Here is a 130,980-nt window from a genome sequence, read left to right on the forward strand (position 1 = left end):
TACATGATCACAGAAAATGTCTTTGGACAATGCTGGCTCCTTTGACCAAAAAATAGAGATGAGCACCATTCCCTAAAGTTGGACATGACTGGACAGGGAAACCTTTACCTTTACCAATACATGGCAAATAACAATTAGCTGATTTTCCAAACTGATAATAAATACTTAAAAATGTACAATAGAATCCTTACCCAAAATAAAACAGCAATAGTAGAATAATTATAAATTCAGCCATTACTGGTTTGAAGATAGAAATGAGATTTAATTGGTACAAAGTAAGAGTCCCTTTAAAAATGTTTTGGTCAAAGATCCAAATTTTGATTTGACCCTTGATACAAAAATCTTTTAAACCAGGTGAAATCTGAGCAGATTAGCAAAGCCCAGTTAAAATTCTAGGACTGCATCCAACATTGTAATGGAAATTTTGCTCAGTTTAATCCCCCTGAATATCTTTCATATGCACTCCAAATATGGCATGGAAGGTTCTAATACACTTTTGAGATGCATTCAGTGTGGATGGGGAAGGAAAAGAAATTTGTCACCTGCAGATTCCATCTGTCAGAAACTAGATTCCCTCTAGCCATGTATTTTATATAATCTATTAATATGAACTTATATAAAATTTATCACAGTGTAAATTTCTTGTGGTTTCACACAGATGTAAAATTGGAGGACTTATCAAGTTCAGGAAATTGCTTTATTGCAAATGCATTTTCAGAATGCAGTATTTTCAACCAGACAGAAAGCTTAGAAGAATACCATCATTAAACATACTGAAATGTAATGAGATTTCAAATAAAATGAAAATAATTTACACTATCTTACTCCTAACCCAAATGGAAAGCTTAGTATGTGGTCGAACATACTGAAATGAAATGAGAGTTCAACTAAAATGAAAATGGTTACACTACCCCAGAATTTATCCTTGTGTAAATCATCTTTCAGGGTAATTAAGACAATTTCAGTATGACACCAGAGGTAGAAACCGGAAGGCAGATAATGTATTATTAAAGGTAGTTTGGAGCATCTCCTTCATCTCACTGAAAAAGGCAATATTTGGTCACTGCTTGAGTCCTGGGAAGCTGCATTTCATTTCGTTTTATTTGTTTTCCAGCTATCTCCAAACCACGTAGGAGCATTACCTCTTTCAGTGAATCATATATCACTTCCAGGATCTAACTTTTCATCCTACCAGGAAAGGTGAAGTATTGAGCAAATAGATGTTAGTATATAACTCTCCAAACGCTTATAATATCTTTATGCTGAAGCTCTGAAAAATCTTCCATGCAATAACACAGATTCCCACCTCAACAAATATTTACTTTTTGATGAAGCGGAAAAGATTCCGGGGTTACAAAACACATTGTAACTGCCCTGTGTATTAAGTAGCATTAAGGCTGCAACTGATACATGTAATCTTATCCATGCCTCAAAAGTTTAGCAGACACAGTATAATAGAAAGTGCATACAATAGGAAGTACTTATTAGGATTATCCTTGTAACTAGCAAAAACTTCCTCTTATAACACTTTAAAATAATTATTAAAGATTATATTATACAAGTGAAATTTATATAACTACAAAAATAGAGAAATATATTAAAAATATTTTTTAAAGTGCAGAAAAAGAAAAGAAGGAAAAAAAGAAATACATACAAAGAAACCAGCCTGTTCATTCCTATCAAGTATAATCAATGTTAACAACTTATCACTCACTCTTAAAATACAGCCAAAAATCTCTTCATTCCATACTTCACTTCATTTTTTAAATTCATCTTTAGAACTTTATCCCACTTTTTTAAACAGAAAAAAATCATTAAGGGTGATCAGAAATATAAATATTGCAAAATATATTTATTACACCCAATCTAAATCCTTCCTTTCCATTTAAACATTCCCAAAATTACCATCATCATCCAGGCCTAATCAGAAAAGCCACTAAATCTCTTAAAATAGCAACTCATTATTTTAACCTTGATCAAATAAATCAATACTGAATTCTTTCTTCTTTCTGCAAACAATCTTAATTCATTAAGGAAAAGTCTAGCATCTACCTTCTCCGATTCTTTGTCTCTTCTCTTAAAATTCTTACCATCATCTTTGTCAGGCACCCTGTGTACTGCCAGCATGGCAACTCTACCAAATCCCTCTTATAATCCAATCTAAAGACATAATCTAGATCGTTCAACTGATTTGTTATTTGTATATATATATTTCCATTTTGAAGTCATCATTTTTCATTTGTAAAATCATTTCTATCTCTTCTTTGTAAACCACTATTTTTCATTCAACATGTAGGTCACTTTTTTTTAGTGGGGCGTGTTCCTCTTCAATAACGCCTTCTGATTCTGATATATAGAGTTAAAAGTTCAAAAACTTCCTGCACCACAGATCATATATCTCCCTAAGGAAGAGTTTAGGAAAGTGTTTCAGAATGGACCCTCCCTAGTCTTTAGCTGAGTAAAAGCAAGAGGATAGACTTGCTAGATTGTGTTCATGTGAGGTTACAATAAAGATAGAATCAGTATTCCTAGTTGTGCTTCTGGTCTGGATTACCTCACAGGGCTAACAGAAACAAGCAAACCAAGTTGCATAGCTACTCTGTAAGCAAATAATGACCCTAGTTTAACATTTTCCAGTTTTTTCCATCTACATCTGCAGCTTTATCATTTTTCAACTTTCTCAGCTGCATTTATGAATTGCTTTTCTCCCTTTTTCTCCCCTCAGACCTGAACATTTATAGCCTTTGCTTCAGTTCCAGTCTTCAGATATCAGTATCATTCTTATATAGATCGCATGCCAGCATCTGCTCACTTGCTTTGTCCCAAGTCATTTCATCGCTTTTATTTTTAATACCATTCAATCTGCTAGAGGCGCTTTACTTACTGCTCATCATTACTTCCAAAATAATTATTTTTAATTCCCTCGAAATCACTTTGCGTTTTCTCTGCCTTTTTAATCTTAACCACTTCTTTTTAACTAAATTCTCTGCAACTTTCTTTTTCTGTATACACATTATACAGGATGTTTCTCTTTCTTTTATTTTTCACAGGGATCATTTTCCTACATGCATTTTTCACATTCACAACCTCTTTCATTTCATCATTGCACCAAACATTATTTTTTCATACATTTATACTCTTTGTGCTTCTGTAGCACTCTATAATTCTATTTATTTATTTTTTGTTTCTAATCATTCTAGCAAAAACTTTTTTTCCCTTCTGGATCACATTGATTTGAGAATATTGCACATTTCCTGCTAAGCTTATCACTAGCTCTCATGTTGCCCTCATTATATTTTTTCCCAGTAAGATAGAGAAAGTATAGACTTTATCATATCCATTCTCATATAGTGTTACCACCTATTAGTAAGGAGAATATCAGTTACTTCTGGCATATATTCATCACTATACTGCAAGCACAACTAAAGTTCGGTTATATCTCAAGCAGTAGTGGGTTTCTACCGGTTTGCTCCGGTTCAAGCAAACCGGTAGTGGCAGCAGCGGGAAGTTCCACCCACTTGCCCAGATGTCATCATGGATGCTCTGTGCATGTGCAGAAGGTTCTGCACATGCGTACAAGCATTGCACATGAGCAAAGCGAGCGCACGCTCGTGCGTACTCCACTTCCGAACTGGTAGCAAAGGTAAGTGGAACCCACTACTGATCTCAAGTATGTTCACACTATTCTGTGTAACCTAGGATATCTAATCTCTATAAGCTAACATACTGTTCTTCAGATTCCATGAAATAGGAGGTCCCAAGTAGACCATTATAAGAGAGAAAATATATAATCAACGATCTGTTTTCAATGGTTATTCAGAAACTACAGCAGATGAGAATATGAGAATGTAGAAAGCTGCCTTTCTACATTCTCAGATATGATATTCTTGATCCAGAATAGATGGATCGAGTCATTTGATCCTCTGTTGACTAGCATTAGTAATAGTTCTTCAGCTACAAAGTATCTGGAAATTCTGGAATGAAATCTAGCATCTCAGCATACTGTAGGAAGCATGAAGACAGCCTTGAGTGTGGGGGTATGCAGAAACAACTTTTAAATAGCAGCAAGTGTCACTTCTCCTTTAGCAATTAGAGGAACTTGAAGGCTTCAAAAGAGGATATTACTAGATGTTCCATTATATGTTTCCATTGAGTGTCTCATTAGTTGTTTCCATTGCTCTCTTCAATCATTTTTGTAACCACCTTTTAATTGAAAGATTGCTTTATTGTTTGTCCTGTTTAAAGGATTGTTAAACATTTATTAATGTTCTTCAGACCTTTATTGATTTTACTGAGCTAGGGCAGAAAAGGAGAGTATTAGACCAAGTTATTGGAACATAAATTTGTCCCAAATTGAGCATTCCTCATCATTCATACCTTTTACACAACAGTTGATTGTTTGAAGAAAAAAAGAGGTTCTAAATTATGCACATCCTAAAATAAGCAGAAACTGCAAAAGAAGATAAAAATGCATGAAGGAATTTGAGCACCTTACAAAAGAGCTGCCTTTCTTTCAATACAATTTGCTGTGATAAACACTAATGGACTATCACCATTCAGTGGGATTACGCTTTGGAGGAATATGACATGCTTACATTTTATGGTTTCTGGAGTTACTGATGCATGTAACTCTATTAGTATTAATGGGAAGTGCATATAATTCTCTCCACAAAGGAACAGTCGTAGCCCTCAAGGTAAGATTATGCTACAAAATACTTGCAGCCAGTTATGAAGGCCAGCAAAGAACAGACGGTAAAGACCATGGTATGGTGTGAAAGCAGAACAGCACTGAATTAAAAGTAGCTCATCACGAAAGTGATTAAAGCTTTGCTGAGAAAGACTGTTGAGTTTATCAGGCAATCAAAGTCCATGCTGGTGTCATATGAAGCAAGCAGAGGTAGTTATTTGACAGCTCAGACTCTCTTGTCTTCTAATATTTGATTTAGGCAACAGCAGCCTGTGGGTGGGATACATATATATCATAAGGCAGAGTACATGCAGATAAGTATTTAGAGAAGTCTTAGCTCTCCATTCTTCTTCTATGTACATGTGAAGGTTAAAAATATAGAAGAGTGAGAACGTACAGACAAACCCTTCTCTTTTCATTCTTATGCTTATTATCAACTTCTGACCAGTGGTGGGATTCAAATAATTTAACACTAGTTCTCTGCCCAGCTACGTAGGCGTGGCTCGGTGGTCATGTGACCATGTGGGCATGGCCAACTCAACATCACTCACGTCGATGGGCACTTTGCCTTAGCTGTTACAATGTAATAAGGGTTAGTTAACCAGAGAGGCAGTTTCTGTAAGCAGGGCAATAAAGATTAGGGTAAACACAACACCAGAATATTCCCTTCCTGACTTCCTTACAGGATTAGCCCTGTAAAGTGAAAAACAAAAACAAAATAAGATTTCTTCCAACAACCGATTCTCCGAACTGCTTAGAAAGTTAACAACCGGTTCTCCCAAATAGGTGCGAACTGGCTGAATCCCACCACTGCTTCTGACCTATCTATCTATCTATCTTTCTATCTATCTTATCTATCTAAGATAGATAAGAACACATCAGTCTGAATAAAGCTGAATGAGATGGGTGACTATTCTGCTTTCTTCCTTTCTTATTGATTTTTCCACTGCTATTCATATTTTTAAAAAAGGTTTTACTTTTGCACAAGTTTCTTCAACAACCAGAAGTGATCGAAGTTGGAAGTGTGTACACTTAAAACATGCATACATAAAACTGATCGTCAAAACAACTTAATCATGCCTTTTCCATCAAGTATAATAAATCACAGGTACAAATAAAGTAATAATAAATTATAAAATAATTAACAAAAAGAAAGGTTTTATGCTTCTAGAATCTATACCTGCAGTTACACTCCTAATGATAGGCTTGGTTCTAGAATTCATTTCTTCTTAGGGGAGAAACTACCATATGGCATCAGAAAATTAAATAGAGCTCTCATAGTCTATTAAGAAATATTGTAATATTACTATTTTCAAAATATTTAATTGAAAAAGGAAGACTTGAATTTCTGAGGCTGTTAATCTCAAAAAGGGAGAGGCTGTGATCAAAAAGGGAGAGGCTGTGATATTGGAATTCAAATAATTTAACAACCAGTTCTCTGCCCTAATGACTGGCTGGGTGGGCATGGGCGGTGGCCATGGTGGGCGTGGCCAGGGGATGTGACAGGCAGCACTCAGCCTCCTACACCTCCCTGGGAGAAAAAATGGGCTGCGGGCGAGACCTCCCCCTGCATCCAGTTTTGGGCCTAGTAGGCCTTCTTGCAGTCTCCTGGGAGCAAAAACAGGCCACAGGGGGTCTGTGCTGCACCCCCGCACCCCAATTTGGGCCTAGTAGGCCTCCTTGCACTTACCTGGGAGCCAAAACGGGACATATGGGGATTCCTGGAAGGGGCGGGGCCAGCCAGCAATTTAACAACCAGTTCACCAATTGGCCCAAACCATCTGAATCCCACCACTGGCTGTGATGCTTCAAATTCTTTCAAATGCAATGGCATTACACAACTCACCCTACTTTTTTCCCCTGGTTACACCTTTTGCTATTGTCTCTGCTTCTTCATCAGCTCTAAAAAGAAATCTGATAGGTAGACATTGGAAAGTCTCTAACTAGAAACAATTATAAAAGATCTCTAATGGGCTGTGAAAATAAGTTTGAGAGGCAGAAGAACTACAGTCTAAACCAGGGGTCTCCAACCTTTAAGACTTGTGGACTTCAACTCCCAGAGTTTCTGGCTGAGGGGCTCTGGAGTTGAAGTCCACAAGTCTTAAAGGGACCAAGGTTGGAGACTCCTGGTCTAAACTATGTTCTGATAAGAGAAGTTTTATCCAGTCCAAAGCAGCAATGGGGGTGGGTGGGTGGAGAAAGCATCTCAGACCTTCACTGGTTTTCTGGGATGTTAAGGCAGGGAAAGGGGAAAGCACTTTCAGACTTGCAAGATTCTGCTACTGTAAGATTACAATAATAATTGTAATAATTACAATAGTTTTAGTATTCTTGGTTTTAATTTGGTAGTTCATTCTTCTCTGAACTATCTAGAAGGCAATCTGACAAAAGCAAAGTGAGGTGGCAAATAATTGAGAATCAATAGGAAACAAATGACACTCCAAGATCATTCCGACCTTTCAGTTTAATTTATGGGAAGATGTAGACATTTGTCATAGATTCAAGGTTTATTTTATTCTATCTTTGTAGTATGCAAATATAAAAGGAACATTATTCAGTCTGAAAATAAATGTCAGAAATGCGCAGTCTGATGTGTCCATGTATTAATAAATAGCCAAGTATTGAGCCGGGATGTGAAATATAGTTGTTATGAAAACTGGCATAATTCCCTGGTTCTGATGAACGGTGAAATTCTACATAAGATAAATAAATAACAGAAACATCAGATGTAAAATGTATTCAAGTTTCACTATGTCAAACACATATTTGAACATAAAATATATTCATTTTAGACTCTCCTTTATGGGCTTAAGTAGTCAGACTGAACTGATATTATATTTTATCAGGTATCTGTGGCTCACCTCACTATTTTTCTGAATTCCTGGATGTTTTCTCCATTGGCTAGAATGAGAAGAGCAAGAAATATCTTTAAGACTATTTTATTTAGAGAAAAAATACAAAGTAATTTATCATGTCTATGTCCTACCTTTCTTTGGCAACTCCAATTATTTTGTCTTAAACCAAGCGAGATACATCCAGCTGACTGATTCTAACTCAGCCAGTTTTTGCTCTTTTGCTGCTGTTGGTTTTTTTTAATGGGAATGTGTTCTTATCTGAAATTTTCCCTTGCATGCTTCCTCCAGATAAAGCTTCCCTATGTCAACTTTGGCTTAGGGCTTTTCCAAAAGCGTAGATTTCAGTTGCTTAATTCCCACATGTAGTTTGGTTTAAAAAGAAATTGGCTTAAGAAATTTCTTTCTAGATTTCAGCCTTCCTCCATGTCAGTCATAGTAATGGCCTGTTCTTCTACCTAGACCACATGTACTGCTTCTTTATCTTCTCAAAATTCCTGGAAGAAGAACCAGTTTCCTTCTTTTCCATATTTGGTCTCTGAAGACTTTTTTTTTTTTTTGATACTTATTTTATAAGATTTTCTTCATCGATTCTTTCATGTTTGACACTTTCCACCTGATATGTTCACTGTGGGCCAGCAAAAACACACATTTACCATTTTTCCTATCACTTGACCTAGAATTGAAAATGATCAAGAAGAGAAGAGGAAGTAATTTTTTAATGTTTTGGTCATGGACCCTAAGGAGTAATGGTAATGGTAGAACTCTTGCCAATTTAATAGAGGGAGGGAGGGAGGGAGGGAAGAAGGAAGGAAGGCAGGTAGGCAGGCAGGCAGGCAGGCAGGCAGGCAGGCAGGAAGGAAGGAAGGAAGGAAGGAAGGAAGGAAGGAAGGAAGGAAGGCTTGTCCACAGGTCTGGCAGCACAGGCAGATTGTTCAATAGCCAGGTGGACTGGAGGTGTTTACCTACAATGAAATCACAAATTGCAGACCAATCAGAAAATGCTGCTTGAGCTGTTGTAAATTGGAAAATATTGCAATTTACATGTACATAGCAGAAAAGAGCAGATAAAAATTACTTCCCAGTAGGTTGAGGGACTAACAATGTACATTCTTATCCTTAAAAAAAGGTTACTTGCTTTGCTCATGCTGAGGCAACCTAGTCATGCAGATCAAATCTTGCACACAATGCTTCCTTTCTTACATCACCATTCCTCCATTTTTCTCTTTTGTGCTTAGAATTCAGGCTACTTGCATATCTGCTGCTGTGACAGACAATGCTAGTCAAAAATGATGGACTTCCAGTGGCTCCCTGAGTTTCCTTCTCATCAGGAAGCAGTTCTCTTCTTGAATGTATTTTGAAGGAGAGTGGTCATGATGGTCACCCTGTGGTTCTTGCCAATTCAGACTGTAATAGAAGTGAAGGAAACTAGTTTGTGAGCAGAGGAAATTATTAAGACATCTCAGTTAACCTACTCACCTGACCATGCTATTGTTCTAAATGCTTTATCAGGACAGAATTATGCTTTACCATATCCCAAGTAAAAATAAAAGCTAAGGGAGTGGCAGAAAGTAGAACAACAGACATCTGGAGCAGCCAAGAAGCAGCGTGTGCCTACAAAGCACACACAGAACATCAGTGGGAGGCTGTTAGCATAAAAAGAGCCAGCAAAAATGAGGCACGGAGAGTACGTGGGTCTACTGTAGCTGCCATTGTACAGTTCAATTCTGGACAGGAATAGAAAAACTCACATAAAAGTTTTCTTTTGTTCTGTGTCCCTCCCAGACATATTCCAATTGGGGGGGAAAAGAAGACCACTGATGAAAAGTAATCCCTCCCTGAAGTCAATCGTAAAAACCTGATAAGAAATTTCTCCTTTGATGCTTGGTGCTTACCATTTGTGGTAGACTTTCAGAAATCTACAAAAAATATTTAAATTTATACAAAAATATTTCAAACACCTTGCCAAAGAGCCAAAACTGAGCTAATCTTTTATAAGTAATTTTATTCAGACCTGCAGTTATCTTACATTTTATGAAGCATCTCAGGCTTGCAATTTATCTGGGGTAACCATACAACCTTGGGAAACACGATCCAAGTTTCAGAGAATCGTTGAAGTGAATGTACATGCCTGCCACAGACTTTAGGCACAACTGAAACAATGGCTCATTCATTTACCAACAGTTTTGGGGGGAAAATGACTTGTGACCAGTCTTCGCATTTAAAACCTTGCAATATCTCTATGGTCATGTAATCAAAATCCAGGCACTTTGCATCTGGCATTCATTTATTCATTCATTCATTCATTACAAAGGTTGCAGTCAGTGGTGGGTGTCAAACATTTTTACTACTGGTTCTGTGGGCGTGGCTTGGTGGGCATGGCATGGCTTGGTGGTGTGGCTTAGTAGGCATGGCAGGGGAAGGATACTGTAAAATCTCCATTCCTTCCCCAATCCCGTTCTCCAGAACTGGTCAGAACCTGCTGAAACCCACCTCTGGTTGCAGTGTTCTGGGGTTTATTTTATTTTATTTTTATTTTATTTATATGTCATAACAATATAACAATATATATATATACAAGCGTTGCATAAAGGGTTATATAATATATGAACGTATATATGAGGAGAAACGAGGTACTAAAAACATATATATACATAGGGGAAGAAACAGTAGGACAGGAACGGTAGGCACGTTTGTGCTCTTATGCACGCCCTTTAGAGTCCTCTTAGGAAAGTGGTGAGGTCAACCGTGGACAGTTTTTGAGTAAAGCCTTTGGGGTTATGAGAAGAAACCACAGAGTCAGGTAATGCATTCCAAATATATACAATTCTGTTACAGAAATCGTGTTTTCTGCGATCTAAACTGGAGCAGTTGACATTGAGTTTAAATCTGTTGGTAGCTCTTGTGATATTGTTATTGAAACTAAAAAAGTCATTGACAGGAAGGACATTACAACGGATGATTTTATATGCTAAACCCAGATCTTGACGAAGGCGATGAAGTTCCAAGTTTTCTAGACCCAAGATATCAAGTCTGGTGGAATAAGGTATTTTATTAGTTTCAGAGGAATGGAGAATTCTTCTCGTAAAATACCTTTGGACACGCTCAACTGTGTTGATGTCAGATATATGGTATGGTTTCCAGACAGGAGAGCAGTAATCAAGAATTGGCCTAACAAATGTTTTATATGCTCTGGTCAGTAGCGTGGTGTTTTTTGAAAAGAAGCTACGTAAAATTAAGTTAACAACTCTTAGAGCCTTCTTAGCTATATAGTTGCAGTGGGCTTTGGAACTTAAATCGTTAGATATAAAAACTCCAAGGTCTTTGACAGGGTGGGGGTCATCTGCGAGGCAATGTCCATCAAGCATGATGGATTACATTAAATGGGTTACATGATTCCCATTTGCAACCTCCCCAGGGGACTTCTGACATGACGAGTCAAGCCATATTCACTTAATGGCTGCATGATTTACCCAAGAACCACATCACATTAATTTTCTTAACTGTGGCAAAAAGCTGTAAAATCAAGTGCAGCTCACTTAACTACATTACTTAGTGACTGAAGTTTTGGTCCTAATTGTGAACATAAGTTAAGGACTACCTGTATAAACATTAGACAATAGCATAACGTTAGCCCCTATATTGTGCTGAAGAAGTCAAGGGGGAAAAAAAACTTGCCTCCAGAAGTTGTTTGCAAATATAAGGAATATATGAAGATTCTTCAAAAACAGTTTTTAACCAGGCAGACTCCATTATTTTCACATATTCTCCCCAAAGAATTTTCTTCATAGTTACAAAGGCTCAATAAGATCTGACGGATTTCATATACAGTAATTTCTTTTCTGTTATGTATGTTTGTGTTCAGTGTATAATGGATTACCATGACCCCTTGAATGAGGTTCCTATAAGAATGGGTTCACAGTTAATATGGTAGTTGAGAATACACTCAGAATTCAGTTAGAGACAAACTCTAGATTGTAATTTCTGGAGGTAGGTTTTATTTTTTTTCTAGCGCTGTTGGTTTAGTCAGATAAATCCATATTCAATTTTCCACAGTAGTCAACCAGATGTCTGGTACTATTCATTTATTTCATAAAATCACAAATATTTTAAACTTATTTGATCCTGACTCTCCTACAAACTTCAAGAAAAATCATGAACAACCTATTCTTCCGAGAAATAGTGGCCCTTAGATCTTTATTTCATACCTCTTAATTCTAGAATTAGCATAAACACCCAATCCTTCCAGACTAAATTAGAGGGGAGTGGAGTGGAAACAGTTGCTGCATCCTTCAGCAATTTTTTTTTTCATTTTTAATGAAAAGCTAAACTTTGCCTCTTAGGATATTGTGCTCTGTAAGTAAAACGTATCTCATAAACTGAAACTATGCAACCAGAAGGAAAAATAATGGAAAGGAAATTAATTTTCTTGTGGCTAGGGAGAGGATTCCAGACATATTGATCCTATTATCATGTACATCACTTCCTTATGAGTGTGCATGCTTGGGAGAGAGAAAGCACTGTTATGATCTAATATTGCATTAAATCCTCAAAACACTGTGTCTGCTTTCTGTATTCTACTTGGCAGAAAAAGCTCAGTCGTAAAAGAAAGATGAGGTAATGATGCCTCAAGTTGATCAATCCCCACCCTCTTCAGCTTTTCCTAAGATTCTTGCTTCCTAAAATTTGAACATTACACTGTTGCCTTTATACAAGAAGAAAAGTTGTCATAATGTCCACTTGTCATGTCCACTTATGATTGCATGACTGTAACTTTGCTGCTTGTATCTTTACGGTTTATAGTGATATTGATAGTTTCCTGATTGCTTATTTGTACTCTATGACTTTCATTAAGTGTTGTACCTTATGATTCTTGACAAATGTATCTTGTCTTTTTATGTACACAGAGAGCATATGCACCAAAGACAAATTCCTTGTGTGTCCAGTCGCACTTGTCCAATAAAGAATTATATTCTATTCTTGTCCAATAAAGAATTCTATTCTATTGTATTGTATAATATGACAGATATTGGAGGAACCAAAGCTTTCTAAATAGGCAATGATTATGAAGAATCCTGAATCCTCATTTCCCCATCTTCCACACTCAACTTTTGCAACTGTGATCTTGTCTGGTTACTTCCCCTAATTATAGGGATAAAACTTTCACTATGGTGAAACCAAACAAGCATGTAGAGACTCTGCTGAAAGGCTGATTGGGTTAAAAAAGTCTTATAAATGCTGATTAATTTCAGTGCAAAAAAGAAAGGGGATATTTTCAAAGCAAACTTTTTTAAGACAAGGAGAACTGAGGAATCTTTTGTGAATTTGCCCTAGAAGGGGATGACTCAATAGCCTTTTGTAAAGACTTTGGGAGCATAACCTTTTGACCAGCCAGGGTGAAGAATTTTATTTTCTGTGCTTTTCTTTCCCACTGAAGTCAACTTCCTCTGACCTATCCTCCTCTTTGTAAAAAATCCGCTTATCCTAGGGAATCTCTAATTTCATCTAAGGTTAGATCTTAACAGGCTAGACTTGAGTCCAGCCAATAGAACCATGCCATGAAGTGAGCAGAAGCTTGTTGGAATCATCCAGTTAATTGGACCCTTGTCATAAATTTTATAGGATTTTGCCTGCTTAGACTTCTGAAGGAGACTTCGCCTTCAGATCTCCTATTGTGACCAGGCCTCAGCGAAGGGAGAAAACGCTCATGCAACTGGCAGGCAAAGTGTGTTGGATGGAAGGCTATGGTGCTGGATGGAAAAACACACACTGTGGAAAGAATACAATGTTTGGAGCAGAGTGTTTGCAGCAAGGTGTCTGAAGATGTCAGAAGGCTTGTTGGGAAAGATGGGAAAATAGAATAGAATAGAACAGAACAGAACAGAACAGAACAGAACAGAACAGAACAGAACAGAATAGAATAGAATAGAATATAACAACAGAGTTGGAAGGGACCTTGGAGGCCTTCTAGTCCAACCCCCTGCCCAGGCAGGAAACCCTACACCATCTCAGTCAGATGGTTATCCAACATTTTCTTAAAAATTTCCAGTGTTGGAGCATTCACAACTTCTGCAGGCAAGTCGTTCCACTTATTAATTGTTCTAACTGTCAGGAAATTTCTCCTTAGTTCTAAGTTGCTTCTTTCCTTGATCAGTTTCCACCCATTGCTTCTTGTTCTACCCTCAGGTGCTTTGGAGAACAGCCCGACTCCCTCTTCTTTGTGGCAGCCCCTGAGATATTATTTATTTATTTATTATTCGTATTTGTATACCGCCCTATCTCCCGAAGGACTCAGGGCGGTTCACAGGCAAATAAAAAACATATATATACAAATTAAGAAAACCATTAAGAAACTTATTCAAAAAGCCAAATTATTAAAAATAGTATAAATATTAAAACCAATTAAAACCCCTATAAAATTTAAAAACTAGTCCAGTCCCGCGCAGATAAATAGGTGTGTTTTAAGCTCGCGACTGGAAGTTGACGGAGTCCTGGGGGGAGTTCGTTCCAGAGGGTGGGAGCCCCCACAGAGAAGGCCCTTCCCCTGGGCGTCGCCAGACGACACTGCCTAGCTGACGGCACCCTGAGGAGTCCCTCTCTGTGAGAGCGCACGGGCCGGTGAGAGGTATTCGGTAGCAATAGACGGTCCCGTAAGTAACCCGGCCCTATGCCATGGAGCGCTTTAAAGGTGGTTACCAAAACCTTGAAGCGCACCCAGAAGGCCACAGGTAGCCAGTGCAGTCTGCGCAGGATAGGTGTCATACGGGAGCCACGAGCCACCCGCGCAGCCGCATTCTGAACTAACTGCAGTCTCCGGATGCCCTTCAAGGGGAGCCCCATGTAGAGAGTATTGCAATAATCCAGACGAGACGTCACGAGGGCGTGAGTGACCGTGCATAGGGCATCCCGGTCCTGGAACACTGCTATCATGTCTCCCCTAGTCTTTCTTTTCATTAAACTAGACATACCCAGTTCCTAAACCATTCTTCATATGTTTTAGCCTCTGCACTCTTTTTAGAGTCTCCACATCTTTTTCACATCATGGCAACCAAAACTGAATGCAGTATTCCAAGTGTGACCTTACCAAGGCATTATAAAGTGGTGTTAACACTTCATGTGATCTTGATTCTATCCTTCTGTTTATGCAGCCTAGGACTGTAGGTAGGTAGGTAGACTGTAGGTAGGTAGGGGAGAAGCAACAGAAGAGAATTTGGGAAGGAAAACAAAAAGCGTATGCCGCAGTTTAATACCTCTCCCTCTCAAACATGCACAGCTGGGGCTTTCCTTGCCTGGTAGTTGCCAATAATGAGCCACCAGGCTTGCTTGCAAGGTTCTCCCCTCGACAGGGTGCAGGATTCTCAGGTCAGGGGAGGAGTTACCCTGCTTCTTGGTACCCATTGTGGGAAGCTCCTCCCACCCCAGAAGAATGAAATGTTTTGGGAAATATTAAAAAAAAAAGGCAGGAAAGAATATTTCCCCTAAAGGAGAAATGTGAAAAAAATCTTAAGCAGAAACCAGCACCCGTCTCCCTGCCCCCAAGCAGAAACTGAGGAGGCCAGCTTTTAGAAATGCAGATTTGGGACTTCCGGTTGGTGAGCCTCGGACAAACAGAGGTTTTGAGGAGCTAGCTCTGCTCTTCATCCCTCTTTTTTGGTGCTGGAGCAAAACCCAAAAGGGTACACGAAGCCTGTAGGGAAGAGTGTTGAAGTGGGGAGATTCGAGGAGCAGTTTGGTGACAGGCAATCATCAACGCGACGGAGAAAAACCCCGTGGAGCCCAGCAAGCAAAAAGCTGGCATTTTTTAATGCCGGCTCCGTAGTCTGACAGCCAACAAAGTGGGAAGCAAGATTATTGACAGCTTGTGGTGAGGAGCAAGGAGAGGTTAGTGCTAAAGAATTTGTGTAACAGAAGATCAACAAAAAAAGAGGTTCGCATTTCATTGTGAAGATTGATTGATCGTAACCCGAGAAGGCAGCTAAGAAGCTGGTGAGAAAGAACGGAGAGTGACTGGGAGCGATTGATAGCCTGAAAAAGGCAGGGCGTTTAACAAATAAAATAGAAGATAGTACTCTGGGATATCTTTTGAACATTTGAACATTGAATTTCAGACTCTAAACTTTGAACTTTGAAAAACAGAGAACTGAACACTAGTTACGAGGCTGTGAGCTTTGTTTTTTTTTATTAGAAGCAGCTAAAGTAACGGAAGTGGAGAGCGACCATAGCAAAGAGCATTACTCAGCAACTTATCAGCATAATAAGGAAGACTGAGTTGATTTTGAGAGACCAATACATTAATAAGAAACTGAGGAATTGGTGACTCTTTACTTTTGCCTACTTTTGTTTACTGAATTTGCCAACTGATTTTTTTTTCTTACTTTTCTCTTTTTCTACTGGATATAATGATTTGAACGCTTTTTGGAAATCACTATCATTATTTAATCCACTTAAACTATTAATTTATTTGTTAGAAGGCTAACTAACCCAGCCAAAGAATTGATTATAGCTAAATATTCTAATTTAAACATTATATATTAACTGACTGAAAGTGTTATACATTGATATTTCTTTCATGTTTGTTTCTGCTCTTTCTTTTTTGTATTCTTTCAACCTATATATATAATTATATATATACCGATTTATAACTTAGATTTATAGATTACCCCATATTTTGATTAATATATCAATATTTATATATACTTGTTAAGATTTATATTTATAATTCAAACTATAAGTTACTGTTATAATTAGTTATAGTCAGATTTGGAAAAAAAGAGAGTTTCATATAGATATTTATAGTAAGACACCTAAGTAATTATGCATTCTATGATTTCTGAATATTGATGTGAATATTGAGATCTATACAAATAATATAATAACATAAAAGTTTATAGTAAGGACTAAATTATACTAATAACGAACTTTCAAAGTAAAGAATTTGAAGGTGTTTAATGCCAATTTGGGACAGCGTGTACAATATTCTTAAAAAGCAGAAAGAGATATTAGAAGAGATGACTTCCACAAACATCACACTAACTAAGGCAGGAAAGAAAACTACACTACCTCTAACACCCTCAACAACAACACCTTCAGCAATAACACAAAAAACAACAGAGGGAATGCTGAAAGCCGAGGAACAAAATACTGCCTCCAATATAAATATTCAAATCTCGCTATCTATGTTACAAGAATCAATGGCAAAACTCCAGGAAATAATGGTAAAGAACCATTCAGAGACAAGAGCGGATATTAACGAACTGAAAGAGGAAATGGGGAAATTAAAACTGGAAATGAGATCAGACATATCGAAACTCGATGAAAAAATAGGATCAATCCAACAAGCATTAGAGAAGAATGAACATACAATAAAGGAAGTAGAGAAAAGAACGGAACAAACAGAGAAGGAACTAGAAAAGATGGACCAACAAATAAAAATGGTGAGCAAAGAAATGGGAAATTCCCTGACCTTCATAGAGATGGATAAGGCTGCGTCATATTTAAGATTTCAAAATGTAGTGCAAGAAAAAGATGAAGATTTGGAACTAGTGATGGCAGAAATCTTAGCTGAAGTATTAGATAGAGACAAGGAGGAAATGTTAAAGGAGATGGACGACGTTTACAGGGTCAGCACGAGTTATGTGAGAAGAAACAAACTCCCAAAAGAGGTCCACATTCGATTTACAAGAAGGAAAGTGTGAGATATTATATACAAAATATCCAGAGAAGAAATAATAACACTTAAAGGTAAAGAAATTCAGATTCTCAAGCAAATCCCGAGAAGAGTAAGAGAGCAGAGAAAGGATTATAAATTTCTGGCTAAGGAGTTGAATAAACGAAACATTTTATTTCGATGGCTGATTCCAGAAGGGATGTTGGTTACTTGGGAGGAAAGGGCAATTAAAATAGATACACTTGAAAAAGCTCAGGACTTTTTTGAACAACTGGTGGGGTCAGAAGACCAAAGCAGCAAAGAAGATTTAGAGCTAAATCCCCAAAGAAGACAAGACCAACTAAAAAATAAACACAAAGAACAAGAAGAAATAGATACTAATCAACAACAAACAGAAAGGGATATAAGAGCAATTAGAAGACAAAAGCGAAAGATAACTAGGGCTATGGAAAAGGAGGTGAAACTCTTATCCATCAACATAAATGGACTAAATTCAATGACAAAAGGAAAAGGATTTTGCAAATTTAATAAAACAAAATGTAGATATCATATGCTTACAGGAAACACATATTCTAAAAACTGATGAAAAATATTTAAATTGCCCCAAATTAGGGATGCTGTTCACGGCTTCTGCAGATCAGGAGAAAAAGAAAGGAATAGCAGTGTATATTAAGGAAGAAATAGAGGCAAATTTAATATTTGAAGACCCTAAAGGAAGAATTTTGGCAATAGAAATACAGATAAATCTTAAAAAAATTCTATTAGTGGTAATTTATGCCCCCAACAACAATCAAAGTGAATTTTACAAAGCCCTATATGACAAAATTATTGAATTAGAAAAGGAAAATATTTGTATCATAGGCGATTTTAATGCGATATCAAATTATCAAAAAGATTATAATGGGGAGAATAAGAAAGTGAAAAAAAAAAGAGAACTACCAAAAATATTTGTAGAAATGACTAAAGAATTAAATTTAATAGATATATGGAGAATACTAAACTTAGAAAAAAGACAATTCACCTTTTATTCGAACCCCCATAAATCTTGGTCACGCATTGATATGGCATGGATGAGTGGAGACCTAGTAGAAGAAGTGGCAGAAGTAGAAATCTTATTGAATTCATGGGCAGACCACAACCCGCTTAAAATTAGCTGGAAGGGGAAAAAAAAACCAAGGAGAAGATGGACACTAAATACTCAATTATTGAAAGATGAGGAATTTACTAAGAAAATTAAGGAAGAACTAAATTTTTACTTTAAAGAAAACAATAATCAATATACATCGACCCAAAACTTATGGGATACTATGAAAGCTGTGATTCGGGGAGTTATAATATCCTTTACTGCAAAAAAGAACAAAGAAAAATATGCCCAACAAAATAATCTACTTCAAACAATCAAAAAATTAGAGACTATAATTTACAGAATAACCCATTAAACTCTCAACTACAAGAACAACTGATTCTCTATAAACACAAACTCAATTTAGTTGAGCAAGAAGAACTGGTCAGAAATCTGAAAGCAACCAAACAAATACATTTTGAACAAGCAAATAAACCAGGAAGATGGCTCTCTTATAAACTCAAAAAAGAGAGAGAGAAAAGAATCATTTACCAATTACAAGATGAAAATGGAGAAACCAATATACAATAGAAAAGAAAAAAGAGATTGCACATAAATATTTTGAAGATCTCTATAAGAAAGAAAAAATAGATGAGGAGCAGATTAGGAACTATCTAAGGGAAAAAAGAACTCGAGAAATAAAAGATGAACTGAAAGAAATGCTGACTAAGGATATAACTATGATGGAAGCAATTAGATCTCAGAAAAGTAGTAAAACACCAGGCCCTGATGGTTTTCCAGCAGAATTCTATAAGACAATAGAAGAACAAATAGGACCAATAATGGTTGATTTATTTAATGAGGTATTAACATCAGCTAAAATGCCAGATACATGGAGGGAAACACTAATTTTGCTAATCCCGAAGAAGGATACGGATCCTAGGCTGATACAAAATTATAGACCAATCTCTCTGTTAAATGTAGATTATAAAATATTTGCTACTATTATCGCCAACAGACTAAAGAAAATTTTGAATGATTATATACACTCAGACCAAAATGGATTCCTTCCAGACAGACAAATTAGAAACAATTTAAGAATAATAATGGATAGTTTAGAATACTATGAAGCTCACCCAGAGAAACAGGTAGCCCTTGTTTTCTTGGATGCCCAAAAAGCATTTGACAATCTCAATTGGCAATTTATGATTCAACAAGTGTATGATATGAACTTTGGCACCAAATTTGAGAATATTATAACAGCAATATATTCGATACAAAAAGCAAAAATTATAATCAATGGAGAAAATACCCAAACTTTAAATATAGAAAAAGGAGTTCGACAAGGCTGCCCCCTATCCCCTCTGCTCTTTATACTTTCATTAGAGGTATTACTAGAACGAATTAGACAAAATCCAGAAATAAAAGGATTGAAAATTAGAAGTGAAGAATATAAACTGCAAGCGTTTGCAGATGATTTGGCTTTTATCATTGAAGAACCACTAGAGAGAGGACAAGCACTAATTAAGGAATTAGAAAGATATGGAACTGTAGCAGGGCTGAAAATTAATAGACAGAAAACGAAACTTCTACCGAAAAATTTAACAGAACCACAAACAATAGAACTGGAAAGATCACTTGGACTTCAAACAACAAGAAAAATCAAATACTTAGGGATATGGTTGACAGCGCATTGCAAAACAATAAAGGAGAATAATTACAACAAATTATTACAAGAAACAAAAAAAGATTTAGAATTGTGGAAGAAGATGCAGCTGTCACTATTAGGAAGAATAGCAGCCGTAAAGATGTCCATACTACCAAAATTCCTATATTTGTTTCAGACTGTTCCAGTCAAATTAGAAAAGATCTTTTTTAATGACCTTAATAAAACAATTGGAAAATTTATTTGGCAGGGGGAAAAACCTAGAATAAAAATGAAATATCTACAAGATATGAAGAGCAGAGGAGGATTTGGATTACCAAATTGGGAATTATATTATAGTGCAGCAACACTAGTTTGGTTAAAAGATTGGATCAATTTAAAGAATAAAAGAATACTAGCTATAGAAGGCCACGATCTACAGAGAGGATGGCATGCCTTCCTGTGGGAAACAGGCCATATGAAACAAAAGTATTTCCACAGACATTTGATTAGAGATTCCCTAATAAACAATTGGATTAAAGTTAAAAAGAAACACTATATAAAAATCCCAATTTGGCTATCCACAATGGAAGCGATGATTCACCCAAATAATTTAGATTTGAATAAAATGCTAAAATATAAAGATCTATTAGATATTCATGGAAAATTAAAAACACTACAGGACCTCCAAGAACAAGGACTACGGGTTGACTGGTGGGCCTATCTTCAGTTACAAAATCGATACAAACAAGATATAAAAGAATATGGAATATATCTTAAACCACAGCAATTAGATAAAATTTTACTAGGGCCAGACAAAAAAAATATTACCCAAATTTATAAATACTTGCTAGAAGTAGAATTGGAAGAAGAAGTAGTGAAAGGATGTATGATTGCATGGGGCCAAAATATTGGACATAACATAAATTTATCAGATTGGGAGAAAATATGGAACAGAAATTATAAATTAACAAAATCAGCAGCATACAAAGAAAATGCATATAAAATGTTCTACAGGTGGCACCTGCCTCCGAGACTAGCGAAAATGTATCCCAAAATGTCTCCCATATGCTGGAAATGTAAAAATAAAGATGGAACATATTACCATATGTGGTGGTCCTGCCCCGAATCACGTAAATATTGGTTAAAAATTAAAAAGTGGCTACAAGAAATTACAAATGAACAGTTGGATCTAGAACCCGAACTTTTTCTACTGGGGATTTTTAAAAAAAAATACTTGAAGAGTATAAAATATTTAATATTACATATATTAACTGCTGCTAGGATGGCCTTTGCTCAATGTTGGAAACAGCCATGTGTGCCCTCAGAGAGACTTATTATACAAAAGATTATGAACTGCGCTGAAATGGACAAACTAACTTTGAGTCTGAAGGGTAAAGAGACATCAGTATTTTATGGTATATGGGAACGGTGGTATGGATGGATGGAAAGGAGATAGGAATTTTTAGTTACTAAGCATAATCAATAGATAAAATAAGAATACAAATATGTAGAATTTAATGTTTGTCATTATTGCACGGATTATTGTCAGATGAAAAACACCACAAATAGCTGTTAAATGATATAAGCTTTTCTTTTTCCTTTTTTTATGTTTTTAATGTAAAAAAGTTCAATAAAGTATTTAAAAAAAAAAAAAAAAAGAAATGCAGATTTGGTAATCCATTCAAGACAGAATATTTTGAAACTCCTTGCAGCAAAGTTTGACAGCTAAGTTTAACTAAGACAGAATGGTAAGATCAGAAAGCAGCCCCCTCACCCAAGATCCAAGCACAGAACAAAAGCCATTAGCCACAATAGGAATTGCCCAACACCCCTTCAGAACACAAGCCCTTTCATATTTTTTTTAATTTCATTTTGTCACAACAGTATACAAACATTGACATAAAACAACAACACATCATATAAGAAAAATATATATATAAGCAAAAGAATGCAATAACTATGTTAATTTGATATATGAAAAGGAACAATAGGACAGGAACGGTAGGCACATTTGTGCTCTTATGCACGCCCCTTATAATCTTCTAAGGAATGGGGTGAGGTCAAAAGTAGACAGTTTTTGGTTGAAGATTTTGGGATTTTGGGTAGAGACTATAGAGTCAGGTAATGAGTTCCAAGCGTTAACAACTCTGTTACAGAAGTCATATTTTCTGCAATCAAGTTTGAAGCGGTTGACATTAAGTTTGAATCTATTGTTTGCTCTTGTATTATCGCAATTGAAGCTGAAGTAGTCTTTTACAGGAAGGATATTGCAATAGATGATTCTGTGTGTTAAACACAGGTCGTGTCGGAGTCGGCGGAGTTCTTAGTTTTCTAATCCCAGGATTTCAAGTCTGGTGGCATAAGGTATTTTGTTGTTTACGGAGGAGCGAAGAACTCTTCTAGTAAAATATTTCTGGACACGTTCGATTGTATTAATATCAGAGATGTGGTATGGGTTCCAGACGGATGAGCTGTATTCAAGAATAGGTCTGGCAAATGTTTTGTATGCTCTGGTTAGTAGTGTAGAGTTTTTGGAAAAGAAGCTGCGTAAAATTAGGTTTACAACTCTTAGAGCCTTTTTTGCTATGTAGTTGCAGTGCACGCTCCTCCCCCCAGTAGCATTTCAGGACCTGTATAAACTCCTGGCAGTCGTCTAGCTAGTTGTTCAGCTGACTCAGAACTGCATGCTGTCTTTGTGTGGTTCTGCTTCATCAATAAACCAGCTTTTCAGTCAGCCCCCATGTTGTTTCCAGTGTCTTTCTCCCAGCTTGGAACTGAACCAGATGGATTTTCCTTCCAACACCATGTTGGTTAAAGAAGGATCAGTATTGGCTGAGGAAGAACCTAGGAGACTGCCAGTGTTGGATACAATGACTGCTGAATCAGTGGGTACAGCACCCAGCGGGACCTGATCCACCCATGTCTAAGAGACAGGCTTTGTGGTATGACATCTCCACAGCACTCATGTTGAATTGAATTTCATAGCCTGGCAGAACCAGTTGGTGTAACCTGAAGTCAGATAAAATAGCAGTACAGTAGTGCCACCCTCTGAACTGGTCTGAGTCCCTAGTTGTAGGAGAAACATAGTTTCAGGAAGCCTGAATATGCTGAGCTTGTCCAGACAAAAAAAAACCTTGCTATTGAGGTGGACCCTCTATCTTCCTTTCCCTGCTATGATTTTCTAGAGTTTTGTCCAAAACCAATTTTCAAAGGCTATGTGGCAGAAATATATACCAGAACCCTTCTTTCCCCTCTCTACAACCTGGTAATCTGGATCTGCTTACCTACAAACTAACATCTCAGTCCTCACTTTCCTATTTTTTGTTTATTCCTTAAATTTTCTCTCCTACATATTCTCTATTACATATAAACTGGCTTTTTAGTCCTCCTTTGGCTCATGAACATTTGGTTCTCGCAATAAAGGCATATGCACTGATACAGACTCCTCCCTCCCTTCTCCACACTCTCTTTTTCTCTTTCAAGGCAAAAAGAAAAGACATGTGTAGTACCCTGTTTCCCCCAAAATAAGACATCCCCTGATAATAAGCCCAATTGGGCTCTTGAGCGCATGGCAATAAGGCCAAAGCTTATTTCAGGGTTCAAAAAAATATAAGACATGGTCTTATTTTCGGGAAAACATGGTATATATATATTGGATTTGCTCTCTTTTAAAAAACTGCAGTACCCCAGCACTAGCCCTGGAGTATTGTTCCCTGTTATTCTTCCAATTATTGTTCAAATGCTATTTCCCCACTAATTACTATTTCCCCCAGTATGACTGTTCATTTTCCCATTAAGTAGCTTGTAAATGCTTCTATTGCTATTTCTTCAACAAAGCATTTTTTAAATTTCCCCATTGAATGCTACTATATTTCTCCTACTTTATTATTCATTGCCATTTCCCACCTCCATAATTTCATTTTGTTGTACCTCGGTCAAATCCAAGCCCATGATTTCTCTCTGTATGGGAATCTTTTGGGGGATCCACATTCATTCTGAGATGTTGGATGGATAATTTTATCTTGGCTGGGGACTAGCTAAATCAAAATATAACAAAACCCAGCCACGGGGGTATAATATACTTATACTATAAATAAACTAATACAGCACTGTACTTTATTAACTCTTAAGAGTTAAAATCAGCTAAGACAAGAAAAAAAATCTCATATAATTAATTATAAATGAAGTCTAAAACCAGATACTGAATCTATAGTGAAATAGATTTAACAATATACTGTACAGTAGATATAAATTGGACAGTAATGTTTAATAATCTAAAATGTTAAGTTACAATTAGTAACTAATTCATATTTGACCAAAGATTGATGGAATAAATACACTCATGTAGACCAGAAATCACACATTGACTTTGCTGCATTATGCATAATAAGGCTTTTTTAAAAAATCTGATAGGAGGAAATCCACATAGGATTCCTCAGACTGGCCTGTAGCATGTAACATCAATGGTAAAATTAGTCTTGGATATCATTATGGAAAGACCAGTGTATGGATGATAGATTCAATTTCACCCTTAGTTAAGCAAAATAAGCGATGCTTAGCACATCAAGGGAAGGGTTGCACCAGAGACTTTTCCCCACTAACAGTCGTGCTCTTAACTCTTTCACTGCCTTGTGAATTTCACTGCCATACTTGATTTTAGTCATTTCTTTTTTGAATTGTCCTTAACTGCTATGTTCAACTTTAATCTGCGTTTTTTTAAAAAATTGAAGGGTCCTCGGTGCTATCTGAGCTTGGTTGTTTTCTATGCAGATGTTTCATTACCCAAACTGGGTAACCTCATCAGTGCTCATTTCAACCCAGAGATATGTTTGTCAAGGCAGTGATTATAGTTTAATAGTTTGATTTGAAGATGTCAGCTATCACATTGTTTCTGTCTCATGGTGTGAGAACTTTGCTTCCATTGAGGAGGAGCATAGTTAGGCTGTGCATAGAGTATTAGTTGGCCTTAATCCAGCTGTGATTCAACTGAACCAGCACCACAAGGAGAGGCTTGACTAGCTGTGGGAACTTTATTAAAAGTGCTGAAGGCAAGTTCTTGTATCTGGCTCTGAAGAAAAAAAAAACATTTGTTCAAATGGGAAGATTAGTGAATTAATGTAATTAGCTTGTTTCCACCTAGGGTAATTAAACTCTCTTTGGATGGATTCTGGAATAAGGCCCCCCTCATTACTTCATGCAATATCTAAAAGCCATTCTCCGATACTTCTGTTAACTTGAGTAAATTCAGTGAGATGTAGGAAATCAAGGGAGAAAGCCATCTGGTGAAAGTTTTCTAAAAACTGGAACCAGAAGGATTAGAAGTTATCAAATAGGAGAAATGGGATCAGATTGAATGAGAAACAATGGGGTTTAAACCAATAATCAAACATGAATAAGCATCTCTTACCTCAATTCTCAACTGGCCAGTCTATAGCCTCAGAATTATATTGAATACACATTTGAGGCTTGAGGCACTGCTGATATGAACTCAGTTTCCATTATTTCCATCAGCTAAAATGTGGGTAAAGGCCTAACTGGGATCCAACAAGCAATCAAGCCCAGGATTTTACCACAAGCAGTTTTAGATCTATAGAGATACATTCCCTATCTTTTGCAGGGAAATAAACCTGATTAGAATAGTTGGAGTACTTATTTGGACCTATGAGACAACAGCATTATTGTGTGCATTCCATGAAGCTCAGTCTTGAAGGACCAGAGATAGATTTTTAAAAGTCCCCACTTACTCATTTTCTTGGCCTTTTATCCCTAATTGAAGCTTCCTGAATGTTTTAATGAAGATCATTACTTTAGTCTTCTGGAAGTTTATTACAGGGGAATTTTCTCTGCAATAAGAGAATAGCTTCACTAAGCTATTCAGTGCATGTCTGAGGCCAGTTGGGAGTCCTTGAAATGTGGACTGCCTAAAGCAAGAGTGGGCAGTCATGTTTACTATTCTGGTGTGTGTTTGTGTGTGTTTGTGTTTGTGTTCTTAGTTTTGGATTCCAGTGCTTCTTGGCAATGAAATTATATGTAAGTCAAAAGCGGAATAGGATATCCTACTCAATTATGAACAGAACTGGGAATTGATGATAATTTTATGCTAGAATGTTTTGGCAGCTTCTGGATTAGGAATGGTAACCATAGATCAGAACCAATTCCCTACGTATTTTTCCATACAAAAGGTCTCAAAATTCAATCAAATGCTGATTTGACATCAGCAAAGGCCACATGAAGTATCAGATCTTCCAAATTTTCAATGGTGGGATTAAAAAATGTTTTACTACCAGTTCTGTGCGCATGGCTTGGTGGGAGTGGAATGGCTTGGTGGGTGTGGCTTGGTGGGCATGGCAGGGGAAGGATACTGTAAAATCTCCATTTCCTTCCATTCAGCTGGGACTTGGGAGGCAGAGAATAGATGGGGGTGAGGCCAGTCAGAAGTGGTATTCACCGGTTCTCCAAACTACTCAAAATTTCCACTACTAATTCTCCAGAACTGGTCAGAACCTGCTGAATACCATCTCTGCTTCCAATGTATTTTTTCATTAAATCAGAAATAGTCTAGTGTAGAATGAATAGAATAGAATAGAATAGAATAGAATAGAATAGAATAGAATAGAATAGAACAGAACAGAACAGAATTTATTGGCCAAGTGTCGTTGGACACACAAGGAATTTGTCTTGGTGCAGATGCTCTCAGTGTACATAAAAGAAAAGTTACCTTCATCAAGATATAACATTTAACATTTACAACACAAATGATGGTCATAGGGTATAAACCCCATCAGTTCACAACCAAAACCGTCATTTGCCAGACATTTTTGGAATTTTCAGTCTTGCTTATAACAGGTTTATAATTTGATAGTTGGCAGGATCATCCTATTGCTATTCTGGAGAATTATGGCCACTCCCTAATCTGAAGACATATTTCCATATTTGTTGATGTGGGAAGCATGGGCAAAACTGGAGTCCACAGATTAATATAAGCTTTCCAATTTTATTTTTTTGAAATAATTTTCATTGAAAAATTTAATAACAACAGTAAAAGTCAAACTAACTCAGAAAGAAACTGAAGAAAAAAATGTATACAGAAAAAAGAAATAGAAGTAGATTCTGGTCTTCATCCCAAGTACAAATTTAATAATTTATCAACCCGTCCAAACATTACATATAAGTACCTTTTTCTCCCATAAGCCATCCTTTATCCATATGCAAATCTGCTAATCATTTTATCTGTGCTGCTAAAAATATCTCATGAATTAAATATCCTGCCATGTGGTGTTAATAAGATCAAGCTCAATCAGTATAGAACTGGAAAGGATCTTGGAGGTCTTCTAGTCCAGCCCTCTGCTCCAGCAAGAGAACCTATACCATTTCAGACAAGTGACTGTCTAGTCTCTTCTTAAAAAGTTCCAGTGATGAAGCTCCTACAACTTTTAATGGCAATTGTCCTCACTATTTAGGAAGTCAATTGTCCTCATTGTTAGGAAGTTTCTCGTTAGGTCCAGGTTGCTTTTCTCCTTGATTAGTTTCTATCCGTTGTTTCTTGTCCCCCTCCTCTTTATGGCAACTTCTCAAATATTGGAATACCGCCATCATGGCACACACACACACCACACACACACACACACACACACACACACACACACACACACACACACACCCCTCATCCTTCTTTTCTCTAGATTAGCCAAACCCAGATTCTAACCGTTCTTCATATATTTTAGTCTCTAGGCCTTAGTTGCTCTTCTTTGCACTTTTTCCAAAGTCTTAACATCTTTTTATATACATACATACATGTATGTATGTATGTAAGTATGTATGGATAATTTTTATTAAACAGTTTGTCTTTAAAAACGACACAAAAAACAATCACATGTATAAAAACAAGATATGTAACGTATTAAACATTACATAACATTAATGGTAATTTTACAGCATTTCGTATCGACTTACGTATTTTGCTTTAATATCTTTTTTGTAATGTGGTGAGCAAAACTGGATGCAGTTTTCCAGGTGTGGCCTTACTAAGGCTTTATAAAGTATTAATACTACATGTAATTTTGATTCTATGCCTCTGTTTAGACAACCAAGGAAAGTATTCACTTTTTTGGCTGCTACCGCATGTTGCTGGTTCATGTTTAAGTGATCATCTACTAGGAGTCCAAGTTCCCTTTCACAATTACTGCTTTTGAGCCAGGTTTCATGTTACTATACTTATTTAGTATACTGAAAAATTAGGGGGGCATTTATTTATCCTTCTTACACAAACAAGCTGGAAGATCAGAATGCCTTTTAGATTTGAAACCTTCTGTCAGATGTGAATAATCCACACATGAAGAATTAATTAGTCACATTATTGCTCATGCCTATTTCACAGGAATCTTCCCAGATTCTCACAGGGGCCAGACTAGATAAGATTCAACAGCATTGGGAGGGAGGAGTGGACTTTTCCCTCTTATGCTACATAGGGATTCCTGACTAAATCCCCATTTGACTCCTTCCTCTAGCTCATCCGGTCTCTCTCCAACACCCTCCATCACTCATTCAGTAACTAAATTTTATATTGTTGCAATGGAAATAAGGCAAAAACTGATACACATATAATTTTTATTGAATTTTTCCCCAGTTCCATATTTCATAGTTATAGTTTTACAATCCTACATTTTTTGTTTTAAAAACTATCTTGTAATGGTTTTAATTTCATTCTGTTTTAACTTTATAGATTATAATCTGATTAAGAGATACACTGTAATCTTGTAATATAATATAATATAATATAATATAATATAATATAATATAATATAATATAATATAATATAATATAATATTATAATATAATATAATATAATATAATATAATATAATATAATATAATATAATATAATATAATATAATATAATATAATATAATATAATAACAGAGTTGGACGGGACCTTGGAGGCCGTCTAGTCCAACCACCTGCCCAGGCAGGAAACCCTACACCATCTCAGTCAGATGGTTATCCAACATTTTCTTAAAAATTTCCAGTGTTGGAGCATTCACAACTTCTGAAGGCAAGTCGTTCCACTTATTAATTGTTCTAACTGTCAGGAAATTTCTCCTTAGTTCTAAGTTGCTTCTTTCTTTGATCAGTTTCCACCCATTGCTTCTTGTTCTACCCTCAGGTGCTTTGGAGAACAGCCCGACTCCCTCTTCTTTGTGGCAACCCCTGAGATATTGGAACACTGCTATCATGTCTTCCCTAGTCCTTCTTTTTATTAAACTAGACATACCCAGTTCCTGCAACCGTTCTTCATATGTTTTAGCCTCCAGTCCCCTAATCATCTTTGTTGCTCTTCTCTGCACTCTTTCTAGAGTCTCAACATCTTTTTTACATCATGGCGACCAAAACTGGATGCAATATTCCAAGTGTGGCCTTACCAAGGCATTATAAAGTGGCACTAACACTTCACGTGATCTTGATTCTATCCTTCTGTTTATGCAGCCCAGAACTGTGTTGGCTTTTTTAGCAGCTGCTGCACACTGCTGGCTCATATCTAAATGGTTATCCACTAGGACTCCAAGATCCCTCTCACAGTTACTACTATTGAGCAAGGTACCACATATACGGTACCTGTGCATTTTGGTTTTTTTTGCCTAAATGTAGAACCTTACTTTTTTCACTATTGAATTTCATTTTGTTAGATAGCAGCCAATGTTCAAGTCTGTCAAGATCTTTCTGTAACTTGAGCCTATCTTCTGGAGTGTTGGCTATTCCTGCCAGCTTGGTGTCATCTGCAAATTTCATGAGTTCCCCATCTATCCCCTCGTCCAAGTCATTGATGAAGATGTTGAAGAATACTGGGCCTAAAACAGAGCCTTGGGGTACTCCACTGCACACTTCCCTCCATGTGGATGTAGTTCCGTTGAGGACTACACTTTGAGTGCGGTTGGTCAGCCAGTTACGAATCCATCTGGTGGTAGTGCTGTCTAACCCACATTTTTCTACTTTATCTAGTAGTAGGTTATGGTCTACTTTATCAAATGTGCTTTACTGAAGTCCAAGTAAATTATATCGACAGCATTCCTCTGGTCTACTAATTTTATCATTTTGTCAAAGAATGCAATAAGATTAGTCTGGCATGATCTGTTTTTGACAAACCCATGTTGGCTTTTGGTTATTACTTTGTTTGCTTCTAGGTGTTCGATGATTCGTTGCTTGATTATCTTTTCCAGAATCTTCCCCAGTATTGAGGTCAGGCTGATAGGTCTGTAGTTTCCTGGATCTGTTTTTTTTCCCCTTTTTTGAAGATGGGAACTACATCAACTCTTTTCCAGTCCTCTGGCAGCTCCCCTGTGCTCCAGGATCTTTGAAAGATATAGTTCAGTGGTTCTGAGATCACGTCTGCCAGTTCCTTCAGAACCTTGGGGTATAATCCATCCGGTCCTGGTGATTTGAACTCGTCTAGGGTAGACAGGTATTCACTTACCATTTTCTTCCCTATTTTAACTTGTGTTTCTAATCTGTTTTTTGTAGTGCTGTTTTTGATAGGTTGGATTGTTTTTTCCTTTTGTGTAAAGACAGATGCAAAAAATGAGTTAGGTAGATCTGCTTTCTCCCTGTTGCTTGTCATCTTCTTGCCACTTTCTCCCAGCAATGGGCCAATTGTTTCCTTGACTTTTTTCTTGTTTTTAACATATGATGGGATCCTTGCTTTGTATTTTACATTTGACTATTTCTCTGTTTCTTTTGTTCTGGTTCTTGTCTGCCTTCTCAAAAAAAGGATGAGATTTCAGCATTTAAAGGCAGATACAATCACTGCCAGGCCTGGTTTAAGGCCACCAATATTTTCATTTCAGACATCAAATTTAGTGGCCAGTCTGACAAAGTTTCATTATTATGGTCTGATATCATGACTTCCTAAAGTTTATATAGAGTTTTAAAATGAGCTTCCGAACCCCCCATGGGAATCTGATTAAATGCAGTATATGAAAAGATTGTCATTACCCATTCTGCTATCATATGCCAAAATAGATTTTTATCTTGAACTGCAATAAACACCTGTCATTGTTTCTCTTTTGTTGATGTACTACAAACGTGATTTATATTGGGATGGGGGTTAATTTAGATCCGTGGTCTCCAACCTTGGCCCCTTTAAGACTTGTGGACTTCAATTCCCAGAATTCCTCAGCCAGCTTCAACTCCGGGAGTTGAAGTCCACAAGTCTTAAAGGGGCCAAGGTTGGAGACCTCTGATTTAGATGTTGGCGTTTCTGCAGGTTCTTGTGGGCATATTTTAAAGATATTTTGGTAGCCTCAGATTCCCAAACTATACTTTTATCTATACTTATAATTCAACTTTTGCTTTGCCATCTCTTTGACAACGTATTTATGTAAATTCTGATTAAAATGCGATTTCAGCTGCAGGGACTTGTCCAGGCGCGCACTAGGAGACAATATTAACTTAAAGGCACCAACATAAATAAAATTCGGGTAAATGGGAATTGGCTCGTATACTTGCCATTTTTGCATGATTCTTCCTCATCTAAGAAGATGAAGATTTTAGAAAGAAAGTATGTCATTTTTCATACTACTTAAGACATGTGTTTGTGTTTCTGTAGCTGGAATATACTTTGCAATACATTGTTCTAGTTTACAAGACATGTCAACCATTACAAGCAGGGATAAAAATTGCTGTCTCTACATAGTTCAATTTTCATCAAATTTACATCCATAATTAGAAGAGATCAGCCAATAATATACTGTTGCCATACAAAATCTTATCCATTATGTGAATTCAATGAGGAAATGTCCTTGTACAGCCTCATTTAACTCCAGATATTGAAATAATTGGTGAACCTTGCAAGAGAAAATCATGAAAAATTACAAATCCCATCCTTAGCTACATAAAAGGGAGAAGATAATATCCTCCTTCTGCTTAAGCAGGAAGCTATGATAACAAGAAATCTGCATCTGCTCCCATTCTGGATTGACATCACTACCAAAATACAATGGAAACTGAAGATTTAGACATGATACAATTTTCAAATAATTGTTGAGCTCTTTCGCCATTTGTTTGCTCTGTGTTTATGATGACATAGGAAATATTATATTGAACAAAAATATTGAAATCTTAAATATGCAAGCACAGGGCTGTTACCAAATATGCACATTTACTTTACGTGGGCCTTTAAGAAGTAAAGGCCCACTTCTTAAGTCCAATTAGCCAAAACTCTTTAACTGATGGCACCCAGAGTATGTCCCTTCCGCTGGACCATTACAGATAGTTTGGAAGAACTGGGGAGATATACTGCTTACATTGCTTGGTCTCCTTTTGACCCTAACACCCTTTACTCAACTGCTCTTATACTGTGCAAGTCTGTTTTTAAATAAAAGTTAGGAAGCACCTCCAACCTTCAAATACCACTCCACCATATTCCATGATAATAGTGAGAACAGACTTGAATCTGCTAATTGCCAGTTAATTTGATTAGAGCACATTATTACATGAGCAAAAACATCCAGAATTGAGTAAGAGTTGATGGTAGCTCTAATGCATAGTGTCCTCTTCCTTTTGCTAATCCTTCTGTCATAAGGATGCCACTGCAAATATACCATATAGTAAAATATTTGCAGTGGCATCCTTATATATACTAATATACTATTTACTGGGTACATTCTGTGTCAAATGATATCAGTAAGGATAGTATGGGAGACTGCTAGGCTAGGCTTGTATCTCTGGGTGATGTGTTTAAATCAACAAGAACAGATTTGATGACAGATTCACCAAATCAGGTGAATCTGATTCTGACAGATTCAGGTCTTCTAACCTAGGGGTGGGGAGGGGTTTGTCGAAGGGCTAAAGCATTTCCATTTTTGCACCTATCTATGGGGGTTAGGGAAATCAAATTGATTAGTAGGACAGCTGTTTCATGCCTGGCAGATAAAGTTTGCTTGAGATCATTCAGTCTCTTCAATAAATCCTCCTGCTTGCAACTTGGCAGGGCTTCAAAGAGATGAATTACTTCTGCCACCAGAGGCTCATCAGCCCTCTTGCCTCCTATCCTTACCATCAGCTGTTTATCGGAGGAGGCTGCTCTCAAGACTGCTGCTGGTTGGTGCCATTGTGCTATCTGCAGCTGCCACTTTGAGTTTCACAGTTAAGGCACTGACGGCATCTTGGTGACGTAATTCAGAAAGTGAAGGAATCTGTGCCTCACAAAATATCTAGTTTGGAAGTATGGAGAGTGGTCAGGAAGGGTACTTTCTTTCAAATAACATTGTTTATTTAAATTGTGGGGTGCTTAAATGTCAATAAAACACACTTGCTGTTCTTTTCCCTAGGACATCACTTTACCCCCCCCAAGAAATCTTGTTTATTATTGCAGCAATAGAGCATAGACACTGGCTTAAGGAAAAAGCAGTTGGTTTCTTTGAATCCCACCAATCACTATTGAGTTAAAAGTGATGTAAGGAAATTCAGTTAGTTTGTAAGGTTTGGTTATTTTCACTTCCAGGCCCTCAGTCTCTCAAGGACCAGGAGGGAGAATCCAATTTCTGAATCCAATTAGAATTTCTTGTTGGATTCAATATTAAAGTCTCACTTTTGAGTAACTTTTGTTCATTTTTAAACCGAGAGTTTTATGCTATGGTATGCCCTGCTAATTTACTGGGAATGACAGAATAAATATATCAAAGAATTCCACTTTTGCTTTTATTGCTTTTAGATTCTGAAAAAAAATAAAATGGCAGTCGGTATAGTCAATAAGTAGTACCTGGATATAAAATCTGTGTTATCATTTTTAAAGATTTCTTCCGGGCAAGTGCTTGTGGGAAGTGCAGGAGATGAATGGACCATAGAAGTGGAGCCACTACATCTGGGAGCCTGGGGATATCCAATTCCTTAGGTTAAATAACTATTGCACTCATCTGACAAATCCTAACTCAGCATATCACATCTGTTTTGGGTATTCAAGGTTTGTACTATTAGTATTGTTATTATTATTATACTTCAGTGGTGGGTTGCTACCGGTTCTCTCTGGTTCGGGAGAGCTGGTAATGGAAATCTTGATGTGTGAGCAAACCGGTACTTTCCGCCCGTCAGTTGGGCCCTCCCGGCCACCCCTGCATTATACACACCTGTATTCCTTTGTTTTTAGCACAGCTGTAAGGTGCAGCAGAGTGAATTGCCATGCCTCAGCTGTATTTTTATTAAATGCGCTTGTGTGAAGTACAAGTTCAGCGCGCATGTGATCGACGTGAGCAGGAGCGCGGCCATCGCACGCAAAGTGCATGCATGAAGCGAACTGGTGGTAAAACCGGTTAGAACCCACCCCTGTCATACTTATTACTTACATTATTATTCCTCTTATTTAATCTTGTAAGACCAGGGAGAGGGGTTGTCACTTAGATGGTTTAAGCAATGTCAGCGCATCAAAATTCACTCTGTTGTTTCTTAGTTTCCCTATTATCTTTTCTTATAAAGACAAATGGAAATATAAGTTTCTTAGCAAGTACTGGGTAAGGCTGGCTGCATACAGTTAAATGATAGGATCTGATAAAATTAAACAAAGTAACTGAAAAAAAATAGAAATAGAAATCATAGTGCTTTTGCTTGCCAATCTTCTTAAATGCCTGCTGAGATGTGCCATTTTAGTTAGAAGATCTTGCTTCCCTACCAGTCCCAGTTCAACAATCCCTCCACATCTCTGAAAAATTAGAACTTTCAACCATTCCCCGCCTCTCAAAAAATAATGTCAAACAAGCTGAAATTGTGATAAGAACTTGTATGAAGGTATGAGGTATGAGGTATGAAGTTATTTCATTCATATATGTTTTCTGAGGTTTTCGCGGGTGTTTGTATGTAGGTCTTTGGTTATTCGGGTTTTCTCCCGTGTAAAATTGGAAGTGTCTTGGCAACGTTTCGACGAAATCCCATTTGTCATCTTTAGGCTAGGTGTTTACAGCTTCGTGCTTCTAGGATAAATGTGTGATCGCAGCTGTTGCTTCCTTTTAACTGCTAGTGGGGGTTTGAACTGATTGGTTGGGAGCTTGGTTGTGTTCTGATTGGGGGGAGATGTGTTCTGATTGGTTGGGGGTTTGGCTGTGCTCTGATTGAATGGTGGGGTTGGCTGTGCTCTGATTGGATGGGGTGTGTTCTGTTTGGGGGGGCTTGGTTGTGCTCAGGTTGGTCTGAGATGCAGGGGGATTGAGTTGGTGAGCTGCATTGCTGTTTTTCGGCTTCACATTTGTGGTCATGCTACATCTTCATGGTGGGTGTCAGTCTGCTGCATGTATGGACTGGAGGGGTTTGAAATGGCTAATGATGCAGCTTCTTCTTCTTCTTCTTCTTCTTCTTCTTCTTCTTCTTCTTCTTCTTCTTCTTCTTCTTCTTCTTCTTCAGACCAGAAGCCAGACCGCAGCTGCATTATTCACCCACCATGAAGATGTAGCATGACCACGAATGCAAAGCCAAACAACAGCAATGCAGCTTACCAACTCAAATCCCTTTGCTCCCTTTGCTGTTATTTACAAAGTTAATTATATGTTCTACTAGCCCCAAACAACAGAAGCACCAAAAATATACTGAAGTTTGTTGCCTGTGCAAGTCTACCCCAAATTCAAGGCCAAGGGATTTGCAATGACTCCTGCAGAAGGACTTCTTTTGTATGCCATCAGCAATAATGATCTATGCTGTTCAAACTTCCACTGTAGCAATTTTTGAGAGTACCTGAATCTTGATTAACCCTCCAACATTTTAAATTATTGGTCTTTTCCATGTGTTCTAAAATATAGTACATAAAAACTGCATACCATGTCAGTAAGAATGTGCAAACTTCTAAAGCATAAAATGTTAATTTAGGAGAACATTAACTCTCCTAGATAGTGAAGAATTTTTAGATGTCTCTTCAAAACTGTGGCACAAAAAAACTCCATCTGTGCAAAGAATTGAGTAACACCCTTCTCAATTCATCTATATTTTTAGTTTATATTACTTATATCCAGTGGTGGGCTGCAACAGGTTTAACAACCGGATTTGTGAGTGTGCACTTTGCGTTTTTGTGCGTGCCTAGTGTTCAAAATACAGCAATTTTAAGCTCAGCTGCTTACCTTCTAAGGCAGCCCCGGTAAGTAGAACAGCTTAAGGCATGGAAATCAACTGTGCTGCGTGAATCAGCTGAACCAGAAAGAAGGAAATATAGGACAGGATAGGGCAGGTGTGGGTGGGAGGGGCAGTTGATCATCAGAACTACCAGTTCACCTTAACTGGTCTGAACCGGCAGCAGCCTACCACTGCTTATATTAATTTTCACCTGCTAGTTTAATAACATTGGTTGGTGGCTGATACAGTAAAATTGTGTTACCATGAGAATGGAATAAAACCCAGGCTTTTCTTTAATGAATCTAAAAATCTTATCTAATAAAAGCCCAGTTCTATGAAATCCATATTAAATCTCAGACATTAAGAGATCATTATGATTTAGAAGCCAATAACATTACTGTAATAATCAAGCTATTCATCTAGAATGACCGACATTTTCCTCCCCTCTCAACAGTTAAACTTAGCTTTTCAGAAGAAATGTTCACTGATCAAATTGACCTCTTGCACTTTCTCTGAAATAAGTGGAAATATCTTGAAATGTGACGATTTTCTCTCTCATGTATCCTACCTTTCACTTGGCAAAGGGAAGATTTTTAATAAGTTCCAATAATTGGGCAAAATTTCCTTTCACATTATAAATACTAAGTTTCATTATTAATGTCTATATTCTGTATCTATTTATATACTGCTAAAATTTATAACCCTCTGTTTATAACTCTCAGTTGTTTGAAATTGGGAGGTATATGATAACTATTATTGAACCAAGGAAAAACAAATGAGCTAACTTAGAGTGCTGGAACTCATGGTTCCTGGGGAAATGAAATTTGGAGAAGTTGTGGCCATTCAAGGCCCCCGAGCTTTCCAACTGTACTTTCCAGAAACCTGTAGGTTGAATTGCACAAGGGAAGGTGGTGTCCCTGCGCTATTTCCCACCTCCCTCTGTTCTTGCACCTAATTGGATGGTGGCAACATTTGATAGGTGAATGGAGATTGCCTGTTTTGGAACCAAGGCTAAAATGTGAAAAGTCTTTAATAGTGGTAGGTAGTGAGGGACGGATGAGAGACTCGCCTGTTGGTGAGGTAAGGCTGAATGGAGGCTGCAAGCAGTTAACAGGTGTGCTTCTTTCATCTCTGGAAGGGGTCCTTAGGGACATGCCAGAATGGGGAACAAGCATGGAGTTTTCCTTGCAGTCCTCAGTTCCATTTGTTCCCCCTCCCCTCAACAAAGCAGCTGGTAATTTTGTAAAAGGGAGAGCTGAGGAGGGAGAGTGATTTCCAAACTCCTTGCCATAAAGTTGGAAGTTGCTCCTCTTCCCATTGTATTTTTGCCTACTTGTGGCTTTTCCATTTCCCTCTTTAGATAAAGAAATATCTCTGAAAGGATGACCCAATGGATTATGGTTGTATAGTATTTATATAAAATCAGATACGTTTGATATGAGGAGTTTGATGTTTCTGAAATCCAAATCCTTGACCCAAATACCTTGATAAGGATTCCACTCTTAAACATCAGTAAAGCATGAAGATGATTCAATTAATCACATTTTTCTATCATTATTAGCTTCATGTTATAACTCTAATCTTCAGGATAGGAAAACATGAGCATTAGTGAACATTTTGAAGTATGTAGTAATGATTTTGTTGTGCATGTCAGTTTGGACTGTAGATACTCTTTGGATGACAGCTCTTCCAACTGTGATTTGAGTGGGGTGCATTTAACTTAGTGTGGACTCAATGACTGTCTGGATCCTGCAGTTTTCTTGACAAGATGTTTGAAGAAAAGTTTACCATTACAAGCATGGCTTGGGAAGGTATGCAAAATTGAAGAGGGCTGTATAAAAGCAGAGCCATTGACTAGGAGAAAGGCCAACTAACTAGTGATCTTAACAGACCTGCAGAATGACAAATTTGAAAATGTTGGGTAAAGTCGTGAATGAAAGAAAAAATTAATTATAAGCTTAAGAATATAAAGAATCTGAACTAAACAGCAAGGAGCTTTTTTCATCTTAGAAAACCATAAATGGAGTAAGGGTCCAGATAAAACTGAAGTATTGAAATGTTAACATTAAGATTTTTGAATTAAATATAAAGAACAAACAGCTTTTTGGTTTTTGATTTTTACAAGGCAAGACAAAGATGAGCAATTTCGTGATTTCAAAAGCTGGACATAAAAGAGAACTAAAGCTTTTAGATAAAGAAAAGTTTTACAAGTCCATAAAATGTTGTTAAAAGTTTATAGAATAAATATACTGAAGGAGACTTTTGAAGAATAATACCCACAATATCAATAATGTTAGTAATGATTATTTCTATGGATAAACTATGTCCAAAAGATGTTATTGAAGAAATGGCAGATGTAGAACAAGGTTTGACCAAGATAATGTTGTTGCTGGTATCGTTACAATTTATATTGACTGTTACCTAATATGATTTGATTGCTTATTTGTTCCCTATGACTATCATTAAGTGTTGTACCTTACGATTCTTGATGAATTTATCTTTTCTTTTACGTACACTGACAGCATATGCACCAAGACAAATTCCTTGTGTGTCCAATCACACTTGGCCAATAAAGAATTCTATTCTATTCTGTTCTGTTCTGTTCTGTTCTGTTCTGTTCTATTCTATTCTATTCTATTCTATTCTATTCTATTCTATTCGCTTAGAAAGGGATGTTTCACTGGATCTAAAAAAAGAAACTGGCTGAAATTTTAAAATGTAAAAGGGAAATGCAAATTAAATGAAAGTAAATTAAATATTACAATATCTGAATGAACTAAAGATTAAGACTGTTTGAAAGGAAAGGAAGTAATATAAAGTCAGTTACTTCTGGCTATCCTTTATGGGCTTTCTGTTGACTGAAACTAAGAAGATTATGTTTTATGGATTTGTTTATCGATAAGAAATAGGATATGAAATGAAGAGATATTTGTAAGTTTAAAGGGGGTAAAGAGTCTCTTAAATTTGTTCAGATTTGTGTGGTAGATTGGAATTCACTTTTTTATTTATTTCTTTTCCCTTTATTTTATTATTATTCTCTTTTTTCTTGCACATTCTACTTCTTTCTATTCTTTTTTACTAGATATTAGATTTTACTATTATAATCAAAATTCTTAATAAAATTGTGTGTGTATATAAATTTGTAATTGTCTTATTCCTAAGAGTGACAGACATTACTGACCCACGGATCATCCAGCTGGCTTTGGGACTAAAGCAGGACTAGAACTCATGTCTCATGGTTCTAGCCCAAACTTTTAACTACTACACTGAACCTTTTAAAATGTATTTTTAAAATAGTTTATTTAAAAATAAGTTTATAATTTGGCAATTTTGATAAAAAATATTAATATTTGTTAGAGATGAAGATTTGAATGCATTAAAAAAAAACCTACAGATTTTAATATCGAAATGGTGCCGTTTTTAAAATAACACAGAACTAATACATTCTAACCCAAAAATGTTGAATTTACTTTTATTAAACCAGTAGTCATGTTATTAAAAATTCCACACTACTGAAAATAACCTAATCGTGCTGTTTTTCTGGGCTGGAACTAACCCTTGTCCGACAGCATTTATTTCTGAAACCGGGAAAGGATTGGTTTTGGAATTCCGTGACTTTAAATGGATTGCTGACTGAGCCAGGGAAGGAAGCAATAAAGTAATAACATTCATGAGGCTGCTGAACTATTGTGGTAAGAAACTGGAAACTATCAGCAACAGAACTAGAAACTCTTCAGCAAAGTGGATATCCTTAAACCAAGACCAGAAATATCTGTACTTAAAAAAAAAAATCTGTGGTAAAGAGGAAGGGATATAAGCCACAAAGTAAGAAAATCCTGGGACGCAGTAGTGGAAGAATGAATCATGGAATTCTGTTAACTAGAGGATGATGGAAAAAGACTTAGCAAAAGGGAAAAAAGTCCTCATTTGATTTGGGCATTTGCTTTTATGTAAAATGAGAAGTGCTGCCCTGATTAAAAGTAGGTTATGTTATTTTATATTACTTTGGAGGGGGCGCGATGGCTCAGCAGTTAAGGTGCTGAGCTGGTCAGTTGGAAAGGTGATAGCCTGGGCCTGAGACCTGAGTGTTGTGTGATAGGGTGAGCTCCCGCTACTTAGCCCAGCTCTTGCAAACCCAGCATTTGAAAGCCTGCACATGCAAACTAGATAAATAGGTACCGCTCAGTGGTGGGTTTCAAATTTTTTTTACTACCGGTTCTCTGGGTGTGGCTTAGTGGGCATGGCATGGCTTGGTGGGCATTGCAGGGGAAGGTTACTGTAAAATCTCCATTTCCTCCCGATCAGCTGGGACTCAGGAGGCAGAGAATAGATGGGGTCGGGGCCAGTCAAAATTTTTACTACCGGTTCTCCGAACTACTCAAAATTTCTGCTACCGGTTCTCCAGAACTGGTCAGAACCTGCTGAAACCCACCTCTGGTACCGCTTCAGTGGGAAGGTTACTGAGTTCTGTATTTTCATGCTGGCCAAATGATGAAGTAAAAATCTCTCAAGACAACACAAGCTCCCTTGGCTGAGAATTGGCGATGAGTCCCACCCACTTGAGTCGGTCATGACTGGACAGGGAAACCTTTAAACCTTTTATGTTATTTTATCCTCGATCTTTTCTATGATAGTGTGATTAACCAATACTTAAAGCACAGAAACTAAAGGTCCAATCCCTTTCAGCCTTCTGAAAGGGAGTGTTGGTTTACTTCAAATTAAAGAATTTTATGGATGCAAAGCTTACTCTTACCAGCTGAACTATTTCAGCACCAATTATGGCAGTAATGGGGTTAGTTTGATAGGATTCCTTGGTCAAATGGTCCCCTTCTGCTCATCTTGTCACTCCTATAATGGCCATTACATTTTATCTGGCCGTACTTATCTTCTCCTGCTCCAAAATCCCCCTACCTTAAAAGGATTAATTCCTTTTCAGGAAGCGGGTGTTTTTGCTTTGTTTAAATAAAGAGTTTGGCTAAGCAATGAGCGTGTATGCTTCTTGATTGGTTTGATGGTGCTGGGCACAGCCATGTTTGAAGAAGAAAAAGGAACCAATCTCATTTCCTCCTCAATGTGTTTGAAAAGGGACAGGGAGAAAGATACATTATTTGAATCTGTTTTGCAAAATATTTTAACAGTCAGTATAATTCATTGGGAGTGTACTTGCAAGGCACTCTGATAATCCAGAATAAACACCAGTGAGCTCCTTGGCACAGTTCCTGCTCACTTGAATACAGCAAAATTGCATCCATTATGATTATGTCATCATTAAAATTGTGCTCCTGCCACAAATCAACTAACACAATTTATCTGAGAACAGTTATTCCAAAGACAACACAATATTTTATAACAAACATTTATAATCCAGTTTACAACAAAGTAATCCATCATGTAAACAAATGAATTGGTCATACACTAAATAAATATCTCTAAAGAATAAGAATTGACATTTCATTTTTTTTTTCAGTTCAGGACCCGATCCGGCAAGTCCTTTTGTACACAGAATTCCCTGTACAGTCATCAAGTTCAGTTCACACTATATGTTGAAATTTTGTCTGAGCAAACCATGTTAATTTAAGGCTATGGACAAATATTCAACATTTTTATCAAAGAGTTAAGGTAAACTCTCATGATTTTTTGCATTTGAAATTGCCAGGGAGAGCTTAGCTTCTTCAAATACAGTTAATTGACATTTTAATAACTTCAAGTTAACAAGAAGTATCTGTGCCCCAAACAACAGATAAAGAAAAAAAATATCTAGAAAAGGAAATTACAATATGACAATATAGTAAGAATACACATTTTAGGGGACAAGGTTTTGGTTTTCACAAGTAGTTGTGCATGTCATTCTATAACTATGAAACAAATTCAGACAGATTTTTAAAAATTTTCATTACTCTTTCTAAGTCCCAAAGTAATAAGTATTCTTTAACCTGATAGGTCTAGGCAGCATTCTGGATTTGACATCTTCAAAAAGATGTTTTGGAGTATGCTGAGGTGCAAGCATAGCACCTGCTTGCAACTTTTTAAAGCAGCCATTTTTGTTGGGAATATGGTTGTAGAAGATGATCAGTCTGAGGGAGAGGTCAAAGGTTTTATCAATTATGAGTCCCTTTGCACCCACAAGAGAACTAAATTCAGCCTACCTTGAATTCCTTTGAATTCCTTGAATTTATCTACCACCAATTTGCTTGGCTGTCATGTAGACAACATAAGTTTGAAATACATTTTTATACTCATTTTATATCAACTGCTTGGACTTTCTGATTTCCCTAGTGCTTGAGATGTATTTTAAGGAGTTGCCACAGGTAATATCAACATTCCAAATTATTTGTTTGACTTAAAATCTGTTTGCCTATACGCTATCTTATAAGATAACCTAGTACCTCATTTGTGAAGATAAAATAGCATATTTTTTTTGCATATCTCATGTATACTTAATTATTTCACTTATGAGTCAGGTTGGATTCATGGCAACCACATTATTTTCTTGGCAATAATTGTGGAAATAGTTTGCCACTGTCTTATTCCTAAGGTTGAGAGAGAAGACGACCCAAAGTCATTCAGTTGACTTTGTACCTAAGGCAAGAGAAGGACTCACAGTTTCCTGGCTTCTAACCTAGCACCTTTAACCATTACACCAAACTGACTCTCTAAATTCCTATTATAGTTTTGAAATTCCATTTGCTAATTATGAATATGAGAATGTATGCAAACTTCATCTTACATATACATTAAATATTAAGTAATAGGCTAACTAAAAATAGTAGCTTATTTGCCAAAGCAGATATGCAATGAAGCCAGAAAGAGAACAACTGAAGTTGGTACTGTAAAATACCCAATCCTAAAAATAAAATATGCTAATTGCTATTGATCTGGTTAGAATTTGCAGTATGTAATTTTGAACCAGGACTATTATACAGCAGTGGGATTTGTACATGCAAACATAGGTGTGAAATGAAATTATACTTGGGTATAAATGTGGCACACAGAATTGGAATACTGCTGGGAGTCATATCTAAAGTGAGAAAAATTGCCACTGTCATGAGAAAACACTAGCGTAACATGCTGTGTCAAAAAGAATATACAAAGAAAAAATATCTAGAAAAGGAAATTACAATATGACAATATAGTAAGAATACACATTTTGGGGGACAAGGTTTTGGTTTTCACAAGTAGTTGTGCATGTCACTCTATAACTATGAAACAAATTCAGACAGATTTTTAAAAATTTTCATTACTCTTTCTAAGTCCCAAAGTAATAAGTATTCTTTAACCTGATAGGTCTAGGCAGCATTCTGGATTTGACATCTTCAAAAAGATGTTTTGGAGTATGCTGAGGTGCAAGCATAGCACCTGCTTGCAACTTTTTAAAACAGCCATTTTTGTTGGGAATATGGTTGTAGAAGATAATCAGCCTGAGGGAGAGGTCAAAGGTTTTATCAATTATGAGTCCCTTTGCGCCCACAAGAGAACTAAATCCAGCCTACCTTGAATTCCTTTGAATTCCTTGAATTTATCTACCACCAATTTGCTTGGCTGTCTTGTAGACAACATAAGTTTGAAATAAATTTTTATACTCATTTGAACTGCTTGGACTTTCTGATTTCCCTAGTGCTTGAGATGCATTTTAAGGAGTTGCCACAGGTAATATCAACATTCCAAATTATTTGTTTGACTTAAAATCTGTTTGCCTATACTCTATCTTATAAGATAACCTAGTACCTCATTTGTGAAGATAAAATAGCATATTTTTTTTGCATATCTCATGTATACTTAAATTATTTCACTTATGAGTCAGGTTGGATTCATGGCAACCACATTATTTTCTTGGCAATAATTTTGGAAATAGTTTGCCACTGTCTTATTCCTAAGGTTGAGAGAGAAGACGACCCAAAGTCATTCAGTTGACTTTGTACCTAAGGCAAGAGAAGGACTCACAGTTTCCTGGCTTCTAATCTAGCACCTTTAACCATTACACCAAACTGACTCTCTAAATTCCTATTATAGTTTTGAAATTCCATTTGCTAATTATGAATATGAGAATGTATGCAAACTTCATCTTACATATACATTAAATATTAAGTAATAGGCTAACTAAAAATAGTAGCTTATTTGCCAAAGCAGATATGCAATGAAGCCAGAAAGAGAACAACTGAAGTTGGTACTGTAAAATACCCAATCCTAAAAATAAAATATGCTAATTGCTATTGATCTGGTTAGAATTTGCAGTATGTAATTTTGAACCAGGACTATTATACAGCAGTGGGATTTGTACATGCAAACATAGGTGTGAAATGAAATTATACTTGGGTATAAATGTGGCGCACAGAATTGGAATACTGCTGGGAGTCATATCTAAAGTGAGAAAAATTGCCACTGTCATGAGAAAACACTAGCGTAACATGCTGTGTCAAAAAGGAATATACAAAAGAAAAATAACATCTAGGAAGAATCTTTGGTGTAATGGTCAAGAGGCTATGTTGCTTTGTCCTGAATTTCTAAACCTATCGAGTTCATCACTAAATATGTATTACTTACTATACTTAATCTAAGTTAATAAAATCTTGATTCTGAAACATAGTTGCCATGGTTATTCTTGTTATTTGTAAAAGAAAATTGAATAAGATACAAGTATATCTTATTCAGAATGCCTATCTCTTGCTCTTTTCCAATTTAGTTTAGTATATATACTGCCAAAGAGAGCATGCTATGTGCCAATTAAATTATGAGGGTTGTGGATTCCATTAGATGTTTCAGGCAATAAGTTCAGATTCTATCATGGCCATTATAACATATACTGTTCAGCACCTTTTCTTAAAAATACCAGATATTACTTATTTCGAGATGCTTGCTATGTTCTTTAAAGTTGATCACATTATATTGGTCATCAGGGTTAACATATATTTCTTGGGAATGTTTCAGGTTTTTAAAAAAATGTTACAGTTACATGTCATAAATTTGATCAAACCACTATATGAATGATAATGTGGTCATGGTTTGTGTTCATTTTAGCAGAACATAACCACCTAATATTTTTTCACTATCCGTAATATATTTTCTGGAATTTTTGGATTTTACAGAGAAGGAAACCTTAACACATTCCACTTTCTATATATCTTCACTATTATAAATATATTTGCAAGAACTTTGACCAGCAATAGTACTTTCATAGTTAAATTATTACATTTTCTTTAAAGTTTAACAACAATTGATTCAGAATATGAATATTAACACAGAATTATAAAAAGACAATATTAAGTACCCTTTGATTTTCCTTTGTAACAAGTGCAGTCTTATGAAAGGAATTAGAAAACTATGTATATATTAGACGTTCAATCTAAACAGAAACAAAGCAAAATATTATTGTCTTAGAAAACACAAGATCACATGCCTATTCTTTATTATAAATAATCATTTTGTGTCATGATTTCTTCTTGCCAGCAAATGAAAGTGATTGATTCGTAACCTTCTCAACATATGCAAATATCTGATTATGCTATGTTTTCTCGAGAAAATAGTCCATTTGCAGAGTACTGAAGAGGTCAATTTGATATGCTGTTTAAGGGTCTTGGTAGCCAGTACCATTGCACCTGGAAAATGTATTTTTCCCTTATTTTAAAAAATAGATGAGTCCCTTATTTATTACTTAAAAATTATAAAGAATAGTTTTTATTTCAGTCCTCATATAAATTATAAAACTCAAGTTTGCCAGAGTCTCTTTCCCAGAGGAAGCATAAAGCACTTTTGTGATACCTTCAATGAAAAATATTTGTATCACATTAAGTTTGACAGACACAATCAAGATCAATATTGCATCCTGAAGTCCAAAGAGACTATTCTTCTGATGTCCTAGTGATGGATGTTATCTATGCAACTGTTCTGTTGCAATGATTTTACTCAGTTTATGGATCGTGAGCAGAAAGACATATCAGTTCAGGAGGAATCTCCAATATTCCTAATAGATATTTGTTAAAGGTCAAAGACAAATCCTTTGGAAGACAAAGAGAAGTTTAAAAATGCAATGATGAAATGAAAAAGCAATGAGGTAAACTTCTCCTAGGAAGCCAGTCCCAGTTAAAATATCAGGAGAAAGTATGATTATACCTAAGACCTAAATGCTTTTCTAGCCATATTTCAGCTAGTTGCATTGCAGAGCCAAATGTACTTGCTTTAGACCCCAAGCACATCTTGTATTGTTTAGACTCTAGACTGGGATCACAATGAACCGGATGAAACACATGCACAACCCCCACTTCTTGGCTTCTAAATGCCTTCAAGCCAGAAGTTACCACTTTAGTAAAAAGGTCTACATCTTCAAGTCCCCAACCTTGAATTGAGGTATCAAATCCGCCTGCATTTATAAGATCACTTTTATAAATGCAAGTGATACCAAACCCATAATCTCTCCAAAACCCTGTTTTCTTAGTGAAAACAAAATAACTGTCCACAGGAGGGTGGTCTCCATAGGTTACTTTGGGGTCATACTGGCTGAAAATAATAGGATAGTAAACTTGTTCTCCTTGGATGGTGTTAGCTCGACACCGCTGAAGAAAGTCAGGAGTAAATATTAGGTCAACATCACAGAATAGTAGCAGCGTATCATTATCAAACTGAGAGGAAGCCATTTCAAGACCCAAACCTCTTGAAAAAGCTCCTGCCATAGGAATAACAGTGATGTCTGCCGTTGGATACTTATTGCGATATGCATTGATCAATTCTATATGTTTACTGGACTCCTGACTAGAATCTGGGCTAAAGAGAATAACCGCCAGCTGCACGTTCTGCTTTGTAACAAGGCAAGTCTTTTCAAAATTCTCCATAAATCTCAAGAAAATATTGTATCTTCCTGTGAGAGGGACAAGAATGTGTATCTTCTTGTTATTGCTTCCCCTTAATTCTTTGGTGTCTTTAAATGATGAGAACATCTTCAGGGAATTAGAAAGGAAAGAGAGGGATTGTGTGTCACTCTGCTCATTTTCCATCACACTTCTCACATCCAGTTCTTCTTCCTCTCTGAAAAAAGGCTTACTAAATAATTGTTGAAGGTAAGCATGTCTTCGAACTGGAACAGTAACCTTTCTTCCTTTGTGCCTTTTATATAAAAGCAGCAAGTCCAGTATATACTCTACACCATGCAGAGGGTCAACCCTGCGGTATCCATACTGTATTTCATTGAAGTCAATAAGCCTTCCTCTAGATTTAGAGTTCTCATTGATTATTTCCATTACTTGCATTACAGTGTCATCTAATGCTGCTCGTTGGATGTTATTAATGTTTTGCCTAGGTGGCTGGTTCTCAGCTATTGAATAAAGGAGCTTTCCAGTCAGAAAATCCCATTCAATGACTTCATTCCTGTCACGGGGCTGGAAACGACTGAAAGATGGCGTCATTCCCAGAAGTTGATCTTCTTTGCTTATTTCGTCATTACCGAGCTTGCTCATGAGAGCACTTTCTCGATGGAGCTGGATGGTGCGGAAACGCAATTCTGAAATTTTACGGGTTAATATATAGTTATGAAGTCTATACTGATAGGCTGGTCTTTTATTTGGATGAAGTGTAATTGCAGTGTGAATTTTGCTGTTGTGAAGATCCTGTATGTAACCCTTCCGGTTGCGTTCATAGTTTTCATGAAACAATTGCTGCATCTAGGACAAAAATAGAATAGCATTAGGTATCAGGGAAATATTAACTAAACCATGTCAATTTAATTTTCAAGTCCCACCAGGCCCAAGGTTGACTCAGCTTTCCATCCTTTACATGGTAGGTAAAATGAGGACCCAGATTGCTGGGGGCAATAAGTTGACTTTGTATATAATATACAAATGGATGAAGACTATTGCTTGACATAGTGTAAGCCGCCCTGAGTCTTCGGAGAAGGGCAGGCTATAAATGCAAATAATGAATAAAAATAATAAATATATTCATTATGGAGTTTATAGCAGGTTATTTTGGGCTACGTTTTGTTAGGAGATGAGATGAATAAACAACATAATTAATCTAAACACATTCTAAAAATGTTTTAAGAATTAAAATCAGAAAGGAAATCACATGCTTCATGGGAACAGAAGAGACAGAGGTCACCTGGTGATATAGTGGACTTGATAATTCATTAAGTTCTAGATCATATATAAATCCTGATAAAAATGCTTGAACTTCAGAGAGTAGACAACCAAAATAATATTACATTTGTAGATTATATGGGTTGGTTAAAAAAAATCGCAGAAGAGTGGGAACATATTTTGTACATTCGATGAGGAGTGAGAGCATGTGATAACAGTATAAATTTAGTTGGAAAGAAATTAAAGATATAAAAAATTAGTGTAAACTTTTAAATATGGTCAATGGCCAGAAAATGTTCATCTTCTCTGAGGGGAATATTCAGTCAAGTGAATACTTTGAAAACAAAATAATCTGTAACTTCAATCTGTTTTTTTAAAAAATTAAATAAGAATTCAGAAGGTTCTTTTAAGTGTTAACAGTCAAGATATGCAGAAGAATGTGTTCAGGACTCATATTTTGTTTCTGATTATTTGTAAAGAGAGATCTTCCTAAAATTACACAAAGAACTAAAATCAAACCAAACCAAAATTCTGACAGGAAATTGTTTATAATAGCCCATGAGAGTAGTAATATAAATAACAAAGGCAGTGAAGAGAAAAGTAAAATTATACAGCTCACTGAAAAGCCTCTCACATTTTAAATCAATATTAAAGTAAAACTCATGAGTAAGAGTATTTAACCTAGAGGAGCTTTTAATAATTTTTCATATTCATCAACTGAGGTGCCATTTTATTCCAATGTGCAGGGTTAAAAAGGAGAAGCAAATCCAACAATAAAGTTGCCCAGAAAACCCAGTAAAAAAAAGCCATCACCACCTTTCATATTTTTACCTTCTCTATCTCCCAGAGTGCATATTTAAGACTGGTGAAATATTTCTATTACAGAAATCACATATAACATAGTTGATGAAAGCAGTAAATTGAATCTTCCTAAATGCATCATTATTACATTTCATTTGTCCAAGGATAGGCAGCTTACAGGTTGATAACTGTGGCAGAAATATCTGCTTTACTATAATGGATTAATTCAGAGCTAATTCACAGAATTTTTAGAAAGAATGAAGGGAATACTACTATCTTGATGCCTACCACACTGCAACAGTACCAAACATATTCCAGCATACTGCAAAATATACATCAGTATCTTAATCAGTGTGGGAGATAAACTAGTGCCATGCTAATTAGTGCACTATTTGAAAGAACTAGTGCCCACTTTAAATAATATTTGTAGTAGAAGGAATGGCAGAACCTGGAGATGGAGAGAAAAGGGGGATCCTAACCCCAGAATCCCTACATGGCCACAAGCAAACTAAACCAACCTCCCCTTGAGTGCTGTTGACCCTTATCTAAAGCTAAGCAAGTGCTGACCATTAGTTAAGAAGATCCCTGTGCACAGGCTTTTAGAAATAAATTAGCTTAATTGAACCTTTAGGCGTGGACCTATTTTTTTGCCCCTGACAATATCTCACACAGTGTTCCTTGCTATTCTAATAAACCTATTTTTATTGTTAGATATAATAAAATTAGTCCTTAAAGCATAATCAATAAAATTAAGAGCAATTTTCTCTTAGCTAATTTTATTAACATTAAAATTTTATAATAACTTATGAACTTCCCTAAAGCCAAACATCCAATTAAAATAACATAAGCATGGCAAGATGTCTATTACAGTGTTTCTGTTAAAAGAAATTTTTAATTATATTGTCATAATACTTTTCTACAGCCATAGCTTTTGTTAGGAGATGAGATGAAAATACTCCATAATTAACATAAATGCATTACTAAAAACTTTTAAAAACTGAAATCACACAGGGAATTGCATGCTTCATAGAGACTGAGAAAAAAACCCCATTTATTTGTTACTGATAACTAGGGGGGAAAAGGGAGGGGAGCTTCATAACAGACTTAGAATGCACTAGCTCAGTGGTAGTGAACCTGGTCCCTACCGCCCACTAGTGGGCGTTCCAGCTTTCATGGTGGACAGTAGGCGTTTTGTCCGATACTGAAACACTTTCCTTTTTTTTTAATTTAATTGATTTTTTTTTAAAAATTCATAGCATCATTTAAAAGCATTTTCATTAGGTTTTCATAAAATTCCCCGTGACAATTTAAATTTCTGAAAATATACTATTTGTATCACCCGCGCGTAAGTTTAGTTCACGTTACATAAGTGAAACTAAATGGCGCTATAGTGCGACCGCAAACCAAAGATCCTCCTCCTAGAATAGCTCATGCATCTCCCCCAACACCACCCAGCTGTAACAGACAAGCAGAGCTGGTAGCCGCCCCCCCCCCGCAAACCCAATCCATGATGTGTGAGGCATGCGCAGACGACAATACATGGAGCATTACTGTGGAACCGGTGGGCGGTTAGAAAATTTTACTACTAACAGAGATACAAAAGTGGGCGGTAGGTATAAAAAGGTTGACTACCCCTGCATTAGCTTAAGAACAGCTCCTATATGCCTGAGGCACTTTTTAATATCTTAGTAATATAATAACATATAACAAATAATAACATTTTCTCTTCTCATTAGCTTCTCATTGTATCCCCTCCTACTTTCTCACAAGTCCGTTTATAAAACTGTACCTTGAGGTCCTGTTAATCCACTCTCTAAAGTTTTTATTATTGACTGTAGACCCTCATTTTTCTGTTTATGTACACACTCAAGGAAGCCTAGAACAATTTTAAAAAACACACATTATAATTAGCACAATTAAAATCATGGACAAGCAAGCAGATCTTCTGTTTCAAACACAACTCCACACCATACGCCACTAATCCAACACTTTCTCTGTCCCGCAGTCTGGAACCAGGGCAAAAATCAGAAGTACTTGTCATGGCCCATGGAAAAGGGAAAAGATAAGATGAGGGGAAAGCTTCATAGTCCTGGGGGCTGCACAGGAATGGGTTTGGGCTGTTACTGTGAGCACAAAGGCAGTGGCTTAAGAAAAACCATAACATATCCATGTATAGCCAGAATTTTATCACCTCAAAATTGTTTGTGTCCCTGGGATTGCCACTCACAATTTGAAAATGCTTGCTATATTAAGTGAAAGAAATTGTAACCAGGGTGGATAAAAATCTGATTATTTTTTTTAAAAAAATTATTTATTTTTTGGACTATAAGATGCTCCGAAGTAATAGACGCACCTAGCTTTTGAAAAGGAAAACAAGGGGAAAAATATGCCTCTGCCTCCCAGCAATTTACCTCCTTGCAGCAAACAGGCTGGTCAGCTTCAGCACAGCCTGATTTAGCACAAGCAGCTGATTGGCCATTGGATCAGCCTCCCAGAATACCACCTATCAGCTGTTCCAGGTTGCAGGGATCACTGTCGCCCATCACCACCCATTGCCGCTGCCGCCTATTGCCGTCTCCATGTGCCCCATTCTCTGCCTCTGTGCATCCCATTTTAGACCCCCATGTACCCCATTTTCAGCCTCTGTGCATCCCATTTTTGGCCCATTCCAGGTGGTGGGGAATGGACCAAAAACGGGATACATGAAGGCCAAAAATGGGGTGTACAGAGGCTGAAAATGGGGCACACGGAGCAGCACAATGGGGCACAGGCAGCAGCCACAATGGGCGGCAACAGGTAATGGTGATCCCTAAAGCCTGGAACAGCTGATAGGCAGTATTTTGCCGTTTGTTGTAAGGAAGTAAATTACTGGGAGGCAGAGGCCGAAGGGTGGCAGGTGGGCGGGTCTTTGGCAACATTCGCTGTATAAGATGCACAGACATTTCCGCCCACTGTTTTGGAAGGGGACAGTGCATCATATACACTGAAAAATACGATAAATCATTTTTTTTATAAAAATTATTTTAATAATTAAAATTTATTAAAAATTTAATAAATAAATAAATATATAAATAAATAAAATGCTTTTGGAGTAAAAATCTATCTAAAGATAGTTTTCTATTTAAGATACATTAATAATTTAGTTTATTCAGCATGAAATTGAGCTTAGTTATGTAGCATGAGGCTGTATATTCGGCAATATTTACAGTTTTGGTAAACTCACTCAGTGAATTCAAGTTTTGCAAGCTAAATAGGAAATCTTCATTTTGTTTGCAAATAATCATATGAAAGATTCTTACTACCAGCAAGAATAAGTCCTTACATTTAAAGAGCACCTGTCATTTCAGATCCATCATGGCAGCGCCTGTTAGTGGGCATCCACTCACTTTCTGCCTGCCATGTCCCTCACCCTGTTATGTCACTGCTGCATCACCAGTCGTCCCATTAAAGTGAAGGGGACTATCAGTGAGTCAACAGCAGATCAGAGGAGAAGCTACTGCGGGACAGAGATAACAGTTGCTCTTTAAAAATTATGATTTAAATCGAGTTGATTTAAATCAAGCCTTTTTACTAGTGATTTAAATCATGATTTAAATCAACTTAATTTAAATCAAATCCACCCTAATTGTAATTGTAAGCAACACTGTAACTTTTGTACTAAGAAACACACACAGCCTGTAACGGTATGTGGGAAAAACCTTGGGAGACTGGATGAAGTGGTGCTACCTAGGGAATAGTCAGATAAGAGATAATAGGCAGAGGAAGACACTCAGAAGACTCCCTATTTTCTTGGAGTATAAAGGAAAGAGGAGGCGTTTTGTGCTTTCAGACATAAGATTCTTTTAATATAGGCTTAAAATAATGTAAAACTAGCTCATTTGGTTGTGTTTCTTGTCTGATTTACTTGGTAAGGCTGAAAAAAACCTGGATACAGGATAACTCATTAAGATGCACATTAGAAGTTTATAGTGAGTTTTTATATCAATCAATCAATCTATCTATCTATCCTTAATTTTAATACATTTTCTATTCATGATAAATTAGTTTCCATTTTCATTAATTTTAGTGTGCTATTACCACTGTTCAATATGACTAAATGCAAATATTCTATTACTTACAGTATTCAGAAACAGCAATAGAAATAATAATTGGAATAATCACTTTGATAAAGCAAAAGGTGATCCAGAACTAATAAAGGGAATGTTGTTTATAAAAAACTTTCATTGATGCAAACATAATTGTCTGTTTAAGCACACATACAGAATCATTTGCAGTTGCAACAATTTTCAAATTAGTCTGTGACAAATTAATATACATGAAAAATATATTAAAATTAAATAAAAATATAGAAAGAAATGATTTCCATCTTCATCAATGCAAGTGCAAACACTTTCTCTAGTATTTCAACTTCATCCCATCTCTTCATCCCATCATTTATTTATTAGCAAATAATAAAGCCTCATCATTCAATCTTTTTCAGCAAAACTCTTTTAAGATCTACCAGAAATAACAGTATTTATTTATCCAATTTAGAAACTGCCTATCTTCCTCAGATACACATACACACTCATACACACACACATTTTAAACAAGTAAAACAATTTCTTGTTACCAGAAATCAGCTACCAGAAACAACGTATTAAAAAACTGTAATCTTTTAATCCCTTCAAATGATGTCCCACAAATTAATTCCTTATCATCATCGTCTCTCAATTTTAATACCATAGTTTATCACTTTCTCTACAAACCCAACAGAAACACTTTTCTCCCCATATGCTGTATATAAACAAATACTGAAAGCCTCATCATTCAGTCTTAGTCAAGAAAAAAACATTAAAAGCTACTTTTAAAAAAAAAAACACGTTTTCGTTGGTCGAATAAGCCAATTTTGTAAACCTTTGTTTTACTTTAAAGGCCTTGATATTTGTGTTAATTAACATAATCACTGTCCATATTGAAAGAATAATTTATATCTAATTTGTTAATGTAATATTTTTATGAAAACCGAACCATTAAAAATTAGACAGGGATAGCAAAAGGGAGGGGGAATTTATGACCTCTCGTTATGGGAGCATCACTCAAGGGTAGGATTAAATTAGGTTTAATCTGCTATGCCAAAATTATCTTGGACTCTACTAATGCTATTGCATATTTTTGGAATTTTCAGAGATGGCAGAATTGAAGAGAAAGAACTAGAGAAAACCACAAAATACAAAGACTTGCAATAAAAATAGAATGACCATGACAAAAGAAAGTAGTGTCAATAAATGCCTCTGGTCCAATCCAAAAGCATCTGGAGCACCAATTGAACACTCTTGGCATTGACAAAATCACTACCAGTCATCTACAAATGGCAGCTTTACTTGGAAAAGCTTACATCCTGCGGCAATATCTTTAAGCACCATCAAACAACATTTCCCTCTCTCCCGTCATTGGGAAGGACTCAGCGGATAAAAATGCCAAATCCAATGAAAACATATGGCTGGCTGTGCAATTATCCATAACAGTAATACAGTAGGAACAGTTGACCCAGATGGAACTTTATAATTTAGTCTGCTCATCTTGGGTGTACAGTAGACTGCTGGAGAGGATGTTTGGTCCTGATCTTTGGTTTCTTTCTTAGCTTTATTTTCTCTCTTGAATTATGTGTAAATGTGATTTATCTCTATGTGTCTATTGATGGCCTTTTTTTTACATACACACTTTCCATTAAACCATTCTCACAGCATTTGTTACTTTTATGTTTAGCCTGATAGACCCAGCTCTAAATTCCATATAACAAAGTCAGTAGAAACACATTCATTCACAGCCATTTTCATTTATTTTTCACAACAAAGTATATATATTTCCCGTTATTAGATCTGTATCTTAATATTTCTCCATCCGTTTCCTTAGTTCAGTAAATGTTTTGTTTATTGTTACTTTTATCTTTTCAATCCAAACTCTGCTAAACTTGTACTCAGGCAAGCTTAGATAACTAAACCTCTTGCATTTACTCTTGCTGTCTTTCCTTTGTGTAAGAGATTGATAATCTTCAATTGTTGAGCATAAATGCAGTCTGCACAAAATATTAAACAAGATGTATATCACTCCATAAGCAGGCCTTATGTTTTACAATAACTGTATTTTTATGGTCTATACTTGGGTTAACTTTTTTCAACATTCTCACAGTATTTATTACTTCCTTTCATTATTTCCCCTCATGGGCACTAAAATTCATAATCTTCATTTCAACTGCCTTCTTTGTCTTCACATTTTGAGACTTTGATCTGAATTTATTTTAAGAAAATCAGTTACATTATTCCTCATGCACCTATAATAACTACTGTTGTGGTTTTTTCAGTTCTTTTTGAAATATTTAAAAGCCATATTCAAATTTCTGATATATTAAACTGAAGAATTGCATCATGTGTTTCACCCCACATTATTACATCAGTTATTTGTAAGTGCATTCACAGTGTTAGAGGCTTGTTTATCCCTTTTTACTCTCTTCCACTTTGAGTTTTTATTTGTTTCCATAAAAATTACATTGCAATTTCCTTTTCTGTGAAAAGTCAGCAAAAAATGGGAAATGCTTTATTAATACTTATGGTAAGAAAACAAAATCATAAACACGCTTTCTAGATTTTGTTCATATGGTGCATGAAGAAGGTAGAAAACTTGCATTAATGAATTGGTTAAAACTATTTCATTTGTGTTAATTAAACATGACTTAAATGTGTAATATAAAAAAGCATGTCAACTACCCTAAAGTACAATTAATTTCACTTAAGAGGATTTGATTTACAATTAATTTTAATTAAGGGGATTTAAGAGAAGAATCCATTGTGGAAAGAAGAACTCCTAAATTAAGTCATTAATGTACAACTCAAGATTTGATGAAAGCCATCATTATATGAACAAAAATCCATTTAGACTACCAGGAAATTAGGACTACAAAACAATAATGTGAACAATAATGCAAACTCAAACATATAAACCAGAGACAAATAATCTAGTTCTTCACACATTTAAGACGGAACTAACATTGTCAGTCTATGAAGTTGTTTTATTAACTGATAGACACTTGCTTTTTTCTCAGTCTTTTCTATCTAATTTTTTAAAAATAACATTCACATATGCACTGTGTTTATTGTCTGAACTTTGAGTGTATCAATGGCAAATGTTTGGGGACATTTTAAAAAAGTACTCCATTAAGTTATTTACTAACACAGCAGCTATGTTTTGTGATATAATGTCATGCTTCTGGAAATATGAATGGATATCATAATTTCTTGCTGACTGTACAGATTAGTCCCACTTGACAAACATGAAGGATGTAACAACGTTAAGTTGAGATGATCGTGGCTAGAATCTTCCAGTTATATTAACTGTGATCCACATTTAGCAATGTGTTCAGATTAAGAGCTTGAGGTTAACAAATTAAGATTTAAATTCTAAAAGGATAAGCAAAAGTTTATTAGGAAATGTTGTACATGTTCTAGTAGAAAGCTTGAATATGTTCATTTTCTAGCCTCATCATGAGAAAATAAAGGCATAAGAGAAAGCCTAAGAGTCTTTAAATCAGATAATACATAAAAGAGACAAAGAGGGAATTCTTTGCTTGTATCTCTACTCTCAAAGCCTCAAATAGTCTTCAAAGTACAAAGAATGGATATTTTCATGGCTGCAACTCCAACATAGAATTCTGTTTCTCTTAATAAATCAAGAGATATGAATAATTTGAGACTTCCTAAGTGAACCATTTTAGTGCCAATTCTCTTGTTGAAGATGGGGCCTCTATTGGGTGGTTTTGAATGGATATTTTTGCAAGTAGTATCATCCCCTTATATTGTTATTTTGGGTTGGTTTAATTAGCAATTTTAATATATTTTTGTGATAAAGACTAATAAAAAAGTGAAAAATAATTGTATTACCAGTCCATTTACTATAGACAATATAGCATCTTTCCATATTATTAGAAAGAAAAACATCTGGGTACATCTATGAAGTCATTAGGACCCAATCTCATGTTTGTTTTTTAAATACAAATAACTAAACTCAGAAAGTCCCACTAATGAAAAATGTAGAAACAGTAGTAGCCAAAATTGTGAAAACCTTTTGGGAAAAGTACATTTTCTAAAACTAGATAATAACACCACTGTTTTTTGGAGTAGTACCATAAAATTATATATCAATGGAAAGATAATTTAATCAAGAATATAATGCAATAACCTTTATGAAGGGTTTGCTATTAGAATAGCAGTTACAGCATAAAGAAGAAAAGTGAAACACATAGAAAAATGAAATATACAAAAAATATCACCATAGAAAAAATGAGATATACAAAAATTATCAGTTAATACTTAGTTGGGTAACCTTTAGCATGAATTATGGCCTTACAACATCTTCACATGTACTGAACCAAATCTGCAGCTGTTATAATGTGAAACCAAGATTGAATGATTGCTTCTATTAACTGGGTTTTATTTCTGGGTTGCTTCTGACTAACAAGTTTCTTCAGTTGACTCCATAGATTTTCAATTAGGTTAAGGTCTGGGCTTTTCCCAGGTCATTCCAGCAGTGGAATATGATTATCTTGAAACTCCGCCCCCCCCTCAAAAAATGGTGTTATTAGCCATCAAACCTCAAAAATACACTTTTTCCAAAAGGTTTCCACAATTTTGGCCACTATTGTACAGTATATTGTTGTTTCATAAATTCTACATATTTGCTTGTTTAGAGTATATCTTTCAGAGTCTAACCTTTGAAATTTTTAGGGCTGAAATAGTGGTATTTTTAGAACACCTCTTCTTTGCCAGAATTCTGTAGAACTAATCAAATCCAAATTCATTGTGTGTAATGTTGGAGTTTATGCACAAAATGTATTTATCAATCAACCATACATTCTGGGGCACATCATCTGCTGTAGAAAACTGGCAAAGCATTCTAATACAAAATGAAACACTGCAAATAGTTTTTGACATTTTCAGGAAGTCTAGCAACTCTAAATCACACAATCTATTTCATGAGCACAACTGCCAAAGCTGCAGCTTCTAAAAATGAATAAAACATTTGACATCAGCCACTAAAGTCAAAATTATCCAGTTTTATACATTTATGCATATTTTATTTAGGATGCTTTTTATAGGTGATTAATATTTATTTGTTTATTTATGTACCATATTTTTTGCACTATAAGACGCAGCTGACCATAAGATGCATCTAAGTTTAGAGGAGGAAAACAAGAACAAAAAATGAATATGGAGCGCCGTCTCACTGTGAATATGAGCACCGAATATGGAGCAGTAGTATAGTGAGGGCAGGAGGCAGAGCTGAGAGGACCACAGATAGGTGTCCTCTCTTGTGCTAGCTCTGCCTATTGACTCCTGCATTGCGGAAAAGAGACAGAAGAGGTTGGCAATAACAAAGACAGGTCTGACACAATATTTGCTCCAAAAGATGCACAGACTTTTTTGGGGGGGACGGACGGACGTGCATCTTATGGAGTGAAAAATATGGTAATTTATTAAATTTCTATGCCACCGATCTCACTGATAGAGCGGTTAATATATTATTCCATTATTTTATGAGCAGAATATTATTTCAGTCTAGAACAAAATAAATAATACCAATGCTACATAAAATTCTTTAATAATTGTGAAGTTTGAAGAAACTCCTATAACCTTATGAGTGTTAGAGTGATCTCATGTGGTACACAACATTGCTCATTTATTCTCTCAAAAATAATCACTATTGTATTGCCATTCTATACTTCAGGTAATATTTTTTGTATTATCCATAATTACAATGGATATTTGACAAGGGCATTTTTATTCCTAACATTGCTGATTCCTCAGTGTTGCTTTTATTTACTTACTTACTGATTTACTATCTATCTATCTATCTATCTATCTATCTATCTATCTATCTATCTATCTATCTATCTTTTTATCTATCATCTATCTATCCATCCATCCATCCATCCATCCATCCATCCATCCATCCATCCATTCTATCTAATCTTTCTTTCCCTCTCATTTATATAACCTTCACAAACAAGTGATTATTGGCAGTGTACAACTTTAATATCTAAAATAATTAAATATTAAAACATTAACAATTATTAAAAGAGATAAAAAAGCAACAATAATAAACAAAGCAATGTTTAGTAATGGAGCTCCCTCAATAGTTCACCAGTCTCCTGGGGTTTCCAATTTTGCTGGCATACCAGGTCTTGAGGGAGAAGGGGGGAAGAAGATTGCACAGTGTGGGGGTTATAGATGAAAAAGCCCACTGCCTAGGGCCTGCCAGACATAGCCTTCTAAATGATGGAACCCAAAATTAACTTATTTATGAAGCTTATTTATTAATTACTTAATAATTTCTTGAGGTTATTTTTTCAAAGAAGTATCAGAAGACAGCTACAGAAGTTGAGAAGAACGAATTAAAAGTAACAGAGGTATTTTAATTCTTTCTCCAAATGCAATAACTAACCTGTCCACATGGACATATGTGTACTTTTTTTTTAGTATTACCAGTTGAGCAAGAAAGATCATAGATCTGATTATGTCATATAATAGAGGACAAAAGGACACAATTAGAGAAATACAGTAGGGACAACAACAACTTTGAGCTCATTCTCGAAAAGTTTCCACCATACAAGTGTAAGAGCAATTTTCTTTTTCAGGACATATGTTGAATTGAAATATACATTCTTGTATATAATATGATTCATATCTGTAGAGAAAATGAAATATACATTCTTGTATATAATATGATTCATATCTGTAGAGAAAATGAAATATACATTCTTGTATATAATATGATTCATATCTGTAGAGAAAATGAAATATACATTCTTGTATATAATATGATTCATATCTGTAGAGAAAATGAAATATACATTCTTGTATATAATATGATTCATATCTGTAGAGAAAATGAAATATACATTCTTGTATATAATATGATTCATATCTGTAGAGAAAATGAAATATACATTCTTGTATATAATATGATTCATATCTGTAGAGAAAATGAAATATACAAAAATATCACCATAGAAAAATGAGATATACAAAAATATCACCATAGAAAAATGAAATAGCAGAATGTAAGCATGCCTAAGAGAGCAATAATACTGCTTAATTAATACAGACTAGTACTGAACTCTGCATAATGCTGATGATGAACTGAAGCAAATAGGAATCTAAATCAAGTATTTACATATAGAAAACAAAACCAAACCTTTATAAATTAACAAAAGCCATTTTTTCATAGCCATTCATTAGGCAAATATGGTAAATACAGAAATAACAGGATAGAGTGATGTGATTACCTAGATTACCTTATTATCTCAGGAAAGAGATGAAATTCCTGGTATTTTCTCCAGAGTGCTGGGTGTGAAGATAATAGACTCCCAAGCAGTGGTGATATTCGGCCAGTTCTATCTGGTTCAGCGGCGGTGGTGGGAGGCTCCACACACCCGCCTGGACATAATCACATCCCATTTTCTGAGCCTGCATGGAAGTGGCACGTGGGAGCCAAGCGAGCGCACGTGTGCACATGCTCACATTTGCAAACCAGTAACAAAGGTAAGTCCCTGCTCCCATGAAATTATTGTATCATTCAAAGTACTACTAGACTGTTACAGATTACTTACTCTTAAAGGGTATTCACAGGCATCATGAACAAGGTAAGATTCAATGTAGGATGAGATTGTAACCTGCATATGTTAAGACATGCTATAAGAATCCATCTATCCATTTTTTTAAAAAATATAAATTCAAAATTAATTTTAAGGCAGTATTTTTATTAGGTCAGTTCAAGGTTATTAATATAACCTTATAATCTTTTGAATTATAAGAACAAAGTGATTGTCAGGCAGAGAAAAAATGGGGAAGAAAAATAGCTACGTTGATGCAGCTGCTTTCACGCTTTGAGAATGGGCGCTTTGTTTACATTGTGCTTTGAAAAGTACCACCTGCAGGTTCTTGTGCTGCCCCATACCACAATACCAATACCAAGGACAGAGGTATTTTTTCAACATAGCAAGAATAGATCTAAGAAAACTAAAGGCTGTTAGGGATTCATTTCCATCTAGAATTGACATTCATTTGGATCAATATTTATCTGTAGTAGTGCAGTGGTTAGAATGCAGTACTGCAGGCTAATTCTCTTGACTGCTCAATTGACTGCAGTTCAATTCTCACTGGCTCACTTCAAGTTGACTCAGCCTTCCATCTTTCTGAGATCAGTAAAATGAGGACCCAGTTTAATTGGGGGCAATATGTGGACTCTTAGAGAGGGCTGTGAAGCACTGTGAAGCGGTATATATAAGTGCTATTATTATTGCTATCCATGTCAGATTAGGCTCCTGTAATCAAGTTAGTCCCACTGATTTCATTTAGCCTACTTTAAGTACATTTCTGGATCTAATTTTTTTTAAAAAAAAATATTGATTCATGGATACCCACAATTTTAGTTTATAAAGGGTTGTGGGCTTTTGTTGTTGTTGATGATGTTTTGATGTAGCAACTGTTCTGCAGTAAATTGTGACTGGCTAGAAAAGTTAATAAACTGCCCAAGAATCCTACCCATTTTTAAGTCTCCCAAGAAAGGAGTTTTATTGTTACATCTGAATATTACCTGTTCACTTTTTATGCCTGGAGAAGGAGAAAGGAACTGGAGAGGTGTTAGTGAAAACAATAGATACTGATCTCAACTAATATTTAACATAACATAACATAACATAACATCAGAGTTGGAAGGGACCTTGGAGGCCTTCTAGTCCAACCCCCTGCCCAGGCAGGAAACCCTACACCATCTCAGTCAGATGGTTATCCAACATTTTCTTAAAAATTTCCAGTGTTGGAGCATTCACAACTTCTGAAGGCAAGTTGTTCCACTTATTAATTGTTCTAACTGTCAGGAAATTTCTCCTTAGTTCTAAGTTGCTTCTTTCCTTGATCAGTTTCCACCCATTGCTTCTTGTTCTACCCTCAGGTGCTCTGGAGAACAGCCCGACTCCCACTTCTCTGTGGCAGCCCCTGAGATATTGGAACACTGCTATCATGTCTCCCTAGTCCTTCTTTTGTTAAACTAGACATACCCAGTTCCTGCAACCGTTCTTCATATGTTTTATCCTCCAGTCCCCTAATCATCTTTGTTGCTCTTCTCTGCACTCTTTCTAGAGTCTCAACATCTTTTTTACATCGTGGCGACCAAAACTGGATGCAATATTCCAAGTGTGGCCTTACCAAGGCATTATAAAGTGGTACTAGCACTTCACGTGATCTTGATTCTATCCTCTGTTTATGCAGCCCAGAACTGTGTTGGCTTTTTAACAGCTGCTGCACACTGCTGGCTCATATCTAGATGGTTATCCACTAGGACTCCAAGATCCCTCTCACAGGTACTACTATTGAGCAAGGTACCACATATACGGTACTGGTGCATTTTGTTCTTTTGGCCTAAATGTAGAACCTTACTTTTTTCATTGTTGAATTTCATTTTGTTAGATAGCGCCCAATGTTCAAGTCTGTCAAGATCTTTCTGTAACTTGAGCCTATCTTCTGGAGTGTTGGCTATTCCTGCCAGCTTGGTGTCATCTGCAAATTTGATGAGTTCCCCATCTATCCCCTCGTCCAAGTCATTGATGAAGATGTTGAAGAGTACTGGGCCTAAAACAGAGCCTTGGGGTACTCCACTGCATACTTCCATCCATGTGGATGTAGTTCCGTTGAGGACTACACGTTGAGTGCGGTTGGTCAGCCAGTTACGAATCCATCTGGTGGTGGTGCTGTCTAACCCACATTTTTCTACTTTATCTAGTAGTAGGTTATGGTCTACTTTATCAAATGCTTTACTGAAGTCCAAGTAAATTATATCAACAGCATTCCTCTGGTCTACTAATTTTGTCATTTTGTCAAAGAATGCGATAAGATTAGTCTGGCATGATCTGTTTTGACAAACCCATGTTGGCTTTTGGTTATTACTTTGTTTGCTTCTAGGTGTTCGGTGATTCGTTGCTTGATTATCTTTTCCAGAATCTTCCCCGGTATTGAGGTCAGACTGATAGGTCTGTAGTTTCCTGGATCTGTTTTTTTCTTTTTTGAAGATGGGAACTACATCAGCTCTTTTCCAGTCCTCTGGCAGCTCCCCTGTGCTCCAGGATCTTTGAAAGATATAGTTCAGTGGTTCTGAGATCACGTCTGCCAGTTCCTTCAGAACCTTGGGGTGTAATCCATCCGGTCCTGGTGATTTGAACTCGTCTAGGGTAGACAGGTGTTCACTTACCATTTTCTTCCCTATTTTAACTTGTGTTTCTAATCTGTTTTTGTAGTGCTGTTTTGATAGGTTGGATTGTTTTTCCTTTTGTGTAAAGACAGATGCAAAATATGAGTTAAGTAGATCTGCTTTCTCCCTGTTGCTTGTCATCTTCTTGCCACTTTCTCCCAGCAATGGGCCAATTGTTTCCTTGACTTTTTTCTTGTTTTTAACATGTTGGAAGAAGCTTTTTTTATTATTTTTTACTTTTGTCGCTAGCCTTTGTTCATTGTGAGCCTTAGCTTTCCTCACTTCATCTTTACAGGCTCGGGCTATTTGCTGATATTCTGCCTTAGTTATTTGCCCTCTTTCCATTTTTATATTTGTCCTTTTGTCTTTCAATTTGTCAGATAGTTCTTTATGCATCCATGCTGGTTTCTTTTGTGATCTACTATTTTTCTTCTTCATTGGTATTGTGTTAGACTGTGCTTTTATAATCTCACTTTTCAAAATTTCCCAAGCTTCTTGAGTTGTTTTCCCCCTGAGGATTCTCATCCATTGAATCCTTCTCAAGATCTCTCTAAGTTTATTGAAATTAGCTCTCTTAAAGTCCAAGACTCTAGTTTGACTTTGTTCTACTACTTGTATTTGCTTAATGTTGAATTCCAATATTGCGTGGTCACTTGCCCCCAAGGTTCCTGTAGCTTCAACACCTTCTATCATTTCATCTCTGTTAGTGAGAATTAAGTCCAATATGGCTGACCCCCTTGTCGCCTTCTCTATTTTTTGGAAGAACAGATATTTGAAGGTATTGTGCACATCCATTAAAATTCATTTCACAAAATGTTTCAACCAATCCTTCCAAGATGAATCTGGAAAACATGTTTCAACAGATTTACAGATTAACAGATTTAAAGTATTTAAACATCTATTCAGGGCCCACATATGATCAGTGTTTTCATTCATATTTATTGCACTCCACTTCACACTGAGAAGCAACTCTATGAAAAAAAAATCTAGATACACCAAAAGAAAAAAGAAAAAAAAGAACGTAACAAAATTTGTAGCGTTCATTTTTGCTGTCTTTACTTACAGTACTACAGGTAGTCCTCGACTTACAATCATAATCGAGCCCAAAATTTTCATTGCTAAGTGAGACAGGAAGTGAGTTTTATTCCATTTTGCAATCTTTCTTGTGACGGTTGTTAAGTGAATCACTGAAGTTCTTAAGATAGTAATACAGTTGTTAAGTGAATCTGGATTCCCCATTGTCTTTCCTTGTGAAAAGATTGCAAAAATTGGCCACATGACCATGGGACATTGCAACTGTCATAAATATGACTTAGTTGCCATGTGTCTGAATTCTGATTACGTGACCATGTGGGGGGTGCTGCAATGGTCGTAAGTGTGAAAAACGGCCGTAAGTCACTTTTTTCAGTGCCTTTGTAACTTCAAAGGTTACTGACCAAATTGTTGTGGGTCAAGAACTACCAGTATTCAAACTATTTAAGTGATAAACAATATAAATAAACCCAAAGACATAAAAAATAATGTAATTTTTACAAACCTAAACTTTTTAATTGTCTAGAAAAATAAATAATGTAAAAAATGTATGTGCCAAACAAATTGATTTCAAATGATTTGTGTTAACATCTATACCTAAGAATCATGAATGGCATATCAAAACTGATTAAGGACCACACTGTTGAAACTCTTCACCAGCTTTGCCTATTTAAACACATCAGGTAACATATTCCTTGCAATCTATAAAGGGGACTCATAAAATCTGTTTACATCAATCAGTCAGAATAGAGTTGGAAGGGACCTTGGAGGTCTTCTAGTCCAACCCTCAAGCAAGAGACCCTATACCATTTCAGACAGATAGCTGTCCAGTCTTTTCTTAAAAACCTCCAGTGATGAAGCACCTACAACCGTGATGGCAAACCTATGACATGCATGCCACAGGTGGCACGCATAGCCATATCAGTGGGCACACAAGCTCAGCTCCGGCATGCATGCACGCACGCACCAGCCAGCTGATTTTCGGGCCTTCTGGGCCCACCAGAAGTAGGGAAACAGGCTATTTCCTGCCTCCAGAGGGCCTAGGTGGCGGTGGGGAAGGCCCGTTTTTCTCTCTCACCTGGCTCCAGAGTCTATGAGTTTTGGGAGGGCGAAAACTGCCCTTCCCACCCTCCCGGAGGCCCTCCGGAGGCCAGAAATGGCCTGTTTACCAACTTCCGGATGGACAGGAAGTGACATTTTTGCTGTCCCCAGCCTCCAGAGCATCTTTAGGAGTCTCTGGAAGCTGGGGACAGTAAAAAATGTCACTTCCTGTCCAACTGGAAGTTGGTAAATGGGCCGTTTCTGGCCTCCAGACAGCCTCCAGGGGAGTGGGAAAGGCAGTATTGCCCACCCTGGACTCATAGACTCTGGAGTCAGGTGAGAGAGAAAAATGGGCCTACCAGGCCATCGCATGCCAAAAGCGGGGGAGAAGTCGCGCACATGCACAGGGGTGGGGCGCATAGAATTATGGGCGTGGGCATGCATGCATGTGACCCCCCCCCGTCCCCACCCTCCTGGCACACGATGGCAAAAAGATTAGCCATCACTGACCTACAACTTCAGAAGGCAAGCTGTTCCACAGGTTAATTGTCCCCACTGTTAGGGAGTTTCTCCTTAATTCCAGGTTGCTTCTCTCTTTCAGTAGTTTCCATCCATTGCTTCTTGTCTTGTCTTCTGGTGCTTTGGAAAATAAGTTGATTCCCTTCTTTGTGGCAGCCCCTCAAATACTGGAATACTGCTATCATATAATCTTCTTTTCTCTAGACTGGCAAACCCAATTCCTGCAACCATTTTTCATGTGTTTTTGTCTACAGGCTCTTAATTATCTTAGTTCTTCTTTGCATTTTTTCCAAAGTCTCAACAACCTTTTTTGTAATGTGGTGACCAAAACTGAATACAGTATTCCAGATGTGGTCTTAACTAAGGATTTATAAAGTGGTACTAATACTTCATGTGATTTTGATTTTATACATCAGTCAATGACCTAAATAGTTAACAATACTGTTATAAGAAGTATACTTGTTATAAAGATGCTGATGAAAACAGCATTTCCATGGAATAGTATTTCTTTCTTCAAATATCTTAGATCACTGAATGACTGTACAGTAGATTCCAAAATATCTAGCTTAAGCCATAAATATTAACATACTAAATTTATATAAAATAATGAATCCACTGAATTAGTTAAAATTTACCAGCTATCATTCTGTACTTAGTCATGAGCACCTACTTATTTCTGATTTATTACCTCATCAATTTTGGCATCTTGTCTATATGTTTATGCAGCAATTGCTTCATGGCCTTAGTCTTTTCAATACTATTCTTATGAAGAGCAACACGAATGCTGTTACATTATTAAGTTAAAAGGAAGCTCTATGCATGTTGCCATTTTTAAAATCTAGGACATTCATATGTTTGTTAGCGTATGAGTGCATACACATGGATACTTTAACCCTTTAACTAAGGGTTAAAGACTGTAGCATAATTTGCTGAAAGGTTTTTCAATGAAGCAAGAAAACATTTGTTCTGAGCTACTTACATATGTTGCTTCAGCAGTAGCAGAAAAAATTGGGCATTTGCCAAATTAATGAGTTACAGAACAAATAGTGTTCCCACCATCTGTAACAAATAAGTAATAACTTTAAAAATGAACGGGAAAAACTAGCTTTTTATTTCTACCATGTGAAAGAGAAGAAATGTTCTACATTATTAAAATGGAAAACAGTCATGGGAATTTCTGCTTAAATACAGTTTGAGATATTTCCTCTGATGCACAGTTAATAAATTGTGCCCCTTACCCACTGCAGAAGAAAAAGTTCAGGATAAGCAAATTAACAGACAGAGCTATATAAAAATATTTGGTTTCTAAACCTCTGCTTTTGTATAATTTCCTGTCTGGTCTAAAACTTCTAAAGCAATGGTCACCAACTGGTAGTCCACAAGAAAATTTTGGTGGTCCACAGAAAAATTATTTTCCTTTTTTGTATTGCACTAAATCAGGGGTCCCCAAACTATGGCCCCTGGGACTGATACATGCAATGAATGTTTGTGTTACTGCAGAGAGTCTCTCTTTTGGGGTCTTTTTGTGTGGGTTGGAGGGGGGGAGAAATTCCAACTTGGGGTCTGCTGCAGCCTCCTGGTGCGGGGCTTTGGGCAAAGGCTGGAGGGAAGTGCTGCTGGTGGTGAAGAGCCGGAGGGCCTTGTTCCAGTGGGACTGCATCATGGCCTGGAACTGGCTGACCATCTCAGCCCACTGAGCCTCCAGGCGCTGTTAACTGGCCTTGCACTCCCGCAGGTCTTTCGTCTACTTGAAAAGCCTAAGCTTGTAGTCTTCAGTGAGGTGCTTCTGCTGAGCCTCCTTCTCGGTCAGATCTAATTTGAACTGAGCCAGCTGTTTTGCCAACACTTTCTCATGCTCGTTACTTTTTAATGAAAAAGTTTAGTTTTTCATTAAAAAACTAAAAGTTTACATTAAAAGTTTACTAGTTTAATGAAAAGAAGGACTAGGGGAGACATGATAGCAGTGTTCCAATATATCAGGGGTTGCCACAAAGAAGAGGGAGTCAAACTATTCTCCAAAGCACCTGAGGGTAGAACAAGAAGCAATGGGTGGAAACTAATCAAGGAATGATGCAACTTAGAACTAAGGAGAAATTTCCCGACAGTTAGAACAATTAATCAGTGGAACAACTTGCCTGCAGAAGTTGTAAATGCTCAACACTGGAAATTTTTAAGAAAATGTTGGATAACCATTTGTCTGAAATGGTGTAGGGTTTCCTGCCTGGGCAGGGGGTTGGACTAGAAGACCTCCAAGGTCCCTTCCAACTCTGTTGTTGTTGTTGTTGTTGTTGTTGTTGTTATTATTATTATTACTATTATTATTATTACTATTATTATTATAGTTGTTGTTGTTGTTATTATATTATTATTATTATTATTATTATTATTATTATTATTATTATTATTATTATTATTATTATTATTATTATTATTATTATTATTATTATTACTACTTAGCTCCAACAACTGCTTCCTGTTGGTGTCCTAAGGAGCCCGGGCGGGCAGGTGAGAAGTGACTGGGAGGGGAGGGGCGAGTAGAGGCTGGCGAGTCGCCCCTCGACATGAGTGACATTGAATTGACCACGCCCCCAGTCACATGACCACCTAGCCACACCCACCCAGCTGGTAATTAGGCAGGTTGTATTAGTGGTCTGTGGGATTTAAATTATGAATTTAGTGGTCCCTGAGGTCTGAAAGGTTGGTGAACCCTGTTCTAAAGAGTTCTTAGACAAGGTTAAAACACTTATTCACAATCTAAATGTATGCTTATATTTTTTGGGGAAAAAATTAAAAATCTTGTTCTAGGAATTTGTTTCTAACTTTAATTCTATATACAGATTCACAGAAGTAAGCTTTACTTCATATCAAACATATTCAAAAATAATCTAGATAAAGCAGAGCCAAATAGTTTAAGACAATTAAGTTTTTATGTAAGATATTACCATATGTGAAATTGAATTATAAAGCCAGTTTTATTGTGCTGGCTTGAATTATATTAACTGATTAGTTCCTTTCTCTCTTCAAATGTTAGAAGAGATATTTATGTAACCAACCAAAGTAAAATAATTGACAATATTTCATTGTCTCAGTATCTAATATTTGGACACTGAAATATTCACTATCTGAATTCACTAGAATTGTCTTTATTTAACTATAAATTAAAGTATGAACTTTATCTCATTCCTAGTGATGTCTATCTCCAGGATTACTTGTACCAATTAACTTAATTCTTGAGCTTTATTTCTGCATCTTAAGCTACTAAAATGAATAGAGAGAGCACAGCTAAATGAAGCATGCTGTCATCATCTCATATTCTCTGGCATGCAAAGTGTTTCTTCAAATGATTGATTGGCAATCTGCCATTTGAGCTGTTCACATAACAGTCATCACATCAAGAAACTAAAGGCATGAAACTCAGGAAGAGAGAGAAAACGTATTCAAAAGAAGGATGGCAACTGATCAAAAGTAGACAAGTAATATAGAATGCACCATGGAAAGTGGTTACAACTCTAATATCTGCATTCTGCAAGATATGATATCCTTTTCATTATCATATCTTCATGGATCCAATAAATTCATCCCTACTCGGAATTGTATATCTCGTCGTGCAATTTATTTTTCCTTCCAAATAAAGTAACTTTGGAAATATCTGGTGCAGATAAAGCACCAAGAGCTGCGTATTTCCTTAGATATACAAAAACACGTATTTTTTCACTGCATTTATAACTAGCATAGTTTGATCCTAAATGTACACAAGCAGCCAGAGAGCAGCCTTGTACAGAAACAGCCATAAATAGGACATCAGCTTACCATCTTCCTTTAAGTTGACAAATACAACAGCCAAATCCACAATTCTTCCTTTCTATATCAGAGATTTAGCTCTAGACCAGGGATCTCCAGCCTCCAGTTTGTGAACCAGCACTGGTCCACGGAATGCCAGCAACTGGGCCTTGCAACCAAGTGACGGCCCCATTTGTGGGATACAGGCAGCAGACAAACCATGTCCTCACTGGTCCACAGAAAAACCTTCCTCCATAGAACCGGCCCTTAATGCCCAAAAGGTTGGGAGCCAATTGTTCTAAACCTGGGTGTAGCAGAAGTAACATCAGCATCACTCCTGTAATCAGCTCCTGGGGCCTATCGGCTTTCTGCTAAGTGTGGTGGCATTGCTTCATTTTTCTAAGCACTTTTTGATATAAGAGCCGCCCTAGACAAACTCCATAGCGAGCAGCAACCCCCTGCCTCTAAGCCCTAAAGTTGACCTGAAGATCAAAGAGAAATAACAAAAAAGCAGGTCTGTTTCACTATAAAGGACTTCTGTTTGATTAAATTGTGTTTAGTGGCTTAGCATCATACTCTCCATTTTTTCTCCTGTGCACACCAGACTAGTATGCACAGCATGTGGCCCCCAAGCAACCCTGCATGGTCTATGCAACCCTATGTTTTTTGAAAAATAACCAATCTACTGCCAGCAAATGTTACTGCCACCATGAAGGAATGCAGCAGCCTCATCTGCTATGCAAAATGTGTTCCTTAGTGCCTCCAAAGCCCCAGCCCTCATCAGCATTGTCAGCTTCATCTCTGCTCCATGCCACTAGCCACCAAACAGCTGATCGGCACACCAGCTAGTCCTTTCTGGCAATTATTATTACGAATGTGGCGCCTTGCCCTCAATGAGTTTTGCAAGCCTGCGCTAAGCTTTCATATCAATGAATTAAAGGGCTTTAGAATTGCTTCCCTCAGGCTAATGAACTAGTTCTCACACAGCCCTTGTGATTACTGGAGCTTGAGATACCTGCTCTATATCTTAAAGCCTCTTGGGATGAGAACTATAACCTAAGCTGTATGCGTTTCTTCCTGAATTATGTATTGTTCTTATGAGCACAGCTGTAACAGTCATCTGCCCTGAGCCAAAGTTGTCCTTTATATTAGATTTGTAGTGCAACAGAAGGCACATCAATACAAGAAATCTTTAATCCAGCCAGCCATGGCATTTTGAAAAAAAAACACATGCGGAAACAAGCAATGGGTTCTGCCATCAGAGATAATAAATATAACCACACACATAATCATATCACACGATCAAGACAAGAGGTTGCATAAATTCAAGAGGATTCATATGGGTTGCCAGAATGTTCCATGAAACTCTGCCCAATTCTGCCCAAAGAACTGCATCCTTATGAGGTTCAAGGAACAGGATAAAAACAGAAGTAAATTATGACTTAGATCTATGTCAGATTTTACCGAACAGCTGTAAATTTTCAGGAAAAATAAAACATGATTCCCCCCCCCCCAAAAAAAAAGACACACTGCAAAAGATGTGTTAGGCCCACTTTATTGAACTAAGTTCACTTTTACTTTTTTTGAAATTTGAAGAACATTATATCCAGACTCAGTAGTGTTTAAAATAGGCTCATAGACGTGAACCAGATATAATTAACTTTAATAGTACTATCTTAAACTATAAAAATATTAGTGTGTCTGTTGATAAGAGTATTTACTTTGAATTTGACTGCAAATATGTAGCATGGATTAAGATATGCATAATTTATAGAAACATTTATTAAAATTAAGAACACAATGAATTAACAGAATGTTAAAGATAACGAGCATGCATATCAAAGCACATATACAAGATATACCTTCTAAAATTTATTTTAAAAATGGTTGTGCTTATTAAGTAGAATATCTTATAAGTGCTATCCTATACTTCATTAATAAACATTTACCTATTGGGAAAAATAATTCTAGTTTACATAGAAAAATATAATGAAACGATTCTGGGAAAGATTCTGGATTTTGCTTTGTTATGATTTTTGCATAATGATAGATTCGTATCCTAGTTCAAAGTTGTTTCTCTCAAATCCTGTTATTCTGCCTCAGAATGGTGACAGTGTGGGGAGGGTATTATTGGAAGGGATACGTAAAGGGTATTAGGAGTGTATGCCAAGAGTATATATATTCAGCAGGGTTACCAAAAGTGTGAACATCACCACAGCTGCCTGGCTAAAGCTAAAAGCAGCAACGTTATAAAAAGATACTGCTGGAGATAAATCACAGGTAAGTCACAGGAAAAAGGCAGCATTTCATACTGTGGAAAGAAGGCAATGGTAATGGTTCACTGCTCCTGCATTTTACTAATAAAATCACATCGACAGATAATATAAAGTTAACAATAAAATGTTGGAGGATGGACATTCAGGTCAGGAGGTACTCAGCATCCTCAGAGCTGAAGACTAAACTGGAATACTAATAGTGTTTATGATGAAACTGGATTAAAGCCTTTGGGATAATTGCTGATGTTGCCATAAAGGAAAAGAAAATGAAAATACTAACACAATCATAGTGAGAACATAGAATATAAGAAGTATAAATAAGGGAAAGTACAACACGGTGAAAGCTGAAATTAATTGATGTCTTTGGCATCTGCAAATTGGATTGGAATTAATCACATTCAGTCCAGTGGTGGGTTTCAATTTTTTTTACTATCGGTTCTGTGGGTGTGGCTTGGTGGGTATGGCATGGCTTGGTGAGTGTGGCTTGGTGGGTTTGGCAGGGAAAGGATACTGTAAAATCTCCATTTCCACCCTACTCTAGGGGAAGGTTACTACAAAAATCCCCATTTCCTCCCGATCAGCTGGGACTTGGGAGGCAGAGAATAGATGGGGGCGGGGCCAGTCAGAAATTCCACTACCAGTTCTCCAAACTACTCAAAATTTCCACTACCGGTTCTCCAGAACTGGTCAGAACCTGTTGAAACCCAACTCTCATTCAGTCATAAGTTTACACAATTTACTAGTAGAAATGAAAAACAAGGAAGAAAAGCCATTGTTTTTGTAGTGACAAAGGACACAGCAAAGACCCAACCAACATCCAAATAATATCAATTAGACTTCACTTTAAAGGGAATCCTTTAATACAGGGGTCTCCAACCTTGGTCCCTTTAAGATGTGGACTTCAACTCCCAGAATCCCTCAACCAGCAAAGCTGGCTGAGGAACTCTGGGAGTTGAAATCCTCAAGTCTTAAAGGGACCAAGGTTGTAGACCCCTGCTTTAATATGATAATTATCCATGTTTAAGTTCCAACTACTGATGCAGAAGGAGGTTATTGATGAGCTTTATTATCAAGTTTACTTTAAATCAACAAGACATGTAAACAAGATGTGTGCTGCTTGCAGCTGAAGACTAGAATAACAAACTTGGAAATATTAAGAGAGGGAAACGTAACTGAACCATGTGGCTTAGGAACTAAAATGAAGCAGTACTAGAGAGGAAAATATAGTTCAAAACTTCAGATGTTCAACTTGCTGATCAAGCAAAAAATAATAATTGGAAAGATATTGATGGCAGTTAATCCAAAAGTACTGCTGCTGGATATTTATAGATAAATATATGGCAGATAATTCGCATTCAATAGATTAACAAAATGTGAGATCAGAATTACACTAAAATGTCACTTTAAAGATTACGTGGAAGCGAACAGAACGACTTGAATGACATACTTATACTAAGTGTGATGACTCAGAAACACTGCCCATTTTATATTCTGAAAACAAAACTTAAATCTTGGAATTAAGCACATACATAAGTTTGCAAGGAAATAAACACCCTGTAATTTATTTTTATATCTGATCAGGACAAGCTTCAGTTACACTATGAATATAGTTATTAAAATGGCCTATTCCAATATATAGTTTAAACCAATGGCTCTTTCCAATTTACACATACTGTACCATATTAACAAACTGTTAGTTAGGCTAGGAAGTAAGCCTCAAAGTTTCTTATCTGGTATACACCACTATGTCAAGGCAAAGAAGGAAGCGACATGCTCAAATTTGATACTAAACTGACTCATAATGAATACATAAATTGTGATTTAATATTAGCATTTTTATGTTAAGGAGAAAGAAGGTGCAGAAAATGATTCATGAAAATGTTTAAAACATGAATTTATGATGCTCTGCGCTTAGAAATATAAAATACAGCAAATTTAAATAAAACTATACTATTAAAAATAAATCAGATCTAATCAGCTTGAAACATATTGCAATCCTAAAGGAGAAAGTAAAATGAATTAACATTTTAAGAGCTTTATTGTAATGAACGTACCATTATTCTAAGAGCTGTGAGTCTATTGTTTATAAATTGTTGTGAAATCTTGAAATAATGTGCACATACACTTTATTAATTTAGAGGCTAATGTAATTTTAAGCTTGTTACAAATTGTATGTGAAAGGTAGAAGAATTATAAACATCCTAAGCATATTCTTTAAAAGACCAGAGCATTTAGATCTCTAAGGAAATCATGCTGTCCTTCATTTTAATTCTTGATGAGACACAGCATTAATCCAGAAAAACCTGCTTACTTTAAATACATAGTTGATGGGATGGGATTACTTTCTGGTCAGTAGACTGCATACACACTGAATATATGTACAGAATATGTGCAGAAAAGAATTCACAATGGCAGGTTTAAAAGGCCAGGAACAGTACTCCAAATCTAAAAAGACAAGAACTTGTTAAATAAAATAAAAGTTAAGATACTTAAACACAACAAGAAACAGTACATACAGTAGATTTACCATTTGACCTACTAGATACCTCCAACATTTTGTCAGAAGATAAATGAAATAAATAAATTTGCTTTTAAATTATGCAGCTGAAATCTAATCAAAATGTTTGCACTGATTAAAAAGTATTACAGGTAGTCCTCGATTTACAACATTCAAAGTTACAACGGCAGTAAAAAAAGGGACTTGTGACTGTTTTTCACACTCATGACTGTGATAGCATCCTCATGGTCACATGATCAAAAGTCAGATGCTTGGCAACTGATTCATATTATGCTGGTTGCAGTATCCCAGGGTCATGTGATCTCCTTTTGCAACCTTCTGTTAAGCAAAGTCAATGGGGAAGCCAGATTCACTTAACAACCTTGTTACTAACTTAACTGCAGTGATTCACTTAACAACTGTGGCAAGAAAGGTTGTAAAATGGAGCACTCAACAACTGTCTCACTTAGCAAAAGAAATGTTGGGCTCAATTGTGCTCATAAGTCGAGGTCTGCCTGTATTTACAAGTCTGATATTCTCTTACTTACTAGGTTCTAGTTGGATTATTAACTTGGCCAATGTAAAAAATTAATATTAGTGATGTAATAGCAATGATGGACTGTACAGGAGAATAACTGCAGAGCTATGTTTTGTGCAAAAATGAGGTGATGATATGCTTCACCATAATTTGACAGATTAGAAAAGAAAAATTTATAGAACAAGAAACACAGGTAGAAACTTTTTACTTTTATGATGAGGTTGGCTGAGATCCCAGAACTGAAAGTTAAAATATTTACTTCGTTTATGGCAGAGAAACTTAGGTTAAATTGGCAGAACTATGCCTTTTAGTCCAAGAATGTATATTGGAATGGTCAGCATTAAACACATTTTCAAGAGCTCAGAGAAGTGAATAATCATTTTATCAATAGTTAGAGAATAAATATGAAAAGTGGAAAAAAGCAGAGGAATGAAATAGAGAAAATGTTTTAATAAAGTTAAATAAGTTAAGAAGAGGACTGTTACAGTATTAAGTATGGTATATATTACTATTAGTATTAAGTTAAGAATAGATAAAATAATAAACATAATTGTAAATTGTAATTGTTATTGAATAAAATATTTGCACAAAATATTTGTACCTAGACGACACACTGTTTAGTGGAAGATGATGTTTGAATGAAAATTTTAAAAAATTTAAAAAAAAAGAGCTCAAAGAACTGAAGTGAACTTTAAAGTAGTGTGATAGGACCAGCTTAGATTTGCCAAGAGGAAGTTAATACTTGTTGCTGCCCATATTAAGACCTGTGAAAGTGAATTAATAATAAAAATCAAAAATCAAATAAAATAAATAAATTAAACACTAAATAATCTTAACCTTACTCTCACAGAAGACTTCTGAGAGGCAAACAGTTTAATGAGCTAATAAAATTAGGTAGCATGTACAGTAGAAATGGACTCCAAAGCTAAACTCTCTGCTGAAATCTAGTATTTGTCAAGGTTTTTCCAGACCAGAACTAGTGATCCTTCCTTTAAGGGAGAGGTGGTGCCTCCAGCCTTAAAAAACTGTGGTCTCTCTCCTCCTCAAGAGGCTCTCTTTGGAAAATTGCTCTGTATGCTTCCACTGCTTACCAGTTTGCTTCCAGGTGAGATTCGGTGCTGGTTGCGGACTATAAAGTACCACACAACATATGGCTCAGTTTTTTGAAGAACTGCCTATGTTTTATGGTGCCTGCCATACAATATTGGCATGCTCCAAGTTCCTTCAATTAAACAACACCATCTATCAGGGCCCAAGAAGCATGCCTTCTTTCTTGCAGCGTCTCTCCTATGGAACAAAATCCTCTTAGAGATTTCAATTCTGGCTCCCCAGAGTCAAGTGGAATTGAACACTGTCTAATTTGAATAAGTCAAACTGCCCCTATCCTTTCCACTTTAAACAAGCCTTGAAAATCTGGCTAATTTCCCAAACCTTGAACTATAGGGCCCTTTGAGGCTGGGTGTGTATGAGGAAGAAGTTGCTTTTACACTGTTTTTACATTGTGTGGTGTATTATAAAAGCCAAAGAGACATTTGGAGTTGGGCAAAATGAATAAATAAATAAACTTTTCACAATTAGGAGTCTTGTGTTACAAATCATTTATACAATGATGTGCAACTGAGATTATAGTCCTTTTGATTAAATAAACATATTCTCCTCCCATACTCTTAGACAAATTACTATGGCTAATATAATTCATTTCTTATTTGACCAATTTTATGTTCAAATAAATCTTATTTAATGTTATGTTTATATCGCTACAATTCATACTTTCATTGGGGGTTATTTTTTATCCCAAACATCTTTCTTCATTAATCCATCTGATAGCTTCTTGTAGCATATCTTATCTCTACCCTTTATATATATTTATTCTTCCTTAGAATACCTTATCTTTGCAACTCTCAATCTGCAGCTAGCCTTGCTCCATAGTCTTCTTTGGGTCCAACTTGAGTAGTGTTGTAACATTTAAATTTTTGATTGCTTTTGTGTAGGAGCTTCAAGATTCTGGCAATTCACTTTTCTTGGTATTCTACTTGGCACCTAGGTCTTTCTGTGGTTTCTGCTTCCATCCCAGGCCTTCGGTCACCCTTGCCAATGTTTTGGGCCCAGTGTGGACCGCACTCAAACATACTGCCATTCAATCGTCTAGCTGCCATTGCAGCTCTGCTATTTTCCCTCTGTTCTCCACTTTTTGATCTACTCCTGCCATCACCAAGTTATTTTCACCCTAGAAACAGCCCTTCCTTCCATCCATCCACCCACCCACCCATCCATCCATCCTCCCAACTGTGTTTCTTTTTTGGAACATCCAGAGCAGCTACCTTAGAAGATGTACTGCTGATTTTCACATCCTGTAATTCCTAACCATGTTTTTCATGTAAATCATGGTTTGTGCAATCTGTAGCTTACCAAATTCAGATAGTAAAAGAAAATACGTTGTGCCAAAAAAGCAACAAAAGAGACAGAGAAATCATATCACACAAAAAAAGAGGATAATGCAAGCGAGATTGAGATTTTGTCATTACAATTAGATAATAAACACATTTGGATTGCACAACAAATATAAGCATCTTTACCTCCTTCCTACAAGTGAAGTAACTAGGCATGAAAGTCCTCAGTGGGGGGCCAAGGGAGCTTTAGCTCTCTGGATGAGCTATAATTCCCAGATTCCCTGCTTTCATTAAAAAGGCCCTACTTTTTAATCTTCCTAGTAATAATTTTTATGGATTTTTGCTAGAGAGTAAAGCTATGATTGATCAATAGAGGATCTACTTAAAAACAAAAGGTAGGAAGAAAGTAACAAAATCTGTAACAAATTGAATCAGAATTTTAAAACAGTAAATTTTCTAAAAATTTCTAAAAATTATTTCATCAAGGCAGGTACATGAAATGTTAGACAGCTGTGAATTATACCAATGCCACAAGATATTCCAATATTGCTGTACTCATTTCTGGGACTGGGAGCAGGGCAGTAAGCGAATACTTTAAGACAAGCTTGCAAATTCATGCTGTTGTTATTTTCTAAGTAGTCTAGCATGCTTTGATCTGCCTTTGATGGATCAGGAACATCTGTCTTAACACTACTGAATTTCAATTTATTTTCTTTATGATGATTGCTATTCAACATTGTTTTAAGATATGAACTTTTTCCCTGGATTTCAATCCTTGTGGGTTTTTAAACCTAGGAAGGAATTGTCATGGAAGGAATACCTATCCTGTACCTATTTTTCAAAGTCAATCTAAATACTGCCCAGGGTGCTCACTCATTGAAACTTTCAGAAATCATAGACTTATTCTCTCAGTCAGGTATTTTCTAATTAACTGAACAATGAAACATAGAATCTGCAGTTCTAGGACAAAACTACAATGTCAGCTGGCGACCCCCAGGGGGAGAGCCTTCTCTGTGGGGGCACCTACCCTCTGGAATGAGCTTCCCCCAGGACTTCAACAGCTCCCTGACCTCCGGACCTTTCGCCGCGAGCTGAAGACGTACTTATTCTTCCGTGCAGGACTGGCATAAAACTATTAGTAATTTTAATTGGGTTTTTATGGTTTTAATGTGTATTTTAATTAATGGGCCAAACTGAATAGGTTTTTAAACGGGTTTTTAACTGTATATTGTATGTTTTATTGTGTTTTACCTGGCTGTAAACCGCCCTGAGTCCTTCGGGAGAAGGGCGGTATAGAAATTAAATTATTCTTATTCTTCAAGAGCATGGGCACCATACGGTAATCAAGAAGCACAAAAGCCTAATGTTAGCTGATTAAAATAGAGGCTGATTAACAATATAAAAGTTAACATGAACTCAAAATCTTAGTAATTTCTCTCTAATTTATATTGCCATTGCTCCTCTACAGAATGATTACCAATATTTCCAAGATAAAGAGAACAACAGACTGTAGCTCAGTGGTACAGACTCTATTTTACATACACAATAATCTAGATTTAATCCTAACCTTACCTCACAGGGCTGTGAAAAGCTGAAGCCTTGAATTTATTTATTTTATTTATTTATCAAACTTCTATACCGCCCTTCTCCCGAAGGACTCAGGGCGGTGTACAGCCTTCATTTAAAACAATTAATATACATATTAAAATAACAATTAAAAAACTTATTCAATAAAAGGCCAAATTAAAACCGTCGATTGACCATAAAAATACCCAATAAAATTACCATTAAAAGTTTAAAATTTAAATTTAAAATTTAAAAATCAGGCCAGTCCCGCTTGTATAAATAAATAAGTTTTCAGTTCCCGGCGGAAGGTCCGAAGGTCAGGCAATTGGCGTAAACCGGGGGGAAGTTCGTTCCAGAGAGTAGGTGCTCCCACAGAGAAGGACCTTCCCCTGGGGGCCGACAGCCGACAGCTCTGGAACGTCCTTCATTGAATGCAATAAATTGCTTGGCGGACGGCACCCTGAGAAGACCCTCTCTGTGAGAGCGTACAGGTTGGTGGGAGGCATGTGGAAACAGCAGGCGGTCCCGTAAGTACCCGGGTCCTAAGCCATGGAGCGCTTTGAAGGTGGTAACCAAAACCTTGAAGCGCACCCGGAAGACCACAGGTAGCCAGTGCAGACTGCGCAGGAGTGGTGTTACCCGGGAGCAACGCGGTGCTCCCTCAATCACCCGCGCAGCTGCATTCTGGACTAACTGCAGTCTCCGGGTACACTTCAGGGGTAGCCCCATGTAGAGAGCATTGCAATAATCCACTCGAGAAGTGACGAGAGCATGAGTGACCGTGCATAAGGCATCCCGGTCAAGAAAGGGGCGCAACTGGCGGACCAGGTAAAAAGCTCTCCTGGAGACGGCCGTCAAGTGATCTTCAAACGACAGCCGTTCATCCAGGAGAACGCCCAAGTTGCGCAACCTTTCCGTTGGGGCCAGTGACTCGCCCCCAACAGTCAGCCGCGGTTGCAGCTGACTGTACCGGGATGCCGGCATCCACAGCCACTCCGTCTTGGATGGATTGAGTCTGAGTCTGTTTCTCCCCATCCAGACCCGTACGGCCTCCAAACAACGGGACAGCACTTCAACAGCTTCGCTGGGGTGGCCTGGGGTGGAAAAGTACAGCTGGGTATCATCAGCGTACAGATGATAACTCACCCCAAAGCCACTGATGACCTCGCCCAACGGCTTCATGTAGATGTTGAACATGAGAGTCGAGAGAATCGACCCCTGCGGCACCCCACAAGTGAGGCGCCTTGCGGCCGATCTCTGCCCCCCTGTCAACACCGTCTGCGACCGGTCGGAGAGGTAGGAGGAGAACCACCGATAAACGGTGCCTCCCACTCCCAACCCCTCCAACCGGCGCAGCAGGATACCATGGTCGATGGTATCAAAAGCCGATGAGAGATCCAACAGGACCAGGGCAGAGGAACAACCCCTATCCCTGGCCCTCCAGAGGTCATCCACCAACGCGACCAAAGCTGTCTCCGTGCTATACCCGGGCCGGAAGCCGGACTGGAACAGGTCTAGATAGACAGCTTCCTCCAGGTACTGAGGGAACTGCCGTGCCACCACACTCTCTACAACCTTCGCCACAAAGCGAAGGTTGGAGACTGGACGATAATTACCCAAAATAGCTGGGTCCAGGGAAGGCTTCTTGAGGAGGGGTCTCACCACCGCCTCTTTCAAGGCGGCGGGAAAGACCCCCTCATCAAAGAAGCATTTATAATACCCCGGAGCCAGCCTCGTGTCACATCCTGAGTGGCCAGCACCAGCCAGGAGGGGCACGGGTCCAGTAAACATGTAGTGGCATGCAGCCTCCCCAGCAACCTGTCCATGTCCTCGGGAGCCACAGAATCAAACTCATCCCAAACCACATCAACAAGACGAGCCTCAGTCATCTCATCTGGATCATCGCAATCTTGGTCCAAGCTATCCCGAAGCTGAGCGATTTTATCGTATAGATAACCGCTAAACTCCTCGGCACGTCCCTGTAAGGGGTCATCCCATCCCCCCTGATGAAGAAGGGAACGGGTCACCCAAAACAGGGCGGCCGGGCGGTTATCTGCCGACGCAATGAGGGAGGAGGCGTAAGAACGCCTCGCCACCCTCAGTGCCACTAGGTAGGTCTTTGAAAAAGACCTAACTAGTGTCCGATCAGCTTTGGAGCGGCTGGACCTCCAGGCACTCTCTAGGCGTCTTCTCCGGCGTTTCATCTCTCTCAGCTCCTCAGAGAACCAAGGAGCTAATCGAGATCTGCGCCGGGTCAGAGGCCGCAAAGGCACGACACGGTCCAAAGCCCCAGCCGCAGCCTGTTCCCAGGCCGCGACTAGTTCTTCGGTCGTGCCGTGGGTAAGATCCTCAGGGAACGGCCCAAGCTCCGTCTGGAACCTCTCAGGGTCCATCAGGCGCCTGGGATGGAACCAACGCATTGGTTCCGTCTCCCTGCAGTGGTGAGTAGCGGTCTGAAAGTCTAGGCGGAGGAGAAAATGATCTGACCATGACACCGGTATTGTCACTAAATCTCTTACTACCAGATCATTAAACCACTGACCAGAGATATAAATCAGGTCCAGCACGGATCCCCCCGTGTGGGTAGGACCATCAGTTACTTGAATCAGGTCCAAGGCCGTCGTGGAAGCCTGGAACTCCTGAACCACTGTTGATGACAAGCCAGCCGATGGCAGATTGAAATCACCCATGACCAAAAGTCTGGGGATCTCAACAGCCACCCCGGCAAGCACCTCCAGTAGCTCAGGCAGGGCTGTAGTCACGTAGCAAGGAGCCAGGTACGCGATCAACAAACCCATCTGATTCTTATGGCCCCACTTCACAAGAAGGGATTCACAGCCGGCTATCTGAGGAACAGTGGTCTCTCTCGGCTCCAGACCCTCTTTCATTACAACCGCCACCCCTCCACCCCTACCCTGGGCCCTCGGTTGATGGAATGCTCGGAAACCTGGCGGGCACAGTTCAACTAGGGGCACCCCCCCTTCTGCACCCAACCAGGTCTCCATAATGCCCATAAAGTCCGTGGATTCCCCCTGGATAAGATCGCAAATCAGGGGGGCCTTGTTAACCACGGACCGGGCATTGCACAACATCAACCGGAGGCCCGGGCTCTGAGGATCCTGACCTTCCGGGGAACGGGGAAAGACTGGGGGGCCGGAGCACGCGATCGCTTTTAAACAGCGAACACGTGCTCCCAACGAACGATACGGCCCCTTGCTTCCGCCGTATCTGCCCCTCCCACTTACCGTACAGATGGGGCCAACTTCCACCCTGGAACGAACCTCACCCCTCCCTCGGACCAGATGAAAAAACGCCGTGAACTGGGACTGGGACTGAACCAACCCTCCCCGACGGGATCTCCCCCCCCTCCACATTCTGGAGGCATAAAACCAGCCAGCATGAACTCTGAACTAGACGGACATTAGTCTGATTCAGTATAATAATTTCATTTTTCTGTTCTACATGAGGTGTTTCTCCTGGCAAATTATGTGAAAATAAAAAGGACAAGCTGCCAAAATATATAAATTAATACACATTTTAAAAAATGAAATGAATAGAATAGAATAGAATAGAATAGAATAGAATAGAATAGAATAGAATAGAATAGAATAGAATAGAATAGAATAGAAAACAGAGTTGGAAGGGACCTTGGAGGTCTTCTAGTCCAACCCCCTCAGGCAGGAAACCACTTCAGACAAATGGTTATCCAACATCATCTTAAAAACTTCCAGTGTTGGAGATTCACAACTTCTGGAGGCAAGTTTGTTCCACTGATTAATTGTTCTGACTGTCAGGAAATTTCTCCTTAGTTCTAAGTTGCTTCTCTCCTTGATTAGTTTCCATCCATTGCTTCTTGTCCTGCCCTCAGGTGCTTTGGAGAATAACTTGACTCCCTCTTCTTTGTGGCATTATGTAGCAATGTGTTTTACGCTTATAATTTACAATGAATCCTACTTTGCAGCTTTGTCCCTTTTAAATTCTTGTAGATGACAATGTAGCTAAAATGTAATCCATTCTGTCAAAGGCAGCTACAGCTAATCAAAGTAAAATCTTGTGTTCATTTATAAGGATACTGCATGATTAGTTGTATCTGGAAGTATTCTGCCAGCAATAGTGCAACTTTACGGCAAACCATAGATGGTGGTTAAAAAAGAAGGAAGAAAGGACAAACATGTATATCTGCATATATATAAACATATATATCTGCATATATGCCATTTTTACAGTTTATCTGAATAGAGATATAAATTTCATATTGGTTGCTCAGGTGCTGATTAACTCTTCATATTCACTCTATCAAAAACTTTATTTGTACATCTGTCATAGTCACTACAGTGAGATGATGACTCTAGAAACTATTTAAACTGGAATGACTGCCATGGTAAGAGCGGCCAATAGTAAATTAAACACTTACAAGGAATGAAACTTCTTTCTTCCATCTAGTTTAATTTTCACAGTATTACATAGCCCTTTGGGGAGGGGGTGAGTGGGTGTAAACTATGAATTTCAATTGGACAATGGATTTGTTTACTACAGTGATTCACATAATACAAAAAGGGTCATGAAGGCAGACACAGTCACATGGTAACCTGCTTAATGATTGGCATGACTTATAACAGTAATTCTGGGCTCAATTACAGTTGTAAATCAAGAAGTATCTGCATTAAAATCAAAACTGTGGCTTCTATCTAATCTTAACCTCCACTTCTACCCCATAAGGAAACTATATACTGTAATGTATAAAGCTCTTTAAAGTTTATTTCCAGACACATGTGTGATCTATAGTACATCAATCTACACCTAACATGAAGTTATGGCATATAAAATTTAAGAATGGCAGCAAGTATCTATGTCATTTTGAGATTATATGAATTTATTCCATTTTAGCAACACATGTTCTTCCCCCAAAGAAAAAATAAGGAATGACATAAAGGCTTTGTTAAATTACATTTTAAATATTTTTAGTTCTTTAACAGTCTCAGGCACTCAAAATGTTTTAAAAGCCTTTGTTTTCTAAGAATTTTATTTGCATTTATCCTCAATACATTTTGCATTTAAACTTATTTTGGAATTGTTTATGCTTACAGAAAGAAATGAATATTAATAATTGGATATTAAAATGGCATGTTATAAAAATAAAGAATAATATATTCTCTAAGTATATAAAATTTGTTTAGCTAAAGAAGAAACTAAATCTAGCTTAGAGCATTCACTTTTACTGAAATTAAATTATAGCATGGATTCTGATTTCACACAGCTCTGAGCTAACTATATGTCTTCTTAACCAACTGAGACTCATCATAGTAAGGATTACTCAGAAGAAAGCATGAACTGTTAGCTTTAAAACCTGAGAAAAAACAGGTTTAGATGTATACAAAGGGACGTGGTGACTCAGTGGTTAAGATGCTGAGCTTGTTAATCGAACAGTCAGCTGTTCAGCGGTTCGAATTCTTAGTGCCACATAACGGGGTGAGCTCCCTTTACTTGTCCCAGCTTCTGCCAACCTAGCAGTTCAAAAGCACATAAAAAATGCAAGTAGAAAAATAGGGACCACCTTTGGTGGGAAAGTAACAGCGTTCTGTGCGCCTTTGGTGTTTAGTCATGCCGGCTACATGACCATGGAGACACCATCGGACAGTGCTGGCTCTTCGGCTTTGAAACGAAGATGAGCATCTCCCCTAGAGTTGGGAACAACTAGCACATATGTGTGAGGGGAACCTTTACCTTTTAAATGTATACAAATAACAGTGGCATAAATCAAATTACATCAAATCAACCAAGGTTTTGAAAACTATGTTCCATGGAACCCTAGGGATCCATGAGACCTTGATGGAACTACATGAAAAACAAAGGTAAATAAGTAATAAATACTCATTCAAATACAGCCAGGGGTGTCCATGGTAGACTATTTTTATTTATTTTTATTTATTTTATTTTTGTTTACATTTATATCCCGCCCTTCTCCGAAGACTCAGGGCGGCTTACAGTGTATAAGGCAATAGTCTCATTCTATTTGTATATTTTTACAAAGTCAACTTATTGCCCTCCCAACAATCTGGGTCCTCATTTTACCTACCTTATAAAGGATGGAAGGCTGAGTCAACCTTGGGCCGGGCTTGAACCTGCAGTAATTGCAGGCCACTGTGTTCTAATAACAGGCTGTAACAGCCTGAGCTATTCCGGCCCAACAAGACTAACCAACACTTGGTCATCCTTGAAAAAATGCTACAGCCCCAATATTGTAAATCAGAGACCCTAGGAAATTATTATTATTTAATTGACAAGTTTCATGGTAAAATCATAGTCTTGGCAGAATAGACAATGCTGGCAACTCAAAACACTCCCATAGCATAAAAAGGAAAAGTCTAACATTCAATAAGCTTTGAAGAGTAGATAAACTTCACTGGATCTCAATCTACCACAATAATAATTCCTCCCTTCCCCTGCCACCAAGAGTTTTGATGAAGACACTGGGAGAGCACATATACTCAACATGTAGATGAAAAGAATCTCAAATATCATGCCTTATCGTTCCCAGATAATTCAGCACTAGATAACCCATGACACAACTGGTCATCCTTTCAGGGATATTTCCTTACCTAAACAGAGAAACAAAATGACCATGAGCAGGCAAAAAAAGCAGCAGGAGCAGGACCAACTTCCAACTTCCTACCAGCTTCTCCATTGACTTTGCTTGTGGGAAACTGGCAGGGAGCATTGGAAATCACTCCCCCTCTTCTTCGGCTGAGCTGCAGAATTTTGCTGGGGTAAGAGAGAACAAAGGGGAGGCATGGACTTGGAGGGAAACTGCACCCCCATTTCTCATCCTGGCATGTCCCCAAGAAATCCCTCCCTCCAGGGAAGAAGAGAGATCACTTGTTGACTGTCAGTGTCCCGTAGCCAACTGCACCTTGTAGCAGGCATCTGAATTGTTTGCTTGACCTTTCCTTACTGCCCACCACCATTAAGAAATTTCAAATCTTGATTTCAAAGCAGCCAATTGGCCATTAGGCCTTTTTGCTATCTGGGCACAGAGGCAAGAGGGTGGAGGGAAAGTGGGTAGGATACACCCCTCCCATCTTCCTTTATGCCATGCAAACTATGGGTTTCTGGGAAATGTAATCAGAAGACACTGGATAAATGGTATTTAAGTATGATGCTTGAAGTTATGGTCGTTTTAGCATTGCCACAACCCCATGATTAAAGTCCAGCTGCTTCATAGTTTGAATTTCAACTCGTCAATCTGCTTATCTCCTCATTTCTGACCTTTTGGCCATACTGCATTCATCCACTCCACTGCCCTATTCTTTGTGGTCACCACCATCCTGCACTCTGTTATCCTTGTCACACTGCTGACCTTGCTGTCCCAGCTAAACTTCACCATCTTTTTCCATTGCTGAAAGGTGCAAACGACTTGGCCCTTTGAAGTCCTTCTACTATCTCAGGAAGGCCCCCAGCAGCTACCTTGTAAAGGGCTAAGCTGGGCTGTGTATGTGTGCACACAAACACACCCACATACACTTTGTCACCTTCAGGAAGAAGACAGTGAACATCATTAGGAGGTGGATGCGGAGGGGCCTTGTGCGCTTCTCACCCCTATTAGCAGCCACTCACAGTTTGGCTGCACTTGTGCTGGGCCATGTCAGCCACTATTCCATCCACCAGCCTGTTTTGTGTACTGCCTGGAACTTGCAACTTCCTGCCAGTTTCTCAAGTGTCTTTGGTTGTTGGAAGCCAGCAGGAAGTCAGGAGGCTGTCTTTGCTTAATGACTCACAATCCTCACTTAACAATAGCAATAGGGACTACCAGAATCACTGTTACACTTTGCAACTGCATCACTTAGCAATGGAGATTCCAGTTCCAATTACTATCATTAACTATCTGGTAACCCCTTTAAAGCATGAATAGTCTGCTGTTTATATTGGGTTACAGTTCCTGTAATTCTTTAGTAACTAGAATGGATGGAGGTCCAGGTGCCACGCAGGGGTGGCAAAGATGACATTATCTCCATCACCAGGAGGTTTTCGTTTCTTTTCAGTCATACTTGTTTCAAATATTCCTTTGCTGACATTCAAACCAAAGTACATCTTTGATGTAAGTTCTTCTGAAAACCAAGGAACTTAGTTCTATATAGTTGTATATAATAATAATATAGTTCTTATACAGGTGTTCTTATGATTGGTAAATCCCCCTACCCCTTGTTCTAAAATTGTGGTTCTCAAGAGAGGACATTTCTTAAAGAAAGTTAAAATAATCAAGTTCATAATTAAAACTGAGCAATCCTAAATTAACAGTTTATATAGTACACCATTCTGACAATGTTCAGCCATAGGTTTATATGAAATCTGCAAACTATACCTGAATACAGGTTGTATTCTCCTACTCACGTGTGCCACCAGTGTTTTTAAAGAAATAGTCTGCCTCTAGAATTGGAGTTACTATTTAGCTATAATGACTAGTTACTACTGACAGGCTTATCGTGGGAGTCATTTATAATCAACATATTTTTGTCTTAAACTGCTGTATATGTGTATCACAGTGGAATATATCTGACAAGAAAACAAATTAGAAAATCTCATCCATGGTACTTAACAGCTGATCAGCAACATATTTGGCACTCCATTCTTCCACTCCCTCCTTCTAGTCTACATGCATGCATACACACACACACACACACCCCACCACCACCACCAAATCCATGTTACCTAGTCTGGTAACAAGCAAACAACCAGGCTAAAAGAGCACCAAGGACATCACATATACATTTTCACATTTTTAGAGAAGCATATCTGACTTTTCCTCAGGAGCCTGTATCTATACGCAGTTCATTCTGTAGTAATCGCTGGTCTTTGAAAATGATTTTAGGCAAGACTAAAGGCTGAGGTGATTGCAGGATTTTTAAGCATTTTTATTTAAACATGTGCACAAAGAAACACACATGGAGTTAACTACGTGTGTTCAAAATTCTTCTCTGTTTCAAAAATGGTTTGCAACATAAGGAACTGCTCTTCCAAGAATTGTTAATCTAAAACACAGAACCAGCTGCACAGTTATTTAAATCAGCAAAGCACAACTGAAGGCCCAGAATTACATTCTGCTTCTCAAAGCCTTTGGAGAAATTCTGAAGGACTTTCAGAAATTATTACAGAAATTGCATTTTAAGTAGGAGAATTTAGTTTTTTGTTTTACCCCATCTTAAAAATTACTCTAATGTGACCATTCAAAAGACAAATATAGTTCTCAATGCCATAAGGACTGACCAATCAATTTTGGCCTCAATGATACTTAAAGCCATATTCATGAGTTAGTTAAGTTAGCATACTCACCATATTCCACTGAGAACCTGTATACTGCACAAGTCAAAAAGAGGGTCGTGAAAATATTTACAGACCTCTCACATCCTGGACATAAACTGTTTCAACTCCTACCCTCAAAACAACGCTATAGAGCACTGCACACCAGAACAACTAAACACAAGAACAGTTTTTCCCCAAACACCATCACTCTGCTAAACAAATAATTCCCTCAACACTGTCAAACTATTTACTAAATCTGCATTACTATTAATCTTCTCATGTTCCTATCACCCATCTCCTCCCACGTATGACTGTATGACTGTAACTTTGTTGCTTTATCCTTACTATTTATATTGACTGTTTCTTAATATGATTTGATTGCTTATCTGTACCCTATGACTATCATTAAGTGTTGTACCTTATGATTCTTGAAGAATGTATCTTTTCTTTTAAAAGATACATATGCACCAAGACAAATTCCTTGTGTGTCCAATCACACTTGACCAATAAAAATTCTATTCTGTTCTGTTCTGTTCTGTTCTATTCTATTCTGTTCTATTCTATATGATTGCTTCAATTAAGCCTTGAGTGACACTCAAATGATCTTTCGTGAAGCATATGTGCATTGAGCATGAATGCTTAGAGGAGCAAAGATTTAACTCATATGCAGGTCAATACAGTTTTTCTCCTACATACATTTGTATTTTTTATATGTATGTCTGCAGGAAAACTGATGTCATCAGTGACAGATTCATAATGCCTGGATGAATTTAAGATATATAGAAACTGCTTTTTAGATGAATATATTGATTCCAAAGACTTGCTTGTTATTTCCATTTTAATTAGTTGATTCCAGGCAAAATTACACAAACTTTTGATTGTTTAAATAAAAGGGAGTCAAATTAGTTTTGACTAAAGCTGAATGAAAGTATAAACCAAGGAGACTTTCCTGGCATTTAAGTATTACTGTGTATTGATGGATTGACTGATCGATTGATCTGTTGATTGATTGATGGCTGTCTCATCTCTATAGCTCTGAGAGGCTTAAATGATTCATGGTAAAAAAAAAAGCAATCAAACATGGAATATATAATCAAAAGGAGATCTGGAGAAAAATAACAATTAAACAACCAAAATATTCCATCCATTTTAGCGCATAGATTTTTCACTTATTCATTCATAGATTGAAATGGTTCCAATATACAAATGTCAAAAGCTGTTGTTGCATACTTTATATTTAGAATTCTTTACACCAAAATAAATTCCCCCCAAAAAACTACAAAACAAAAATGGCAGATAAACTATCTATTCAGGCAGAAAATAAATTCTGCTGTAAATAGTGATTTGAGGGTACAACAAGCTGGCTGTATTTTCAGTAAGGTATGAATTAATAGAACTTACTGGTAGTTATGGGGTCACGATGGCTAAGTGGTTAAAGCTGCTGAGTTTGTAAGCCAGACAGCCTGGGTTTAAGACCTGAGCTCCATGTAATGGGGTGAGCTCCCATTACTTGTCCAAGTTCCTGCCAACCTAGCAGTAAGAAGACATGCAAATGCAAATAGGTAAACAAGTACTAGGAAGGGCCGGGATAGCTCAGGCTGTTAAGAAGCCTGTTATTAGAACACAGTAGCCTGCAATTACTGCAGGTTCAAGCCCGGCCCAAGGTTGACTCAGCCTTCCATCCTTTATAAGGTAGGTAAAATGAGGACCCAGATTGTTGGGGGGGGCAATAAGTTGATTTTGTAAAAAATATACAAATAGAATGAGACTATTGCCTTATACACTGTAAGCCGCCCTGAGTCTTCGGAGAAGGGCGGGATATAAATGTAAACAACAAAAAAAAACTAGTTCAGTGGGAAGGTAAAAGCATTCCATTCACCTCGGTGAATAGTCATGCTGCCTTCATGACCAAGAAAGTGAGTAACATTGCAACCAATCCTTGAATTTACAGCAGGACTGTAAAGCAAAGAAATTCTGAAGTAAGCAGAGTTGAGGTGACTAAGTTGATGATTTAATGACTAAGTTGCTGGTTCTAACTGTGCTTGCTTAAAGGAGAACTATCTATACCACGCAAACTACTGCTTTAAATTAATCTTTTCTTCTGAATCTCTGGACTTCTAACTTTCTAAAACTATTTTAATTTAGTCTGTAAAAAAATCAGTTTGAGATATTCAAAACTCTGGGTGATTTTTAGTTTTTTAAAAAACCTGCATAAGGTTAGAGTAGTTGCTAAAAAATAGTACTGAACACTGACCTTCTAAAAGCTAGGAGTGTATCTGCTGTTCACTTTAGGACAGGCCAGTGTGGACAAAATAGATTTATTAATAGTCAGCTTTGTACTGAATCTCACACAAATAAATCAAAGAACTTTAGTGTGGATTAAAGTTTTACCCCCAGGCCTCCTAGAAAGGAAATTATTAATATCTCATTGATCCATGTGCTTGCCAGAGACTGCAAAAAGTAAAATCAGTGGATCATGTACTATAATACAGCTCATTTTATAAAGAAAAGAAGGGGCAGAAATTAATGCACATGAACTAAACCTGGCAATATTTTTAACTTCTTTCTGCTGGACATACATACATGGCATAGGGATCTGTAAACCATCTCATACAAAATGTCTTTGAATTTCAGCTTAACACAAATTAGTTTAGATCCCCTACTGATTCCCTGCCTCCCAAAGTGTTTTCATTGTATCATTGTGGAAACAAAGGGGAGATCTATCTATTGTACAATTCTTATTTTTGGAATGCCCCCCTTTTTAAAACACCCAAAATGTGATATAATGATGAATTCATCATTACTAGAACATAGCTCAATACCTAGGCTTATATGCTATAGTGCATGGCAATGATGCAAAGATATATAAACTTGTGCCTACTCTTCAACTTCTACAGCTAAAACTTACATATGTTTTGAAACACTTTTTAAAAAATAAATGTTATACATCAGCCACTCCCAGGGTATCCCGGCTATCTCAGCCACCATTCCATTGCTTTCATTGGAAAATAATTCCTTAAAGCTAAAGACTAGACTCCTCCTTTCTCCCACACCTTTGCACAGCAATTTAAGAATAAGAAGAAAAGATGTTTCTTTTATTTAGCTTTTCCAGTTGATATAAATTAAGATAAACCAGTCTTTTCCATTTCTGCACATATCGGCCAGGTCGAATTAAAGAGTAATGAAAACTGTACCCTGTGGTTTCTTCCCCAAATCTTTAACCTTAGACTGTCTACTGTAGACCTCACCCCATTCCTAAAAGGTCTGTAAGGGGCATGCATAAGCGCACCAGTGTGCCTACCATCCCTGTCCTAATGTTTTCTTTTATTCATATCCTTTATACGTGTTTATAATTATGTTTACACCTGTATCTGTCATAAAATACATGCTTGACAAAATAAATAAAATTAAAAAATTAAAAAAATTCATCAAAGCCTTTGCTATAAGCCAAGGCGTTTGCTCAGGCTATATATTTCAGAATCAGGCAATATTAAAAATTGTTTTTGGTCTTTTATAATCTCATATGTATTATCCTATGCCAAATCCAACTTCTTACCGAAGCTAAATCACTTTCTAGCTCAAGTGGGCAATTCAAACTCTAAAGTGGATGCAGTCTGCAAATATTTTTCTTTTTTCTTTTTCCTTTATCCCTTTTTCTTTTTGTAATCCCTAGAGCAGGGGTAGTCAACCTTTTTATACTTACCACCCACTTTTGTATCTCTGTTAGTAGTAAAATTTTCTAACTGCCCACAGTAATGTGCCGTGTATCATTGTCTGTGCATGCCTGTCATGCATCGTGGATTGGGTTTGGGGGGGGATGCTGGCTACCTGCTCTGTTTGTCTCTTACAGCTGGGTGGTGTGGGGGAAGAGTGTGAGCTATTCTGGGACAAGGCTCTTTTTTTTGCGATCGCACTATAGTGCCATTAGTTTCACTTAGTAACATGAACTAAATTTACGTGCGGACGATACAAATAGTATATTTTCAGAAATTTAAATTGTCACAGGGAATTTTATAAAAACCTAATGAAAATATTTTTAAATAATGCTATGAAATTTTTTTAAAAAGTCAATTAAATTTTTAAAAAAGGAAAGTGCTTCAGTTTCGGACAAAACCCTTACCGACTACCACTGCCCTAGAGCTTCTGCCTCCATGCTTCCTTTGACAACTGCTAAAAATTACAAAAACTATTGTGTATTTAGGCAGAAATATTTGTTTATTTACATACACATACACTCAAGGCAGTTTACAGTAACATTAAGCAAAACCATAGAAGTATTGCCTGGATACTACAAATACTCTCCAGGAATCTTGGCACCTGATCTGAGAGTTGAGATAAAACGGTCAAAAGAGCGTTTCCCTGAAAAAGTTTCCCTAACACTTGATCTCTAAAATAGCTTTAACTTTTTTATAATTAAGAAAAAAAACTAATTATCCCCAATATCTGGACAAAAGAAATAGAAAAACCTGCCTCCACCTATGTATGTCACATTGTTCTGCTTACTTAATACCACCACTGTGGCCATTCTGCCTGTTAAGCTTATCTTAAGTGCAATTCGCAGCACCCAAACGGTTGCAATGCTGGATTTATTTATATATGTATTCAGCCTAATTTTGGAATCAGTATCTAAAAGTTGTCTCTGCACAAATAAATATTTCCAAGTAGCAAATTAAATCTTGGGGCAGAGGATTCTAATCCAGTCTTTCCTCTAATTTTTTGAAGAAAGAATATTAACTATATGAGCAACGTAATATAGCCTAGAAGCAGGGTTTGCATTTTACCAAGAAGACTTAAGTAGATTTATAGGATTAATTTATTAATACAGATCTACCGATTCTCAAATCACATTTTGCTTACCATACTAATTTGAGTACCAAATTAACAAATTTATTAATTTATGAGACAGCTGCTTATTACACAAGACACCCAGGTTGGAAGTTTTATATAAAGAACTCAGTCATCAAACAAATTATGAAATCCATTTATGCTGCTCTGAAAAATTCCTTTTAAGGCTAAGTAAAAACAGCTTAGTGCTGTCAAATACTGAAAGTGATTTTAAAAAAATGCAACCAGCTTTTTGGAAAAGGACAAGCTTACTTATCCTGTTTTTCTTCCTTTTGCCTAACCTTGAATTTGCCTGATTTCCCATTGCTATTGTCTCTAGGAGAGCTCATTTACATTTCATCCAGCGGTGGTGTAGTGGTTCAACTATGAGACTAAGAGCAAGAATTAGTTCTCTCTCAGACATGGAAGCCAGTAGGGTGATATTTGTCAATTCACTCCCTCTAAGCCCTAATCAGTGTGAGGCTGAAAAACAAAATTTGACCTCAAAATTTGACATAGTTTAGGTTTGAATTTCTTTCTATGTATACTTGATAAGGCTTGTTAAACATATATAACTCGGTATACCGTGTGTATACAATGAGTGTTACAAACCCAAATCATTGGGTATAACACAGTGGTGAAATCTGAACCGGTTTACTACTGGTACGCTGGCTGTGCACCCACGCTGCATGCGCGCATACACAGTGCACACCACGCACCAAATGTGCTGTGCGTGCACTGTGTGCGCATAGTGCACAATAAAGAAGGCATGGGGTAAGTAGAACAGCACGGGGAGGGGGTGATTAGCTGGTGCACGTGATCTTTTTTTTACATTTAAAAGCGTTTTTTACAACCTATTCAGACAAATAGGTTGTAAAAAATGCTTTTAAAAATAAAAAAAAGGCTCTGACGATCATGCAGCTCAGCTGTGATCATCAGAGCCTCTCTTTTTTTGCCTTTTAAAAGCATTTTTTTAAAAGAAGCGGCAAGTGGGAATGAGCGGGGAGGGCAGGGATTTTTGTTACCGGTTCTCCGAACCACCCGCTGCCATCACTACCGGATCGGCCGATCCAGGCCGATCCGGGAGCATTTCACCCCTGGTATAACATTGTCCTTAATTGTTGATTGCTCAATCTATCAGGTATAAAAGCTCAACAAGATGTTCCTTTTGCCACTGTTTCTATAATTACCTCTTCTTGGTTTGTATTGCTCAGCTGATTTTAATTATTATGTGCCATCAAGTCAGCATGGACTCTTAGGAATCACATGGATTTTTCCATGCTGGTATGTCCCTGATTTGATGTCTCAGCTCTTCCAACAGAGTATCCCTTGCCACTGTTAATGAATCCATCCTCCTTCCAGCTGGTCCTCCTCTTCTTATCTGTCCTCCAACCCTTTCCAAGCACTACAGCCTTCTCCAGAGAGCTAGATCTTCATATAAGACATTGTGTTGGATATTGCCTTTAGCTTATCTGTATTCAAGAAATACATTTAAAACTGATATCAAAGTATTATAAGGGACGAACAAAGGTATTACAAGATTAGAGAGATGTGCCTAGGTTGTGCTTCTTTGAATTCTAGATTTTAAAATGAAAAGCCTTTTTGCTCCGTCTCCATGTACTATTAATTTGCTTAAATTGGGCATTATCATAGTAAACAGACTTATGGATACATGTAACTTATCATTATATGAAATATTTTGATTTTAAGGAGAAATTGAACCCTAATTTGTTGTAACATCGAGGTCGACTGGGATGAACTCATTCCTATGCCGATTCGCTTTATATGCGTTATTCTCCGACCGAACTTCTTGGCCTGTGGGATTCCCCCATTTCGCAGGAATGGCCCTCCTTTTTATCGAGGGCCTACCTCAATGAGGGGTTTTGGGACCCAGAGACGTGGTATGCGTCCAAGAAGAACCTTTGGGGGTTTTTAAAGAGGTTTTTTAAGGGGGGGAGGGTAGTGACGGGTGTTGGGAGAAACCCATCGGGAGGGAGCCAGTTCCTGCGTGCACTCGCGGCATGTCTTCAATAGGTCCGAAGGTAACGGGGGAGGGTTTTGTTCCTATTATTGAGGGTGGTTCCATCTGTACGGTAAGTGGGAGGGGCAGATATGGCAAAAGTGGGAGGCCATATCGTTCTTCGGGGGTGTGCGTTCGCTGTTTAAAAGTGATCGCTCACCCCGGCCTCCCAGACTTTTCCCATTCCCCGAGTGGCCAGAATCCTCTGGGCTTGGGCCTTTGGCTGATGCTATGAAATGCACGGTCCATCGTTAATAAAGCCCCCCTGATTCACGATCTTATACAGGAGGGGTCGGCGGACCTTATGGGCATCACGGAAATCTGGTTGGGCACGGAAGGGGGAGTTCCCCTTGTTGAAATGTGCCCACCGGGTTTCTGGGCATTTCATCAGCCAAGGGCTCAAGGAAGGGTGGGGGGGTGGCGGTTGTTATCAGGGAAAGTCTAGAACCGAAGGAGACCACTGTACCTCAGATAGCTGGTTGTGAATCCCTCTTTGTGAAGTGGAGTCATAGGGCTCAGATGGGCTTGTTGATCGCATACCTGGCTCCTTGCTGCGTGACAACAGCCCTGCCCGAGCTGTTGGAGGTGCTTGCCGGGGTGGTGGTGGAGACCCCCAGACTTATGGTCTTGAGGGACTTCAACTTGCCATCAACCGGCTTGTCATCAACGACGGCTCGGGAGTTCATGGCCTCCATGACGGCCTTGGACCTGACTCAAGTAGTTGATGGCCCTACTCAGATTGGGGGAAGCACACTGGATCTGATTTTTATCTCTGGACAGTGGTTGAATGATCTGGACTTAGGAGATCTAGTCATTGAGCCTTTGTCATGGTCAGATCATTCTCTCCTTTGCCTGGACTTTCGAACCGCCACTCACCACCGCAGGGAGACGGGACCAATACGTTGGTTCCATCCCAGGCGCCTGATGGATCCGTAGAGGTTTCTGATGGAGCTTGGGCCGTTCCCCGAGGATCTGGCCCATGGCACGGCTGAAGAACTGAGAACGGGCCATGGCTGGGGCTCTAGACCGTGTCATGCCTTTGCGGCCTCTGACCTGGCGTAGGTCTCAACCAGCTCTTTGGTTCTCCGAGGAGCTGAGGGAGATGAAATGCCGGAGAAGACGCCTAGAGAGTGCCTAAAGATCCAGTCGTTCAGAGGCTGACTGAACACTAGTTAGGTCATATAGTAGGACCTACCTAGTGGCATTGAGAGAAGGGAAGAGTTTATAAGTTTCCTCCCTCATTGCGTTTGCAGATAACCGCCCGGCCGCCCTGTTTCGGGTGACCTGCTCTCTCCTTTATCAGGAGGAGCGGGAGGACCCCTTACAAGGATGGGCCGAGGAGTTTAGTGGTTATCTATACGATAAAATCGTTCAGCTTTGGGATGGGTTGGATCAAAATTGGGTAGATCCGGACGAGAGTTTCGAGACCCGTCTTGTTGAGACTGTTTGGGATGGTTTTGACCCTATGACTCCCGAGGACATGGACAGGTTGCTGGGAAGACTGAATGCCACCACATGTTTACTGGACCCGTGCCCCTCCTGGTTGGTGCTGGCCACACAGGAGGTGACACGAGGCTGGCTCCAGGGGATTATAAATGCTTCTTTGCAGGAGGGGGTCTTTCCTGCTGCCTTGAAAGAGGTGGTGGTGAGACCTCTCCTCAAGAAGCCTTCCCTGGACCCGGCTGTTTTAGGAAATTATCGTCCGGTCTCCAAACTTCGCTTTACGGCAAAGGTTGTAGAGAGTGTGGTGGCAGTCAGCTACCCCAGTACCTGGATGAAACTGTCTATTTAGATCCGTTCCAGTCCGGCTTGCGGCCCGGATACAGTATGGAGACAGCTTTGGTCGCGTTGGTGGATGATCTCTGGAGGGCCAGGGATAAGAGTTACTCCTCTGCCCTGGTCCTATTAGACCTCTGAGCGGCTTTCGATACCATCGACCATGGTATCCTGCTGCGCCGGTTAGAGGGGTTGGGAGTGGGAGGCACAATTTATCGGTGGTTCTCCTCCTACCTCTCTGACCGGATGCAGACGGTGTTGACAACAGGGGGGCAGAGGTCGACTCCAAGGCGCCTCATGTGTGGGGTGCCGCTGGGGTTGATTTTCTCGCCTCTCCTGTTCAACATCTACATGAAGCCGCTGGGTGAGATCATCAGTGGTTTTGGGGTGAGATACCAACTGTATGCTGATGACACGCAGCTGTACTTTTCCACCCCAGGCCACCTCAATGAAGCTATCGAAGTATTGTCCCGGTGTCTGGAAGCCATACGGGTCTGGATGGGGAGGAACAGGCTCAAACTTAATCCCTCCAAGACGGAGTGGCTGTGGATGCCGGCACCCCGGTACAGTCAGCTGCAGCCGCGACTGTCTGTTGGGGGCGAGTCATTGGCCCCGATGGAAAGGGCGCGCAACTTGGGCGTGCTCCTGGATGGGCAGTTGTCTTTCGAAGACCATTTGACAACCATCTCCAGGAGAGCTTTCTATCAGGTTCGCCTGATCCGCCAGTTGCGTCCCTTCCTGGACCGGGATGCCCTATGCATGGTCACTCATGCTCTCGTTACTTCTCACCTGGACTATTGCAATGCTCTCTACATGGGGCTCCCCTTGAGGAGCACCCAGAGTCTCCAGTTAGTTCAGAATGCGGCTGCGCGGGTTATTGAGGGAGCGGTTCAGAGCTCCCATGTAACACCTATCCTGCGCAGACTGCACTGGCTGCCTGTTGTCTTCCGGGTGCGCTTCAAGGTGTTAGTTACTACCTTTAAAGCGCTTCATGGCTTAGGACCGGGATACCTACGGGACTGTCTACTGCCAACGTCTATCTCCCAACGACCAGTGCGCTCTCACAGAGAGGGGCTCCTCAGAGTGCCGTCAGCCAATCAATGTTGACTGGCGGCCCCCAGGGGGAGGGCCTTCTCTGTGGGGGCTCCTACCCTATGGAACGAGCTTCCCCCTGGACTTCGACAACTACTTGACCTTAGGACCTTCCGCCGCGAACTTAAAACCTACTTATTTCATCTTGCTGGACTTGCTTAAATTTTAAAATTATCAAATTGATTTTATGGGTTTTAAATTTTTTGTAAATTTTATAGGAAAATATTTTATCTAAAGTAGCCATATTGAATAGATTTTTTAAGGGTTGTTTTTAGCTTTGTATGTGTTGCTGTTTTTTTCCCCTGTATTTTATCCTGGCTGTACACCGCCCTGAGTCCTTCGGGAGAAAGGCGGTCTATAAATTAAAATATTCTATTCTATTCTATTCCCATGTAACACCGCTCCTGCGCAGACTGCACTGGCCACCTGTGGTCTTTCGGGTACACTTCAAGGTTTTGGTTACTACCTTCAAAGCGCTCCATGGCTTAGGACCGGGTTACTTACGGGACCGCCTACTGCTACCGATTACCTCCAACCGACCCGTCCGCTCTCACAGAGAGGCACTCCTCAGGGTGCCGTCCACCAAACAATGTCAGCTGGCGGCCCCCAGGGGAAGGGCCTTCTCTGTGGGGGCTCCCACCCTCTGGAATGAACTTCCCCCAGGACTACGACAACTACCTGACCTTCGGACCTTTCGCCGCGAGTTGAAGACCTACCTATTTATTTGCGCAGGATTGGCATAGAAATTTTTAAATGAATTTTTAGCAGTTTTAATGTTTTGATTTAATTTGGGGTTTTTACTCTTAATGGTTTTAATCTGGCCTGATGTTTAATAAGATTTTTAAAATTGTTTTTACTATGTATATTGTATTATTTTTATTATGGCTGTGAACCACCCTGAGTCCTTCGGGAGAAGGGCGGTATAAAAATCTAAATAAACTAAACTAAACTAAACTAAACTAATTTTTCCCTTCAGAGTTTTGCGAGAAACTTATTTCCTACATCTTTGCAATGTTTTACTATTGTAGTCTTTTCTTTTTTGGTCTATGACTGTAATAAAGTTTTATCTATCTATCATCCATCAAACCATCCATTTATTTCTTATACTCACAGTGGCTTCATTGTTCTAAAAAATATTGATCAACTTTATCCTGCACTGTGCTTAAAAGTTTTCTGCAGACACTATAAAATATTTGATGTTACTGAGTTTTGATGTTCCAATAAATATTCATGCTTATCCTGCTTTTTATTGATATTATCCTGCTTTTAACATTGACACTGATCATATGATCACATATATCTCCAAAAGGCATATTGGTAGCTATGTGGAAATACCCATTTATTTTGATCTCTATGATACTCCTGTTGCTTTATTATATATTATTATATATTATATATCTAGATATCTAGATATATATAATCTATTATTATAATAGACTTTATTAAAATATATTAATGCAAGGTTTATCTACAGTTAATTAATGGAACAGGCGAATCTAACAACAAATGATATTTCTTTATGAGTACTGTGGAATCCATTCAGTTTTAGAGCAAGCATTCAATGTCAACTCTATTATCACTTATATGCTATAAGAACTTCATAAATTTGATGTCATTAGCTTCTAGATTGACATCTAGCTTTATGAAACTGGATATTTGATCAAATATTTTTGCATGCCTGTGATGTGAGTTTATGTAAGCTGTGAAAGAACTTAATCTGAATATTAATAAATATGTTAGTATTGTACTCCTGAACATAGCCAGTAAAAATATAACAGCCATTACAGAACAATCATGTAGTATAGGTTTCATATTGTGGTAGAATTTAGAAAGATGAGAGAGTAAGTGGGCTAAACTGTTAGCAGAAAGTTTTATTGTACTGTATCACTATAAACGTGCAGCCTGACCAGTGGTGAAATTCATTTTTTTTTACTACTGGTTCTGTGGGCGTGGCTTGGAGGGCATGGTGTGGCTTGGTGGGTGTGCTTTGGTGGGCATGGCAGGGGAAGGATACTGCAAAATTTCCATTCACACCCCACTCTGGGACCAACCAGAAGTGGTATTTGCCGGTTCTCTGAACTACTCAAAATTTCCGCTACCAGTTCTCCAGAACCTGTCCGAACCTGCTGGATTTCACCCCTGAGCCTGACCTACTTATTTTAATCTTTTGAGTTCCTAGATAACCAATTGTGTTCTTTTGTTATAGATTCATATTTCCTTGCTATCCCATAGTAAATAAATATGTGCTTGTTTTCTTTGGAGAATATGGAATATTATTGAACATGCACATGTGTGCTTTACCTTGCTTTGCAAACCTATAATAAACTCATGGAAACTGAATTACTCTATGTTGCCCAGATTGAGTAGAGAAACCAAGCCTCATCTTGTCCTTGAAGATAAGGGCAAAGGGAGAAGAATGTGGAAGCCTAAAATGAGATAAAGATAAATTCTTAAGTTCCTTCTTATAGATTTTTGTCCAACAACGTCAAGTTCCCTTCTTTCACTAAAGAAGGCCCAACTGTTGCTTTTTAAAATAGCTTAGAAAGCTTCATCACTGAATTTCAGTTATGTAATTTATGAGTGAACTCATGAGACTGATTAAATTGTTTTCTGCTTAGGAAATGTAGCACATCTGAGACGAAAGACAAAAACTGGCATTAAGAAGCATTCTAAAGATGGAATGGCTTCTGCAATGTTTGATCATACAGTAACAAATTAATGAGTTATAAAATTACCAACTACTCACTCTTACTTCCAAGTGAAATATCGCATGATACATACAAGCACTGTACTCATTTTCACTAGACCCTTTTTCTTTCCTTTTGTATAAATATGTAATAGAATGAATTTTTACTTTTCCTTCAAAGACATGTTTTAAATTTCTACAATGATGATATAACAATATAATCTTGCTATTTGAAAATCATATTCTTGATTTTACATATTTACAATTATACAAACTTAACATGAAATGGTAATTATGTGATACTATGGTAATGAAGCATAATCAAATATGGAAAATTAATACAATTCCTCCTATCTTGCATTTCTTATAATATTTATATTAGTTCTTTGTTTCAACATAACAGCAGACACAATATAATGTTAAAAAATGAAACTGTGCATAAGAAAAATAAAGCAAAAGTATTTGCTACTTTATATGTACTCAAGAGTAATTTATCAGAAGTCTAGATAGAAGGAACAAATAACAACACATTAATTTAAAAAGCTGAAATTTGGTTGGATGTATTCAAGAAAATTCTGAGTGAAAGTATTCTTTTAGTATTGGTTTTATTGCACAATTTATAGAAGTCCTTCTACAGTTGTTATTGGCTCCTTGAAAAAGACTTAAAATGCAATTGTCTGGATCTATATATTATTTTCCTCTATACTATGTCATGTTTATCGTATATAGATATGAGAAACTGCCACAAGAGATTTATTCCCCAATTCCTTTATGGTATAATTGCATGTTTCCCGTTTCAGCCCAAAACATTTCTTTAGAGCTGACTGAGATCAGTGATATCTAAACTGACCTGTCCCGTGAAAATTTCCATAACACTGAATTCCCAAACCTTCATGTTTTTACAACAATTAATTATAAGCACTTATTTTGATTTAAAAATCAGAGTTTCCTATCTTTTGTCTATTCATGATATTCAAATCACCCTACACTCTTTTATTACACGAGTAAGAATATTTCCACTAAGAAACATTTCTATATAATTTAACTGGCATCAAAATCAACTGAAATATTTTAATCTGTTTAACGATTTAAAAAAATTAAAAAATTAATTTGATTGGATACCCTCTAGTTTCCTTTTCTTCTTTTATCCCAGGATAGGCAATCTTATTGCCTCTTCATGGTTTGAACAGATCACATAATTTATCAGAATTGGCTATGTTGGTTGGGCTGATGTTAATTTGGAGGAATCAGATTACTTTTGAATCAAATATTTACACATTGTACTTAGACCGTGATGGTCCACTGTATTAATATACTTTACATACCTCTGACCTATCATCTTTTAAAAGTATAGGACTACAACTAGCTGTTTATATTATTATATAATATAATGTAATATAATTATATTATTATATAATCCTAACTAGCTATTTATATTATTTAAGCTATAAATGTATAAAATGGGGAAAATTACAAAGCAAAGCTTCACTTACTTCTGCTACACAGAAATATAGCTTTCAATTATTTTTCTCAATCAATAAATACACATTATTGTTCTAAACCTAATAAATTTCTGTAAGGCCCACACGACTTATCTTGGTTGCATTGATTGTGTCCTGTATTTATTATTCACTGTTTTCTATTATGTTTCTTAACTTGTTTTTATTCCCTATTAACAGCTCATAGAGTCATATATTGGAGATGGGTGGCCATATAAATTGAATTAACAATAAATAAATATATCCTAAAAGACATACACATTACATTTACGTCATGCTTTTGAGAAGCTCAGGATGCCTCAGATTTCTGTAGAAGCTTTTCCCATGGCTGAGAGCTCCCTATAGGTTAAATATTTTTGACACTGTAATAACAGTTATGAAAATACCTTCCCCTAGCCCAAAAGAATACAGGGTAGAAAGAAGCCTAATCAAATGCATATACTTTGCACATGCTAACATCACTGTATCTGCCAAAATTCTGTGATTCTCCAATAAAAGTTTTATATCCCTGCTATTTCTCTCGGGAAGACTTTAGAACAAGCTTCTAAAAAGAAACTAATAAATTAAGTAATCATATGATGAAGGCTTCCTACTGTGTTTTTTTTTTTTCTAATTTCAGAAACAGCACTTCATGTGGTTGAATAACATAAATAATGTAGATTTTCTATAATAAAAAAAACCGTCTAAAGTCATTTAAATAATATTGCTACATCATTTTTAATGATAATATTCTGCAGTCAAAAGTAGAAATATGATTAGACCATTGAAATTTAACAGGATGAAACTGTTCTGTGGCTATGTGCTAAACTATAGTGTGGTAAGCAGCAAGTTTAAACCTTTCTGGTATTATATCCAATTACTAAGTCATTAATAGTAACAAAAATTTGTTTAGCAGTGGAAAAAAATAATTGTGTATTCTGTTTTCCAATTAACTGATTTGCAGAGCTGATTTTCATTTTTACAGTCAAAACAAGTTACACACTTCCCATTATACATCCAAACAATAATTTCAAATTAAATGGAAAATGGAAGCGCAACTTTCTTATCAGATGAGACTTTCGCATCAAGAGAAATGAAAAATAAAACATCAGTTTATGGTAGACAAATTTAAGATTCTGGAATCCAAAATCATATGATTGATGTAGCTGAGAAAACTGTAGTGCAAACTGACATGTATTTGTGGTATACCAATTCACCACAGAGTTGTTTGGCTGGGAAGGCAAGGGAGAAATATTGTCAGCATGCTGAAATTAGTATGTATGGTTCAGAATAATTTTTCATCCTCACAGTAGTAAGTCCTCATTCTGCAACCTCAAGCTGGAGGTTTTACTGGAATTACCACAAAGTAAAATGGATGGAGCCAGAAATTCAAAATATACTATGTCCTATTTTTTCCCTAAAATAAGTTTACTTAGTAATCCACTGGGGATATATTCATGAGGAAAATAACTTCATAAATTTTTTTGCAAAATTGTATGAATCATTCACATTTACAAAATAGAAAAATCTATTATTTTAGCTTGTATTATTTTTCTAAAAAGTAAGAAATGCTGAATCAATACAAGTAAATCATAATAACAGAATAAATTATTTGTTTGTCTGTCTGTTTGTTTGTTTGTTTAAATGTATCTGCTGCCCATCTCACTGTCCAATTATCTTTCTCCTTAGCATTGTCCCTAACTATGTATCGTTTGTAAAGCAAAAACAATATAAATGAAATGAAGTTTATGTAAGCATGAAACAAAAATGGAGGATATAATTTCCATCTTGCTCGTCCACACAACAAAATTAATATTGTTCATAATCTGAATGGAAGTTGAATCAAAATCCTGTCAGATTTGCATATCAGCAATCATTATATGTTAATTAAAGAAGGCTGACTAAATATTAATTAACATAAATACATGTTGTATTAAAAAATTAAAAAATTAAAATACAATAGTATGGATCTCTGGTAAGTAACTGTTTCTGTACCCCTGCTTGAATGTATCCATCTTCCCAATCTTTCACTTTATGAGAAATGCTTTCATAATTTGTGAGACAATTTGTATGGCTATCTAGAACTCAACAGTTACAAAACAAAATGTTATAATGTCCAATTTGCAAATCTCTTTTTTTCTTTTGACAAAATAGCAGTTTACCTCCCAAATACAATAAATACGGCTTTTTGAAGTTTCATCTAGGGTTCTCTATTTATTTCTGAAAAAATGGAGAAATAGTAATACGACTTAATTTGAAGTCATTTTTAGAAGCTATTACCCAGCTTGTTTTCCCTCTTTCTATTTTCATTTACATTGCCTCATTTAAACACAAGATGCCAATTGCAATCTTAAATATACCTTTTTGGCAATCAGCTTGTCTTATTTCAAGATAAAATTGAAACAACATGGCATGATTGAAATTTAAAAATGACACCTTATTCATATCTCATATGACAACACAGAATAATCTTGTGAAGAAACCAAACCTTTCTTTAAAAATAAGCATAGAAGAAACCATTTAACAATACTCTTCTGAATAGGAACTATGCAAACCTTAATTCTAGAAAAAAGGCTGCCAAAGAACTCGATGTACATTATTCTGGTCTTCTTAGGAAGATGGTAGAGTATAAATAAAGCAAGTAAAATAAATAAATCACAATTTCCCCAGATATATGAACATTTGCCTTATCTGATTGCTACCGAGGCACAGTTGGTTTGCTTCCCTCCAATTATTTGAAGAAATGCAGGAAGTTAAAACCAAGACTTCTTGTGCTTCCTGTTTTTCAAAAATTCACTTTAAACGGATATAAACTATTTCCCACCTTCTTGATCAGACATTAATAATTTCCTTAATACTCTACATATAACTACTACTACATAAGTGAATTGTTTCAACACTAATTTGATTTAGTCGCCACACCGTAAGAACAGAATGCAAAGATCATATGACTGCTGTTTAATTGCTAGACTGCACTGCCAGAAACAAAGAAACAGACCTATGAAATCAGCGGGAACAAATTTAGTCAAGACTAACTTAATTTTCATTCATTTCTATTGGTCTGTTCTAGACATGATTAACTCAGGATCCAGCTCACAATAATTATACTTCGAATAGTAGGATTCTGTTTATTAGGAATCCAATAGGTGTGTGTGTGTGTATGTATGTATGTATGTATATATGTACAAACACTTCTTTCTTCTAGGCAGCATACAAACAATGTTAGGTATTGCGGAGCTTCCATCTCATGGAAATGACTTAATTTCAAAATATCTGAACAAGGTTATTAACGAACTGATACAGTATAAGACATATGAAGCTAGAGAGAATCTTTGGGAATGCATTACCATTTTATTTATGGAGAGAAAATATATTCTGCTTCTCTTTTTATCTTTAGTTCCCAGTATCGACTGACATTTAATCAATATAATTTAATTTAGGATAACATAATTTATCATACTATATATATATAAAAACACACACACACACCGTATTTTTCGGAGTATAAGACACACTTTTTTCCCCCCAAAAAGAGGATGAAAATCTGGGTGCGTTTTATACTCCAAATATAGCCCCGCCGAGCTTCTCAAAGGAAGTTTTCAGAGGCTGAAAAAAGCATCAGAAATGAAGCTTCAGAAAAGAAGCCCCCCAAACCGAGCTTCAGAAAAAAAGCCAACAAAGGTGTTTTTTTTCTGAAGCTGTTTCGTAGGCTTTCAGAGGCAGAAAAAAAAGCAAGGCACAGAGCTCACAACCAAGGAACCTGTTGCTAAAATTCACCTCAGGGAACAGCTGATTGGGGGTATTCCGGGAGGTTGATCCATCTGCAAATCAGCTTTTTTCTTATTTTCATCCCCCAAAACTAAGGTGTGTCTTATACTCAGGTGCGTCTTATACTCACTTATACACACACACACACACACATGAAAGTAGTAAGAATATTCTTTAACAATGCTAATATACAAGCCATTAATAACTTAGAATACTCTTAACCAATACTGGCTTCATATTAATATTCTTATATTTCCAGTTAATATTGTTCAGGCTCGTATCATGTCATTTTCATGTAAAGTATTTTTAGTATCAAAGGATTTCTGGTTACCAGAGCAGAAAGCAGTAGCATTTCATGTCACTCACTATTTACTACAAAGTGCTCTCTGGAGCAACAATGCTAAATGAATTAAAAAGAGGACTTAGAAGTAAAATCACTGCCCTCCTGTGGAGAACACAATGTGAACAGATTTCAGCAATCACAACTGGAACTCCAGTTGAGATAGGTTGTCTGATGAACAGCCTATCTCAATTTTTTGATCATCTGATCAAAAAATGGAGTAATGTCTGAATTATCCCAAAATCTAAAAATAAATGCAGGGGGGTAAAACTAATGTTTGTGTGCTCAATTCCAATCCATATTATACTATAAAAGAAAATAAGCACTAATGCTCAATGTGAATCAAGTCCTGTCTGTACGTGGGAAGAATCATTAGCTATGACTATGATTTTAACACAGCCTGGTTTGTAGAACACACTGAATCACAAATTCATCTAATGTGTTGGGCAAATTCACTGAGTAATCTAGTGTGTGAAGTAAACGCTTGCATTACAGCTGCATCTGGACAATGCAATAAAGTAGAATCAGTTGCTTTTCATCTCCTACTGTGCAAGCAAAAATAGTACAGATTTTCTTCCAACGGTTTTGTGTCACCTGAAATGAACAAATTTGTTCACTTTAATTATAACTTATTTGAAGCAAGTCCATTTCTTGACCATGTGACCAAGAAACTGATTGTGCATATTAATAAGATTTAAAATTATTAGCTTTATTTTAACATTCAAAGGTAACATATTGGATAACTAATAATAAACTTCCAGATTCTTGCAACTACACTAGAGGAGAACACATGAGCAGACGCAAGATTGGAATTAGTCCCATTAAATAAACACCACAATTTATTCCAATAGTCCAAGATATCCACTCTGCTCATTCCCCAGGACAGAACACTGCCAAATTCTGTTAATTTAAGATACTATGAATAAAGGCACTATTACTATGCATAAGGGATAAGCACAGGCAACATTTAGCTCTGTATTTTTTAGTTTATTGCTGTTTAAGTGGTTCATATGCATAAAAATGGGTTCTTCTTCATTAGCAATTACACTAGCTCATTGACTGAACAGATTCAGCAAATGAATATTGTTTGCCTATTAGTAAATATTAAACTATTACATTCGGTAACAAATTTATCATAACCTAAATGTTTCTAGAAAAAAAATCAATATATTTATAGTCAATATTTAATAATAATTGAACATATATAGCTAAAAATCAATGGAGAAAAATCACACAAAACTTCATCAGAAGAATAATTATGTACATTTTTTCTTTTTTGCTGTTCTTGCATTTTCCCCAGTATTACTGCATTAGGCTATACCAGTGATGCCTAACCTTTTTGCTATCGTGTGCCAAAAGTGGGGGGACCACGGGGTAGTTGCGCGCACGCGTGCCCATACCCATAATTCAATGCGTCCCACCCACCCCCATGCATTCCCTCCGCTTTTGGCATGTGATGGCACGATGGGCCTGGTAGGCCCGTTTTTTGCTCTAGAGGCTTTCTGGGAAGGGCGAAAACGGTCTTCCCCCCCTCAAAAGACTCTCGAGGCCGGAAACAGCCTGTTTCCTGACTTCCGGTGGGCTTGGAAGGCCCAAAAATCAGCAGGCCAATGCGCCCATGTGCGCTGCAGCTGAGGTAGGGCAATGCTCGTGTGCCCACCAATATGGCTCCATGTGCCACCTGTGACACACGTGCCATAGACTCGCCATCATGGGGTTATACAGTAATGTCAAAATTATGTGTTGTGTGTTCCTTTATGGTTTGTCAAATAGGAGCTGATTCCTAGTGAGTCTTTGGGTAAAGACACTCCAAGCTGCATCTCTCACCATATAATGTAATTATTGCTGGTGCTTTCATGTAACTTCTGTTTTAGCTATATTAACCATGGAGTCCACCTGAGTTGGACCATCAATAAATTTAAATAAATAAATAAATTATGTCTTGAAACAGAGGTGATTAAAGAGCAAAAGGAAACATGATTTATTCTTTTAATATTCTTTTAATACTTTGCATTATAACCAAAAGAGCTGTCAATTTTACTATAATAATGAAAATTTCAGGAATTAATTGATTATATTGTATTTCTGGGAAAGAATCTAAAAAATAAAGACATATAGAAAAATAACTTTTATCTAGAAAAGATGCTCTGAGTATCTCACAAATGCTTCTCAAAAAGAAAGTTCTTTTAATGCAGCATATAATAAAAAAAACAAAACAGAATTATCAACAAATACTTAGCCAGGAATGAAGCATATAAAAGGCTTTCCAGAAAACATTTGCTAGTTTTAGAAAATATTACCCAAGCTGGTTTAAAACAGATCTTTTGTCCCGTTTCCATAGATTATGACTATGAACTCGCATATCTCTTTTCTCTGCAAGTAACAAAGTAAATCAGAAGGATTGCTTACATGGAGATAACCAAATACCCTAAAGTCACAAGGTATGTACAGGAAACCTGCAAATATTTCAGATCCAAGATACATAACACAATTAGTCAGTCAATATTTATTTTTATTAGCAAACCAATTCCAGTCAGTGATTCTAATAAACATTACTGTCACTGCTACCCACCTCTACTGCAGGTATTGTCTCTCAAAACTTAAATCTCTACTGTATGGGATGAGATGTACATCTATATTTTGGATGCCAGGATTACATTCTGTAAGAATAAATTGAGGGGCCTCAGTCAGAAGTAAACTATCAGTTGTAGAGGAAATATCAGGCTTCTTCCTTTATCTGGTTTGAACTCAGATAAAACCATCCAGACATGCAACACAGCACTAACACAAGCCACTAAAAACAAATGACTGCCCTCCACCAAAATAAGAACGCAGTCCCTTTTAATAACCACTGGTACCTATTTCTTCCATCTTTCCCACCTCTATGTTTCACAGTTATTCAGTATCCCAGCTCCCAAAGCATTTACCCACATAGATAAATGGGGCAATGCCACAGCTATTTAAGGCTGCAGATAGGCAGAAAAGCAACTATATATAGTCATTGCAGTCACCATATCTAGTCATATAGCGATATAATTTTATTGAAGAATTTTTTACAAGGTTAAAAAGGTAAGCACAAAACATAAAGGTTTGAATAGAAGAATTTTTTTTTTAAAAAAAGTGTCAAAGCAATGAAGAGTGAAAAAGAAAAAAAGTTTAAAAAAAAAGAATCTTCCAATCTTCACAGCCAGTATAGATTTGGTTAGTTTGTTAGTTTGTCAGATTTGTTTGCTGTCCATCTTACCTAGAGATTTATTACTAGAATCCTGACAGCCATTAAATGTGCCTCACTAACCCAAATTTGCCCTGGGTCCCCAGCTCCCCATTGCACACAGTCATTCTGTTTGCAGATTCTCCTTCAGCAAGCCTTTATGACCGTCAGGGACTCCAAATGAGCGGGGGGGGGGGGGAACACTTAGCAGAAGCCTCTCGTATCTAAGCTTTGAAAATATTCATATATTCTTCCAACAGAATTCCAAAAAAGCCAATTGGGAAAACTGCTTTTATGCCTAATGCATGATGTATGATGGATAGGGGTGGTGTAGCCTGTCTTGTTTTCAGCAATTCTGCCTAAATATCCTGCTTGCCAAAGATGTGCCCAAAATGATTTGTGTCTTTTTTTCCCTTCCATCTCCCCGCTCCTGGATTCCTTTAGGGACTGTTGAGATTCAAGGAAGCATCCACTTTTGCTGTTGTTTTTCTTCCACATGGAGAGAATTGTTTTTCTTGCAAGGTTGTAAACATTCTTGAAAGTGTGAAAACATCTTATTCTCAGGGCCCTTTTGTAGAAGAAGGCTACCTTACAGTTGGTGTGGTGAGAAAGGTCAAAGCTCTAGTAGTTTCTAGTAGAAGGTACAGTAGTACCTTCTGTAACTGCTGAGAAAAGCACTAGAAGGGAGATATTGAAAGAAATCAGTACAGCAGATAACATGCAGAGAGAATCAGGGAAAGGGTTACTGGAAGAGAGAACATATTGAAATATTGCATTCAGTTTGAAAAAGACATTGGTAAACTGGTGCAAGTCCAGAGAAGGGTACCAAAAAAGGTACAAGAACTGAAAACTAAGTCCTACAAGGGATAATTACAATGAGAATATGAATGGAAGGGAAGGGAAAGGAGGGGAGGGGAGAGGAGAGGAGAGGAGAGGAGAGGAGAGGAGAGGAGAACTTCATTGTCACTTTAAATGTACACTAATCAGCATACATTAAAATGAAATTTCATTGTATTCTGCTCTCCAAAGATAACCATTATGCTTATACACCCCCCACACACACATATATGACACAGAGAAACATCACACTCTAATTTGAATCTATACATACACATGACGAAAAAAAGAATCCTGCAAATTAACAAGGCAGATGGCACAAGGAACAAAGCTGTTACAGAATCTTGTAGTCCTGCTGTAAATACGAAATGTAAGAAGCATGAACATGGGAAAGCTCAGCGCAGGAAAAGATGAAATAAATCACCTACAGATTGTCCTTGACATAGATCCTCAATTGGGATCAAAATTTCTGTTGCTAAGCAAGGTAGTTGTTAAGTGAGTTGCACCCAATTTTATGACCTTGTCTGTCTCTGTTGTTAAGCAAATCATTACAGTTATTAAGTTAATCACATGGTCATTAGACTAATCTGGCTTCTCCCACTGATTTTCCTTTTCAGAAGCCTGCTAAGAAGATTGCAAATGGTGATCACATGATCCTGAGATGCTGTAGCCTTTGTAAATATATGCTGTTGCCAAGTGACTGAGTTTTGATAACATAACCATGGAGATGCTACGACAGCCATAAGTGCAAGGACAAATTGTAAGTCACTTTTTGCAGTGCTGTTGTAACTTTGAACTGTCAGTAGAGTAAGGATACACTTTATAAACAAATGTTTGAAATAAAGTACTACCTGTATACTGAATGTCAACGAATTGAAATGGAGTATACTGAAATTCCATACAGTAGGGATCTGCATAAAGCTAAGATACCTTAAAGATATTCTCTACTTTATAATTTCTAGTATTACAGGGTGGAATTGTGTCAGAACTAAAGTCATTACAAAATTGGAAGGCTACAGGATCTGATGAACTATCTGCAGAAATATGACGTGCAACAAAAGAAGAATCAATTCTGATAAACTCTACCAGCAAATATGATAAACAATACAATTCCCATTTGGCCAACAGATTGAAAGAGGTCAGTCTACATGCCAGCAGCAAAGAGGAGAGATTTTACATGAGGATATTGTGCTATTTATCACACAATATCCTAATTTCACGTGCTGACAAAATAATCCTTACAATCATCCAAAACAGATTAGAGCCCTACATGGTAATCTCAAACTGGTTTCAGAAAAGCTAAAACAGAAACAAGGAAGATTATTGCAGACGCACCATAGATAATCAAGAAAGCCACAAAGATCAGTGTGTGCTTCATTGACTATTGAAAAGCCTTTTGTTATGTTAACCATGTTAAGCACAGAATGTCCATGGGAAAAGCGGAATCTGAAACATCTCACTGCTGTAATGTGAAACCTATATCCAGAAAGCAACAGTCTGAAAGAAATTGGTCAAACAGACTGGCTCCAAGTCACAAAGGAGTGAGACAAGACTGTATACTGTCTCCTTATTTACTCAACTGATATGGTAATTATATATTAATTGAGACTGGGTTGTATGAAGATGAGTATAGTTTTAAAACTGGAAAAAAAGGAACATCAATAACCTGCACTGCCCTGATGATATTACTCTGATAATTTAATGAAAATTTACTGGAGATTCTAATAATGAAAATGAAGGGATGTGATGAAAAAAATGGAATTATAATTATATATAAGGAAGAGCAAACTAATGCCACATAGCAAACTAATGCACAGCAGCAACCTTCAGCAACAATAAATGGCAGAAAGCTTGGGTCTTTTATGATAAATTATCAACAGTAAAGAAACCAGGAGTTAATAAATATGGCTCAGACTACCATTTGGACATGTAACAATGAAGGCCAAGGGAAAGATATACAAATGCTTGACATCTCTATATCTATGAAAAAAATCAGAATTGTAGAGACAATGGTTTTCTTTAGGACATTCTAGGGAAACAAAAATTGGACTCTGAAGAAGCAGGATAGCAAGAATATTGATGCTTCTGAACTTTGGTGCTGGAGAAGGCTCTTGAGAATATAATTGATAGCAAGAAAACAAATAGTTCATTGAACAACCCACAGTTGTTAAGACACTCAAATTATCTTGAACACAATGTGGCAAGACACACATCCCCTGAAAAGTCCATTGTGTTTGGAAAGGTGGAAGGAAAGGGAAGATGGCAACCCAGCAGTAAGGTGGTTAATTACCATAATTACAATGACCAGGAGTGCAATATGGGAGACCTGAAGGGCAAAGTTGGTTATAGATCATCCTGGAGAAGAGCTATCTAGAGTGCCTAAGGCTTAACACTGACCGGATGGCACTTAATTAATCAACAGGTATGATATATGTGAAAAATGAATAAAACTGCATTAATGAATAAATGAATAAAAATGAATAAAACTGAATCAGATGAAAGATAGTGATGCACCAACAGACTTTTGCCCAGGCCCCTGAACTTTTGCTCCTCTTCACCCAATAAACTTGTGTTCATCTTTAAATAAGCTGCTGACACAGGAAGGGGAAATTTGCTCAAACTTTCATTTAAAATTTTAAGGGTTTCACAGGATTACAGAGGTCATATATTTGTTCCTCATTATATTTTAATATTCTGTGTTTTAACAACATGGATGGAATTTAGATGATTGTAGCAGGTGTTTTATGTTGCAGACTTTACTTTTAAAATGTTTTTCAAAAGAAAATGGAACGATGCTATGTTATCAGCAAATCCAATTACTCTTCTCTGTCTTGTCTTTCATAGCATATAACCTCATTCACTGGCCTATTTAAATTGATTTTTTTCCTGTTTAATGAGCTAGTGACACAAGGGTAAGGATATTTTAATGCTAAATTAGTAGCACAATAATTTAGAACATAAGTACAATAATAATTATAGATCTTTGTCTTCAATTTACAGAGTAAATCTAGGCAAATCACGTAGTCTCAATGCTATCCGATCAATGTGATGATCTCAAATGTATTTCAATTAAATGTTGAGGTTGGAAAAAGTGTTTTAATTTTGTAGTTCCAGGCATATGAAGCAACATGATTGCATATTGAGAATTTTGACTAGGAAGAAGTTGTCACCAGAAAAAATGGCCACATTGTGAGAAATCAAGAGATGAATTTGGGATGATGCATCAAAACTGTTGCTCGCCATACATAATGGAAGAATGGAAGATAATCTTCAAATGGCATTCCCTAAAATCATAAGTCAATATCTAAACAATATTAAGATTGCAATAAGTCTTACAGGGAAAGAACCACTGTAGCCTATTAATGCATTGTATATTTCAATAGTGAAAACATAAATTATTTCTGCCAACTAAAATAATTCCATAATATGTAATATGTAACATGATTTACCTACTCTGTATTTATAATCTATTGTTGTGTCCTGTTGGCCACTGGCCCCTTCAGCAGCCAAATCAGAGGAGGAGGCGTGGGAGTCAGGTTCGGACAACCCGAGAGCTCCGAGGGAGAAGAGGGAATGGAGCAGGCAGAGAGAGACAGAGGTGGAGACTGGGCCATCCATCAGCCCTCAGATGGAGAGTGAACAGCCTCCAGGTCTGGAGGTGGTTGATGAAGCTGGGTCCAGTGCCAACGCACGGCTGCACAGAAGGCAGAAAAGAGGAGAGGAGAGCAGTGGAAAGCCATGGGCTGATCCTGGGGAAGGAAGAGCCACCACTGCTACCTAAGCCCCACCCTAGCTCTGGGGATAAAAGGTAGGAGGCGGTGATGAATAAGTGTGGCAGACAACTATTCATCTACCAGATGGATGAACTTGTTAGCCTCGAGAGAAACTTTTTGCCGGGGCTGCCGGCATTCCAAATAATCTTTTGAGTTCATATCAGAGGATTTGTCGTGTTTGGGGAGCTGGGTCAGAACATCTATTTTAATAGCCTATTAATGTCATAGTTAATAATCGCTTTAAGCACAACCAGTAAAATGATTTCATTTTACATGAGGAACACCATACCACACCCCATGTACTCCTTGACACTCTTTCCATTTCAAAAATATTTTTCCATGAACCAAAATTAAAACCAATAGATAGGGAAGGGGAACATGTCCCTCTGCAGAGTAGAAGAATGAGAAAGTCCACATATGGTAATATTCAGCAGTGAATGAAATAGGGTATTATACTTCCAGGAATCCATGACTGCTTGGTTGAAACCATGTATGCGTTTACTGGAAATGCAAGGTAAGACCTATTTTGATGTGTGTATTAGATAGAAGAGAACCTATTGTGATTTCTGCTATATGTCAATGTCTTAATGTTAAGCCAAAAATACTTGAGATTAATGTTATAGGTAAGTGGCTCAGACTGCTAAGACAGTCTGTTATTAACAGCAGCTGCTTGCAATTACTGCAGGTTCAAGTCCCACCAGGCCCAAGGTTGACTCAGCCTTACATCCTTTATAAGGTAGGTAAAATGAGGACCCAGATTGTTGGGGGCAATAAGTTGACTTTGTATATAATATACAAATGGATGAAGACTATTGCTTGACATAGTGTAAGCCGCCCTGAGTCTTCGGAGAAGGACGGGATATAAATGCAAATTTTTAAAAATAGTAGATATTATTTCACCCGTAAGAAACTCATGAGGAATAACAATTTAAAATAAAGAATTACAAGACACTAGAATCATACCACCACAAAAATCTAGCAGGAGAGATGTTTTTAACTTCTTTCTTAAAAGCAGTAAGGTTACAGTTAACTCATAAAGCGATTGTATGTCCAGACATATGTAAAACATTCAGAACTTTGAAATATGCTCTGACCATATTTGACCGTATTCTATGTTCCTACATCCCTGAAAGTGTTATCTTAGGATTCTAACTACATTTTGAGATCAAAATTTTTGTCTCAAGGTCAAAATGTTTAGTCTGGGAGAGACTGAGAAATCATTCGAAACCAAATCCAGCTCAAACACAACTGGCAACTCCGTGCCAAACTGGATTGCAAGAAGACTACTTTTCATAGGACAGAAAGGCCCAAATTTTCTGTCCAACAGCAAACTGCATTCTGAGAAGTGATGCCAAAACTTTTTCCATTAAGTCAGGCAACTCTGTGCTAAACCAGAAATAAATCCCTGACAGGTATTGCTACAATCTAAATAAATATATGGATTATTACATTATTTATATGTGCACTTTAAAGTTAGTACCCAAACCATGAAATAACAAAACAATGTACCAGAATGCATCCTGTCATGGTAGTGTTTAGAATTATGATGAATAAGCACTCAATTTCACTCATACAAGCCATTCCTCCAATTAACTGAGTTACAGCCCAATAGTAATACAGTAACTGAGGATGATATGATACTTTGGCATACATTGAACTCAGTGTAAGATGATTTGTAGCATGTCATCAACAAAACAAAATACGTTAGGTTGATCTCAGGCATAATGCAAAATAGCACAGCCCATTGAGTTAATCATACAATAGCTTAAATTATGTTGATTAGGTCTGCAAAACCACACATGCTGTGTATTTTTGTGGACAGATGCATGGGGTCAGAGTGTGTAGCCGAAATGCTTACTCATATAATGTACAAATGCCATCATCACCATTCCTTACCTCATATGACCAGACACACTGAGTACCACCAAATCGCCGAACACATCTGCCTACTTCCACGTCCTCATGAGTCGTGTACATCTCTTGAAGACATTCACCTATATGTGGTACCATCCTTCTGAGAACTTCACGACTGAAGATCATCCCAGGCCCTCCCATGCAGAAGTTCTCTCCTGGTTCAAGACCCAATTTTCCAAGTTCTTCTGTATTTCCTAGTCCTGTCTGTCCCAAATAAAGAGGTTTGCTGCTATTCAGTGACCGAAGGAACTCCTCCAATTTTTCACCTAAAAGGGGAAAAAAATCAAAAGGTATTATATACAGCGCAAATCTATCTTTTACATAGAAAAGAATATATTCACCTTTTAAAATGCTCTTTGTAAAATGGGCCTTACTCCCAGGCAATGGGAATCAAACTGCATCTTATTGTGTAATGAAAATCAATTTTGTTAGCAATATCACAGTCTCCTAAGAACCAACAGTACACAAACCATTCTTTCATAAACATGTTTCATAAACACGTGTCTTAAAAGCATCTTCAATAATAATCTATTTACTCTTTGCATGTATTTCTCTCTTTTCATGCAAACACATTTACATAAATTCATAATTTAGCGCATATTTTTATTTGGATAAATTCAGAAGCTGAGTGGTTTGGTTTTGTGTCCTCTTAAGCAAGATTCAAAAAAATACATTTTTCACTGATTAGTATGGAAAACCCATATTTTATGGGTTTTAAAGGCAGACATAGTACATGGTATTCTTGAGAGGAATCCTGCCTACTTCCAGAGAAAAATGTACAAGTGTTTTGAAGTTCAATTCCTTTAAATTCTTACTAAATTTAAAAATACAACTTTAAAATACAAAAACAAAGAAAAAAAATGCTTGTAATGTTTTGTCTTCAAAAAGAAAAAGATAGCATAATGCTTCATATTATTCCTCTAAAGTACTATGATTGGAGATACTAGAACAAAGCTTTGTCTATGATTAGAAAGGAGGCAATCAATCACTAAGCCCTACTCCCCTTCTATTCTGTCATTTTTGGGAGAAATCACAACATATAGTATATAATTTTATATTATATAAAATATAATATAATTATATTTTATATTATATAAAATATAATAAATAAATAAATATAGTAGCAAATGGGATTGTCTTTTGTAGTTCTGCAATACAAAGCCCACCAACCTACACAGAATTTAGGGTCCTAATCAAATTTTTAACATTCCGCAGGGATCTCTCTTCATTTCAGTGATCTAGCTATGCTCTGTTCAAAAAGAGTGCACTGTATTACTTTGCAAAAAAATGATTTACATTCAACTATTTTAGTGGATGTCAGACAAGTATCCGGTAGAGCTGAGATGTATTATACAATAGATGCAGTAAAGGCTTTTACAAGAGAATTACAAGAACGAATAATTTAGTTGTCTAGCTATCAAATTTACATTCTTGTCCAAACTATACTTTTCTTAGAACTATAGAATCCTATATATTTACTCCAGATATAAAATTGTACAGGCAGTCTTTGACTTAAGACCATAATTGAACCCAAAATTTCTGTTAAATCAGACATTTGTTAAGTGAGTGTTGCCCCATTTTATGACCTTTCTTGCCACAGTTTTTTCAGTGAATTACTGCAGTTGATAGGTTAGTCACCTGGTTAAGTAAATCTGGCTTCCCCACTGACTTCGCTTGTCAGAAGTTCACAAAAGGGGATCACATGATCCCGGGACACTGCATTCATCATAAATACGAACCAGTTGCCAAGCATCTAAATTCTGATCACATGATCATGGGGATGCTTCAAAGGTCGTAACTATGAAAAATGATCATGTCACCTTTTTCAGTGCTGTTTTAACTTTGAACAGTCACTAAATGAACTGTTGTAAGTTGAGGACTATCTGTATTACAAGGCACAGTTTCAATAAGACATACTTGGTTAAAAACCTAAGTTAGTTGGAATTAGAATTTACAAAATAACCTTATGAACTGAGACCTTTGCTAAATATTACTGATACTCCTTTAAAATTCTCGGGACCTATCAATTCAGTTTACCCTGCAATTTAAAGACTATGCCAGCTAAGAGCTGGTATTAAAACCTTTGAAATAAAGAGAAAATAAAACTCATATATGACAATTTGCTATTTCAGAAACTATAAACCAGACTTCTACAACTTAATCCAGCTGCCTCCAGATGTACAATGCAATTCCCATCAATGGAGATGATGGAAACAGTAGTTGAAAACATTTAGGGACACCACCACGTTGAAAAGGACTTCTACAAATTTTTCTTTCTAATTCCACTATTTATGTTGCGTTCTATTTATGGACAGAGAGAGTTGGTTAACAATTTATTACTCTACAATTTATTACTTTTATAAAGCCGTATAAAAGAATATTAAATAAACTTGGAAAAAGTCTTTGTAAATTAGTTTGTACATTATATTAATACACTGTTTACATGTGGTATATTACAGAAATATTTATCTAGTTTATTTTGTGCCACTTTTCATTTTCCAAATCTAATTAAAGGATTATAGCATTTATAAATTATATATTCTATCCCATGCTTTATTCTCAGTTATCGATATCAATTAGAGAGGTCTCATATTCAATGCCTCACCTTGTCTATTCCCTCTGTTACTCTCCCCACCCTACAACTTTCTCTGGGCACTTCAGTTTAGGATACCCACCCCCCTTCTTTGTAAAGGTTTCTGAAAATATAAATTAAAAGCATTATTAGACTGTTTCCACCTTTTCATTGATTTCAAGGTACACAGTGAAATTCTACAGTAACAACAATGTGCAAAAAGTTTGCAGGTGGGAATAACTCCAAATCACTACCGGATTCAATCAAGAGCAGGCTATGTCTAAATATAATCCTTCTTATAGAATACCCTAACTGTTATCAATGGTGCACTATTGCCCTTGGACCAAGGTTTTGCAGTAACTTTAAATCTATTAATATGTTTGCATGGCTATTGCCATTCTTCCATTAGATGATTCTGGACAAGGAGTGTATTCACGCAACCACCAAGAGTTGAACTCAAATCACAGAAGTCTTTTTGTAAAGGTGTACTTTTCGTAGCTTGTTTATGAGTCAGTTTTGACAAGCAGATAACAAGGGGCCAGTGAGTCCAAATAAGAGGGTTTCTTTACTTGCTCACTTAGAAAATGTTTAGCAGCTTAGCAGCTTCATGAAGAGTTTCAGTAGGATTTGATCCCTCATAATTTCAAATACGTAGGAAGTTTTGGGAGCATAGACATTACGGAATACGAGGACAGATGCTGCACAATTTTTGCATATGCAAAAGGCAGGTTTTAAAGCTTTCAAAAAGTCCTGTCCTTTATCTATACCAACCGCAAGCCTCCTGGTACTAGTTACACTTTTGGGATCCCAACCACCTGCGCATGGTCAATCCCTCTCATCTCTCTCTCTCATTCTTTTGCACAAGACAAAAGTCCCACTAATGGAGCTCGGGTTTCTCACCTTTGATGTAGACGTCGTCGTCCGCCCGCATGAACCACTCATAGGTGTCCAGGTAGTGGTCGTACATATACTTGAGCATCATGAAAGATTTCTTCTGCGGCGGGTACGAGTCGTCCACGCCGGGTAAAGCCACGACCGGCAGGGGCTGCTCCCCTTTTAGGCCGGGAGGAGGGACCGATCCCTCGCTAGAGAAAAACTCCACCCGGCCGGAGATGGAGCGCGCCCAGGTCCGCTGCGCTGCGAGCGCTCGGCTGCCCAGGTACTTCTGGGCGGTCATCACCCCGACGTAAAGGAAGTGCCGGGTTTTGGCACAACCCGGGGTGCCCGCGTAGTCCCCGCTGCCGTTGTGGCTGCTGCCGTGGCGGCCGGCGCCGCCTTCTTCCTCCTCGTCCTCCTCCTGAGGGTCTCTTCCCGCAGTTGCAACCGGGAGACTCGGCACTGGCCCATCTGCGACGGGCGGCGGCGGGGGCGGCCGGGGCTCCCTCTCCTTCTCCCACCGCCTGTGTCTACCTCCGCCAGCGCCCCCTAAGCCGGCAGCCGTCACCGCCGGCTCCTCGGGTCGCAGCTGCCTCTTTCCTCCGGGCAGCCCAGCCACGCGGCCATAGAAAGCGCAGAGGTTATTGCTGCCATCGCCGCCGCCGCCGCCGCCTCCGCTCAGGGAGCCGCCGTGGCCGCCGCGCCTTTTCCTCTCGCTCAGCTCCACCACTTTGGGGGCGATGAGCCAGGAGGCGACCGTGAAGCCCAAGACCAGCCCCAGGACGACACTCAGCCAGGGGCGCCGGGACCGCGCGGCCATGGTTGTAGCCACAGGATGGGGCGGCGGCGAGAGAAAGAGAGAAGGAGAGGGAGAGAGGGTTCCGTCCCGCGAGGAGACGCCCACCGAGCTGCGGGTCCCGCCGCCGCCGCCGCCTTCTTTCCCTCCGCCTCTTTCTCGTCACGCTTCCAGAGCCCGAGACCGCCTTTGCGAGTCCGCGAGGCGTGGTCGCCTCCCACCGCAGCACAGGCGCCGCCACCGGCGGCAGAAGCTCCAGGCTGTTGCGCCGAGTGGAAGTTATCTCCGCGGCCAGCGGGATTAGTGAAACAGCCGCCGCTGTCGCCCCTCTTCCCGGCGTCCAAGAAAGGCGGCCGCCCGCTCGCCCGCCCGCCCTCGGGCTCCGCGGGCAGCACCTTCCCAGCGCCGCTGCCGCGCTGGTTCCTTCGCGCCCCTCCCACCCTCTGCCTCGTCCACGCAAGAGCGGCGGAGCGAGCGAGTGAGCGGCCGCGGCCGTCGTTGCTCTCAAACGTGGCTATACTCGCTTCTCATCCCGCTCCTTTCAGGGCAGCCGAGCGCGGCTTCGTAGCGCCGCGCTCCGGAGAGAGCTGCACTAACAGCACCGTCGATGCAAGGATGGCAAATAACCGACGCCGCCTGAAGGGCCTCCGAAAGGAAGATTTTCACACAGAGAGACAGGCACAACACACACATACGGACGCTTGTCCCTTAAGATCCGTTCTCACACTTTTTCCTTCACTTAGTGTTTGGAGATTGTCAAATTGTCAAAATTGGCAACGCTATATCAAATCCTGTTCCTGTCAAAAGTGGCGTTCCCCAAGGTAGTGTTCTTGGACCAACACTCTTCATACTATACATAAATGATCTCTGTGACCTCATCTCAAGTTATTGTGTTCTCTTTGCTGATGATGTCAAACTATTTAATACCACTAATAATACTTCTACCCTTCAAGAAGATCTCGACTTAATTTCCGATTGGTCTAAAACTTGGCAACTCCAAATCTTAACCAGCAAATGCTCAGTCTTACATATTGGAAAAAAGAACCCTAACATCAAGTATAAACTTAATGGACATTACCTAACTGACAACCCCCACCCTGCCAAAGATCTTGGAGTTCTCATATCAAATGACCTTACTGCCAAAGCCCACTGCAACTACATAGCAAAAAAGGCCCTAAGAGTTGTAAACCTAATTCTACGCAGCTTCTTTTCTAAAAACTCTACACTACTAACCAGAGCATACAAAACATTTGCCAGACCTATTCTTGAATACAGCTCATCCGTCTGGAACCCATACCACATCTCTGACATAAATACAATAGAACAAGCCCAGAAATATTTTACTAGAAGAGTTCTTCGCTCCTCCGAAAACAACAAAATACCTTATACCAACAGACTTGAAATCCTGGGATTAGAAAACTTACAACTCCGTCGACTTTGACATGACCTGTGTTTAACACACAAAATCATCTATTGCAATATCCTTCCTGTAAATGACTACTTCAGCTTCAATCGCAATATTACAAGAGCAAAAAATAGATTCAAGCTAAATGTCAACCGCTTCAAACTTGATTGCAGAAAATATGACTTCTGCAACAGAGTTGTTAATGCTTGGAACTCATTACCTGACTCCATAGTCTCTACTCAAAATCCCAAAATCTTCAACCAAAAACTGTCTACTATTGATCTCACCCCATTCCTAAAAGGATTATAAGGGGCGTGCATAACAGCACAATAGTGCCTACCGTTCCTGTTCTATTGTTCCCTTCATTATATCAAATTAATATAGTTGATGCATATTTTTTTACTTATATATATATATATATATATTCTTCAAGATATGTTGTTTTATCTATGACAATTGTTTGTGTATACTGTTGTGACAAAAAGGAATTAAAAAAAAAAGATTCTCAGTCATCCAGGTCATGGTTGCTTTTTCAAGGTGCTTTTTCAGGCGGCAACTGGACTTCATTGTTTTGTCTTTGAAGACGTTTCGCTTCTCGTCCAAGAAGCTTCTTTCAGCTCTGACTGAATAGTGGCTGGATTTTCCACTCCTTCAATTCCTCACCATCCACCCAGTGGTGAGTTTCAAAAACTTTTTACTACCAGTTCTGTGGGTGTGGCTTGGTGGGCGTGGCAGGGGAAAGATACTGTAAAATCTTCATTCCCACCCCACTCCAGGGGAAGGATACTGCAAAATCCCCATTTCCTCCCGAATAGCTGGGACTTGGGAGGCAGAGAATAGATGCGGGTGGGGCCAGTCAGAATTTTTACTATTGGTTCTCCGAACTACTCAAAATTTCTGCTACCGGTTCTCCAGAACTGGTCAGAACCTGCTGAAACCTATTTCTGATCCACTTAAGCTTCTTGGATGAGAAGTGAAAAGTCTTCAAACAAAAAACCAAGTACAGTAAGTCCAGCTGCCTCCTGGAAAAGCATCTTTGGGTTTCCCTTTACTTGTCTGCGTACAGTTCTGGTCGCCACCAGATACAAAAAAGATGTTGAGACTTTTAGAAAGAGTGCAGAGAAGAGCAACAAAGATGATTATGGGGCTTTACTGGAGGCTAAAGCATTTGGGGATTGGTTATGGCAACTGGGTATGGCTAGTCTCAGGAAGAGGACTAGGGGTGACATGAGAGCACTCTTCCAGCTCTTGAGAGAATGTCGCAGAGAAGGAAGAGGACGACCAATTCTCCAAAGCACCTGTGGGCAGGACAAGAAGTAAGGGGTGGAAGATTATTTTAAAAAGATGTGCAACGTAGAATTTCCTGAAAGTTGAAGTCCACAAGTCTTAAAGTTGACAAGTTTGGAAACCCCTGCTTTAAGGTGTGAGAGGATCTTCCAAACAGGTGTTACACAGGATGCAGAATTGTATTGTAATGGAATGTAGGCATGTGAGAAAAGTATGGTAAAAAGTAGGAAAAAATACTTGCTTAAGTAGTAAGGTATTTTCCTACTCGGCAACAAGAGAGGTAAAAGAGTGCAGGAAAGTTAAACCCCTTTTCCATTAGCCCTTTGAAGTTGCTTAGATCAGAAAGCAGGTTCGGGGGGGGGGGAATCAAGATGAGCTAACAGAATTTGGCAGGTTTGATTGGTTTTTCTTTCTGCCCCTCTTACAGCCCAGTTAGTTAGGGAGGAACTAGCCTGTGCTTCTTCCTAGTGCTCTCTCTTTTCCCAGGGCTTAAGGGAGACTTCTGCACATTTAATTTGTGTATCCGTTTCCGAATATTGGAATTCTATAGTAAAATCTTTTTCATGGCTCTAGGGACTCTTTCTCAAGTTTCACTAAAATGTTCTTCCCTCCTGAAACCAATAAAGCCATTTGTTCTGCAAAGGCCAATTGTTTTTATTTGGGCTTGTAGCCAAAGGTTAATGTTTTCATTTCTCACACTGGGAAGGCTGGCAACCCCAGCTTTCAATTTCACCCATGCTATGGGGAAAACCATCTGGCATTAACAGTACTGCAGGTTTAGCCTTTTGTCAGAATTCACTCTGACAAATTAGGGGTCTTCAATTGTCTGATGCTGTGAATGTCTTCGCAGGTCTGGAGACTTGGGGTTTTTAAAAAAGCCACCTCTCTAATGACACTTGCCATCTCTCCCAGATCTTCCAATCAATTATGGAGAAGTGTTAGGCCTTGGAAGACACTGGTCTTTCTTTACCTGCCAGGAAACCAAAGGTTTCGAAAAATTGGTTCATTCTCTTCATCTGTCTCCTTGTCCAATCTGAGAATTAGCTCCTAGAATTGTAAAAGTTGGGTAGACAAATTCAAAGACATGACCAGAAGCAAAGTTTCAAGGCAGCAGAACAGCTCCTTCCTACATGACTTCAGAGTCCTATATTGAAACCTGGGTCTAGTGCTCTTTTAAAAGTACATTAATCCCAAATTTAAAAATAGCCTCAATCTGATTGGTACATTGAGGATTTGCACAATGAAGGTCACAGAGAGTAAACTCATCCATCCCACCCATCTTCTGAGCTTAGAAATATCCAATCCAGCAGCTGACAGGACACAGGAATATTGTGCCATGAAGGTGTCTCTCTCCTACTTTCTCACCAGGGGTGGTATTCACTTACCTTCGCTACTGGATCGCTTTGCTCGCACACGCCATCTCTGCGCAGGACCTTCTGCACATGTGCAGAGCATAAAAAATGGGCCGTGATGATGTCCGGGCGGGTGAGCGGAGCCTCCCACAGCTACCGCTACCGGTTCGCCCGAACTGGATAGAACTGGCTGAGTACCACCACTGTTTCTCACATGTGGTTGTTGCTATTAGTTAACTGCTCTTCAGACTGATCAAGGTCTCTGAGCCAGGATGGTTATGAAGGGAATAGCCTGATGAGAAATAAACAGAAACTTCTGCCATACAAGGCAAAATAACCAGAGATTAATGGTGAGGGGGCATGCTCTCAGCCTAAATCAGTATTTCCCATATTGGCTGGGGAATTCTGGCCATTGACGTTCAGGAATTTTGCCAAGGTTGAGACGCACTGGCCTAAACTGCTCAATAATGTCACAATGATCCCGTTCCTAGGATCAGCAAGAAGAAGGATCAATGAAGCATATCCGAATTGTATCTATAGAAAAGCTGTCATGGCTTATTGCCTGCTTAAAAGGAGAATCAATATTTCAAAACTGGAGAAGCTAAGGCTTTACTTACAGCTGCATTCAGATGAATTAGAGATGAGACAATATCATGACTTGGTGATAAGTTGGGTAGCCTTAAAAAAAAAAAAGAGGTTGCTGGAATATATTTGTGCTATTGAGCTATTGTTAGGTGCTAGTGAGAAAAGACTGAAAAGCTACCAGAAGGTAAAAAGGCATGAAGAGCTCTAACAATAAAATATGAATGGAGGATTGCTGGAAACAGCAAAACCAAACAAAAGCTCTGACCCGGAAACTGGAATATTAGAATTGTCTACTTATTAGCACATTCATATGATAACCCAGACAATGGGAAATTTGATATTGATTTCATGCTGCTTGTCAACTGCCAAGGCATCCCATGGATTTGGGTCCAGGTTTTGAAAGAGGGCTAGGAATGTCAAGTTCAAATATCCCATTGAAACAGGCTGCCCTGTTTCGGGTGACCCGTTCCCTTTTACACCAGGGGGGACGGGATGACCCCTTGCAGGGACGTGCTGAGGAGTTTAGTGGTTATCTATACGATAAAATCGCTCAGCTTCGGGATAGTTTGGACCAAGATTGTGATGATCCAGATGGGATGACTGAGACGCGTCTTGTTGATGTTGTTTGGGATGAGTTTGATTCTGTGGCTCCCGAGGACGTGGACAGGCTGCTGGGGAGGTTACATGCCACTACATGTTTACTGGACCCGTGTCCCTCCTGGCTGGTGCTGGCCACTCAGGAGGTGACACGAGGCTGGCTCCGGGGAATTATAAATGCTTCTTTGTTGGAAGGGGTTTTCCCCGCTGCCTTGAAAGAGGCGGTGGTGAGACCCCTCCTCAAGAAGCCTTCCATGGACCCAGCTATTTTGGGTAACTATCGCCCAGTTCCAACCTTCGCCAGGCGAAGGTTGTAGAGAGTGTGGTGGCATGGCAGCTTCCCAGTACCTGGATGAAGCCATCTATCTAGACCTGCTCCAGTCCGCTTCTGGTCCGGGTACAGCACGGAGACAGCTTTGGTCGCGTTGGTGGATGACCTCTGAGGGCCAGGGATAGGGGTTGTTCCTCTGCCCTGGTCCTGCTGGATCTTTCATCGGCTTTTGATACCATCGACCATGGTATCCTGCTGCGCCGGTTGGAGGGATTGGGAGTGGAGGCACCGCTTATCGGTGGTTCTCCTCCTATCTCTCTGACCGACGCAGACGGTGTTGACAGGGGGCAGAGATTGACCGCGAGGCGCCTTACTTGTGGGTGCCTCAGGGGTCGATTCTCTCGCCTCCTGTTCAACATCTACATGAAGCCGCCAGTGAGGTCATCAGTGGCTTCGGGTGAGTTATCAGCTGTACGCTGATGACACTCAGCTGTACTTTTCCACCCCGGCCACCCCAACGAAGCTGTTGAACTGCTGTCTCGCTGCCTGGAGGCCGACGGGTCTGGATGGGGAGAAACAGACTCAGACTCAATCCATCCAAGACGGAGTGGCTGTGGATGCCGGCATCCCGGTACAGTCAGCTGCAACCGCAGCTGTCTGGTGGGGGGGGGTCACTGGCCCCAACAGAGAGGGTACACAACTTGGGTGTTCTCCTGATGGGCGGCTGTCGCTTGAAGATCATTTGGCGGCCGCTCCAGGAGAGCTTTTACCAGGTTCGCCTGGTCCGCCAGTTGCGCCCTTTCTGGACCGGGATGCCTTATGCACGGTCACCATGCTCGCCACTTCCGCCTGGATTATTGCAATGCTCTCTACATGGGGCTACCCTGAAGTGCACTCGGAGACTCCAGTTAGTCCAAAATGCAGCTGCGCTGGTGATCGAGGAGCTCCTCGTTGCTCCCGGTAACACCGCCTCCCGCGCAGTTTGCACTGGCTACCTGTGGTCTTTCGGTGCGCTTCAAGGTTTTGTTACCACTTTAAAGCGCTCCATGGCTTAGGGCCCGGTACTTACGGGACCGCCTGCTGTTACCTTATGCCTCCCATCGACCCGCACGCCTCACAGAGAGGGTCTCCTCAGGGTGCCGTCCGCCAAGCAATGCCGGCTGGTGGCCCCAGGGGAGGGCCTTCTGTTGGAGCACCTACGCCTGGAACGACCTTCCCCAGTTTGCGCCAAATATCTGTCCTTCGGGCCTTTCGCCGGGAATTAAAAACTCATTTATTTATTCAAGCGGGATTGGACTGATTTTTTAAATTCTAAATTTTAAAGTTTTAATTCTTTGTAATTTTATATGGGGTATTTTAGGTTAGGTCAATTTGACGGTTTTAATTCGGCCATTATGGAATAGGTATTTTAAATTGATATTTTAACTTTGTATACTTGCTGTTTTTATCTTTGGCTGTACACCGCCCTGAGTCCTTCGGGAGAAGGGCGGTATAAAAATTTAAATAAAATAAATAAATAAAATAAATAGTACATTTCACCATAGCCCTGTCACTATCTCCCATCCATGAGAGTTCCCATGTATTATTCTACCTTAAACTCTCAATGTACTGATTGGATATAAACACAATCACTACAGTATTCAATGCAGAAGGCTAATTACCAGGATTCATTGAAAAGAGAGGAGTTATAAACCAATTCTAGTGTTGATATGCTCCTTGGGCTACTAGTACATTGTCAAGAGTTAATTTGAATCAAACCTGAGATAAGGGACCTGATTTTGTGGCCCTGAATCAGTTCTGAAATATAACATTAACATAATGCCCTTGCTTATACCCTTTTTTTAAAGTAATCACAAATTACAGAGAATAAAGAGGTAGTGACATCCAGAGCAAATAACAAGGATATCAAAATCATAGCATGCATTCAATGACATTATACAGATGCCACAATTAAGTACTTGTGTCACATAGGCTGTCAGTACATCCCTTTCAAAGTTTATGTTTACCTAGCATAAAACAATGTCATTTGAATTTCGATTATAGCACTAGTAGCTATTCATAGTGTAAGAGCTTACCTTGGATGTTAGAACAGAATGACAGCTCTACTTGAATGGATGGAGCTGTGCCTGCTGATAAATGCTTTGCTTTGTACAAGCCACCCATCTTAATTAGCTTTGTATCAATTGAAAAGAGTAAAGCTAAAGCATATTTTAAGACAAAGGACAGGGTACTTCGGTAGTCTTTAAAAACCACAATAAGCTCTGCCAGGGAGCTTGTTGCAACTTGAATTTTTCTTGCACATTTGCATGGATTTTAGATTCTCAGAACAGTAATGGACAGAGCAAGAGTAACGGCACCACCTTGTGAAGTAACGTTGGGCTTGCAAGCAATGCTTTCTGGATGCAGATGGGCCAATGTGCTATAATCCAGTCCTTATTGTTTAGGAAGGCCAGAAACCAGTTTAAAAGAAAAGGGCTTCTCAAGCACTTGTATTACTATGTTTTATGAAATTAGACACAAAATCTAAATTAGAGTGCCTGAAAACATTAACTGGTGTTTGTTGTTGCTTTGCAAAGATGGTAAATTAGCCAACACAGATTGAGGAAAACATTAACAAGCTTTTAGGAATGGGATTTCTTCCAACAAATCTCTCTCTAGCATAATGTAAAAACTCCCGTTGGGCGATTCCTTGGCAAGGATACCTGAAATGAATCAAGCACTCCATACAGATGGAATTTTTTGGGAACAACAAACAGGATTGCCAAAAACCAGCTTCTATCTTTATGCACCTGTTGTAATGCACTCTTGTACACGTTTCCATATCTCTGTTCGTATATTTTTTCTAACTTTCCATTATTAACAAACATTTTAAACTCTTCATCCTCTATGCATTTCACCATGTCTTAGTAAATGTTACAGGCAAAAAGATCCAGTCTTCTCTACTCTCTCTGCCTCAATGACTACTATTGTTTCTCAAAAGGCGATGCGGTGGCTCAGTGGCTAAGATGCTGAGCTTGTTGATCAAAAGGTCAGCAGTTTAGTGGTTCAAATCCCTAGTGCTGCATAACAGGTTGAGCTCCTGTTACTTGTCCCAGCTTCTTCCAACCTAGCAGTTTGAAAGCATGTAAAAAATGCAAGTAGAAAAATAGGGACCACCTTTGGTGGGAAGGTAACAGTGTTCCGTGTTGCTTTGGCTTTTAGTCATGCTGACCCCATGACGACGGAGATATCTTTGGACAGCACTGGATCTTTGGCTTTGAAACGGAGATGAGCACTGCCCCCTAGAGTCAGGAACAACTAGCACATATGTACAAGGTGAACCTTTACCTTATTGTTCTCAAATTGAAAATAGTTCATGAAGCCACAGTATGTTACATGAAGTTAATTAGTATATAGTAGTTACATTTGACTTGAGAAGATATTTTCTGAGAAAAACTGTTGTTGTTGTTTTTTCCAAATCCCCTAGAAATACAAGGTGTTCTCTAGAATTTTCTCGAGGAGAAGTGGCAAAGGAACAACACACAGGAATAATTAGATGCAAATTGAAAAGAAAAGCTGCTACTCAAACTCAGATATTGTTAATGGTGTTGTAGAGTCAACCAAGCTTAACATCCGATCAAATTATTTTGTAGTTTCTGTAATATGAACAAATAATAATATGAAAAGGCCTCTTCCAAAAACTATTAATACAATAGATGTATGCATAATTGGAAAGCAGTCTGAAGATTTCCCATGAAAAGAGAAATTATGGTAATTAAAAATAGGTAGTCTTTGACTCATGACCATAACGGAGCTCAGAATTATGGTTGTATGTTGTGGTGGTTGTTAAGCAAGGGCGCCATGTCATCATCTCATTTAATGACCACAAGCACAACTGGCTGCCCCTGTTGCAGTCATTAAGCAACCATGCAGATCATTGATGTCTTGAGATCGGGAAGGCCCCGGGAGGCCTGGTGCAGGCCTAAATTGCAGCTCACAAGAAGATTGCTCTATAGCTCACAAGGAGAAGTAGCTGGTCCATTGTGAATCCGAGAATGGCAGCTGCTTCCCAAATATGGCATCTACTTCCAGGATGGCACGACATGTGGCTTCTGTATAGGAAGATTGCATAGTGCATCGGCTGCTTTCCCTTGGGAAAGGAGATCTTTTCGGAAGCGTCAGTGATGTGAAGCATGATGGGGTAGGGGAAGCCCAGTAGAGTAGGAAGCAAGCCAAGGCCTGGGGATACACAGCTGGGGGAGGTGGGGGGATGGACCAAGGGACCTACAGGATGAGGTGGGGAGAAAGGCAGGTGATAGGAACATCCCTCCGGTTAGACGTAAGGACAAGTGGATTGCACTCAGGTTTTTTCACATGGCCACAGAGGTCCTGCAGGGGCTGTAACTTTGGGTACAGGTCATAAGCCTCTTCATTCAGGAATGTTGTACTTTCAAATGCTTGTTAAATCAATGATCTTAAGTTGAAGACTATTTGTTCATGGGCAGAACATGAACATAGACTAGGTTCACTGTAGATGGGTGATCAGTTTAACTCTTCATTTCAGATTATTCAATTATTTAATTTTCAGAAAATGTTAATATTTTCCTGACTTTTTTTTTTTTTCACTGTAGCCTATGCTATTTTGTTTCAGAGTACTACACTACTTTCAGATCCAGATCAAAACTGGGCTTCAAAAATTTAACCACTAGATGGCACTAAAGAGCTTTCTTTATTTCTTTTAACAACCTTTTGCATTGCAGCCTGATTTAAAGGCAATCCTTTTGAACTACTGCAACCACTGTGTATAGGGGAATATTGTTAAAATTAGTTTTAAAACTCCTACTACTAGTAATTCATAGTAGATTAAAAACTAAACTCAAATCATTATGCAAAATGGAGCTTTATCCATATTTACTGATGAAATTTACTTTTGAATCGAAAGTTAGGAGATTTTATAGCATGTTCCTTCCCCCCACACCCCCATGGATGTTATTAGAGCAGATGGGGCATGTAGTGTATTAGATAATTGCTATTGATGGATTAAGGATGCTAGGATAGTTACTTAGCTATCTTGGGCTACCCTTATATGATATAATCCTTCCATTTACTGGTGTATTTTGTTTGTTATGCAAGAAGACACAAGCCTGATGATGACTGTGACATCACGAAAAAAGAAGCAAAATATTTCAAATTTGATAATAATTAAATAATGCTTTAAGGTATTGTCTAATCTGGAATTCCAAAAAGCATTCAAAAGGCGAGGGGTTTTACATTTAAGAAAGGATCTGCAATTGCTATCTCCAAAGAAACTGCTACTAGAGATGCTGTTATCACTACTAATTAAAAGGAAATGTGAATAAACTTACAATATAATGAAAACAAAAAATATTGTGGTAAGCAGAGGTGGGTTTCAGCAGGTTCTGACCAGTTCTGGAGAACCTGTAGCAGAAATTTTGAGTTCAGAG

The 130,980-nt window shown here is 37.9% G+C and overlaps 1 protein-coding gene across 1 annotated transcript; it reads right to left on the bottom strand.

Moving 5' to 3' along the window:
• Window positions 1-43,095: 43,095 nt before the first annotated feature.
• On the bottom strand, window positions 43,096-120,525 carry CHSY3 (chondroitin sulfate synthase 3). Its single transcript, XM_058172798.1, has 3 exons — window positions 119,268-120,525; window positions 115,778-116,061; window positions 43,096-47,645 (listed from the first exon to the last, which is right to left on the bottom strand). Exons 1-3 carry the CDS (start codon window positions 120,061-120,063, stop codon window positions 46,083-46,085), a joined length of 2,643 nt encoding a protein of 880 aa, XP_058028781.1. The 5' UTR covers window positions 120,064-120,525; the 3' UTR covers window positions 43,096-46,082.
• Window positions 120,526-130,980: the final 10,455 nt, after the last annotated feature.

Source organism: Ahaetulla prasina, chromosome 2 (assembly GCF_028640845.1).
Source record: "Ahaetulla prasina isolate Xishuangbanna chromosome 2, ASM2864084v1, whole genome shotgun sequence".
NCBI lineage: Eukaryota > Metazoa > Chordata > Lepidosauria > Squamata > Colubridae > Ahaetulla > Ahaetulla prasina.

Excerpts from the sequence above, each read along its gene's own strand:
- CHSY3 (XM_058172798.1), bottom strand. The coding sequence starts at position 120,063 with ATGGCCGCGCGGTCCCGGCGCCCCTGGCTGAGTGTCGTCCTGGGGCTG. Across the intron at positions 116,062-119,267 it reads CGACGACGTCTACATCAAAG|GTGAAAAATTGGAGGAGTTC; the intron begins GTGAGAAACCCG and ends TTCCCCTTTTAG. Across the intron at positions 47,646-115,777 it reads AGTGTGTCTGGTCATATGAG|ATGCAGCAATTGTTTCATGA; the intron begins GTAAGGAATGGT and ends TTTTTGTCCTAG.